At 39.5% G+C, this 144,179-nt stretch overlaps 3 protein-coding genes and 2 pseudogenes across 3 annotated transcripts; 1 reads left to right on the forward strand and 4 right to left on the reverse strand.

Moving 5' to 3' along the window:
- Positions 1-9,648: 9,648 nt before the first annotated feature.
- LOC129049295 (ovostatin-like) lies at positions 9,649-33,135 on the reverse strand. Its single transcript, XM_054527796.1, has 13 exons — positions 33,066-33,135; positions 23,746-23,922; positions 23,469-23,550; positions 20,700-20,856; positions 18,812-18,886; positions 18,325-18,490; positions 17,902-18,125; positions 16,339-16,554; positions 14,312-14,436; positions 13,617-13,707; positions 13,032-13,100; positions 12,715-12,817; positions 9,649-10,262 (listed from the first exon to the last, which is right to left on the reverse strand). The coding sequence occupies exons 2-13, from the start codon at positions 23,900-23,902 to the stop codon at positions 10,195-10,197; spliced, it is 1,533 nt and encodes a 510-aa protein (XP_054383771.1). The 5' UTR covers positions 23,903-23,922; positions 33,066-33,135; the 3' UTR covers positions 9,649-10,194.
- A 1,099-nt stretch (positions 33,136-34,234) lies between these two features.
- Positions 34,235-37,561, reverse strand: LOC129049296 (pregnancy zone protein-like). The gene is made up of 5 exons (XM_054527797.1): positions 37,551-37,561; positions 37,065-37,293; positions 35,393-35,519; positions 34,910-35,028; positions 34,235-34,392 (listed from the first exon to the last, which is right to left on the reverse strand). The coding sequence occupies exons 1-5, from the start codon at positions 37,559-37,561 to the stop codon at positions 34,333-34,335; spliced, it is 546 nt and encodes a 181-aa protein (XP_054383772.1). The 3' UTR covers positions 34,235-34,332.
- On the reverse strand, positions 37,459-89,208 carry LOC129049297 (ovostatin-like). The gene is made up of 17 exons (XM_063711976.1): positions 89,094-89,208; positions 85,590-85,642; positions 80,580-80,600; positions 79,836-80,004; positions 79,056-79,140; positions 64,664-64,781; positions 61,683-61,797; positions 59,324-59,433; positions 50,562-50,720; positions 49,419-49,649; positions 45,262-45,322; positions 44,563-44,708; positions 44,066-44,215; positions 43,178-43,348; positions 42,145-42,241; positions 38,482-38,578; positions 37,459-38,231 (listed from the first exon to the last, which is right to left on the reverse strand). The coding sequence occupies exons 1-17, from the start codon at positions 89,206-89,208 to the stop codon at positions 38,189-38,191; spliced, it is 1,941 nt and encodes a 646-aa protein (XP_063568046.1). The 3' UTR covers positions 37,459-38,188.
- LOC103891969 (ran-binding protein 6-like) lies at positions 53,796-56,115 on the forward strand (annotated as a pseudogene).
- Positions 89,209-112,417: 23,209 nt separating the features above from the next.
- On the reverse strand, positions 112,418-117,352 carry LOC100938710 (uncharacterized; annotated as a pseudogene).
- Positions 117,353-144,179: the final 26,827 nt, after the last annotated feature.

Raw genomic sequence — 144,179 nt, forward strand, 5'->3', positions numbered from 1 at the left:
TCATCCCAGTGGGGTGAAAAATTTACAGACACCAAGATACACAAACCAAAAGATTTTACAAATGTTTATTTTGCCTTCTGAACAGATCACCAAAATAACATTTAATATCACTGGGATTGAAATGTCTTTCAATTCTGTCCAAAAATGGAGAACTTCGTTCAAGGAACCCTCAGGCACAATGTAGCAAATTGCCCTTCCATGTAGGGTTTTCAGGGGTCAGGGGAGACACCATCTCTAGTTGATTTCTCTGTAGGATCTGTGGCTAATCTTATTCCTCCAAAACACAAACAAACACAAAAACCTTTGCTGAGAAAGACAAACTGTCACTTGACAGAGTAAAAACAAATCCATAGGGATTTATCAAAAATTTTGTAGTCACCACTACAATGCCAAACTTATATGTTCTTCCTCAAATCCAAAGGCTAAGGTGAAAAAATTATATAGTTTGAAGAGAGCAGTTACTTTTCGGCTACCCTCTCAATATCATTGTACTTAATATTTGGCACCATACGAAAAAAATCTTTCTAAATTTTAGGTGCAGGGTAAGTATGACCATACGTGGACACTAGAGTCTTCAGGGAAAATTCAGTTATCCTGGGATTCTATAAACATGACTGTCTCATAAACAGACTTCAGGGATTATAAGAACCCCTAGAGATTATATGCATTCACATAAAAACGAGAACGTGAATCTTCATGGTCAAAGAGTCTGAAGATTTCATCAGATTTTCAGGAGCGATATAGCTTGGATGTCCCCTCCAAATCTCATGTTAAGATGGAATCCCCAGTGTTGAAGGTGGGGCCTGGTAGGAGGTGTTTGGGTCATGGGGGCGATCCCTCGTGGTTTGGTGCTGTCCTGGATATAGTGAGTTCTTGGGAGATCTGGTTATTCAAAAGTGTGTAGCACCTTCCCCTGCAACCTCTTGCTCCTGCGCTGGCTGTGTGATGTGCCTGTTCCCACTTTGCCTTCCACCATGAGAAGAAACTCCCTGAGGCCCCTCCAGAAGCTGAGAAGATGTGGGCACCATGCTTGTACAGCCTGCAGAACCATGAGCCAATTAAAGCTTTTTTTTAAATAAATTACCCAGCCTCAGATATTTCTTTATAGTGTGGAAAGAATGGGTATATGTGAGCCAAACAAACCTGACCTAATTACTTGATTCACATTGATTGAACTTATACTGATTTAATTTGTTTTCCCTTAGAAAGCTAAAAATTGTGGTGAAAGTGTTCTTTCTGTGGTTTCAGAAATTGTATTAGTCTGTTATCACATTGCTATAAAGAAATATTAGGCTGGTGCAAAAGTAACCGCGATTTTTGCCATTACTTTTAATGTCAAAAACTATTCTTTTTTTTTTTTTTTTTTTTTTTGAGATGGAGTCTTGCTCTGTTGCTCAGGCTGGAGTTCAGTGCCAGGATCTCAGCTCACTGCAACCTCCGCCTCCTGGGTTCAAACCATTCTCCTACCTCAGCCTCCCAAGTAACTGGGATTACAGGTGCCTGCCACCACGTTCAGCTAATTTTTTTGTATTTTTAGTAGAGATGGGGTTTCACCATGTTAGCCAGGCTGGTCTCAAACTCCTGACCTCAGGTGATCCACCTGCCCTGGCCTCCCAAAATGTTGGAATTATAGGCATGAGCCACCATGCCCTACCTGCAATGACTTTTGCACCAACCTAATACCTGAGACTGAGTAATTTATAAAGAAAAGAGGTTTAATTAGCTCATGGTTACATAGGCTGTATGGCAAGCACAGTGGCTTCAGCTTCTGGAAAGGCCTCAGGAAGCTTCCAATCATGACAGAAACCAAAGAGAGTGTGGTTTATCACATGGTGGCAGTAGGAACAAGAAACGGAATGCGGAGGTGCGAAACACTTCTAAACAATCAGATCTCACAAGAACTCACTGTCGCAAGATCAGCATCCAGCAGGACCAAGGGGGATGGTGCTAAACCATTCGTGAGAAACCACTTCCATGATCAAATCATCTCCCACTAGGCCCTACCTCCAACACTGGGGATTACAATTTGACATGAGATGTGGTGGGGACACAGATCCAAACCGTATCAGAAACAGAGTGCTTGCCATCTAAAGTAAGTAATCATTTATCTCCAGGAGTTAGACATAAATTGGATTAGAGAAAAACTGTTATCAAGGTTGTGTAATTCTTTCAGGCAAACAAGCATTGTCCAGGTGCTAAAAGAGAAATTCACATTGCACACAAGAAAATGCTAGTGACTCCATGTTCAGGGCTCACTGTAGACTAAGGAAATGTTGCCTAAAGGATCTGTCAGTGGCTTGAACTTCTTTTTTACTTAATAGCTGTGTGGGCTCTAGAAAACTACATATGCTTGTGAATGTACTTCTGAAGAATATGGTAGTATAAGGACAAAATATAGCTTAACTGCTGTATTAGAATCACAGTGGCATTGGGGCAAAACTATAAGCCACGGAACTCCCTCTGGCTTGATTTTAATAACCTACTTGTTTGTGAACATTTCAACTGAAGTCCACTGGATACCCTTTAAGCCTGCAGGGATAATCAAAGCCTTAGTTGCACTTCTTCTGGGAGTCAATTTTTTTTTTTTTTTTTTTGAGATGGAGTTTTGCTCTGTTGCCCAGGCTGGAGTGCACTGGCACGATCTCCGCTCACTGCAAGCTCCGCCTCCCAGATTCACGCCATTCTCCTGCCTCAGCCTCCCGAGTAGCTGGGACTACAGGCGCCCGCCACCACGCCCGGCTAATTTTTTGTATTTTTAGTAGAGACGGGGTTTCACCATGTTGGCCAGGATGGTCTCGATCTCTTGACCTCCTGATCCACCTGCCTCTGCCTCCCAAAGTGCTGGGATTACAGGTGTGAGCCACCGCACTCGGCCGGGAGTCAATATTTAGAGAAAAGAGGCACACACCAGATTTAGTCGTATATTATGTCCAATAAATGAAAATTGCTTCTTTATGTTAAAAAATTGCACAGTAATAAAAATCTGAATTTGGTTTTCTAGAATCATTCATTGGATATTAATTTGAACATACTCCAAACAGGAGATATCTCCCATAGAAGTGTACTTTTCACAGCATTATCTGATATGGTTTGGACCCATGTCGCCACCCAAATCTCATGTTGAATTGTAATCCCTGATGTTGGAGAAGGGGCCTGGTGGGAGGTGATTGAATCATGGGGGCAGAGTTCTCATTAATGGTTTAGCACAATCCCCCCTTGGCACTGTGTAGTGAGTGAGTTCTCATGAGATCTGGTTGTTTAAAATTGTGTAGCACCTCCTCCTCCCTCTCTTGGTCCTACTCCTGCCATGTAAGATGCCTGATCCTGCTCTGACTTCCACCGTGAGTAAAAGCTCCTTGAGGCCTCCCCTCCCCAGAAGCAGATGCTCCCATGCTTCCTGTACAGTCTGCAGAAGCATGGGTCAATTAAATCTCTTTTCTTTATACATTACCCAGTCTCAGGTATTTCTTTATAGCAGTGCAAGAATGGACTAGTACATTATCCCTTTTGTCAGATTTCGTGTCTGTTTATCCTTCATCTGTTGCCTTTAGATTTTTGTAACATTTATCTCTTGATCTTTTTCTACACCTTGCTATCCTGGTTATGGCTTGATTGTGTGGCCAGAGGAGCACGAAAATATCTCTGGGAATTTATGCTTTGAGATATTATAAAGCTAAGATTCCTTGAACAGATATTTGTGGTTCCATCTGGAGACCGAAAATGGTTAATGGGTGAATAAAAGACCCAGGGAAACTTCCACATGGGAGTGCTCTCTTATTCCAATGCTTACCTGCATTTCATTTGACTTGTTACAGTGCGTATTGACACTAAATAACTACCTTATGTAAGAATGTTCCATGGACTTCGGTGGAACCTTCCAAATTTCTTAACTTGGGAAATTATTGCTGTATGAACATATGAATTAATACTGCTTGATAAAAATTCTTTAGAAGGACCCTAGCCAGGCGCAGTGGCTTACGCCTGTAATCCCAGCACTTTGGGAGGCTGATACGGGCGGATCATGAGGTCAGGAGATTGAGACCATCCTGGCTAACCCTGTGAAACCCCGTCTCTACTAAAAATACAAAAAATTAGCCGGGCGTGGTGGTGGGCACCTGTAATCCCAGCTACTCGGGAGGCTGAGGCAGGAGAATGGCATGAACCCAGGAGGTGGAGCTTGCAGTGAGCCGAGAGCACGCCACTGCACTCCAGTCTGGGCAACAGAGCAAGACTCCATCTCAAAAAAAAAAAAAAAAAAAAGAAGGACTCTAGCCAAATTATAAATAAACCATAACAAAAACCTCTAGAGAGAAGAAATAGGGTAAAACAGGATGGGTAGTGAACATATATGTCTTCAAATTTTAAGTATGTATGCATATACGAAATACATATATTTAAGTTTAAATAGTGTAACAAGTTTGTTGATGTGCAATATAAGTTATAACTAAGAATTCTTAAAATATAAGAAATATACAGTAAGGAAAATTATTATATTGGTTTATAACCATAAGCCAAATCTACATATTGGTTGATGGAAAGAGGTAGAAAAAGTATTCCAAAGTTTGTATCTTAGTACATGGTGTATGTCTGGGAAGAAGAGCAGAGTGAGTAAATATAAATATTTAAAACGTGCATTTGATGAGATGGGGTAGGAAGCAATGGGAAATGGTACGTTGAGATGTGGTTAACTTTAGTTTTTGTTTTAAATAAATTCTTCTGAACTCTGTGAAAACCAACATAACAATTATCAGAAAACAAAACACAGTAGGATTTTCTGAGCGGAAGAAACACAACCATTTTTCTTCTGCTCTCACCCCACAAAACACATAGACTTCTGTGATCAAATGTGTGTGTGAGGAGGTGGGAGTGGGGGAGATTCCTCACACAACAAGCAAGCAATCAATTATGCCGTGGACACCAGCCAGGTGTCCTCCAATTCAATTCCATCATTGTCTACCTGGAGAAAGCGTGAGAGGCACAATGCTTATTTGGCTTAACAAGGAGCTGTGGCTTGCGGTTCGGATTGGCAGTGAAACTTATAAGGCCACAGGCTTCACCCTATCCAGGTTTGTTTCCTTTAAGAAAGTGCATGGGGCTGGGCGCGCGGTGGCTCACGCTTGTAATCCCAGCACTTTGGGTGGCCGAGGCAGGCGGATCACGAGGTCAGGAGATCGAGACCACGGTGAAACCCCGTCTCTACTAAAAAAAAAAAATACAGAAAATTAGCCGGGTGTCGTGGCGGGCGCCTGTAGTCCCAGCTACTCGGGAGGCTGAGGCAGGAGAATGGCATGAACCCGGGAGGCGGAGCTTGCAGTGAGCGGAGATCGCGCCACTGCACTCCAGCCTGGGCGACAGAGCGAGACTCAGTCTCAAAAGAAAAAAAAACAAAAAGAAAGTGCATAGGGCGAGAACCCTGCTCTGAGGGGTGGGGTCACTGGCTCGCTGGGTCTCCGAGGTTTCATGGGTTCTCTCTGCAGGCCACCGGCTCTCTGAGGAGCCTTTCCTGAGAAGGCAGGCCTGGGTCCACAGCCATGGCACTCCATTGGCTGGGAAGCCGCCGCGCAACTCACATTAGTAAAGATGGCCTCCAAGAGGATGGCCACAAGGTGGAGGCCTGGGGCAGGGTCGCCCCCGTCTCCAGGGGCAGATCCTCTGGCTTCCTTCTTCCATTCCTGTGTGCAGAGTTAGTACCCACCCAGGGACCTGGTGAAGTGGCCTGAGGCATATCATTTTTTCCTCCCATTTCTTTCTCACCGTTTGCCAGCATTTCCAATAGCCTTTTCATGTCTTCTTCCGTTTTATAGTTTTGTAAAAGCTTTTTGAGAAATTCATCACAAATGGCAGGTTTACCTGATGATATGGAAAAATTTGCTGAAAACTGGAACTTTTTAGGAAAGCATATTTCACCAAAAAGTGTTCCTCTTATTCAACATGCAGTGATACTCCTGCTTCATGAATTAAAGTAATGGCACAGGGGGTGGCATGGAGAACCTAGTGGGGAGAGTTTGAGAGCGAGGGAGAGATTGTCGCATACAAACTAAGAGACAGAGAAAATGGCACAAAATGTTTGGGTCTCAGAGTGAAATAGAAGTAGAAAGCTCTTAAAATGAAAAAGAGACAAGCTCATCCTTGTCTTTCCCCTCCTTTTTCTTTAGATAATGATTTCCTATTTTTTTCTAAACAGGATAGAAGCATATTGAAAAAGTTAATGGTAAGTGTTAATGAAAGCAAATGGGACAGTGCTGAGAAAAGCATATCTCTATGACAAATGTACTTCCTGAAGGGCATGTTCAAAGGAAAATTCAATGAAATGTTTTTGGAAAATAAAAAAATTATTATGAGATTTGAGCAAAATAGTGTAACCCTGCTTATTGGAAATGATCAGTGCTTAAAAATGTATCTCTGTGTGCCTCTTTGTGGCTCTAAGCTGCCTCCCAGAAGGTCGTTTTTACTTGATTAGATCTGGACTGAGACTAAAATATGTAGTTTATTCCATCACAATTTTAATGGGTCTTTATTTTTGAAAAAATTTTAGCTTTTCCTTTAAAACTAGTTTAGATCTTTTCTAAATCTTCAGAATCAAAACATGTGTTGATAAAATTAAAACTATTAGTAAGAATATAATTGGGAAGAGAAATTATGGTAAGAAGAATTTTCCAAGAATAAGAAGAATAATTTTCCAAGAAGAAGAAGAAAACATAATGGAATTTTGCTTCAGGAATTCTTACTCATTTAAATTGTATTTCTTTAATTTTATGTTTAATTTAATTTTCTTATCTATATTCAATTAAAAAAATAGGAGTTTGAAATGTGCTTCTCTTTATTTTTGGACTTTTGCACCAATATATGCTTTATTTCTATTTTAGTCTGAGGCAAATTCCTCCATTTGTTCAATTACTTTTCCCTAGTTGGCTTATTTTTTCCAAGTTTTTTCTCTTTTACACCCAAAGGTAACCTTGAAAAGTTAAGTGTGACATCTTCATTTCTACAGGTGTCCCTTGTTGGGGAAATATAATGAAAGTAAAATCTCCCAACCCAGAAGTCCTCTCCATAAAAGTAACGGAGAAGGAAAACACTTTTATTATCGAATAATCATTAAGCCAGAATGTGATGTGCATCACAGTCAATCTGGTAAGAGTTCGCAAAGACAGAAAGGAACCTCAGCCTTCTGTATTGCTGAGCTGATGCAGCCCATTACATACATGTTCCTAAGCACTAACTAGCCTTCAAGTAAGGGGACTTGACTGCACCATTTATCACACATAATTTGTCCTAGATTCACTTGGTCATGGGAGTGACCATGTGTGTTAGTCAATGGGATTTATCTAAATAAAAAAACAAGCTCCTCTTATCTTCATGATAAGAAGTAGTTTAACTTGGAGCAAGGTGCCCATCGAAGCTGGCCTCCTACCCTCCTGCAGAAATTGCAGATAGGGGTGCTATCTCCTTTGATGTTGATGTTTCAAAGAAATGGCTCCCACATTCCTCATAATGCTGACGAATCTTACCCAGTGTTCAGACAGGTTTGGATACATTTCAAAGAGGAGAAAAGACTTAAAGTAACAAGTTTTCTAAGGAAACTAAAAAAAGGGAGGGAGGATTGGTCTCTTCATTTTTAACAGAGAGAATTAAAACTATTTAAAATTTTTATTTGTCCTTACACCCTGCAATAATGGATGCTTTTCTGTTTAATTGACAAATGGAGATTGCCAATGGTATAGCTGTCAACAGCTATACCAGACAGGATGAAATAGCATATCAATGCTTGGAAATATATTCAATCATATATTTTGTAGTAAATTTTTCTATAACATGGGTTACTCTTTGGAATCATCCCTTCTTTTATTTTATTGAAAAATCATGGAAAGGTCACTGGTGATGCCAATGAGGATTAAGGAAAAAAAATACATTAAAAAGCTGACCAAAGAATAAATGTTTGGGAGGGCACAATTTTTAGAAATTGAACTCGGGAGCTATAGACATGCTTCATAACAACAACAACAAAAATAGTTTAAGATTTATTTATTTATTTAATGAGCATTCCTCTATGATATGCATGCCTGCTACTTAATGACCAACATATCTACCCACCTCTAACACAGAACAAGTCAAGGCTCTGTACTCAGAGCCTTTGTAGTAGTTACTTGTCATGGGATGACAGGCACATGGATCAGACTTAAAACCAATAATCATTCTGGGCACAAGGTTAGCCAAGCCCAAATAAGCCCAACGTAGCCACATCTGATCCATAGATCAATGAGAGGGAGAAAGAAATATTTCTTGTTGGAAGCCACTGAGTTTGGAGTTGGGTATTAAAATCTCCATTTTTGCAGCAATAATGAAGATACCCTTAATATCTTTTTTTAATGTACTTTATTTTTTAGAGTAGTTTTAGTTTCATAGAAAAATTGAGCAGAAAGTGAGAGAGCTCTCATGTGCACCCTCTGTTCCCATATGGACAGGTTCCCCCACTATCAATATTCTGCACCACAGTGATCCATTTGTTAACAATTGATGAAGTTATTTAATACATCATTATCACTGAAGACCATAGTTCACATTAGGGTTCACTCTTGGTGTTGTACATTTTATGGGTTTTGGCAAATGTATAATGACATGTATCCAACATACATTATATATAGTGTCATGCAGCATATTTTCACTGTCCTAAAAACCTTCTGTGTTTCACCTAATTATCTTTCCCTCCCTACAACCCCTGGCAACCATTGATCTTTTTACTGTCTCCATAGTTTTGCCTTTTCTAGATATTGTATGGTTTAGATACTTGAATACAGAACTGAAAGAAGTCACTGTGATTAAAGTAGGAAAGTGGGATAAAATAATATTTGACACATAAGCAGGGGCATTTTCATTTAATACCTTGTACACTATGGTAAAACCTTCATTGTTCTCTGATGTACAATGGAAATCTACTGAAGAAGAGATCTAAGCAAATGAAAAAAAAATTTTTAAAGCTCTCTTTTAGAACATAGATTTTGGAGGTATAAATGATAGGTATTACTGATGGATGTAAAGTCTGTTAGCCAGGGAGAAATAAGCAAAAGACACAGGTCTTGCACCTGCACCATAGGATCTGAGTAAATGTGAATATCATTACTGAGATGACTGAGTGACCAGGTATAAAGTGAGATTGATTGCATTGGGGAGCAGTTAGAAATGACAAACGACATTTGAAATGTTGAAGTTCTTTATGTTTGAGATATTTATGAGATAGTGCATTAGTTTTCCATTGCTGCAGTAACAAATTATCTCATACTTTGTGGCTCAAAACAACCTAAATTTATTCTTTTATCTTAATAGTTACATATAAGTAAACACTTTAGGTACATGTATAAAAATAATTTTCTAAAATGTATGTGTTTAATAATAACATACTAATGAATATGTGATCTTATAATTAAATCAAGTATATAATATTTTATAGCCAAGAAAACTTTACAAATTTATCTTCAGAAATGATACTCTAAGTGATTGTGTCGGGGAGGAGATGGGGGTATTTGTTTCATCCTAAGCTTATCTGGAGAAAGAAAATTCAGTTTTAAAATGGAAGTTAAAAATACATAGGTTCTCTTGAAAAAAAAAAACAAACATGGATTCTGGTCAGGTTTTACTCAACAATAGTTGCCAAGGAAAATAAACATATTTACGTTTAAATAACATGAAGTCTTACTTTTCCACATTTCCCAGAGAAATTATTCAGAAACACACACCAGAACTAAAATATCAACACATCAGAATACTCATTATCTAACAAAGTATTTTCTATAGTTATTCAGTGATTGATGGGGTAGGCTTTCTCTCCTTGGGTTGCCCTGAAAGTAGAATTTGAGGTAAGGGCTTGGTTGCAGATAATTCATTTCATTGGGGATCCCAGGAAATAGGAGTGAGAGAGCAGGGAGACTGTGACAAAAAAGGACAAAAGCTAATTTAAGGATTTGTTGTGGAGGCTGCTTCCTGAAAACCTGGGAGATGGATTTCAAGGGGACTTCATGAGAAGCATCTGGAATGCCTCCCACAATTCTTGACCAAAGGCAGAGGCGGGAGCATTTGTCTACTGGCCCTGATCTCTGCTGGTTGAAGCTTTTGGGTAGTGCAGGCTTAATGCTTCCAGGAACAAACTTGATAGATATCTCAGTTACAAAGTATCTTCTTTTCCATCTCATTTTCCTTATCCTAGAATGAGGAGGTTTCAAAAGACATCTGACCACATGGTGTGCTGTATTCTGCAAATGCAAATTCATCTGAAAGATAGTAATTGTTATTAGAAAGTTTTATGACATTGTTCAAGAAGAAAGCATCTTTATTTCTTATCTGTTTAGAAATAAATTCCCCTAAATCTATGCTACTATAACAGTTTCTTTGCTTAACAACTTCCAAATATACTGTATTTTATTCTTCTGATTTACATCACATTGCATACATACCCATATGATCATTCCTAAGTGTTTCAGGTATGATGTTTTGTATATGATACATATTAAAACCTAACAGAGGTTAGGGCTTTCTCTTCTAGAATAAAGTGTCTATATTATCACAAGAGCTGGAGGGACAGTGAAGACTTAGTTCAACCATCCAGGTTTTTGCAAAGAAGTAAAGATGGCCAGTGAGAAATGCAAATCAAAACCACAATGAGATACCATCTCACACCAGTTAGAATGGCGATCATTAAAAAGTCAGGAAACACCAGGTGCTGGAGAGGATGTGGAGAAATAGGAACACTTTTACACTGTTGGTGGGACTGTAAACTAGTTCAACCACTGTGGAAGTCAGTGTGGCGATTCCTCAGGGATCTAGAACTAGAAATACCATTTGACTCAGCCATTCAATTACTGGGTATATACCCAGAGGACTATAAATCATGCTGCTATAAAGACACATGCACACGTATGTTTATTGTGGCATTATTCACAATAGCAAAGACTTGGAACCAACCCAAATGCCCAACAATGATAGACTGGATTAAGAAAATGTGGCACATACACACCATGGAATACTATGCAGCCATAAAAAATGATGAGTTCATGTCCTTTGTAGGGACATGGATGAAATTGGAAATCATCATTCTCAGTAAACTATCGCAAGGACAAAAAACCAAACACCATATGTTCTCACTCATAGATGGGAATTGAACAGTGAGAACACATGGACACAGGAAGGGGAACATCACACTCTGCGGCCTGTTGTGGGGTGGGGGAGGGGGGGAGGGATAGCATTGGGAGATATACCTAATGCTAAATGACGAGTTAATGGGTGCAGCACACTAGCATGGCACATGTATACATATGTAACAAACCTGCACATTGTGCACATGTACCCTAAAACTTAAAGTATTAAAAAATAAAAATAAAAGAAGTAAAGATGTACTTACCAAACGTACAGGTGTTCAAAGTTTGTAAACCACTGTTGATTTACACTTAACACTTAATACTTTGTATCACTATCAATTCACTCCCTTTTTTGGCTGAAATATTTATCAAGATAGCATGTATAAAACAGGTTTTTGTTTTCTCAAAAAGTCTGTGAGTCATTTATTGGCTGAGGTAATCTGACTTGAAAATAATTAACTTGTCATGTTAATTTTTTAATTGGTAAAGTTATTAGACCTATATTTTAATGTATTCATAGACACAATTTTTATCTAAGAAAAGCAGTGTTCAGATAAGCTTCAATTTCAAAACAGAATACCTAATTTAGAGATCTTATTCTGCTACTTACTTGTCTGTGTTATCAGTAACTTACCTTTCCTGAGCCTTGATTAAAACATTAATAACACCACAAGAACTTGGTTGAAAAAAAAAAGAAAACCAAAATCCAGAAACCCAAAGTTACCTGACCAAGTAACTCTGATTATAAATTTTTTTATTTAAAAATTTCACTGTGCTAAGCAATATATGGATAGATAGGTGGTAGTTAACTAGATAAATAGATGCCCAGACTAGCCTGTTGAAGGATGAGAGGCAAGAATAAGCTGATTCAGCTGGCAGTCAGCCAGCATCCAATCAAGAGCCAGTCTAATGCTAGACATATGAATGAGGCCTCCTAGAACATCCAGCTGGCCAACTCGCCAGGTGAATTACAGGTGCAATTCAAAGAAGGAAGAGCTGAATCAGCCCAAACCAGTCACTCTAATCCAATCAGCTTGGCTGATCCATAGAATTGTGAGAAATAATAAATGGTTGTGGCTTTAAAAATATGTTTTCTAAGAATATTTTTGTGAGCATATCTTTATCATCTCTAATAGTATATGTCTCTTGCTCTATTCACATAATAAACACATAATTTCTGTATCCTGTAATTCACACTAATGCATAAACTATGTCAACCTTCATGGCCATTAACTTTATTTTGCCTGAATCTATATTCAGCTAGATATCCTACTTCACATTTATTTTCCAGTAATTTAAATGAACATTCTAGTGAGAAAACTGATTAAGAAAAATCAGGCCAGTTTTGTCCATTTAGGTAAAAAAAAAACCCTCAAATTTTGCTCTTGAAATTCTGACGCTTTTTGTATTGGGTGGTATGAAAAGTTAACAAAACACCAAATAAGGGAAGAAGACTTCAAAAATAGGAACTATAACACCAGTTGAGAAAATGAAAATTGGTTTAACTATTTAGGTTGGTGCAAAAGTAATTATGATTTTCGCCTTGAATGTAATGACAAAAACCGCAGTTACTAAATACAGTTCTTACCAGTTTCATAATAATCATAGAGCTGAACAGATGCTGGCTTGATGTTGGATACGAGTGCATCTTGTTTGACGGAGAATGAGAACTGAATTTCTTTTTGAGTAACCTGAGAATAAATTAATACTGTTATGCATATTGAAACGTATTCACTCAACTTCTCTCCATTTCAAATATTCAGAATTATTTTAGCAATACTATTTTGATACTTATGCCCTTAGGAAAACTTTCTTAAACATAAAAAAACAAAGACAAAAGTAAAACCATATTGTGCCTCAAGCATATACATCAACACACAAACCAAGTTATGACAGTAAACTCACATTCTCCAGGTAGAAAAAGACATGGGTGGTTTTGATTTCTACTCGTTGTACTTTGCCATCTTCCTGAAGCTAAAAATAATGAAAAAAAAGTGTGCTGAAAATTCAGGGAACTAGGATGACAAATATCTAGTTATCCAAAGATAAAATATTTGATTTCAACTTGGAGGTTTTCCTGCATCTTTATAAATACTTATAATGTGTCTATAAAGCTTCAATAACAAAGATTTATCTTTGAGATTTATTCATTCAACATTTTTGAGACATCTATCTGTATAATATTAGTTTCTAATTTTAAATAAATAGAATAACAGAAAGAATATAATAATAACTAAACACTAACTCATCTACCTGTTTTTTAATGATTCACTGTTTTGACAATAGAAGAATATAAATTAATTTGAGAACTCAACGTTTTACTTCTAGATACACATTAAAGTAAAATTTAAGATTCAAATTTTACTCCTTAAGAATAGAAAATATATTCCTTTTTTAAATAAACTTGTGGCCAATGTATACTGTAGCACAGGGCTCAACACCTTATATCTATTCTGAAGTTATTTCAATTAACAACATTTAAATCTTTACCTTCTTAACTGATGATCTATCGGGTACAAATCCTGAAAGCATCTTCACATCTATGATTGCCATGTTGGAAGAGTTGCGCTTTCCATAATAACTTTTTTTTAAAAAAGTACAAAATTTAAAATTCAGATAAACTTTGATCATTATTTAGGAAAACAAAAAATAAAATGTATTTTCATACAAAAAAAGTTTATTTTATCATACTCTTTATAGAGTTTATTGTTCTGAGATTGGAATAATTTAATAATAAACTGAAGTTAGTGCTGTTCTGAAATGACACACGTGCATCTTAATTCATTCCTAAGTGGACCCAGAGAATTGAACCTAGGTCTGATAACCTTGTGTTACAATTTTATGTTTCAAAAGTAAGAGTTTGCAATGTGTTGATTTACAAACTAGAAACTAAGAAAATGTATCTCTTGAGGAGGAATTTATAGAAATATTTTCCCTTACAATTTCCTTCTCTTCCTTCTATTCCATGTTTTTTCGAAGCCAGATTTATTTTTGCAGCTACCATAATCTTATAAAATTTAGGCAATTTAAACAAGATGAAATATATTTTCCAAGAAGATCAAGACAGGCCAATCTTTCACATACAATAATTGGAATGTGGTTTCACTTGGAGGTAGAGAAAGACACTAGGCTACGTGAATTAGAGGTAGAGCGGTATCCATATTTACCAAAAAAAGAGTTCCTACCTGGCTGAAACAACAAGGTCAAATTTTGCATCAAATAATCCTTTGCAGAAAGCATTGGTTGTATTCACAGAAAGGGAAAATCCAGATGACTTCTTAGGGAGCAGGATGTTATACCTCAGAGTTGACTTGGAGAAATATAGAATATGTTATTTATTAACTAAAGGATTAATTTTAAATTTATTACCTCCACATTAACACTTCAACTTAAAAATTAATTTTTACCTCTCTGCTTCTTTTCTATACAATTATATACAATATACTAGTAACACTAGTAACTTTAGTTAACATTTATTGAACATATACTCTGTACTCACTTTTAAATGCTTTTTTATAGAATAACTCCTTTAATGTTTCCAACAAACCCTTGAGGTAGATGCTATTTTTAACCTCCATTTTATAGATGAGGGAAATGAAGGACAGAGAGATGAGTAACTTGTCCAAACTCATACAGCTACTGAGTGGCAGAGTTAGAATATATCTATGCTGTGTTTTGGATAATAATTAAAATGATCTGATTTCAGCCTTAAGCAACTGATAAAATTACTATAATGTCAGAACTTCAGGAGTCAAGGTAAATACCATGAATACAATGAATAAATTAAAAGAGAAATTGTAGAATCTAAATCCAAAATAATATGACTTGGTAATAGGCTTGGTTAAAAACTTAACTTGACCTAATAATCCCACTTCAAGAAATAGTTCCAGAAGATATACCTGTCCAAGTACAAAGTCATAAATACACATTATTAATTTCAATGCCATATGTAATAGTCAAAGAGGGGAACTACTGCAACTGTCCAGAAACATTTGACATATTGAGTATACTCTGGTATATTGGACTATTGGACTATACAGTATGGCAATGCCAGCTAATAAAGGTAGAAGGTGTGATAGAATTAGAAAATCACCACTTTGTAGTTCCTAATGAAATGGTTGATCAGGTAAAGATCATCAATGCATGTTAAGACTTTTAGGTAAAAATTGATGATGAACTCAACATTTGCATGATCCCAATGTAATATTTTGAATGTTAATTGTTGGTGCAAAGAAGAAAAAAGCAGCAACATTAATGGGGAAGTATGGCTATCATCATCTTTAATCCACTGATCAAACTTACCACTAATAATGATGTGCCTCTGGATGTGATACAATATAAATATAGATCTAACTTTTAGTTATGAAAGACAGAGAATGAGACAACAAATTAAATGAAGCCAAAGAAAACAATCTGATAAATTTAGAATTAGGGAAATTCTACACCACAACTGGCCTGATCTCTTCAAAAAATTAATGTCACAAAAAATACAAAAAACTTGATAGATCTGTTAGGTTAAAAGAGACTTGAGAAGCATAACAAATAGCTGCAAAGTATGGTCTTTGATTGAATCCTGGTTTGAAAAACAACCATAAAGTATATTTGGGGATAGAGGTTTGATAATTAAATTATATCATAATACTATTGTTATTTATTTATTTATTTTATTTTTTGAGATGGAGTTTCACTCTGTCACCCAGGCTGGAGTCCAGTGGCATGATCTCGGCCCATTGCAACCTCTGTCTCCTGGGTTCAAGCAATTCTCCTGCCTCAGCCTCCCGAGTAGCTGGGATTACAGGCACGCACAACCACGCCCAGCTAATTTTTGTATTTTTAGTAGAGATGGGGTTTCACCATGTTGTCCAGGCTGGTCTCGAACTCCTGACCTCAAGTGATCCGCCCACCTCGGCCTCCCAAAGTGCTGGGATTACAGGTGTGAGCCACTGCACCTGGCCAAGCTATTGTTAATTTGCATTTGCTCTGATAATGACATTGCAGTTACATAGTTGGATATCCTTATTTATTTTTTGGAGATCCATACATAACATGGCATGATAACTCTAATTTACTTTAAAATTCAGCAAAACAAGGTGAAGCAAAAATGACCAAATGTAAACAAACTATTGAATCCAGTTATTTATTATATGATTCTTTCTAGTTTCACTTAGATTATAAATTTTGATAAGTTGGGGGTGAAAAAGCCCAAAATTACCTGTACGTAAACACAGCCATTGCCATTCACTTCCACCATATACTTTCCCTTAGTTGTTGGCAATAGAATTTGTTGTAGCAACAAACGGTTCTTATCATTCACTTGGAAGGCTGTATTGAATCCTTGGTCAGAGAAAATCTGCACTGAATTTTGTCTATTCTTAGAGAAAGTGAGCCTCTGGAATAGAGTCAGAGCTTGGAGAGCCACAACGGTATCCTAAAATAAGAATGGCAAATTGTATTAAGGCATACCATGGGATTTAGCAATCAGTCAAATACAGCTGTGATTCATTTAAAAATAATTTAAAATGCTATTACATTTTTTCCATGCATTTTGCTTTGTTTTGTGAACTATACTGTCTTGGGTGCTGTATAATTTAAAAAAATAAATGCGGTTGGTGGCAACATTTCTGTCCAAGTCTTCAACACAAACAAAACATCATTTAATAGAATAAAAATGTAATGAAATGCCAAGAAAAAATTTTTTGAAATGCCTACCAAATCAGGCTCTGTTTTACCAAATATTAAAACATACAATAAGGCCAAAATGTCAGTGGAAAAAACAAAAAGACGACAAAATATATATGACTTTATATTTCAATAATAGTAGCATTTCAAATCATTGGGACAATTAATTATTACATAAATGACATTGAGACAAGTGGCTGGCCATTTAAAGTTAGGTCTGTACTCTAAATCTATCAAAATACATCCTATAAAATTACATCCTATAAAATCAAAATATATCCTATAAAATGAATTAGTAATTGAAATACAATGAATTAATTCATAGTACAGAAAAGTCTGGTTATATATTTATATAATTCTTTGTGTTGAGTACTACTCTTAATTTTAAACTGAGAATCTTCAGTAGAATAATTACATTAAGTGAAAATGAAAAGAAAAGAATGAGTATATTTAAAGCATGATAAAAATTGGAAGAAAAATAAAAAGTTGACAAGGATGTTACATGCACTAGTAAGGTTAATATCTTTACTATATTCAGAAGTCTTACACATAATCAAGGAAAAGATTAATATCCCTATTAGGAAAAGTGCAAACGATATGACCAGGAAATTTATGGTACATGAAATAAAAGAGAACATTAAAAAAATGAAAGCATATTCTATCTAAGTAGAAACCAGGGAGATTTATTTTTATACAGAATGAATTACTATTTTTATTGTATCAGATGAAGAGAAATGATTTTGAAATTAAAAAATGAAAAGTACACACTGCTGATGATAACGCAAATTGATAACACCTTTTCTGATAAAATCATAGCGAATTTTATATAGAACATTTTGTAGGTTAGTACTTAAGTTTTTATTTTAAAAATTAAAGTATATTTGAATAAGTATTTAGAGATTATTACTAGATAAAATGCTACATCTGTAAAAAACCTAAAAGACAGCAAATTGAAAAATGATAGCAAGTTTAATAAGGACAACAATTACATTTAATTACATAAATGTAATATGTAAATTTAAAGACCAATACCACCAATGCAAAGCAGGTGCTCAATTTTCTTGTACTTAGAAATTTTACAAAGACATAGAGTTACCTTTGTGGAGGAGAAACCTCCACGGGAGTTTTGCTGCTTTGCCACCCAATGTACAATCTGAGATGCATAGGACAGTTCTTCTGAAGTCAGCCGTGGCTTGGAAAGAAGAGCCAACAGCCCATAACAGGTCATCTCTACATCTGCGGAGGAAGCCTGAAGGTAGTAGAAAGATGATGATCCTTCCTTAGAAAACCGCTCTTCCAGTTCCCAGTACACGGAGCCACCTGACCAAAAAGTGAAAGAAATTCAACAGTGTCTGTGTCAAAGCATGGCACATACCCATGTGTGGTCAAATAGGCAGTATTTGAGGGAGTGCAAACCTTACAACTGGTAATAAAGAAACATCAGGGGATGATAATTATCCCACTGCCAATCATTCTACTTATCCAGCATATTACTCCAGGAAAAGTCAAAAACACTCACCTGCTCTTTTTGCTTTTTTGCTCAGCTCATTGAAGAAGAATTCCCTTTTGTCTTCATAGCCTACTAAACTGTAAGTGTAGGCTAGGAGAGCCTGCTCATAAGTAGTCATAGCTCTCTCCCTAGATATTGTCTCTATGCACTGGAGACCCTTTTGAATAACCATAAACTGCAAAGAATAAAATAAAGAAAAAATCAAATGTGCACACAAAAACACAGATGTAGATATGATCATTGCTGGAAGAAAATTAGGAATGAATCTTGTCTGTGCTGAAATGTTCAAAGGGCAAATGCAACACATTCATTTTAATTTCTACATAGTTCCATCTGCACAGTGTAATTCGACTATTCAGAAGGATATTGATCCAGTATTATTCAGCATATGTGGTAGCTACAAACATATAGTTCTAGTTCCTATTACTATATTGTTGGCATAAAATGTTCTAAGTTCATAAGAAGAAAGTTAGTGGTATCACCATGGGCTACATACCGAGACTGGGTGGCCAGCTTCGAGCAGGGCACTAATAACATATGCAGTTAGAGAGATTTCATTATCTTCTTTTCCCTGAATGAAATGTAGGGGTAACATGTCAGTCTCATGGAATTTAGAGGAAGGGTATTTCTAAACCTAATATATTTGAAAACTCAGATTGGTTGTTTTTTCCTATATTTTTGGGAGGTGAAGTTTTTCACATCCTCAAAAGATACTGTTTATAAAAATTAGGAAATAGAGAACAAAAACCTCAACATTTTATAGAAATAGGAACATCACTTATCAAAATAACTTATGGATCTCAGAAGGCATTTAGAATCAAAGGAGGAAGAGAATGTTCTGCAAAGTTCTAATTCAATTCTCACCCTCATATTTACCCTAGAAATAATATAAAAAGTATCATGAAAAAAATGCATGCTGTGATATTACTATGATTAAAAGAGTATAGTATAAAATAGAAATATTTTATAGTAGTATAATGAGTAGATCAATCAATAGAGCAGGTAGAGCAGAAAGAAATCATATCAAGTATAGAAAACAACGTAACAAAATTAGCCTCGAAAATCAGTAGAAACAGAAAGCATTCAATAACAAGAGGTGTCATGATAAGTGGTGAACTATTTGGAATATAGAAGTAAATTATATATAGATTACACAACATACTGAATAAATTCTAGCAAGTCAATAACATTAGTTATAAAGAAAATCAAACTAGCACCAAAAGATTAAAGAGCAATTACAAAGGAGAAAAATTAAACCAAAAATAATCACATGAAATGTATTTTACTTTTGAACCAATTGACCTGTAAACAAAAGTAGAGATTAAGCACCATCTTTTTTCTATTTTCAAAGATTTTTGTTTTCATACTTATATTACTCAGAGTTAGCAGTAGTGCTATGAGTTAGATACTCTATATGTAAAAAGAATCAAAATTGGCACAATTGGCACAATTTTACAAAACCAGTCTGGTAACATTTTTTCAGAACCTTAAAAAAATTACACTTTTAGAGAGCTATCCTAAGTCAATAATGAGCTAGGGGCCTATTCACATATAAGAATGCTAACAAAACATTATTTTGAGTTTAATAAGCATTACTGAAACCTCAAGAAAGAGTAATAAACAAGTTTTGGTTTATTCATATGATGATGTATAGAGAGCTATTAGTTTTATGTTTTTATGTTATTCTAATGGTATGGCAGAGTTATTATCAATAATGTTAGGTTTCAAGAAGGGAAGACTAAAAACTCATACAGGATCATCTCAATTATGTTTATAAAGCATAGGTAAAAAGACTAAAGGAAAATATTGCCAAAACATTAAAGTGATTATTTCTGAGTTGTTGACATATGAATAATACTTTGGTTAATTCCTTATAAGAAATCTCTGAGCTACTTTCAATAAATGAATACTACTATAATAATTATGAAGAAAATATAAGTTTAAAAAAACTTAGAAATAAAAGGCATATTCATTATGAACACTTATCTCAGGGATATTAGCAAATTAGAGCAAAACAAATTGAATTCTAACAATAAAACAATATTAATAAAGAATTTATTAAATGATAAAGCACTAAACTATTAAGAATTACCCAGGTTCTGTTATTTCTTTGTTCACGCTTTTACTAATAATCCTGCAACTGCACCCTGCCCCCAGTCACCACAATTACTGTTAGAATCTTCTACAGTTTTTAACCTGACTGAAGGAAAGAAAACATTCCATTTGCTATAAAGAAACATTTTATTGGTTTTCAAGATAATTAGTTTATGCTAGTAGAAATTCCAGTTCAACAATTTTTACCAATTTCTTCAGTAGTACTTTGGGATTCACTAAACAATTATGATGAAAGAATAGAAAACTGTAAGGTAGAATCTCATCAGTACCTTCAAAGCATTGTTGAAGACGTTGCCAAAATTTAGGAAGCAGCCATCTGGTTTCTGAATATTTAAGAGCCAAATAAGGGTTTGGGATTGAACTTTGTCATCGATATAAATGTAACGTTTAGCCTGCGCAAATGACTTGTAAACAAATGCAGTGAGCCTGGAAAAAAATGATATACAGAGCATATTATAACAACCACTGAGAGGCACGTGAATTCTCATTAAAATGTGCCTTGCTTCTGGCCAGGCACGGTGGCTCATGCCTGTAATCCCGGCTCTTTGGGAGGCTGAGGCAGGTGGATCACAAGGTCAGGAGTTCGAGACCAGGCTGGCCAATGTAGTGAAACCCCCTCTCTACTAAAAATATGAAAATTAGCTGGGCGTGGTGGTGGGCACCTGTAGTCCCAGCTACTTGGGAGGCTGAGGCAGGAAAATCGCTTGAACCCGGGAGGCGGAGGTTGCAGTGAGATGAGATCACACCACTGCACTCCAGCCTGGGCAACAGAGTGAGACTCTATCTCAAAAAAAGAAAAAAAGTGTAACTTGTCTCAATTAGATTTTTTAGTTTCTCATGCTGAAAATTCCTTTCTCAAATTCTAGCCAAATGTGTCCACCCACCCATGCCTTTGGCTTAAGGGATAACTTAAGTTATTCTAATGACATAGCAAAGTTATTATAAATAATGTTAGGTTTCAAGAAAGGAAGACTAAAGTCTCATACAGGATAATCTCAATTATGTTTATAAAGCATAGGAGAAAAAGACTGAAGGAAAATATTGCCAAAACATTAATGGAGATTATTTATGAGTTGTTGAGATATGAGTAATATTTTTATTAATTTGCATATTACTGATTTGTTTAATTTGTATATTACTGATTTGGTAATAATTTACATATTGCTGATTAATAACTTAAATTAAGTCTCCATCCATTTGACTTAAATCCTTTCTCTTCCTCCTTCTCTGAATTCATCATTCATGCCCTCAATGAAGTGTCACCTTCTCTATAACGTCTTCCCAGATTCTTTTATCTCTACCTGAAGCAAAACTAGAATTCCTGCACTTGTCCCCTCTTAACACCTAAGAGCTTATTGGGAAATTATAGAATGTTGTAACTAGAAAAATATCTTAGAGGCCAAGATGAGGCATGTGTGCCTTATTATCATTTCATGATAACCTGGGGTCTACAGGGTTTAAATGGCTCATCCAAAACGAGCTATAGTTTATGTTTAGTTAACTTCTCCCTTGTAGACTGGCATTCCTAACAGGTAAACACTGTCGGATTCATCCATGTGTGTAATATACATTGCATTTAGTCCAAACACGTCATCACACAATTGCTGGAAAAGTTGCCGTGCCTATATACTTCCATAGGATTATGTGCATATTTTTATTACAGCTTTTATCACGTTGTGTTTTAATGTTTTTTTTCTTATTTGCCTTTCCCCACTATACTCCACACTTCCCAGAGTCAAGGGTCATGTACTATCAAGAGGCAAAATAATGTAGTGAGTGAAGGTTCACATTCTGGAACAGACATTCAAGTTCTGCCACAATATTGGCAATGTGAACTTGCACAAATTATTTAACCTCTGTGGGTTGTGGGCAGAATTGTGTTGCCTCCTCATTCAAATTCATATGTTGAACCCCTAAACCTCAGTACTGCAGAATTTGACTTGTTTTTAAAGATAGGGTCTTCAAAGAGGTAAGTTAAAATGACGTCATTTAAGTAGACTCTAATCCAGTATGACAATATGACTGGTGTCCTCATAAGAAGAGGAAAGATACGCACAGAGATAAGACCATGAGAAGACAGGGAGAAGACAGCCATGTCCAAGCCCAGAAGACAGGCTCAAAAAAAATGTCAACCTTATTAACACCTTAATCATGGACTTCTAGCTTCCAGAATCATAAGAAGACAAATTTCTGTTGTTTAAGCCATCTCGTCTGCAGTACTTTTTTATGGTACCTAGCAAACGAATACATTGTGTTTCTGTTTCTTTATATGTAAAATGGGTGTTATGATGCTATCTGCCTCACTGGGCTATTATGGAGATTTACTACTCTCAATTAGAAAAGAAACAATAATGATTATTATAACTAGTATTTGTCTTTTTGTATCTCAAGGATGTTCCCAGGACACAGCAGCTAGGGGTGAATATGTATTTGTAAATAAAAGTTAATAATATAAGGAATAAATTTTAAAATTTAACTTGTATCTCATTAATCACCCTGTCTTTTAGGCTTACAATAATAATGCAATCTTTGCTTAATTTATTTTGGTTTTAGTGCTTATTTCACCATTTGTAGCAACTATGATTCTGCTCCAATATAGGTTTTTAATGTCTCATTAAGAGGATTCATAGCTACACAGAATAATTTCTGAGTGACACTATCAGTTATCATAAACAATCTTGAAACTATCTTTAGGTTGGGATATTATTGTTTCAATGGAATAATTTGCTTGTATAATAAATGTAGTTTCATATCTTTTATCCTGCTCTATTGAGTTACTTTGTCTAATAATTTGCTTATGTATCATGTATAATTTTTTTTGTAAGTAAAAGATAGAAATACTATAAGTCTTTAACTCAAGAGCCCAAGAATCCTATTAGAAGAATGTGCATATGTATGTGGAAGTTTGTATATTTATAGTTTGTGGGGGGAGATCCATAGCTTTTATAAAATTCTCAAAAATCACTTGAAAAAAATAAGTAGATTAGAAGTAATTAGAAACATCTAATTAAACTGATATAAATAATAAAACTTCAAACCATGTGTGTCCATGTTCATCTTTATGTCCAAAGGTACTATATGATCCATCGAAGTGTTTATAAGACAGCTGCCTCTGATATCCTGAAACAAGAAGAGATATTATTTTTCAAATTAAAAGGGATGATCCAGAAGAAAAGTTGGGTAAGTTGAATATTTGTGTTAGTTATAAGTGGATGTATACATATAGACAAACACATTCATGTATTCAACAAGCAAAACAGCCGGGATTCAGGGATTTAACTGAGATAAGAAAAATAAGGCTTCTAAATGCTTTACCGGTGGCCAGGTATCCAATAGCCTTGGATTTGATCTCTTCTGTCAGTTGTTGAGTCTGATTCAGATAGTCCAAGATGTAAATATTGGGAGTGAATAGGGCCATATTCTGCTCTCCACAACCAAAAGGCAGGTGAAGAAGATTCTGTAAGTTTTGCATGGCAGAACCGAGAATGTCTCCTGAAAAATCAATCAAGTTGATATGAAGGAGTTTATAAAAATTGATAAGATAAAGAATATTAGTTTGTATTCAACATCTCTATGTCATAGATATTCAAAATAATTATTTTTAATATTATCTGGATCTTACTTTCTCTTCTATTTGTTGGGCCCACACTATAGAATTAGCAAGACAACTCAGGGTCTTGTTTTCAGAACCATGGTGGAGATATGTTATCCAAAGCAGCACAGCCAAGAGCAGAAGAACCCAAAAGTTTGTGGGAATCAAAATTTCCGGAGAGATCCCAGGGTGAAGTAGAAAACTCCAGGTCAATCATAAATTCAAAAACAATAGGATTTGGGTCCAAAATAAACCTTTATAAAACGCTTACCATTTATCAGATACTGTTCTGAGCACTCTGCTCATATTAATTCATTCAACTCTTATAATAATAATACAAATGGGTACTATTTTTTTCACCTATAATGAAATTGAGGCACAGAGAGGCTGAAAATTTTCCCAGCATCATCCAGAAAAGACATAGCAGAGTCAGGAATTGAGCATACAAAATAGTGCTTCAGAGTGCCTGGACTTGGCCACTTCCCTACACACTTTCTACCAATACTTAATAGTTGTGTAGCACTTACTACATATCTGGAGATGTCTAAGCATCTTAACTCATTTAATTTTTATAACAATCCTATGAAATAAGTAATACTATTATCTTCACTTAAGGGATGAAGAAATGAGACACAGAGAAGTTCAGCAATTTTCCTAAAGTGACACAGCAAGTGGTGAATATGGGATTCAAACCCAAGGCAGCCTTCTGGTAAAGTCAGTTTTCTTATCCACTATGCTTTGCCACTGTAAACAACTTCTACAGTCCAAAGATTGAAATCATATCAGGTATCTTTTTGAATCACAAGGGTATGAAACTAGAAATAAATAACGGGACAAAAATTCACAAATATGTAGAAACTGAACACATGCCTGAATACCCACTGGGTCAAGGAAGAAATCAAAAGGGAAATAAAAAAATACCTTGAGACAAAAGAAAATGGAAACACAAAATTAGGTTGGGAGCCAAGATGGCCGAATAGGAACAGCTCCGGTCTACAGCTCCCAGCGTGAGTGACGCAGAAGACGGGTGATTTCTGCATTTCCATCTGAGGTACTGGGTTCATCTCACTAGGGAGTGCCAGACAGTGGGAGCAGGACAGTGGGTGCAGCGCACCGTGCACCAGCCGAAGCAGGCCAAGGCATTGCCTCACTCGGGAAGCGCAAGGGGTCAGGGAGTTCCCTTTCCTGGTCAAAGAAAGGGGTGACAGACGGCACCTGGAAAATCGGGCCACTCCCACCCGAATACTGCGCTTTTCTGATGGGCTTAGTGCACCTGGCTCGGAGGGTCCTACGCCCACGGAGTCTCGCTGATTGCTAGCACAGCAGTCTGAAATCAAACTGCAAGGCAGCAGTGAGGCTGGGGGAGGGGCGCCCGCCATTGCCCAGGCTCGCTTAGGTAAACAAAGCAGCCGGGAAGCTCGAACTGGGTGGAGCCCACCACAGCTCAAGGAGGCCTGCCTGCCTCTGTAGGCTCCACCTGTGGGGGCAGGGCACAGACAAACAAAACAAAAAGAGAGCAGTAACCTCTGCAGACTTAAACATCCCTGTTTGACAGCTTTGAGGAGAGCAGTGGTTCTCCCAGCACGCAGCTGGAGATCTGAAAACGGGCAGACTGTCTCCTCAAGTGGGTCCCTGACCCCTGACCCCCGAGCAGCCTAACTGGGAGGCACCCCCCAGTAGGGGCAGACTGACACCTCACACGGCCGGGTACTCCTCTGAGACAAAACTTCCAGAGGAACGATCAGACAGCAGCATTCGCAGATCACGAAAATCTGCGGTTCTGCAGACACCGCTGCTGATACCCAGGCAAACAGGGTCTGGAGTGGACCTCTAGCAAACTCCAACAGACCTGCAGCTGAGGGTCCTGTCTGTTAGAAGGAAAACTAACAAACAGAAAGGACATCCACACCAAAAACCCATCTGTACAACACCATCATCAAAGACCAAAAGTAGATAAAACCACAAAGATGTGGAAAAAACAGAGCAGAAGAACTGGAAACTCTAAAAAGCAGAGCGCCTCTCCTCCTCCAAAGGAACACACTTCCTCACCAGCAACGGAACAAAGCTCGACGGAGAATGACTTTGACGAGTTGAGAGAAGAAGACTTCAGACGATAAAACGACTCCAAGCTACAAGAGGAAATTCAAACCAAAGGCAAAGAAGTTGAAAACTTTGAAAAAACTTTAGACGAATCTATAACTAGAATAACCAATACAGAGAAGTGCTTAAAGGAGCTGATGGAGCTGAAAGCCAAGGCTCGAGAACTACGTGAAGAATGCAGAAGCCTCAGGAGCCAATGCAACCAACTGGAAGAAAGGGTATCAGTGATGGAAGATGAAATGAATGAAATGAAGCGAGAAGGGAAGTTTAGAGAAAAAAGAATAAAAAGAAACGAACAAAGCCTCCAAGAAATATGAGACTATGTGAAAAGACCAAATCTGCGTCTGATTGGTGTACCTGAAAGTGACAGGGAGAATGGAACCAAGTTGGAAAACACTCTGCAGGATACTATCCAGGAGAACTTCCCCAATCTAGCAAGGCAGGCCAATATTCAGATTCAGGAAATACAGAGAACACCACAAAGATACTCCTCGAGAAGAGCAACTCCAAGACACATAGTTGTCAGATTCACCAAAGTTGAAATAAAGGAAAAAATGTTAAGGGCATCCAGAGAGAAAGGTCGGGTTACCCACAAAGGGAAGCCCATCAGACTAACAGTAGATCTCTTGGCAGAAACTCTACAAGCCAGAAGAGTGGGGGCCAATATTCAACATTCTTAAAAAAAAGAATTTTCAACCCAGAATTTCATATCCAGCCAAACTAAGCTTCATAAGTGAAGGAGAAATCAAATACTTTACAGACAAGCAAATGCTGAGAGATTTTGTCACCACCAGGCCTGCCCTAAAAGAGCTCCTGAAGGAAGCATTAAACATGGAAAGGCACAACCGGTACCAGCCGCTGCAAAATCATGCCAAAATGTAAAGACCATCGAGACTAGGAAGAAACTGCATCAACTAATGAGCAAAATAACCAGCTAACATCATAATGACAGGATCAAATTCACACATAACAATATTAACTTTAAATGTAAATGGACTAAATGCTCCAATTAAAAGACACAGACTGGCAAATTGGATAAAGACTCAAGACCCATCAGTGTGCTGTATTCAGGAAACCCATCTCATGTGCAGAGACACACATAGGCTCAAAATAAAAGGATGGAGGAAGACCTACCAAGCAAATGGAAAACAAAAAAAGGCAGGGGTTGCAATCCTAGTCTCTGATAAAGCAGACTTTCAACCAACAAAGATCAAAAGAGACAAAGAAGGCCATTACATAATGGTAAAGGGATCAATTCAATAAGAAGAGCTAACTATCCTAAATATATATGCATCCAATACAGGAGCACCTAGATTCATAAAGCAAGTCCTGAGTGACCTAAAAAGAGACTTAGACTCCCACACAATAATAATGGGAGAATTTAACACCCCACTGTCAACATTAGACAGATCAACGAGACAGAAAGTTAACAAGGACACCCACGAATTGAACTCAGCTCTGCACCAAGCGGACCTAATAGACATCTACAGAACTCTCCACCCCAAATCAACAGAATATACATTCTTTTCAGCACCACACCACACCCATTCCAAAACTGACCACATACTTGGAAGTAAAGCTCTCCTCAGCAAATGTAAAAGAACAGAAATTATAACAAACTGTCTCTCAGACCACAGTGCAATCAAACTAGAACTCAGGATTAAGAAACTCACTCAAAACCGCTCAACTACATGGAAACTGAACAACCTGCTCCTGAATGACTACTGGGTACATAACAAAATGAAGGCAGAAATAAAGATGTTCTTTGAAACCAACGAGAACAAAGACACAACGTACCAGAATCTCTGGGACACATTCAAAGCAGTGTGTAGAGGGAAATTTATAGCACTAAATGCCCACAAGAGAAAGCAGGAAAGATTCAAAATTGACACCCTAACATCACAATTAAAAGAACTACAAAAGCAAGAGCAAACACATTCTAAAGCTAGCAGAAGGCAAGAGATAACTAAAATCAGAGCAGAACTGAACAAAATAAAGACCAAAAAACCCTTCAAAAAATTAATGAATCCAGGAGCTGGTTTTTTGAAAGGATTAACAAAATTGATAGACCACTAGCAAGACTAATAAAGAAAAAAAGAGAGAAGAATCAAATAGATACAATAAAAAATGATAAAGGGGATATCACCACCAATCCCACAGAAATACAAACTACCATCAGAGAATATTACAAACACCTCTATGCAAATAAACTAGAAAATCTAGAAGAAATGGATAAATTCCTCAACACATACACTCTCCCAAGACTAAACCAGGAAGAAGTTGAATCTCTGAATAGACCAATAACAGGCTCTGAAATTGTGGCAATAATCAATAGCTTACCAACCAAAAAGAGTCCAGGACCAGATGGATTCACAGCCGAATTCTACCAGAGGTACAAGGAGGAACTGGTACCATTCCTTCTGAAATTATTCCAATCAACAGAAAAAGAGGGAATCCTCCCTAACTCATTTTATGAGGCCAGCATCATCCTGATACCAAAGCTGGGCAGAGACACAACCAAAAAAGAGGATTTTAGACCAATATCCTTGATGAACATTGATGCAAAAATCCTCAATAAAATTCTGGCAAACCGAATCCAGCAGCACATCAAAAAGCTTATCCACCATGATCAAGTGGGCTTCATCCCTGGGATGCAAGGCTGGTTCAATATACGCAAATCAATAAATGTAATCCAGCATATAAACAGAACCAAAGACAAAAACCACATGATTATCTCGATAGATGCAGAAAAGGCCTTTGACAAAATCCAACAACCCTTCATGCTAAAAACTCTCAATAAATTAGGTATTGATGGGATGTATCTTAAAATAATAAGAGCTCTATCTATGACAAACCCACAGCCAATATCATACTGAATGGGCAAAAACTGGAAGCATTCCCTTTGAAAACTGGCACAAGACAGGGATGCCCTCTCTCACCACTCCTGTTCAACATAGTGTTGGAAGTTTTGGCCAGGGCAATTAGGCAGGAGAAGGAAATAAAGGGTATTCAATTAGGAAAAGAGAAAGTCAAATTGTCCCTGTTTGCAGATGACATGATTGTATATCTAGAAAACCCTATTGTCTCAGCCCAAAATTTCCTTAAGCCGATAAGTAACTTCAGCAAAGTCTCAGGATACAAAATCAATGTACAAAAATCACCAGCATTCTTATACACCAACAACAGACAAACAGAGAGCCAAATCATGAGTGAACTCCCATTCACAATTGCTTCAAAGAGAATAAAATACTTAGGAATCCAATTTACAAGGGACGTGAAGGACCTCTTCAAGGAGAACTACAAACCACTGCTCAAGGAAATAAAAGAGGATACAAACAAATGGAAGAACATTCCATGCTCATGGGTAGGAAGAATCAATATCGTGAAAATGGCCATACTGCCCAAGGTAATTTATAGATTCAATGCCATCCCCATCAAGCTACCAATGACTTTCCTCACAGATTTGGAAAAAACTACTTTAAAGTTCATATGGAACCAAAAAAGAGCCCGCATTGCCAAGTCAATCCTAAGCCAAAAGAACAAAGCTGGAGGCATCACGCTACCTGACTTCAAACTATACTACAAGGCTACAGTAACCAAAACAGCATGGTACTGGTACCAAAACAGAGATCTAGATCAATGGAACAGAACAGAGCCCTCAGAAATAATGCCGCATATCTACAACTATCTGATCTTTGACAAACCTGAGAAAAACAAGCAATGGGGAAAGGATTCCCTATTTAATAAATGGTGCTGGGAAAACTGGCTAGCCATATGTAGAAAGCTGAAACTGGATCCCTTCCTTACACCTTATACAAAAATTAATTCAAGATGGATTAAAGACTTAAACGTTAGACTTAAAGCCATAAAAACCCTAGAAGAAAACCTAGGCATTACCATTCAGGACATAGGCGTGGGCAAGGACTTCATGTCTAAAACAACAAAAGCAATGGCAACAAAAGCCAAAATTGACAAATGGGATCTAACTAAACTAAAGAGCTTCTGCACAGCAAAAGAAACTACCATCAGAGTGAACAGGCAACCTACAAAATGGGAGAAAATTTTCACAACCTACTCATCTGACAAAGGGCTAACATCCAGAATCTACAATGATCTCAAACAAATTTACAAGAAAAAAAAACAACCCCATCAAAAAGTGGGCAAAGGATATGAACAGACACTTCTCAAAAGAAGACATTTATGCAGCCAAAAGACACATGAAAAAATGCTCATCATCACTGGCCATCAGAGAAATGCAAATCAAAACCACAATGAGATACCATCTCACACCAGTCAGAATGGCAATCATTAAAAAGTCAGGAAACAACAGGTGCTGGAGAGGATGTGGAGAAATAGGAACACTTTTACACTGCTGGTGGGACTGTAAACTAGTTCAACCATCGTGGAAGTCAGTATGGCGATTCCTCAGGTATCTAGAACTAGAAATACCATTTGACCCAGCCATCCCATTACTGGGTATATATCCAAAGGACTATAAATCATGCTGCTATAAAGACACATGCACACGTATGTTTACCGCAGCACTATTCACAATAGCAAAGACTTGGAACCAACCCAGATGTCCAACAATGATAGACTGGATTAAGAAAATGTGGCACATATACACCATGGAATACTATGCAGCCATAAAATATGATGAGTTCATGTCCTTTGTAGGGACATGGATGAAACTGGAAATCATCATTCTCAGTAAACTATTGCAAGGACAAAAAACCAAACACCGCATGGTCTCACTCATAGATGGGAATTGAACAATGAGAACACATGGACACAGGAAGGGGAACATCACACTTTGGGGACTGTTGTGGGATGGGGGGGAGGGGGGAGGGATAGCATTAGGAGATATACCTAATGCTAAATGGCGAGTTAATGGGTGCAGCACACCAGCATGGCACATGTATACATATGTAACTAACACGCACATTGTGCACATGTACCCTAAAACTTAAAGTATAATAATAATAGTTAAAAAAAAAAAAAAAAGAAAATGGAAACACAACATACTACAACTTACGGCTACAGCAGAAGCAGTCTGGAGAGGTAAATGTATATTGATACACTGCTATATCAAAAAAGAAGAAAGATCTCAAATAAATAAGCTAATGTTACACTTTAAGGAACTAGAAAAAGAAAAAACTAAGCCCAAAAGTAGCAAAAGGAAGGGAATAACAAAGATTAGAGCAGAAATAAATGAAGTAGAGACTAGAGAAATAATCAATGAAACTAGTTATTTTTTTGAAAATAAATGAAATCGACAAACCATTACCTAAGATCAGAAAAAAGAATGAAGATTCAAATAAATAGGACCATAAATGAAGGATGAGATATTAGAACTTATACCACAGGAATACAAAGGATCCTATAAAACTACTATGAATGATTATATGCCAACAAACTGATAACCTAGAGGAAGTAGATACTTTCCTACACACACATGACCTATTAAGACTGAATTATAAACAGAAAATCTGAGCAGACTAATAGTGAGTAAGGAGACTTAATCAATAATTAAAGGTCTCCCATCAAATAAAAGTCCCAGACTGGATGGCTTCCTTGTTGAATTCTCCCAAATATTTAAAGAACTAATATCAATTCTTACCAGACTCTTCCAGAAAATCAAAGTGGAAGTAATACTTCCAAATTCATTTTACAAGTCTAGTATTACCCTGATACCAAAGCCAGACAAGGACATTACAAGAAAAGAAAACTACAGACCAAGATCCCTGATGAATATAAACCCCAAAAATCCTCAACAAAATACTAACTAGCAAATTGAATTCAGTGGCTCATTAAATAGATGGAAATTGAGCCATTTGCTAGTAAGATAGCCTAAAAACAAGAAGCGTTTAGAATGATGGTGCAGGATATAATGGTGTAGCATCTGTGACTTCTATTTGTTGGACATCATTTTGGTAATGAGACTTATTTGCTCAAAGCCAAAAGCTCAAGTAAACGCAGGTCTTCTTTGGTTTTGATAATGGAAGATGTTCTTGATATAAGATGAGTGTTCTTCCCCTCCCTCATGAGTATTTTTCTGGTCTATACTTCTTCTACTGCAACAATGCAAGATATAACCATAATGCTACTTGGAGGGCAGAATTCCTTCCACTGTACAGTATTCTTTAGATGTCCATCTTAAGTCTTTAATCTGGGCTGTATATAGATGATGACTAGAAGGTAGGGGCTGAACAGTCCAGAAGTGTTTTAAAAAACGATAGAAATAAATCATGGAGGTAACTGTCTTTGAAATCTGGAATGAGCAAGAAAGCAATTTTCCCTTTTTAACAAGGGAACAATGACAGGAATATATTCTACTTAATTTTGGCATACATTTTATGTTTTGATGTCTAAACATGTCTTACAGTTGTTCTTATTACCCTTAAGCTTTTCCAGTTGTTGGCATGTTACTGGAATTCTAGGTTTATAGGGCCTGTAAGTTACGAGTAGGATGCTTTGCCCGACTTTGTTCACTGTCCCACAGGGACCACTGCCTTTGTGTGGAATGCTGTTAGCTCCTACCTGAGTGTTGTAATTTCAGTGCAAAAGGAGTAAAATATCGATGTTAACCAGTTCAACATGCTGTGCTCTAAAAATCACTCATTTGTGAGAAAACATCACAGTTTTTCCTTACTGAGGGAGCCTTAAATGAGACATGAGCCAGAAATGCTAATGACAGGAGTAAATTTTTATGTGTCACATCAAATGGCCTTTAAGAAAGGAAAGTGAGTGTGTGCTTTGGAGTCTCTTGACACTTCATTTCTTGGTGTGGTTGAGTACTTAGTCATATATACCAACCTCAATTATAAAATTCTTAGGATAGAAATGGAGTCTAAAACAGATGACAAAACAGAACCATGGCAGAAATAGGTATAATTTTTCTCTTCTTTCCAAGCCTATGTATTATACTGCTTTGCAGACTTACCAAGGACAGACCAATAAGCTCTAGGTGAATCTTTTACAAGATTATCTGGTAAAGTTAGCACTACTGGTTGAGATACTGTGGATCCTAGGAAACAGTAAAGTGAAATTATTAATTCAGATCTCTCATTTATTTTAAAAACCATGATTTTGACTTTGAATATAATTTATCTTCTTGATTGGTAAATCACTTAATGTCTACTTATTGACTATTCGCAACTCTATTTCTAAAATAATCAGAAAAAAGGTCAAAGAGATTCCTATAATTATAACTAATCATATTCACTTAAACTCTTCACAATCAGTTATAATTTAACATATAACGAAACCTTAACTTTGGTGAGTACATTCCAATTTACTTTTGCACCTATTATTTAATTGGATTTTCACAAAACAATTTATAGGACGAATAGACCAGATGCTTTTCCCGCCTTGATATAGAAGAGTATGCTTAGGCCAAAAGAAAATAAATTTGGAACATCACCTAACTATAAGTAATAAAACACTGAATCTGAACCCAGGCTTTTTGAATGGGGTTCAGTGTAATTTTCATACTGGTATTAAAATACTCCACTATCTGAGCATGCTCCTTAAGGTGACAAAATACTGGAATATAAAATGAGATCTCTGGCTTCTCTTAACTCTAAGGGCCTCTAATATTTCTAACATTCAAACAAACAAATAAATGGTGGCAAAAGCAAAATCAATTAGATAATAGAAAGAAATCCAGTTGCAGTCTGGTACTATTTATAGGGCAATTAATTGTTGCAGTGTTGGAAACAAATATTTTTAGGCAATAGATGTGAGACAAAGCCCCAGATAGGTAATGGACTTCAGAAGATGTGGTAATCAGAAAAAAAGACTTACCAGAATTTGGCTCAGAGATGGGAGGATAAGAGAAAGCCCTAGAAATGACATGGTAGAGAAAATTCTTCCCTGGTTGGGGTCTTTTGACAGAACTTTTAGAGTCATAGTTATTATTTTTAATTACAAAATTAAGGCTTGGATGGGGAGAAATTAAATGGTAGAGATAAAGGTTAAAGTCAAGGATACTTGAATTTCTGAACTAGGGAACAGTCAATAAGGAAGAACTAAAAGTTTAAAATTTGCTTTGGCTTGTGGAATTATTAAGTTTTATTACTTGAAAGTAATTTAATCTTTCCCAGTAGCCATGTTCTGAGAAGATAAATAATAAAACCCTTCATTCTAAAACAAAGACAAATAAAAGTTTCATTCAATATTACCATGTCAGCAAAACCATGTAAAGGTGTCTACTTGCCATTTGTACAAATAAGTGAGCCCTGTGTCATCTCCTTTTCAATACCTTCAGACTAATTGTTGGAAGAAGAAAAGAAAGTAGTCATGATTAATTTCACATATCAACAACATTCTGAATATTCAGCATATTCATAAATTAATAATAATGCCTAAATAGAACAGATCACCTTCAAAATTTACTCCAGATAGTGAATCTATGAATTATTAAGCCCAAGATAATGCAGAAGTGAACCATTTGATTTTGCATGCTATACAATAAGCTGTGTTACTAAAATGAAAATCAAGGATTTTCGAAAAGATCCTTCAGGCTCCAAAATTCTTTCCCTCTATTTCAAGAATATTATACAGTTGATTTTAAATATTCTTTGCATAAGTGGATGAAATGTCTGTCTCTGGCCTTCTTTTCCAAATATTTGATTGAAATACTGTGTTTTATCTTTGGATAAGTGGTTCACTCCTCTTTCCATGAGCTCTGAAAGCTATACTTCACACTTCTTAATGGAGATAAATCTTTGAAATACAGACAGATTGTTTTCCTCAAGGCCCATAAGTTTTACTTTGAGGTCATACCTCTACCAGCAAGGGTTTGATCAGTGTATCCCTCCAGCCAATGTCTGGAGCTGTGGATGACCCATTCCTGCAGCCACTATTTTGCAGGGTTTCAGCAGTGACAGTGAGGTTGACTGTACCTTAAGTGGCAGAAAATGTAAATGGCAGTTATTTGAATGAAGATACAAAGAGGCAGAAATCATTTTGAACTCTATGTTGAGGTAAATTGTTAAAATAATTGATATTTGACAGAGGAGAGAATAAAATATGACCTGGAAAATAAAAACTCTTGAAGTCAAGACTTGATTCCAACTCCCCACCCCTGTCCCCAGGCATACTGGTCTTGGGTTGTGAAAGAGAAGTACTGTCATAAGGAACGGAAGAATGGATAAGCGGTAGTGGTAAGTAATGGGTAAATTGCCTATCATAGGGAAATAGTCCGACATGAGCTCTTAGGGGGATTTACAAAGGGATGTAAAAACATATAATAACTGCAAATCTTACCCAGTGTTTGGGGGGTAACCAGCCAAGTAAAGGATTTTTTTTCATTGCCACATATACAAATATTTTCATGTTCAGTTGAGAGAAGTCTGGCTTGGTAAACACTGGATGCTTTCAGTACAGTATTAACCTATGAGGGCCAGATAAGGAAAGAGAGAGAAAAAGTATTTAATCTTTTCCATACATAAACATAGCATAGTCATGCATGTCTGAGAAGTTAGAAAGGAAGTTCCCCACCTTTCATATTTTCCAAACCATGAGACCTTCAAAGTCTTGCTACAGAGTTATAATTTGACCTTTAGCACTTAGTGACTAATTACTCTGAAAAACCAGTACTTAGGTCTTATGTAATAATGCATTACTTTACAGAACTACAGCGGAATAAGCAGATGTTTTGACCAATCTGGGTTCGCCAAATTATCATAAGCTCTTGGGAGCCTGTTTTCTTTTTCTTTTCTGTAAATTGAGGCCATTGTCATCTATAGTTCACAGTCGTATGTGCTACGGCAAATAACAGATACAAAGCTTCTAGAAGACTGCATCACAACTCAGGCTCACAAATAAAACTTTACTAACAAGGAAGCAAAAACAAACTTTCCTGAATATGAAAAAATGTATTTTTATTTTTTCCTAAAAAATAGCTTCCTAATAAACTGAATAGGTCTGCCTGCTTGATTTTTTCTTTTAAGTAAACAGTATCACTTGAAGTAAAATATGTTGATTAGGTCTATTACTTGGCACTTTGGATATATCATTTTGTCACTACTCTCTACTGATGCTCACCAAATAATTGGATGTCAACAAAAGGTTGGGTTTGGGGATCATACCATATTGAAAACCATTGAAAGAGATGAGCTAATGCAACAATCAAAGGCCACATTATTATTATAGATCTAGTTGAAATTTGTTATTTTGGTAAAAGTTAAAGAGATGGGAAACAAACGTGAATGCCCATTATTTGCAGTGTATTGTGTAAGGCTTGTGGTTTACATTACTTCATTCAATTCTCATAAGGACCCAGCCAAATATGTATTACTAACAGCATTTTACACCAGATACACTGAGGCTGATGGAGGTTAGTACCTTGTTCAAAGCAACAGAACTAGACAGTGTAAAAACCAAGATATAAACCCACATAGAAATGTTTGCGTTTTTTCTGTTGTGAAATTGCTGGGTTTTTTTCCACAGCTATTGATCAGCTCTCAAAAGCCTATGAAACCCCTAAACTGTCATGTATTTGCATATTCTCATGTATCCCAAAGGTGAAAGGTAATCAAACTTAAAATCTAATTTGATAATATCCAGTGTAATTATTCACAAGTCCTTTGGCTTCAAAAGGGTCTTATACATAAAATTATTGAATATGTTGAAGAATCAAAAGTTCTAGGGATCTCTTCATCCAATCATTTCCACCCACCCTCCCCTCACACACAATAATAAAAAGCAGCTTACACCATAGAGCTTGTCTTAAGTTCTTTTATGTTCAGCCAGCCACCTAGATATAATAATTTATACATCTAAACCACACATTTAGTGGTTGGTAGAGCTTGTTAATGTTTTTTAAAAACTTAGGAAGGAAAGACAAGTTCTTACCAAGTTCTGAGCATCAGGCAACTGATATTTGAAGATAATTTACATAGGGAAGAACTTGCTATTTACTAAGAAGAGCTGGTACCTGAATACAGCTCTTCAGATAGTTGAAGACATTGGCCTTCAGAGTGAATGCTTCTCCTCGAACCACCGAATAGGGCAGAGTGAGATCCACAAAGAAGGGCTGAAAAGCTGTCATGGAGACAGTTGGGGAGAGGCCAAATCCAGCTTTCTCATTCATGCAGAATCCACTGGCTTTCCATTGTGTAATGGTATCCGGAACAGTAAGCCTAAGGTTGGCTGCTCCTGAGGAGCTAATAAAAGAGATAGCATACAGATTCAGAGAGAAGCTGTCACCGTATAACACATGTATAATTAGATCACTCCACTTCCTTGGAACTTTACATTTCTTCTTTTGATGGTTCGATGGTCTGCTAAACTACAATAGGCAAATTCTCTCTCTCTTTTTTTTTTTTTATCCCATTCTTCCTCTGTTTTGCTCCATATTATACCTTATCTGTAAAGAAGCTCAACATTAAGCTTTTGTGTCCAGTGCGTTAGCTTTCCTTACCTTTGAGTCATCTTTGACTCTACTGTTTCTTAATTTTGAGATCTCATCTTTTAATTTTATTTTAAATTTTACAATACTATGTCTTTTCTTATAAACCCTGAAAAATTATGAACTACTAAAATACTTGACATGGGCATTAATCTTTTACTTTCTTATAAAACACTGAGAAAGATACTTTCATCTCTGTGCATTTCTGTCTTTCGTTATCAGTAGACACTACGAGTGGTCTTTAACACCAAAATATTTGGACACATTTGAGTGAGCAGGAGACATGAATTAATGACTCACTTAATTTACTCAGAATATCTAAATTAGCAATTTGTTTAAGTTTAGTTTACTTATAAGTCATTGCTATCACATTTATCCAACTTTACTGATAAGTATAGAAACTTGAGCCATATAATACAGTTTTTAAGTTTAAAGTGTGCACATTAGCCTTATACTTGAAATTTTTATGGCACCTACTTAGAAATTTATTTTTTTCCAACCTCCTTTCCTCCTCTTCTTCCTCCTCTTATTTCCGTTTTTCTTCCTCTTTTACATTTTCTTTTCTCCTCTTTCTCCTTTCTCCCTTACCTCCATATGTATTTGTTGAGTATTATGTTCATCATGTCATACAGCAAAAATTTCAGTCTGCTTTATAGTCTCCCATACAACTTTCCTTCCAACAACATCCAAGTTCTTATAAAAAATAAGTGATAAAACATAATAGAGTAAGACAAAGAAATAAGGAAAAAATAAAAGGAGAAAGTGAAAGGAAGAAAAAAGAGAAGTTAGAATCCTATCACAGGCTCTGCAGAATTTTTGACACTCTCTTAGTTTTCAGTCTTGGGCACATATTTATTTCCATAAGGCTGGCAAATATGAATATTGTCTTTCACTCAGATAAAAAGAAAAATTAAATGAAGAAAAACGCAATTAAAATACTCACTCAGTTGTAATAAGATTCCAAACCCAAGTTTCAGGAAATGATTTTCTCAGAGTTTCACCATAAAATTCACTCTTGCTTTCTGAACTTGTATAAGCCTCTATACGAATATAAAGAAATATCTATAAGAATGTTATCACCACAAAAAAAATTATAAGTATTTGAACTAATGGAAATGCTAATTAGCATGATGTGATCATTTCACAATACATAAATGTATTGAAACATCACATTATACCTCATAAATATAGTTATCTATCAATTAAAAATAAAATAAAACTTTAAAATAAAAAAGTAAAATTTTATCTGGAGAAAGGCAAAGCAACATACAAAATAATTAGCTATTTCATATCTAAAAAGGCAGATTTAACTTCTAGCAAATGAAGTTATGTTTTGAGGACAAGATTTAATAATAATAGTAGCCATCATTTATTGAATTATTGCTATTTCTCAGTCATGAGCAAAAATGCCTTTTACATATATAAACTCATTCAATCTTCAAATAATCTTTGACAAAGCTTTAAGAGTCTATTTAGGTATGTCTTATGTTTGGTGAATAATATATGAATATTTCACAGATGTTTATTAAAAATTAAGATATTATATATTATTCATCCCTAAAATAATCTATCAGTGATATTTTGTTATATTGTACCTAAAAATACATTACACAAGTAATATGAAAATACACTATCCTATAAAATAATTAAAAGATTAAAAATAAAATCAACTTTCCCTTTGACCTCTACCACCAATTCCCACTTCATCTGAATATCTCAATAATACAACGCTCATTTTAATTTATTTTTCTTATTACTCAGTTTCCCATTTAGCCTCCAATGTAAATTCCTTGAGTTACTGTTTGTGTACCATCTTTCATAGTCTTTCAAAATATAAATATTGCTTAGAGGTCTATAAGGCTTCAATGTGAGAACTTATTCAATAGGAGGTTGCATGGGTAAACTTTAAATTGCAACAGCCTTATGATTCTTTATTTCCAGTTTTGGCTGTGGGCCTGCAGCCATTCCACAGTCCCAGCCCCCATTCATGTGTAGAGGTGTAATGGTATATTTCTGGTCTCAATCACAATTGGGCTGCACAGTTTCGGCACTTAATATTGGCCTATTGGATTTGTTCAAGACTACTGCAAATCAGTGCTAGCTAAAGCTATTAGTTATTTGCTGGTTTTAGGAATAACCTTGTATACAGACAATGATCTGTGTTGATTTATTTTTCCTAATTTTCACCTATCTTTATATTTATCAATAAACAAAAGTATAATATGTATTATATATTATATATTTAAAAATGTAATGTAAAATATATTTTATTATATAAAATTTATTATATAAATTATGAATTATCATTATATAAATTATAAAAAATTTATTATATAAAATATTTTATTTAATATATCTTATATATTATACATAAAAATTTAATATATTATATATACAATTATATATACAAATTATATATACAAGTTATACAAATACAAATTATATATACAAATATATAATACATATAATATTTAAATATTATTTGCCGCCCTCTTCCTGAAGCATCCCTCCCCTCCATTTTCTAGCACTCTAATGTATTTTGTATATATCCTGGAACTGTATAAATTTTTCAATACGTAATTTTGCTTAGTATGTTTACTTTAAACTCATATAAATAATTTTATAATTTAGATATTACTATGTTTCTTACTTTTCCCACTTAAAACTTCATTCTTAAAATTTACTTATGTTATTTCTTAGTGCTTCCCAATACTCCATAGCCTGTATTTACCACATGTTACTTAATCCATCCCTTTAGTTATGGTCACCTAGGTTGTTTTCATTCCATGCTGGTACAACCAAGAATGCACCAAATATTACATAGCGTGCATCTCCTCGTATGGACTTGAGTTGTAGGCCTTGGTGTTTATGCCAAGAAGTTTAATTGCTGTGTTTGAATGTTTATGCCAAGAAGTTTAATTGCTGTGTTTGAAGGTATATGCCTATTAATTTAAGGACTATGAGACCCCACACAATGTCTGTACCACCTTATAATCCCACCAGTAGTATATACAGTGCTCTCGTTTGCCTCGTTTGAATAACAATTACCATTTGAATTTTCTTTCTTTTCACCATTGGCAGATGTGTTAACTGGCTTCTTGATGTTCATTTAAATTTTTTTCTGATTATTAGTGAAGTTAAATATTTCTCCATACCATTCTTATCTATTTGGTTCCCCTTTTTTGTATCATCTCTTTATATTTTTTGCCTATTTTTAAATATTACTGGGCTTTTCTGTACAGTCTTTGATCAGGTTTCTGATTGAAGGTCACTTCATAGAGGTTTTCTCTGAGTATCTTATTTAAAATAGCGTCCTGATGTTCTGCTCTTTTCCTTTATCTTGTTTTATTTTCCTTACAGTAGTTCTTTGAGAGATAGTAACTCACGATAGAGAAACATGGACCTTGGGATCAGAACATCTGGATTATAATCCCATCTCTGTTATTTAGCATCTGTTGCATTGGGCAAGTTACTTAACCTGCCTAAGCTTCATTTTTCTCATTGATAAATTGCAGATAATAGCTTCTAATCTACAGACTGTGATGAATAAATGGGTTGACATTTGTAAAATGCTTAGAATGTTGCTTGGTATGTAGCAATAATTCAGGAGAAATTAACTATCAGAGCACTTATTACCATCTGAAATTATGCCATTGATATAGTTTGAGTATTTGTCCCCTCAAATCTCATGTTGAAATGTTATCCCCAGTGTTGGAGGTAGGGCCTGGCAGGAAGTGTTTGGGTCATGGGGGCAGATCCTTCATTGCTTGGTGCTGTTCTTGCAATGGTGAGTGACTTCTTGTGAGATCTGATTGTTTAAAAGTGTGTGACGCCTCTCCTCTTCTTGCCCCCATACTGGCCACGTGAGACACTTGCTCCCCCTTGTCTTTCACCATGACTATAAGTTTTCTGAGGCCTCCCCAGAAACCGAGCAGATGCCAGCATCCATGTTTGCTGTACAGCCTGCAAAACCGTGAGCCAATTTAACCTATTTTCTTTCTTTTTTTTTTTTTCTTTTTGAAACGGAGTTTCGCTCTTGTTGCCCAAGCTGGAGTGCAATGGCACAATCTTGGCTCACTGCAACCTCTGCCTCCTGGGTTCAAGCGATTCTTCTGCTTCAGCCTCCCGAGTAGCTGGGATTAGAGGCGCGCACCACTACAACTTGCTAATTTTTTGTATTTTTAGTAGAAACAGGGTTTCACCATGTTAGCCAGGCTGGTCTCGAACTCCTGACCTCAGGTGATCTGCCTGCCTCAGCCTGCCAAAGTGCTGGGATTACAGGCGTGAACCACCGCACCTGGCCCCTATTTTTTTGTAAATTACCCAGCCTCAAGTATTTCTTTACAGCAACACAAGAAATATACAAATGACAATATGCAGCCATTTGTATATTGTCTGCATCCCAAATTCAATGTAAACTTCATGAGTATAAAGATTTACCTGCATTATTCTCACTGTATTTCTAACATCTGATATGACAGGCACATTAAATGAATTAAAAGACAAAGCAAAAGAAAATAATCACCTCCCCTCTTTTTCCAATCAGTTTAAAAGCATTAAGAGATTATAACCTGTCACCTGCCCTTCGCGTTATACTGTGACTTACCTAAGGTTATGTAATCAGTATAGTCAAGATGGTTAGAATCCTTGCACAATACTGGTTTCCGGAGGTGAGAGTTGGTAAAAATCTTTAATCCCATTGCCTTTTAAGATAAAATCAATTTTAGATTACATAACAACATAGACTAGCAGTCTGGACTGGTTTTTTGTTCTATGTATATTTTCAATTTCCACTTATTTATTTCTCCATCTCTAATTGTCATATATTTAGAGATACTTCACTGACATTTCCTAAATTTCAAGTCTTTGAGTTCCTTAGTTTCTCTAATTCTAATGGCTTTTGCTCTATTTTCCTAATTAAGAGCTGTTGATGAAAACCTTTAAATAAGAGAGGACAAAAAAAGACATCTCATATCATACCCCACTATACTTTCACTACTTTGAATTTGGCATTTTTATTGAACTAGGGATAGTATCTCACTTATAAACACTTTAAATACAGTAGAATACTTTAAAATAGTAGAAATCAAATTTGAGGGTAGACGTAGGAGCAAAATGGGGATTTATATTAGACACCAGTATATAATGTACATAACATTATGTCAGGAAAGCTGATAATTCCCTCACATATTAGTTCTTTTCCTAATATTATAATATTATTAGTTATTTAAAATATTATTATAGTTTTATAATGAAGTTCTAATAACCTTATAACTCAACCTTGTTATAACATTATAACCTTATAACTTTATAATTATAACTTTATAACTTTTAAATGAAATTATATTAATACAACTTTAAAAAATATACTATAACTTTATAATTTATTATAACTATATAGAATAACTATTATAACTTTATAATATTATAACTATTATATAATTATAACTATAATATAAGAACTTTATTAAGTCTTTTTGCTATTATAACATTCTTTGAGATATTATTTCTCAGACATTAGTACTAATTGTAAATTTGTACTCTTAAGAATTCTGAGATTAAAAACCCACACCATGAATATTTCTATTTATTTATATATTGTCACATATATTCACCATTTTAAGACTTAGTTGCCTTACCTTCACAAGGTCATAGCCATCTTTTCCAAAGTCAGCCCATGCAGGTGTGTAATAAATTCCATCATAAAGGATATGTTTATCTTCAAGACACGGCACTTTAAGGCCATCTTCTAAGTTAAGTCCTCTGAAATAATAGCCATGTAGTTCCCTGGAATATAGCTGACTATACACCTAGATGGTAGAAGAGAATCAACTGTATTTTTTTATAGAAAACAATTCATTTTTCCCCACAAGCAGTATATAAATAACCTATATAATCCTATGAATAGCCTATGTAGAACTGTCATCATACCTGTACCAAAATAAACACATATTGAGAAAGTATAGGATCTTAGATCTGTAAAAACTTTGAAATACTATTTAATCAGTTAAATAATTCCTGGCTAAATCACATTAAAACTAACAAAAAGTCCATGAGGCTCAACTGGATTTTAATACATTCCAGATAAAGGCACTGCTCAATACTCTTTGAAGACTCATTCAACGACATTGTTAGAGAATGTTCTCGGTTAATTTACTAAATCTCCCTGAGCCTAAGATTAGACATTAATCAAAATGGGAATACTGCATTAGTTCTATAGGGTTGATTAATATGAGAATAAAATTAAATAATAGATACGGGAATACTCAGTAGAGCAAGTGTCAAATGGTAGACCTTTAGCAATTGTTATTTATTTTTAAAAGTGTTGCTCATTTTTTCCATAAGAGAATTAGTATAATTGGAGTAGAGTCATTTTACATGATTTCTAACCTAAAATACATTTTACGCCTGGAACTCTGGACAATTTCTTTCTCCTCTAGTTTATTTAAGGTATCCTGTTTTTATCCAAAGGTAAAGACATAAAACTATACTGTTGGTGGTAAACAAAGGTGGTTTTAATCACTCACAGTTTGTGCTGACAGCTGACCATAATTCCTTAGTAGCAATACACTCTGGTCTACAGCCCAAAGAGCACAAAGAGAGTTTGAAGCAGCCGAGACTTGAAGATCGATATTGGATCCTGGTAAACTTTCTTCTTTAGAAAAATTTAAGTTGACCTGAAAATGAAAATAAACAAAAGGGCAAAAGGATGGCAAGCCATATGAGAAGAATCATCTTTTAGACTACTCTTAACTTTTTTAAAAACACACATAAGTTAATAGGGCTTTCTGTGCTTTACCCATCTGATAATATTATTATTAGGAACAACTGGATTTGGAACAACATCCAAAGTGACTGCCATAATCCTGCTACTCTTCAATCATCCAACATATTAACTTCTCCACAGCTTTCTTTTATTTTTCATTTTGCAATTCTATGAAAAGTTGGGAGTTTAAACCCAACACTCTCTTAAGTTCTCCTTAGTTTTCCCCCAAATTAAAAAAGAATCATTTTTGTCACCTACCTGATTTTCGAAGCATTTCTCAATTTGGAATTGGGTGCTATCAGTGACCATTTCTCCTCCAGGGTGCAAGCTATAGACAAGCATATCTACTGAGGGCGCTAACTCAGGGCTAACATCTATAGAAATGGAAAATATGCCCTTCCTCCCTGTGAAAAGAAAATTTCAAACTGAAAAAGTGCTTTGGTGAGATAGCTGACTGTCATCTTGCAGAAACCCTCCACTGAGTTTGTAGCCATCCTACCCACTGCCAAAGAGACTGCCCCAACCCACCAAATTTAATTTATAAAGCATTTCTAGGAGGAGTTCATAAACTATTCCATAAATTATAAAAGAAAGAAATAGTTGAACATTTCTTATTACCTCAAACTTCAGTTTACTTTTGTTTCTTTTTAAAAATCCCTTCTTGTTTGAATGTAAAAATACTCACCTGTCTTTCCTGGGAAAGAAAGGGAAGGACCAATGACCCCTTCCCATTATAGCAGTGTTTGGAATATAATTAATACACTATTAATTAAGTAATTATCTTTAATTTGGCATTGCGCCTATTCACATGTCTTTACATGTTCCCCAAGGGTAGTTTAGGGGGCAGTGAACAGTCCTAAAATGGGAGGACTGTGACTTTTAAAGAAAAATGTAAAATATATCCCAATTAAAGCATTCTGTTTGTATTAAATTGTATGCTAAAATTAGAGGCCTCACCATTTTCATTGATCTCAATTTTCTGTTGCCCATGAAGAATGATTACACCTTTTGAAATCACCTAGGAAAATGAAAATATAATGATGAAGTTTAGAGGATAGAAACTAAATTTCATTTAATTATAAACGAATGTGATTTACCTCCTTTTCTCGTCTGAGCGATGCTATTGACATGTTTACTAGTAAACTCAGGTTACCACTAAACAAGCATATGACTCTAATAGCTATATTCAAGAGAATTTAGGAGTCACAGATAAACTTGCTATAAAGCAATTTAATGTTCCATATTCCAAAACAGTTTTCTAAGACCAATAAACAACTTTTTATTCATATTTGTAAATGCTGAATTACATCTAAATTTATTTACTTTACTGAAACAAAGTTACCCAAAGGCATTAAGAGTCTCCCAGTGTTTGGTTTTCTGAAAGGTGTGTTTGATATGCAAGGTATAAGCAAGGCCTGTTCATCCATCTCCACCCAAAATTTAAAGAAAATAAAATAAAGTAGCAAGCTGGGGGTGCTCCAGAAAAAAATTTCTCTCACTTCACCTTTATCAGCAACTGTGTGCAAATTTACATCAGCAGACTTTTATTATGATCTCTAAAGTGCAAACAAAGGCTGGAGACTTGAAATCTAGTACAAAGTCCTTGAATTTTTAAATCACAATTTTAGAAGATTATTTTAAAAGATGCTGAGACTTGCAGAAAATTTAAAGCTTCCATAAGATCTTGCAGCTTGAAATTGCTGGAGCTGGTACTCCTAGTCCGTTTAATGTTTCACTGAATATTAAAATTGCTTTAAATCTCTGAAGTGCCAAGTGTGGGTTATTAGTTCATAAAAAAAGAACTGAGCCTCAACTAGTGGGAAGATACTGTTTTGGGAACTAGAACATTTGCAAAAAGGCATAAAGCTCAAAGTTTAATGAGCCTGAGAGGTCTTAGAACTGTTGGCTATATTAACTCACGGACTTCTCAAAACAGAAAGACAGCTCTTGTAACAGATGAGTAAACTGAAGAGAAACACAGAGGTACTGATATTTGTCAGGTCACACAAGTAAGAAAAAAGCTTAAAAGCCTGAGTATCAAATTAATTATTGAAAGCCTGAGAATCAAATTAATTCAGCCTCTATCCATTCATTCTAAAATATGATATTGAGGGTTCTCTCTGTGATGTGTACCCTGCTAGGCAGAATTAAAGTCCACCCAGCCTATTGTGAAAGAATATATAGGAGAAGACTTGAATTGTCTAGGAGATAAGAAAGTTTCATTTCAGCCAAGAGATGAATGCTGAGGAGGAATCAGCTCGGAAAATGAGGTGCAGGCAGGTTGGGAACTGTGGTAGCAAATGGGAACGAAGATTGTTATGGGTAGAAGGAAAAACCTGTGGGAGGCTTCTGAGCCAGAAAAGCACATGGCTTGTCCAAGAAAATGAAAGCCCTCTGTGTCTGCAATAAAGAAGGCTGGAGTGTAGAATGATGCAAAATGAAGCGGGTGAGCTTCACAGGTGCAGAGCAGATACAGTCCTGCAGGCAAAAGAAAGGAGTCTGGTATTTGTTTTAATAGAAATAGGCAGTCATTAACTGTGTTTCAATTAGGGGAGTGAAATAATCCTAATTGCTTTTTTAAAAAATCACTCTAGATTTCCAGAATAAATAAAGAAAAAAGAAAAGGAGGGAGGAAGGAAGGAGGCAGAGAGGAAGGAAAAGGCTATTAGGAGACTCATTTAAAATGGAAATGAGGTAAAGTAATTGTAAAGGCCTTATCAGATCGGAGCCAGAGCGGGGCAAACCTAAGCTATTTCAAGAGGGAAGCTGATGACAAGTAAATCAGTTCACACCACAGACCTGCAAAATGGCTCAGCTCTGGATTGGGAAGTATTGGATATTAAGACGATCAGAGGTGTGGCCAGAAAAGAAGAAGGCAAAAGTCAGGGGTATGTGGGAGTATCCTTATAAAAACTAGTTAAGAAGTTCAGCTTCCCTGTAATCCCAGCACTTTGGGAGGTCGAGGCGGGCGGATCACAAGGTCAGGAGATCGCGACCATCCTGGCTAACTCGGTGAAACCCCGTCTCTACTAAAAAAATACAAAAAAATTAGCCGGGCGTGGTGGCGGGCGCCTGTAGTCCCAGCTACTCGGGAGGCTGAGGCAGGAGAATGGCGTGAACCCAGGAGGCGGAGCTTGCAGAGAGCGGAGATCGAGCCACTGCACTTCAGCCTGGGCAACTGAGCGAGACTCTGTCTCAAAATAAATAAATAAATAAATAAATAAATAAATAAAATTAAAAAAAAGAGGTTCAGCTTCTCACTCCAAGGATGCTTGGTATTTCTCACACCCCAGTATGGCAATATTATTGTTGACATGTTGAAGGATTTCTGTACCGGTTGGTAAAGAGCCACTTCCCTGAGCTCCCCAGAGTCCCCTCCCTGCTTCCCCAGAACCTCTCCTCCACAACCAGCTCCTCCCAGTCCCACCACTTTGCCCCCAGTCTAAATGAGCCATGCTTGGCTTAGCTAAGGGCTTCAGTGGAATTATGACTCATACCTTTTCTGATGGTTTGGTGTCCATACCTTGCTGGTTTGAAATATTTTAATGTTTGTGGAAATGATGAAGGAAAGAAAAAACGCGAGAGATAATATAACGAAAAAGTGATAGAAATTGGTGATGCAGTAAATAGCATGAAAAAAAGAAGTATCAGAAGACTATTCCAGAATTCTAAGTTTGCAAAATGTGAGAAATCATGTGGTACTACTTTCATTCTTCACGTAGATAGACTCAAACACCTTTAGTTCTCAGAACAATACACTTCAGGCATCTTTGACCTCTTATATTATTTCCTAAAATAAGCTTAAATGTGTTTCTCATATCCTCTAATCCAGAAAACTCCTATTCATCCTACAAAACCCTATTGAGGCATATTCTCTTTATGTATTTTTTCCTTAAAAATATGTATATACATATAAATGTAAATATATAGGCATATATCTTTTTCCTAAACTAGTGGTTGTCAAATTTTAATGTGCTTTGGAGGACAAGATTTCTAACTTATTCCTAGAATTTTTTTTTTTGAGACAGAGTCTTGCTCTGTCACCCGGGTTGGAGTGCATTGGCACCATCTCCGCTCACTGCAAGCTCCGCCTCCTGGGTTCACGCCATTCTCCTGCCTCAGCCTCCTGAGTAACTGGGACTACAGGCACCCGCCACCATGCCCGGCTAATTTCTTTTTGTATTTTTAGTAGAGACGCGGTTTCACCGTGTTAGCCAGGATGGTCTCGATTTCCTGACCTCGTGATCCGCCCATCTCGGCCTCCCAAAGTGTTGGGATTACAGGCGTGAGCCACCGCGCCCGGCCACTTATTCCCAGAATTTCTAAATTATTCCCAGGTGATGCTGATACTGCTACTCTAGGAAATATACTCTGATAATCACTGTCCTAAACTCTAGCTAGAGTTAATCATTCATTTTTCTGTGACACCTCAGTGGCCATACATGTTTCATTTGTAACACTTATGTAATTCTAATTTACGTTTTGTCCCCAGTTATACTTTTTCTATTTCTTCCATTGTTACAATTGCTAATACAGCACCTGGAATATGAAAAACATTCAATAAGTGTTGGCTGATTGAATTAATTCATGTTTCATTAATTTTATATCATCTTCATAAATCTCAATGAAGTATCATGCATCCATTTAGACAGTGTAAAATAATCCATAATAGCAATATATTAAAATCAAACTAATACTTAATATCTTTTGTGTGCCAGAAGTTGGGCAAAGGGCTTTATTTGTATTATTAAATAATTATCTTGATGATTAGACAATATATTACAAAAAATTAAGATTCTCTAGAGGTTTAAGTGGCTTTCAAAAAGTAACACAAAGCTAGTACATATCAGAACTCTGATTTGATCCCAGCAATGTCCAAATAGAAATGGGTAACTCTGAAGAAAGGGTCTGAGAATGACAAGAGTGCATATGGGTTGTGGTGGCATGGCCTTTTCCTTCCTTTCTTAAAAATAGATACCAGTTATATAAGTTTTATCATTTATGTTTACTTTGAGCTTCCTCGTGGCATATAGGTACAGGGATTTCATTAGGTTCAAAGAAGTTTTAAAGAAAAGAAACAATTTTGGTTGTAGAAGAATATTTTCAGTTCATACCAAATAATTGAAGTTTGCTGTGTAGGTTTTGTCTTCAAAGTTTTCCATATTGAGAATGTAGTGCACTAGCACCCTCTTCTGCTGGTTGCATCTCAGTTCTTCCATCTCTTGGACAATCTTTAGGAAGCTATTAGTCTTGGAGTAAAATCGGTATGCAAAGTACTCGGGCTGAGGGTATTGAGGCAACACCCAGCCATAAGCCTGGCAATTTTCATTGGCCTTGTAGGCTGCCTAGACAAAAAATCAAATTTATGGGTATTTTCGGATAAAGAGAAAGGATGAGTGAAAGAATATTTGATAAGATGGTTTATCGTCATGCTGCTTTATCTCTACAAGAAAGTTTTATAGCCATTCTACATTAAATCTAACCCAATTCCCCATTTTCTGGTTATACTCTAGAGTGACCACTATGGTTTTTACAATTTAGTCTATTCAAGTCCTAGTTCAATAATATTACATTAAATATTTTACTGTATTCTTTACTATAATTATACTTTTGCTAGCATGCAGATTGCTATAGCTCCCTCACCATAATATGAAGAACCTGTGAGTGCAAAAGTTTACCTTGCTACTGATAACATAATATGAAGTTTTGCTGAAAGATGGAAAAGTTTTTATGAAATACAGCAAGGAGTTTACTCTGACCATAGTAATTTACCATTATCAACACAAAAAGTCTGAGGAGTCCTTTAAAAATATCTAGGAAGGATTGATATTTAATTATTACAGATAGTAGTTTACTTCTCTCTTGAATATATCCAGAGAAATTATTTACATTATTCCAAGGTAATAGATTACAGGGCTTCTCAAATATTTCCTTCTATAAAAACACAATTCTCTTTCTATTTCCTTAATAAAAGTGAAGCGTTGCTTATTTTCAGCTAATTCTCCTTTATACAATTTAATACGTATGCTATCCTTCTGTCTTTTCCCTGGACTCTTAAAATAATTTTTAACCTACTTTTCATAGGGCCTATATTCTTAATATTTAACCATTTTTCAGTACTCTAGATTTACACCAAGATGTATCTTTTCATTTCTGTTCCATAAATATAATTTCGCATAGACCTAAACCTTAGCTAGCCAGTGCAGTTTTTTGTTTGCTTGTTTGTTTTTATTTTACTTGCCTTTCGTTTAACTTACTTTCAAAGTGATATTTGGGTATGTAAACGTAGATGTGTCCAAGAAAAACTGAGCGATGCCATTTACATCAGTGGTGTAGTTTCCCACAATTTTGTCCTTCAGATGCAGCTGGACAACTTCATTTGGGATTGGAGAGTTGTCTGGATTAAGCAATTTAATCTGTACAAGAGGAAGAAAATACATTTCTGAAGCACGTAGTAAATTTGGGAATCCATTTTGATGGCATTTGCCAAGGTTCTATCATGGGGATCCCCGCTCTCCTTGGTGTGTATGCACTTCCTGTGTGGTTTCATCTACTCCTGTTGAGTGTATGACATGTACCATTAATACACTATTGAGCCTAAACTCTGTTTCTCCTGCCCATGAAGATCTCTGAAAACTCAGGCCCATATAATTAACTACCCTGAATATTTTTTATAATAAAAATGCTACAGAAACCCTCAAATTGGAATGATTTATTACTGTGCCCAACCTTCCTTTTTTTCTCTTTCTCTTATTTATCTCAGTGAATACCTCAACCAACCATTCACTTAGTTACTGAAGTCAAATATCTAGAGACATCCTAGACTTTTTATTTTCCTTCTCCTATAATTTTCAATTGTTGATAAAATATTTTCAATTGTATCTTTTTAACATTTTCTGTTTCCAACTGATCACATTTGTTCCTGTTGCTATTCCTTGTATCAATTTCTTATCTTTTTTCCCTCATATGTCTTCTATTTTTTTCTATCCAGTCTCTCCCTCCTGTATTGCTTTTGCTTGTTCTTTCTCTATACTGGCATCAAACCAAATTTTCTAAAATGCAAAAATTAGCATTATCCTCCCTAAAACATTGTAGTGACTGCTCTGATAGGCCATCGTTATTCGCTAGAAATCTCTTTCTCATTCTCTTACTAGTACAGGCAATGATTGCTTTAAAAAGTCCCTTCTGAAAGTGTATTATTTGTGTAGATACAATGCCTGCATCAGTATCTATGCCAGTTTGAAGCCTTTAAAGGCAACCTTCTTAACAACATCTAAGGCCACAATCACCAGAAAAAGACTGTCTGAGACATCCTTTTTTTAGCTCAGTCAGTTTCTGCAAAACAACTTCTGCTTTGAGCCTTTCATCTTATTTCTGCCACTTATCATTTTCCTGCTGGTCCAAGCAAACACAATCCTTTTTTCTTGCTCAGCATCTGTAGACTGATGCCTCATTTGCACCATCTACACAGATGTTGAACTTAGTTTCATCTCAAGGCTTGATCTTGTAAGAAAAATTCAACTGGTCTCAGCAGTCCACAGGCCACAGACACATGACACCATGCCTTTATGATCACACAGAGGTTTGCTCTAATTTTAGTACACCTAGACTGGAAAGATCCTTTGAGTCCCTTCCAGTCACAGAAAGACGAACAAGCCATGTGATTTCTGGGCACTTTCCTTTCTTTCTTTGTCCTCAAACCCAAATAGTGCCCAAGTGATGATACCAGGCCCATTATCAACTGCTGGGGCCAGGCACACAACACTTCATTAGCAGATGTTTCTTGTGGCAAAGGTATTTGTCATATGTCCTACAATTTTAAACAGTACCATTTCAGCCATCCATGGATGCTGCTACTGTCACTTACGAAGAAATTCCCTTGTTAGCCCTCTGCCTCGCCCAGCTTCCTACGTTCAAATTTGTTACTCTTGGAGTCATACCTCTGAAGTCTTGAAATTTGTAGGGGACACTAAAAAAGCAGATAGTACCTCTATTCTGGCAATAAAGCTTACTCTTCAAAAGTGCTCCCTAGCAATACTGAGCCACATGTTTGATGGCCTTAGGATACAACGCATGGCCAGATAAACCATTTTTAATTTCCAGTAATGCAGCTACTATAGTGACTCACTATATCACAGAGAAACCAGCCCCTTTTCCAAAAGTAGAACAAGAATGACTTGTTTCTCCTGGCACATCTCCCGGAAGTGATCAGAGCATTCACCACTGTGAAATGACCAAAAACCCAAAAGATACCACTTTATACAACCTTATTTTTGAACTAAAACATTTTATTGTTTGAGACTCACATCTGTTTATAGCTGCCATTGGTCTCCCTAAAATGATCAAGGAAATAGGAGCTCTTATATACAAGTTTTCAAGAACTAATTCTTTCAAATGCTAATGAAGAGGGTGTGTCCAGGCAGGACACTGTACCTGTATTACAATATATTAATAACAGACTACTTTGTCCATGGATGCCTGATTCATGTAGGTACCACCTATCCCCTACCTCCCTGATAAACTATTACTAACCTCAGCTGGTTTTCCCAGCTCTCCTCTATAGGAAAAGATGTCTTGGAGTTCCTGATTATAGGATAAGATAATACTACACCTTAAAGTGTCAAGAAGCTTTGAGAGGGAATGGGAAGGAGCTGGGCCTTAATGACAAGGCTAGGGCTTAAGTACAAACACACACACACACACACACAGACACACACCTCTCAACCATGTCTTATGCTAGAGAAGACAGAAATAAAACCCCTGAGTTAATCTGGAGCATGACTGACTGGCAGATTTTAGTGGATTATTGCTAATTTTTTAGAGGGGATAATAGGATTTAGGTAATCTTTTAAAAAATATCTCAAATCACCCTTCATTGAGAATCACTATTCTAAGAGTGGCAAAATTCTAATTTATCACTTTTTAACTTATTAGCCAATAAATTTTGCCATTTGGCAATGTCTGCAAACACTTTGGGCTATCACAAATAGGAAAGGGATGGTGCTACATCCCAGGTAGAGACCTGGGATGTTGCTAAACTCTTACCATGCACAGGGTAGCCCCCACAGCAAAGTATTATCTGGCCCAAAATTTCAGTTGTGCCAAGGCTAAGAAAGAATGGTTTAGAGAAACAATGCATCTAAGTAATTATTGTCAATGTCTGCTAACATCTCAGTAAGAGAGGAAGAGTGCTCTCTGTGAAAAGTACATGACACTACCTATATTATATTCTTGCCTACTGTACCCACCAAAAATGAACTTGAATCTGATCAAGCTTCTGAACCTCACTACTGGTTTATAGGAAACACAGAGGACTGAAAGTAGTTGCTTCTGGGGAAGTATTCACAAAATGAAGGGATTAGAGGGGAGATGTGCTCATTGTTCTTCATATTTTAATTTATAGTGTTATTTTTCTTGTTAATATATGTGTTGTCTGCAATTTAAAAGTTACTTATTTTCCTTCCCAGTCGTGGTAGCTTTGACAGAGCATAATGGCGGCGACCACGTCCACAGGGGTGCCGGCAAACTTGTCTGAAAAGCAAAGAGTTTTATCAGCTTCTGAAGAACCTGATCAATCCAAGCTGTATAGTGTGGAGGGAAGCAGAGGAAATCTGTGAAAATATCCCAGGATCCTCATCCAAGGGTGAGGGCTCCAGCCTGTACTACACTTGGACAGATGGCTACAGATTTTGCACCTAATTTCCAAAAGAAATTTCATGAAATAGTGATTCCAGCTCTGTTACGTACCATGCAAAATCAAGGTAATCAGCGTATGCAATCACACGCAGCTTCTGCTCTTACTGTTTTTATTGAAGACTGCCCCAAATCATTCCTAGCTCTATATTTGGATAGTATGGTAAAAAATCTACATTCTGTCTTGGTGATTAAGCTTGAAGAGTTGATTCAGAATGGAACTAAGTTGGCCCTGGAATAACTTGTGGCAACCATTGCATCAGTTGCAGATACAATAGAAGAAAAATTTGTCCCATATTATGACATATTCATGCCCTCACTAAAGCACATCATTGAGCTTGCTGTTCAGAAGGAACTCAACCTTCTGAGAGGAAAAATTATTGCGTGCATTAGCCATATTGGTCTTGCTGTTGGGAAGAAAAAATTTATGTAAGATGCATCAAATGTGCGCACCAGCATGGCACATGTATACATATGTAACTAACCTGCACATTGTGCACATGTACCCTAAAACTTAAATAATAATAAAATAAAATAAAATAAAAAAGATGCATCAAATGTGATGCAGCTCTTGTTGAAGACACAATCAGACTTAAATAATACAGAAGATAATGACCCTCAGACCTCTTACATGGTTTCAGCATGGGCTAGAAAGTGCAAAATTCTTGGAAAAGATTTTCAACGGTACCTTTCACCGGTTATCGAGCCTATTATTAAGACTGCTTCAGCTAAACCTGATGTTGCTCTCTTAGACACACAGGATGTGGAGAATATGAATGATGATGATGGCTGGCAATATGTAAATCTTGGAGACCAACAGCATTTTGGAATTAAAACTTCAGGACTTGAAGCAAAAGTAACTGCTTGCCAGATGTTGGTTTACTGTGCTAAGGAGTTAAGGGAAGGGTTTGTGAACTATACAGAACAAGTTGTGAAGCTGATGGTTCCTTTACTGAAATTTTATTTCCACGACAATGTTCGAGTGGCAGCAGCAGAGTCCATGCCTTTTCTCCTGGAATGTGCAAGAATTTGTGGCCCAGAGTATCTTGCACAGATGTCACAATTCATACATAACCCCTTAATCAAGGCTAGTGGTACTGAACCAGATACAGATGTGCTCTCAGAAATAATGAATTCTTTTGCAAAGTTCATTGAAGTTATGGGAGATGATTGCTTTAATGATGAATACTTGGAAGAACTGGGAGGAATACTGAGAGCAAAACTTGAAGGGCACTTTAAAAACCAAAAATTGTGACAGGTTAAAAGACAGAAAGAAAACTATGATCAAAAGGTTGAGATGTCTCTGCAAGATGAGGATGAATGTGATGTTTATATTCTGACCAAAGTATCAGATATTTTGCACACATTATTTAGGACTTATAAGGAAAAGATTTTACCAGGATTTGAACAACTACTTCCATTAATTGTAAATCTAATTTGTTCAAGTAGGCCATGGCTAGGCAGACAGTGGGGATTGTGCATATTTGATGACATCACAGAGCACTGCGGTCCAACTTCATTTAAATATGTAGACTGTTTTTGGTGGCCAATGCTACTAAATATGTGAGATAACAAGCCTGAAGTCAGGCAAGCTGCTGCTTATGGCCTGGGTGTCATGGCACAGTTTGGTGGAGATGATTATTGTTCTTTATGTTCAGAAGCTGTCCTACTGCTGGTAAAAGTTATTAAGTGTGCAAATTCCAAAATCAAAAAAAAAATGTCATTGCTACAGAGAACTGTATCTCTGCACTAGGGAAGATTTTGAAGTTTAAGCCTAACTGTGTAAATGTAGATGAAGTTCTTTCATACTGGCTATCATGGCTTCTACTGCATGAAGATAAAGAGGAAGCTATTCAGGCTTTGAGTTTTCTCTGTGACCTAATTGAAAGTAACCACCCAGTTGTAATTGGTCCAAATAATTCCAATCTTCCCAAAATAATCAGAATAATTGCAGAAGAAAAAATTAATGGGACTATTAACTATGAAGATCCCTGTGCCAAACGCCTAGATGATGTCATGCGTTAGGTACAGACTCCTGAAGATTTATGGTTGGAATGTGTATCTCAACTTGATGATGAACAGCAGGAAGCCTTACAGGAGTTGCTAAATTTTGCTTGAAGCACTTTAATATAATTTGAATATTATCTACCATAAAAGTAACTACAAGTAAGTGTTGTGAATAGATTTTATTATAAATCAGTGAACTGTTTTCTCTCTGCTAAGCTGTTTATATTTCTTCCCATGTTTCTCCAGAATTAGTCAATGTTAGTCCTCTGTTTATCTTGTATGTTTTATCTCCCAAACACAGACGTTGGTGATAACCTGTGCTTCAAGCTGTCTTACAATGTTTGTCACCTTTCGCCTAGTTGATGTGAAGTATATAAATTGTTGCTATTTGTTTGAACTATTATTGATGCTACCCAAGCAGTATAATTGATGTGAAGATGTCATGCTATCACGATATGCTAAGAGCTCATGAAAATAAGACAGAATTTCCAGGACAAACATCTTTGGAATTGTGAGTGAAGGATATAGTGGCAGGCTTGTCCCTCCTTGATTAATATTCTTGATATTTGTGGTGATGGGAGGATGCTGGAACTAGGAGAGAGTTTTGAGATATTGCAGAGGATGTCGGATGTATATAAACTTTTTCATAATGTTCTCCTGGGAACTGAGTGGGACCTATCCATATTCTAGTTCCCAAGGTATCCAGCTGAGAGTTACAGAACTTTTAAATTTCTTTAGCCAGACTGGTTTCTATTTTTTTAAGTTATCCAGGACTCCAAGAACCATAGTTACTGAAAAGGGATTCCTGATTCATCTAACATTGGTAGCATGTAACAGTGTTCGACAAATAGTAAGTAATCAATATTCTTGGGAGTCAGTGTTGTGTGTTTCAGCAGAGTATTATTTTGTATATGTATGCCATTTCCACCCTGCAAAGCAGTTCAGCAAGAAGAGAAGCTCTGATTATAGGGCTTAAATTGATTTATATTTCAAAGAATTTCCTAATATATTCTATGGTAGCACTGAAGAGTATTCTATTGTAAAAGTCAGAGGAAAGCAAAAGTAATTTTCTTTGAACGTGAAAAAGAAAGCAACTTTGAGAGTAGTCATTTAGCAGTAGATGTGCATTATTATGAGAAAACAGTTCTATAAATTCAGGGTTAATTATATTAATTGGAATGTCGGTCTCTAATGTCTAGCTTATTGTAGGGTAGAAAAGAGCTTTCTACTCAGCTAATCATTAATCATTGATCCAAAACTTAAATACATCTATCATTTCCTGGGGCTATTGTGAGTACTGTATATGTATTTAGCAAATATTTAAGACCTAGTAAGTGCTCAGTAAATTGTAGCTGTTACTGAAAAAGAAAAAATTACTTTTTTAAAAATATACAACCATAATCACACATACTAGAGAAGAAAATTTAAAACTGTAAGTAATTCTTAGGTAAAAATAAAAATAATGAAATCATCAAAAATGATTTGAACTTAAAAATTGTTAAGATTGTAAATTTGATATGTGCATTTTTTCATAATTTAAAAAATAAAAATAGTATAGAAAAACACCTGTGAGGAGGAAAGTAGTATTTAGGAAAAATTGTATAAATTTGAAAACATGGAAGTTTAACGTAAGTATTTATAACAAGATGCTAAGAAAAAGAAACAAAAGAGGTAGAAGAAAAAATATAATAAAAATAAATGATGAAATGAAAATCATTTAAAATAACATTAAAAATAAAGATAATTAACAAATCCAAAAACTAATGGGAAAAAAACACAAACACAACTAGGAATAAAAAAGGGGAAATAAATTATGATAGATTTATTTTTTCAAATCATAAGTGAACATATTTTTATGCCCTCTATTTTAAAACCTAAATTTAATAAGAAATATCTAGATATAGAAACTAACACATTATAGAAAATTCTTAGTAAACTAAAAAAGGAAAATTTTTTGACTTGATAAAGTATATCTCACAAAATGCTCCAGTTACTTAGTAGGTTTATGGATTAAGTTTTAAAAAGCATTCCCCAAAATATGCAAAATACACCCAGGAAGTCTACTATCATCTCTAATATTCAATTTGGAGATCTTTGCCAATCGAATAAAACTAACTAACTAATAACAAAAACCTCAGAAGATTAAGTTCAGAAAGGAAGCTAAAATATAACATTTTCACACAAAATGATCTTTACACAGAAAACACTTTTAAATAGCACAGAAAAGATACAAGAGACAAATGGGAACCCAAGAAATCATCTTGGGTAACAACAACATAAGAGGGAGGAAATGCAGAATTCTCAAGTCAGATAAAATTATTTTATATTCAGGAAAAATTTTATATTCTTTGAAGGTATAATATCTCTCAGTTTTATATATTTAGTAACAAAACATGGAAATATATAAAGCAAAAATGTACAAAGCAAAGAGAAAGATTAGAAAAAATTATGTTAACATTATCCACCACTATTCAGTAAGTGAAGTGAACATATATCAAATTTATCTATCTGCCAAAGCTGTATTTCAATATAAATTTGTTCATTAAATGACTTTTACTGAAATTTGTTTCAACAAGTCCTTTAGGTGATGCTGATGCCAGTTTGAGAACCAGTGCTCTGTAAGATGTAAGCCAGGCTACCCACTTTTGTACTTCTTTTTTAGTGTTCTTGTGTCAACTTAAATATTACTTCCTCAGGGAAACTTTCCCTGATCATTTAGTCCAGATTTTAGCAAACTTCTTTTGTAAAACACCATGGTCTCTCTCTCATATATTTTGTTATTTTTTAAATAATCTTTTAAAAATGTTAAAACCACTCATAGTTCACTGGCTGTATCAAGGCAGGCCTCTGTTTGATTTGCCTGCGGGCTGTGGTTTGCCAGTTCCTGATGCAGAGTAGTTAAATGGTCAGTATTTCACTGGCAGAGCACCTATCACAACTACAATAAAAAATTCTTTGTAAAATTATCTGTTTAATGTTTATTATCTCTATTATACTATAAACTCCATAAAAGCAGTGATAAAGGTGCCTCTCTACATCACCATTTTATTCCTAATACTGATGTAGACTATATAATTTATTGTCCAAACTTGGACATTTTTAGAGTGAAGTGGGATACTATTAACAGTTACAACTTGATAAAACGTATACACCAGGACAGATCTATGAAAATCAACAGTGTAGTTCACCCTACAGTGCTTAGCACAGAGATTCCTACATAGTAATTTCTTAGGGAATAGCTGTTGGAAGATTAATAGATAAATGAAAGAACAAATGAATAAATGAATAAGGTATGTAAAAAAATGATTGCTTCTCTTACCTGGCCAAAATAAGGGAGTCCCTGTTTGTAGGACATATCCATATTCTCAAAACTAATCTTCACCACTGATGAGTCTATGTATATGTACTTGGAGCCTGTAAGCTGTACACCTGCAGTCAATAAAGTATTATTGAGAAAATGTCACTTCCAAAAACAGCCAAACAGAGCTTCTGAAAAAAAAAAACCACAAAAGCTCACCATTCCTTCTAATATTTTCCCTTCCCTTTCCTAAGCAGTTTTAATATATAGGTACTTCAGATGTCTTTTATAAAGAAAGTTAATCAAGACGGCACAAAATGCTTGTGCCAACTGGTGTTGCTGCTTTTTATAAAATATCCAATTCACTTACCATTTCTTCATGATGGATTAGTAAACGTCGATTTCTCATTATTCCTAAGTGATTGTTTAACAACATTTCTTTTACTCTCTGCTTGCCTAAAACATATGCTTTAATTTATTAATAGTAAGAATTGTAATATATGTGTATTATTAAAAATGGAAATGCTTAAAAAAGAAAATACAAATTACCAAATATCAGATATCTCCAAGAGAACCAAAATTAGCATTTTAGGCTTTTTCCCACAAGTTCTATTTCTCTTTATATTTATCATTTATATTAATATGTTTGAGATTGTGTGTGTATATGTGTACATGCACACATACACTCAATATGTGCAAATGTATATGTAGTTTTACATGTTTTTTATTATTTTATAAAGTTTTTGTAAAACCTTATAAAAACTTGTATTTTTAATTGCTACATTATTTCTCATATAAATATGGACATGTTATCATGTAGCAAGCCCTTCCCTCCTTCCTTCCTTTCCTTCCTTCCTTCTTCTTCTTTCTCTTTCTTTCCCTTCTTTCTCTCTTTCTTTCTTTCTCTTTCTTTCCTTCTTTCTTTTCTCTCTCTCTCTTTCTCTCTCTTTCTTTTTCTTTTTTTTTTTCTTGAGATGGGGTCTCATTATGTTGCCCAGGCTGGAGTGCAGTGGTGCGATCATGGCTCACTGCAGCCCCAACCTCCTGGGCTCAAGTGATCCTCCCACCTTAGCCTCCTGAGTAGCTGGGACTATGGCTGCATGACACAACACCCAGCTAATTTTGTATTGTTTGTAGAGACGGGGTCTCACTATGTTGCCACCGAGGATGGTCTCAAACTCCTAGGCTCAAATAATTCTTCTGCCTCAGCCTCCCCAGGTGCTGGGGTTATAGGTGTGAGCCACTGTGCCTGGCTATTCTTTTATTATTTATTTAGTTCAGTATGACAAATATACTTAATTATCAATTAAATGTTTGTTTAATACTTGAATTTCCTCTGGATGTGACAGATACCTCTAAAACTTTGAAGACTGATATAAGTACACTAGTAATTTAATATTTCATGAACAGAAATTTTGCTGAAATATCAGTTACATATGCATAAGTTTAAAAGTACTATATTAACACAAAGTGGTCAGCACAGAAAAAAGCATTTCAAGGATTAAGACTTAGCATTTTGTGCTTTAGGAAGAAGGGGTATTAGGTCCAGGAGATACAAGAAATTAGTCATTAGAAATATTATTGGCCGGGCACGGTGGCTCACGCCTGTAATCCCCGCACTTTGGGAGGCCGAGGCGGGAGGATCACCTGAGGTCAGGAGTTTGCGACTAGCCTGGACAACATGATGAAACCCCGTCTCTCTATTAAAAATGCAAAAACGTAGTCGGGCTTGATGGTGGGCGCCTGTAATCCCAGCTACTGGGGAGGCTGAGGCGGAAGAATCGCTTGAACCTGGGGGGCGGAGGTCGCAGTGAGCTAAGATTGCGTCACTGCACTCCAGCCTGGGCAACAAGAGTGAAACTCCGAGAAAAAAAAGAAGGAAGGAAGGAAGGGAGGGAGGGAGGGAGGGAGGGGGGAGGGAGAAAGATTTTCCTGGATGACATAAAGATTTTTCACTGGATTTATTTTCAGAGGCTTAGTAAAATATTCTCCCCAAACTATTTTACTTCCCATGTTCTAATTCTATGCTCACCAAAAAAATTTTATAATCGACAACTACATGTCTCAATTATATTTAACTGTGGAATGATTAAGGAAAAGGAATATGCTTATATCTAAAACCAGATACTCCCATTATAAATCAATAAATTGGCATTCTTCTATTGTAGCCTTATTTGAATTTAATACTTTACCATCCATCAACATGTGTGTGAAAATTTTGGTTGATATATGAAACATTCAGAATTTGAATCAGATGAACCCAATGAAAAGCCCTCAGGGAAAAAATGATTGTATTAACATTGTATAGTTGGCAATCAGGTAACAATTCGAATGAGACAGTGATATCCATTGAGGTCTGGCTTCTTAAAGAGAGCATTACCTGTTCCGTCTTCTGTAACAAGAGCATGCACTTTGAGGAAACTCCAGTATCCTTCCCGATTTAACTCAAAAGCATCTGTGTTAATAAACTTGGAGACACAGCCATCTTTCCCTAACTGAAAAGAAAAATAAAAAAGTTATATTTTAAGAGAAGACTGTAAGAAATAGCTATAATAGGGAAAATGTGTGACCTCACTGAAGCAACTTTAAGAATATTGTATTGCCCAAGTTTTAGTTTTTTAAAATAATCCATTGTGTTTCTATAATTATATTTTTAGTTCATGTATTTACCTATAACTACATTTGAATTTTTAATAAATACTAACTCTTACAATATTTTGTTTAAAAAAACTCTTCATGGTGACATTATTTTGTTATTATACAAGATAATAAACACATCCATCGCTAGTCACATGTATTCACACATGATATTTGCAATTTTGGTAACTTCAGCCATATTCTTTTACAGTTTTGAAACTGAGTTTTATATTATTTAGTTACCATGCCTTGGACATTTATGTGACTATTTACACAGCAGTTAGGAACACAGGCTTTACAGTCAAACACCAGAATTTGAACCCTGGCTTTACCACTTATTACTTCATACAAAATGAAATCTTAATAAAGAGCTTGTAGAATTGTATTACATTAGATAATAACTGGAAAGTGTTTAGCACAGGGCCTGGCACTTAGTAAACATTCAGTAGGTGTAGATTTTTAAATTAGATTAGTTTAAATTTCTCTCAGTGTCAAGTGACAATGTCTCACTAAGTGAAATTTTTAAAGTGTCACAATCAGTAACCAAAATTAAACAGGAGGAATTGTCAAATATTTTTAAAATGTGGGATAAATTGTGCTCATAGGTTCCTGGACTATTATATTGGGGAAAAACTGAGTTCTTGTTCTACTCTTTCATCTTATGATGATATGAGGAATTCTAGTCCTCAAGATGTGGGTGAGATGTCAAAATCATGTGCCACTTCAGGGGGTCCTTGAAACTATAAGAAGGTCTAGAACCATTTCCAGAAGCTTAAAGGTCTAGAAAAATTTCCATTATACTAAAGGTAAATAATTAGATAAATTATTTAGTCCACACTCCTGCTTTACATGTGCATTTGATTTTTTTTTAACTTTTATTTTAGGTTCAAGGGTACCTGTGCAGGTTTGTTATATAGGTAAATTGTGTGTCATGGGGGTTTGGTGTACAGATTATTTCACTATCCAGGTAATAAGCATAGTATCCAATAGGTAGTTTTTTTGCTCCTCACCCCTTCCCACCCTACATGTACATTTTAGATTTCCAGATCTCTCAAATCTGCTGAAGGGCATCTATATAATATAGCCTTCTTCGATAATGCTTTCTGGGATCTACCTATCCTGTGTACTTGGCTTATATTGGTTTAGTCTCTTCTAGAGTGTGCATCTTTAAAGATTATGACTGCTTCATAAAGTGCAAAACCCATGAGGAGAGGTACCTGATCTGTCTTGCTCAACAATGGAGCTTCTAAATAAAATTATTCTTGCATATTAAAAGACCTCAATATTTATCTGTTGAATGAATTTGTGGAGAAAATTTTTGTATCCCTGATATCCCTAAAGATACAGCCCCACTAGTTATTTAAATATTTATATGATCTTGGTTGGGGTGCAGTGGCTCACGCCTGTAATCCCAGCACTTTGGGAGACCGAAGCGGGCAGATCACATGAGATCAGGAGTTCAAGATCAGGCTGGCCAACATGGTGAAACCCCGTCTCTACTAAAAATAGAAAATTAGTTGGGCGTGGTGATGCACGCCTGTAGTCCCAGCTTCTTGGGAGGTTGAGGCACGAGAATTGCTTGAACCTGGGAGGCAGAGGTTGCAGTAAGCCAATATCGTGCCACTGCACTCCAGCATGGGCGACACAGCGAGACTGTCTAAAAATATATATGTATTGACATATATTTATGATCTATTTTTGCTACACCCATGATCTCGAGCAATGTATTTTACCTCTTTCTGCTTTAATCCACTCATCAGTAAGGGGGTGATAATAGTACCCCCTCATAGGGTACTATTTGTTTTGAGAATCAAATGCACATAAACTACTTAGCTCAGTGACTGACACACAATAAGCATCCATTAAATGTTAGCAATTATTACAATTGTTACTATTGTTAGTGTTTATTGTCCAAATTTTTTTTTAATTTAAGAATTAGAAGGTTCTTAATTATTTCCAACCTAAAGTATTCTCTAAACAGGACAGGAATATATGACTCTGTGTGTGTGTGCACGTGTGTGTGTGTGCATACATGTGTGTGGATAAATGGTATCACACTATAGTATGGGGATTGCAGCTGGCAGTTGCATATTAGCCAGTCAGATCTGGCATGATTATAGCTGAAAGCCTTGCTACATCCTAGACCAGCCTGTTTGTGTCCATTTTCTGAATGTTGGTTCTCAAACCTTCCAAGTAGATCTTTTAGGAAATTCCTCCTTTGTCAGTTTGGAAAAGTTGATTCTTCTCTTTAGTGGTTAAGAACCTGACTGATAGGGTTCCCCATCTGGAGCTCCTATATACACTTATTTCCAGTGAGAATAGTTTGAGAGGAAAATAATTATGCATCTAATACTCTTGAATACACAGAAACATAATCATATCTCCCTGACTAAATCCACAAAGTATAAAATAAAGAACAGGACATATGTTCCCAGTAAATTGATAGGGTGTAGATTTTGATATGAAACCAAATGCATTTTTAATTACGAATCGAAATTTACTACTCAGTTTCTGATACTATAATTTGCTTTTTGTCAGTCAGTAGAAAATGAAACTTAGCATGACAAAAGAGGAATATAAAATTTACAAATACGAATAGAAATATAGAATAAAAGTATATATTTTAACTGTAAAGAGGGAAAAAAGAAGAAAGGAAGGTAAATGGAAGGTGAGGATAAAAGGTTAATGCAAACCTATTTATAATTTTGCTGATATACCTCTTACCTGAATGGTAAAATTTTTACAGAGTGAACTGATAAGATGAGCACATGAATGATAAGCCGTAGATTCTCTGCACACACTAAGTTGGACCTTCCCGTCCACAGGTTCACCATAGGTATATCTAATAGAAGAATATAACAACAACACAATTACAGAGGTCAAGGTCATTTTTAATCTGTATAGGGTTTTGAAACCTTTATTTAGTAGCTGAAACCAGCACTGTAACAACATTTAAATAGCTAGTTACCATAAATTTTATTTTCTGGAGGAAATCTAAAACAATGGTACTGACTAAAATTGAGTTGAATGCTTTAGGCAAAGATATATTTTAATTAAAAAGGTTGAAATAGGCATGTAGAAGTCATATATCTAAGTCACTAAAATACAATGTAAACAAAAAAATACATGTCATTTCATTAAAAATAATATTTTTTGTATACTGATAGCAATGGAGTATTGAAAAACAAAAAATAAAATAAAATAACATTTTGCTTCTTTTAGTTTTTTTGTTTTTAAACTGCTATTATGAGCATATTTTATGGTTTTTACTTTTAAAATGTAAATTATATTTATTTATTTATTTATTATAAATGCTATTTCAAGCCATCAGATTTTGGGGTAATTTCTTTTTTTAGTTTTTTTTTTTTGTTTTGTTTTGTTTTGGAAAGGAACAAGTAAAACTGTTCATTTTTTTCTTATTATATTTTAAGTTCTGGGATACATGTGCAGAATGTGCAGGTTTGTTACATAGGTATACATGTGTTATGGTGGTTTGCTGCACCCATCAACCTGTCATCTACATTAGGTATTTCTCTTAATGCTATCCCTCCCCTTGCCCCAACCCCCGACAGGCCCCGGTGTGTGATGTTCCCCTCCCTGTGCCCATATGTTCTCGTTGTTCAACTTCTACTTCTGAGTGAGAACATGTGGTGTTTGGTTTTCTGTTCCTGTGTTAGTTTGCAGATAATGATGGTTTCCAGTTTCATCCATGTCCCTGCAAAGGGACACACAACTCATTCTTTTTTATGGCTGCATAGTATTCCATGGTGTATATGTGCCACATTTTCTTTATCCAGTCTAACATTGATGGTCATTTGGGTTGGTTCCAGGTCTTTGTTATTGTGAATAGTGCTGCAATAAATATATGTGTGCAGGTGACTTTATAGTAGAATGATTTATAATCCTTTGGGTATATACCCAGTAATGCAATTGCTGGGTCAAATGGTATTTCTGGTTCTAGATCTTTGAGGAATGGCCACACTGTCTTCCACAGTGGTTGAACTAATTTACACTCCCACCAACAGTGTAAAAGTGTTCCTGTTTCTCCACATCCTCTCCAGCATCTGTTGTTTCCTGACTTTTTAATGATCGCCATTTTAACTGGCGTGAGATGGTATCTCATTGTGGTTTTGATTTGGGTTTCTCTAATGACCAGTGATGATGAGCTTTTTTTCATATGTTTGTTGGCTGCGTAAATGTCTTCTTTTAAGAAGTGTCTGTTCATATCCTTCGCCCACTTTTTGATAGGGTTGTTTGCTTTTTCTTGTAAATTTGTTTAAATTCCTTATAGATTCTGGATATTAGCTGTTTGTCAGATGGATAGATTGCAAAATTTTTCTCCCATTCTGTAGGTTGCCTGTTCACTCTGATGATAGTTTCTTTCGCTGTGCAGAAGCTCTTTAGTTTAATTAGATCCCATTTGTCAATTTTGGCTTTTGTTGCAATTGCTTTTGGTGTTTTAGTCATAAAGTATTTGCCCATGCCTATGTCCTGAATGGTATTGCCTAGGTTTTGTTCCAGGGTTTTTATGGTTTTAGGTCTAACATTTAAATCTTTAATCCATCTTGAGTTAATTTTTGTATAAGGTGTAAGGAAGGAGTCCAGTTTCAGTTTTCTGCATATGGGTAGCCAGTTTTCTCAACACCATTTATTACATAGGGAATCCTTTCCCCATTGCTTGTTTTCATCAGGTTTGTCAAAGATCAAATGGTTGTAGATGTGTGGTGTTATTTCTGAGGCCACTGTTCTGTTCCATTGGTCTATATATCTATCTGTTTTGGTACCAGTACCATGCTGTTTTGGTTACTATAGCCTTGTGGTATAGTTTGAAGTCAGGTAGCATGATGTGTGATGTCTCCAGCTTTGTTGTTGTTGTTTTTTTTTTTTTTTTTTGAGACAGAGTCTCACTCTGTTGCCAGGCTGGAGTGCAGTGGTGTGATCTTGGCTCATTGCAACCTCCGCCTCCCAGGTTTAAGTGATTCTCCTGCCTCAGCCTCCCAAGTAGCTGGGACTACAGGTGTGAGCCACCAAGCCCAGCTAATTTTTGTATTTTTAGTAGAGACACTGTTTCACAATGTTGGCCAGGATAATCTCAAACTCTTGACCTCAGGTGATCCACCCACCTCAGCCTCCAAAAGTACCAAGATTACAGGTGTGAGCCACCTCACCTGGCCATCCAGCTTTGTTCTTTTTGCTTAGGAATGTCTTGACCATATGGCTCTTTTTTAGTTCCATATAAAATTTAAAGTAGTTTTTTTCTAATTCTGTGAAGAAAGTCAATGTTAGCTTGATGGGAATAGCATTGTATCTATAAGTTACTTTGGGCAGTATGGCCACTTTCATGATGTTGATTCTTCCTATCCATGAACATGGAATGTCTTTCCATTTGTTTGTGTCCTCTCTTATTTCCTTGAGCAGTGGTTTGTAGTTCTCCTTGAAGAGGTCATTCACATCCCTTGTAAGTTGTATTCCGACGTATTTTATTCTCTTTGAAGCAATTGTGAATGGGAGTTTGCTCATGATTTGGCTCTCTGTTATTGGTGTATAGGAATGCTTGTGATTTTTGCACGTTGATTTTGTATCCTGAGACTTTGCTAAAGTTGCTTATTAGCTTAAGGAGTTTTTGAGCTGAGATGATAGAGTTTTCTAAATATACAATAATGTCATCTGCAAACAGAGACAATTTGACTTCCTCTTTTCCTAATTGAATACTCTTATTTCTTTCTCTTGCCTGATTGCCCTGGCCAGAGCTTACAATACTCTGTTGAATAGAAGTGGTAAAAGAAGCCATCCTTGTCTTGTGCCAGTTTTCAAAGGGAATGCTTCCAATTTTTGCCCATTCAGTATGATATTGGCTGTGGGTTTGTTAGAAATAGCTCTTATTATTTTGAGATAAGTTCCATCAATACCTAGTATATTGAGAGTTTTTAGCATGGAGGAGTGTTGAACTTTATCAAAGGCCTTTTCTGCATCTATTGAGATAATCTTGTGTTTTTTGTCATTGGTTCTGTTTATGTGATGGATTACATTTATTGATTTGTGTATGTTGAACCAGCCTTGCATCCCAGGGATGAAACTGACTTGATCGTGGTAGATGTGCTGCTGGATTCGGTTTGCCAAGTCAAGTTTGATGTGCTGCTGGATTCGGTTTGCCAGTATTTTATTAAGGATTTTTGCATCGATGTTCATCAGGGATATTGGCGTGAAATTTTCTTTTTTGTGTGTGTCTCTGCCAGTTTTTGGTATCACGATGATGCTGGCCTCATAAAATGAGTTAGGGAGGGTTCCGTCTTTTTCTATTGATTGGAATAGTTTCAGAAGGAATGGTACCAGCTCCTCTTTGTACCTCTGGTAGAATCCAGCTGTGAATCTGTCTGGTCCTGGACTTTTTTTGGTTGGTAGGCTATTAATTACTGCCTCAAATTCAGAACTTGTTATTGGTCTATTCAGGGATTCAACTTCTTTCTGTTTTAGTCTTGGGAGGGTGTATGTGTCCAGGAATTTATCCATTTCTTCTAGATTTTCTAGTTTATTTGGGTAGAGGTGTTTATAGTATTCTCTGATGGTAGTTTGTATTTCTGTGGGATGAGTGGTGATATCCCCTTTATCATTTTTTATTGTGTCTATTTGATTCTGCTCTCTGTTCTTCTTTATTAGTCTTGCTAGCGGACTATTTTGTTGATCTTTTCAAAAAACCAGCTCCTGGATTCATTGATTTTTCGAAGGGTTTTTTATGTCTCTATCTCCTTCAGTTCGGCTCTGATCTTAGTTATTTCTTGCCTTCTGCTAGCTTTTGAATGTGTTTGCTCTTGCTTCTCTAGTTCTTTTAATTGTGATGTTAGGGTGTCGATTTTAGATCTTTCCCACTTTCGCCTGTGGGCATTTAGTGCAATAAATTTCCGTCTAAACACTCCTTTAGCTGTGTCCCAGAAATTCTGGTACATTGTGTCTTTGTTCTCATTGGTTTCAAAGAACTTCTTTATTTCTGTCTTAATTTCATTATTTACCCAGTAGTCATTCAGGAGCAGATTGTTCAGTTCCCATGTAGTTGTGTGGTTTTGAGTGAATTTCTTAATCCTGGGTTCCAATTTGACTGCACTACGGTCTGATAGGCTGTTTGTTATGATTTCCATTCTTCTGCATTTGCTAAGGAGTGCTTTACTTCCAATTGTGTGGTCAATTTTAGAATAAGTGTGATGTGGTACTGAGGAGAATGTATATTCTGTTGATTTGGGTTGGAGAGTTCTGTAGATGTCTATTAGGTTAGCTTAGTCCAGAGCTGAGTTCAAGTCCTGAATATCATTGTTAATTTTTTGTCTTGTTAATCTGTCTAATATCGACAGTGGGGTGTTAAAGTCTCCCAATATTATTGTGTGGGAGTTTAAGTCTCTTTGTAGGTCTTTAAGAACTTGCTTTATGAATCTGGGTGTTCCTGTATTGGGTGCATATATATTCAGGATAGTTAGCTCTTCTTGTTGCATTGATCTTGTTATCATTAAGTAATGCCCTTCTTTGTCTTTTTTTATCTTTGTTGGTTTAAAGTCTGTTTTATCAGAGACTAGGATTGCAACCCCTGCTTTTTTTTTTCTTTCCATTTGCTTGGTAAATCTTCCTCCACCCCTTTATTTTGAGCCTATGTGTGTCTTTGCACATGAGATGTGTCACCTGAATACAGCACTCTGATGGGTCTTGACTCTTCATCCAATTTGCCAGTCTATGTCTTTTAATTGGGGCATTTAGCCCATTTACATTAAACATCAACATTGTTATGTGTGAATTTGATCCTGTCATTATGATTGATGCTAGCTCGTTATTTTGCCCATTAGTTGATGCAGTTTCTTCATAGTGTCAATGATCTTCATATTTTGGTTGTTTGTGTAGTGGCTGGTACCGGTTGTTCCTTTACATGTTTAGTGCTTCCTTCAGGAACTCTTGTAAGGCAGGCCTAGTGGTGACAAAATCCCTCAGCATTTGCTTGCCTGTAAAGGATTTTATTTCTCCTTCACTAATGAAGCTCAGTTTGGCTGGATATGAAATTCTGGGTTAAAAATTCTTTTCTTTAAGAATGTTGAATATTGGCCCCCACTCTCTTCTGGCTTGTAGGGTTTCTGCAAAGAGATCTGCTGTTAATCTGATGGGCTTCCCTTTGGGGTTAACCTGACCTTTCTCTCTGGCTGCCCTTAACATTTTTGCCTTCATTTCAACCTTGGTGAATCTGAAAATTATGTGTCTTGGAGTTGCTCTTCTCAAGGAGTATCTTTGTGGTGTTCTCTGTATTTCCTAAATTTGAATGTTGGCCTGTCCTGCTATGTTGGGGAAGTTCTCCTGGATAATATACTGAAGTGTGTTTTCCGACTTGGTTCCACTCTTGCCATCACTTTCAGGTACACCAATCAAACATAGGTTCGGTCTTTTCGCATAGTCCCATATTTCTTGGAGGGTTTGCTCATGCCTTTTCATTCTTTTTTCTCTAATCTTGTCTTCAAGCTTTATTTCATTAAGTTGATCTTCGATCTCTCATATCCTTTCTTCCACTTGATCAATTCGGCTATTGACACCTGTGTATGCTTCACAAAGTTTTCATGATGTGTTTTTCAGCTCCATTAGGTCATTTCTGTTCTCTAAACTGGTTATTCTAGTTAGCAATTCCTCTAACTTTTTATCAAGGTTCTTAGCTTCCTTGCATTGGGTTAGAACATGTTCCTTTAGCTCAGAGGAATTTGTTATTACCCACCTTCTGAAGCCAACTTCTGTCAATTCATCAAACTCATTCTCTGTCCAGTTTTGTTCCCTTGCTGGGGAGGAGTTGTGATCCTTTCGAGGAGAAGAGGCATTCTGCTTTAGGGAATTTTCAGCCTTTTTGTGCTGGTTTTTCCTCATCTTTGTGGATTTCTTTTTTTTTTTTTTTTTTTTGACGGAGTTTTGCTCTTGTTGCCCAGGCTGGAGTGCAGTGGCACAATCTCAGCTCACCGCAACCTCCACCTCTCAGGTTCAAGCAATTCTCCTGCCTCAGCCTCCTGAGTAGCTGGGATTACATGTGTGCACCACCATGCCCAGCTAATTTTGTATTTTCAGTAGAGACGGGGTTTCTCCATGTTTGTCAGGCTGGTCTCAAACTCCTGACCTCAGGTGATCCACCTGCCTTGGTCTCCCAAAGTGCTGGGATTACAGACGTGAGCCACTGCTCCTGGCCATCTTCATGGATTTATCTACCTTTGGTCTTTGCTGTTGGTGATCTTCGGATGGAATTTTTGTGTGGTTGTCCTTTTTGTTGATGTTGATGCTGATGTTATTGTTTGCTTCTAACACTCAGGCCTCTCTTCTGCAGGTCTGCTGGATTTTGCTGGGGGTCCACTCCAGACCCTGTTTGCCTGGGTACCACCAGTGGAGGCTGCAGAAAAGAAAAGATTGCTGCCTGCTCCTTTCTCTGGAAGCTTCGTCCCGGAGGGGCACCCACCAGATGCCAGCCAGAGTTCTCCTGTATGAGGTGGCTGTTGACCCCTGCTGGGAGGTGTCTTCCTGTCAGGAGGCACGGGGGTCAGGGACCCACTTGAGGGGGCAGTCTGTCCCTTAGCATAGCTTGAACGCTGTGCTGGGAGATCCACTGCTCTCCTCAGAGCTAGCAGGTAGGAACATTTAAGTCTGCTGAAGCTGTGCCCATAGTCGCTTTTCCCCCAGGTGCTCTGTCGCAGGTAGATTGGAGTTTTATCTATAAGCCACTGACTAGGGCTGCTTCTTTCCTTTCAGAGATGTTCTGCCCAGAGAGGAGGAATCTAGAGAGACAGTTTGGCTACAGCGGCTTTGCGGCTCTGCAAATATAACTGGGCTCCAATTATATTTATTTTTAATTACATGGAAGTACATAAATATTTTTTCATTGTTAAAAAATTTAGACCTCTGGGGGCAGGGCATAGCTGAACAAAAGGCAGCAGAAACTTCTGCAGACTTAAACGTCCCTGTCTGACAGCTTTGAAGAGACTTGTGGTTCTCCCAGCAAGGAGTTTGAAATCTGAGAACGGACAGACTGCCTCCTCAAGTGGGTCCCTGACACCCGAGTAGCCTAACTGGGAGGCACCACCCAGTAGGGGCCGACTGACAGCTCATACAGCCAGGTGCCCCTCTGAGATGAAGCTTCCAGAGGAGGGATCAGGCAGCAACATTTGCCGTTCTGCCATATTTGCTCTTCTGCAGCCTCCGCTGGTGATACCCAGGCAAACAGGGCCTGGAGTGGACCTCCAGCAAACTCCAACAGACCTGCAGCTGAGGGTCCTGACTGTTAGAAGGAAAACTAGCAAACAGAAAGGACATCCACAACAAAACCCCATCTGTATGTCACCGTCATCGAAGACCAAAGGTAGATAAAATCACAAAGATGGGGAGAAACCGGAGCAGAAAAGCTGAAAATTCTAAAAATCAGAGTGCCTCTTCTCCTCCAAAGGAACGCAGCTCCTCACCAGCAATGGAACAAAGCTGGATGGAGAATGACTTTGACAAGCTGAGAGAAGAAGGCTTCAGATGATCGGTAATAACAAACTTTTCCGAGCTAAAGGAGGATGTTTGAACCCATCTCAAAGAAGCTAAAAACCTTGAAACAAGATTAGACGAATGGCTAACTAGAATAAACAGTGTAGAGAAGACCTTAAATGACCTGATGGAGCTGAAAACCGTGACACGAGAACTACGTGACGCATGCACAAGCTTCAGTAGCCGATTCGATCAAGTGGAAGAAAGTAATTGAAGATTAAATGAATGAAATGAAGCGAGAAGAGAAGTTTAGAGAAAAAAGGGTAAAAAGAAATGAACAAAGCCTCCAAGATATATGGGACTATGTGAAAAGACCAAATCTACGTCTGATTGGTGTACCTGAAAGTGACGGGGAGAATGGAACCAAGTTGGAAAACACACTTCAGGATATTATCCAGGAGAATTCTCCAATCTAGCGAGGCAGGCCAACATTCAAATTTAGGAAATACAGGGGACACCACAAAGATACTCCTTGAGGAGAGCAACTCCAAGACACATAGTTGTCAGATTCACCAAAGCTGAAATGAAGGCAAAAATGTTAAGGGCAGCCGGAGAGAAAGGTCAGGTTACCCACAAAGGGAAGCTCATCAGACTCACAGAGGATCTCTCGGCAGAAACCCTATAAGCCAGAAGAGAGTGGGGGCCAATATTCAACATTCTTAAAGAAAAGAATTTCATATCAACCCAGAATTTCATATCCAGCCAAACTAAGCTTCATAAGTGAAGGAGAAATAAAACCCTTTATAGACAAGCAAATGCTGAGAGATTTTGGCACCACCAGATCTGCCTTACAAGAGCTCCTGAAGGAAGAACTAAACGTGGAAAGGAACAACCAGTACCAGCCACTGCAAAAACATGCCAAATTGTAAAGACCATCGATGCTAGGAAGAAACTGCATCAACTAACGAGCAAAATAACCAGCTAACATCACAATGACAGGGTCAAATTCACACATAACAATATTAACCTTAAATGTAAATGGACTAAATGCTCCAATTAAAAGACACAGACTGGCAAATTGGATAAAGAGTCAAGACCCATCAGTGTGCTGTATTCAGCTGATCCATCTCAAATGCAGAGACACACATAGGCTCAAAATAAAGGGATGGAGGAAGACCTACTAAGCAAATAGAAAACAAAAAAAAAAAAAAGCAGGGGTTGCAATCCTAGTCTCTGATAAAACAGACTTTAAACCAACAAAGATCAAAAGAGACAAAGGAGGCCATTACATAATGGTAAAGGGATCAATTCAACAAGAAGAGCTAACTATCCTAAATATATATGCACCCAATACAGGAGCACCCAGATTCATAAAGCAAGTCCTTAGAGACCTACAAAGAGACCTAGACTCTCACACAATAATAATGGGAGACTTTAACACCCCACTGTCAACATTAAACAGATCAACGAGACAGAAAGTTAACAAGGATATCCAGGAATTGAACTCAGCTCTGCACCAAGCAGACCTAATAGACGTCTACAGAATTCTCCACCCCAAATCAACAGATTATACATTCTTCTCAGCACCACATCGCACTTATTCCAAAATTGACCACATAATTGGAAGTAAAGCACTCCTCAGCAAATGTAAAAGAACAGAAATTATAACAAACTGTCTCTCAGACCACAGCGCAATCAAACTAGAACTCAGGATTAAGAAACTCACTCAAAACCTCTCAACTACATGGAAACTGAACAACCTGCTCCTGAATGAGTACTGGGTACATAACAAAATGAAGGCAGAAATAAAGATGTTGTTTGAAACCAATGAGAACAAAGACACAACATACCAGAATCTCCGGGACACATTTAAAGTAGTGTGTAGAGGGAAATTTATAGCAATAATGCTCACAACAGAAAGCAGGAAAGATCTAAAATTGACACCCTAACATCACAATTAAAAGAACTAGAGAAGCAAAAGCAAACACATTCAAAAGCTAGCAGAAGGCAAGAAATAACTAAGATCAGAGCAGAACTGAAGGAGATAGAGACACAACAAATCCTCAAAAAATCAATGAGTTCAGGAGCTGGTTTTTTGAAAAGATCAACAAAATTGATAGACCACTAGCAAGACTAATAAAGAAGAAAAGAGAGAAGAATCAAATAGACGCAATAAAAAATGATAAAGGGGATATCACCACCGATTCCACAGAAATACAAACTACCATCAGAGAATACTATAAACACCGCTACGCAAATAAACTAGGAAATCTAGAAGAAATGGGTAAATTCCTGGACACGTACACCCTCCCAAGACTAAACCAGGAAGAAGTTGAATTGCTGAATATACCAATAACAGGCTCTGAAATTGAGGCAATAATTAAGAGCCTACCAACCAAAAAAAGTCCAGGACCAGAAGGATTCATAGCCGAATTCTACCAGAGGTACAAAGAGGAGCTGGTACCATTCCTTCTGAAACTATTCCAATCAATCGAAAAAGAGGGAATCCTCCCTAACTCATTTTATGAGGCCAGCATCATCCTGATACCAAAGCCTGGCAGAGACACAACAAAAAAAGAGAATTTTAGACCAATGTCCCTGATGAACATCGATGCAAAAATCCTCAATAAAATACTGGCAAACCGAATCCAGCAGCACATTGAAAAGCTTATCCACCACAATCAAGTGGGCTTCATCCCTGGGATGCAAGGCTGGTTCAACATATGCAAATCAATAAATGTAATCCAGCATATAAACAGAACCAAAGACAAAAACCACATGATTATCTCAATAGATGCAGAAAAGGCCTTTAACAAAATTCAACAGCACTTCATGCTAAAACTCTCAATAAACTAGGTATTGATGGAACTTATCTCAAAATAATAAGATCTATTTATGACAAACTCACAGCCAATATCACACTGAATGGGCAAAAACTGGAAGCATTCCCTTTGAAAACTAACACAAGATAGGGATGCCTTCTCTCGCCACTCCTATTCAACATAGTGTTGGAAGTTCTGGCCAGGGCAATCAGGCAGGAGAAAGAAATAAAGGGTATTCGACTAGGAAAAGAGGAAGTCAAATTGTCTCTGTTTGCAGATGACATGATTGTATATTTAGAAAACCCCATCGTCTCAGCACAAAATCTCCTGAAGCTGATAAGCAACTTCAGCAAAGTCTCAGGATACAAAACCAGTGTGCAAAAATCACAAGCATTCCTATACACCAATAACAGACAAACAGAGAGCCAAATCATGAGTGAACTCCCATTCACAATTGCTTCAAAGAGAATAAAATACCTAGGGATCCAACTTACAAGGGATGTGAAGGACCTCTTCAAGGAGAACTACAAACCACTGCTCAATGAAATAAAAGAGGACAAAAACAAATGGAAGAACATTCCATGCTCATGGATAGGAAAAAACAATATCGTGAAAATGGCCATACTGCCCAAGGTGATTTATAGATTCAATGCCATCCTCATCAAGCTACCAATGACTTTCTTCACAGAATTGGAAAAAACTACTTTAAAGTTCATATGGAACCAAAAAAGAGCCGGCATTGCCAAGACAATCCTACGCCAAAAGAACAAAGCTGGAGGCATCACACTACCTGACTTCAAACTGTACTACAAGACTACAGTAACCAAAACAGCATGGTACTGGTACCAAAACAGAGATATAGACTGATGGAACAGAACAGAGCCCTCAGAAATAATACCACACATCTACAACCATCTGATCTTTGACAAACCTGACAAAAACAAGAAATGGGGAAAGGATTCCCTATTTAATAAATGGTGCTGGGAAAACTGGCTAACCATATGCAGAAAGCTGAAACTGTATCCCTTCCTTACACCTTACACAAAAATTAATCCAAGATGGATTAAAGACTTAAATGTTAGACCTAAAACCATAAAAACCCTAGAAGAAAACCTAGGCAATACCATTCAGTACATAGGCATGGGCAAGGACTGCATGACTAAAACATCAAAAGCAATGGCAACAAAAGCCAAAATTGACAAATGGGATCTAATTAAACTAAAGAGCTTCTGCACAGCAAAAGAAACTACCATCAGAGTGAACAGGCAACCTATAGAATGGGAGAAAATTTTTACAATCTACCCGTCTGACAAAGGGCTAATATCCAGAATCTACGAAGAACTTAAACAAATTTACAAGAAAAAAATCAAACAACCCCATCAGAAAGTGGGCGAAGGATATGAACAGACACTTCTCAAAAGAAAACATTTAAGCAGCCAACAGACACATGAAAAAATGCTCATCATCACTGGCCATCAGAGAAATGAAAATCAAAACCACAATGAGATACCATCTCACACCAGTTAGAATAGCAATCATTAAAAAGTCAGGAAACAAAAAGTGCTGGAGAGGATGTGGAGAAATAGGAACAGTTTTACATTGTTGGTGGGAATGTAAACTAGTTCAACCATTGTGGAAGACAGTGTGGCGACTCCTCAGGGATCTAGAACTAGAACTACCATTTGACCCAGCCATGTCATTACTGGGTATATACCCAAAGGATTATAAATCATGCTGCTATAAAGACACATGCACACATATGTTTACTGCGGCACTATTCACAATAGCAAAGACTTAGAACCAACCCAAATGTCCATCAATGATAGATGGACATATACACCATGGAATACTATGCAGCCATAAAAATGGATGAGTTCATGTCCTTTGCAGGGACATGGATGAAGCTGGAAACCATCATTCTGAGAAAACTATCGCAACGACAGAAAACCAAACACGGCATGTTCTCACTCATAGGTGGGAATTGAACAATGAGAACACTTGGACACAGGGAGAGGAACATCACACACCGGGGCCTGATGTGGAGTGGGGGAGGTGGGAGGGATAGCATTAGGAGATATACCTAATATAAATGACGAGTTAATGGGTGCAGCACACCAACATGGCATATGTATACATATGTAACAAACCTGCACATTGTGCACATGTACCCTAGAACTTAAAGTATGATAACAAAATTTTTAAATAGGTAGAAAGAACAAAGAACAAAATTGCTTGTAAGGAATAACAGTAGATTCCTCTGGGCTACGTTTTATGACAATTTCTCAATTTCATCTTCCAAATTACTAATTCTCTTTTAAGCATCATCCATCCTTCTAGTCAGCCTTTCTATACATATATTTTTAAGTTAATAATATGCTTAATTCCAAGGTCTTTAATTATTTTTAAAGTTACACTATTGACTCATATCTGAGTAAATAAATTTTACTTATTTCTTAATTTTTTTCTGATTGATGTTCAACAGTTTTCTCAGGTATATATTGCTCTTTTTTTTGTTTGTTTAATACCTTGATTTCAAGTCATTAGAATCTTCAACCATTTAGTGATTCATGCTTATGTTTTGGGATTCCCAGCTGGCTTATCCTAGAGTGCTTTATTTTGCTTATGCAATGCTTCTCCAGGACACAGGGGCCAACACACAGCCACTGTGATAGGGAAGTACCCAGACATTTGGGCTTTGGGGATTTCTGCTACTCAGGGGATTTTCCAGCAATGCTGGCAATTCCCTGCCTCTATGACCCAACTACAATGAGACTTTTCAGTCTCTGCCTTTTCTGTATTCTCCCACTCCAACTCTGGAGGTGAAGCACAAGGTAGTGGCATCAGAAAGTTAGCCATGCTTCTTCTTGACTCTTAAAGACTTCCAGCCTAAAGTAGACTAAAGGAGGACAGGCAAAGCTTTCACCTTAAAGTTTGGCATGGAATTTTAGATTACTGTAATGAAGCTCTCCTAATAACTAGAAATTACCAGGTCACTTTTTATTTTTAATTATGCAAAATTAAAAGGAAAAATAGTACACGTGAGTCAGGGAAAGAATGAATTCTCACATCAGGTCTGAGGAGACAAAGTTTTATGTTTGCACCCTGGCTCTCTCTGCTGGTTATATAAACTCTGCGAATGTTGCTTAACTTAGTGACAAGAAGAGGGGAAAACAACCTGACCTGCTTCACTGCTACTCCTGACACACATTAATCCTCACTATTTGCCCCTAAGTCCCTGTCTGCCCTTAGTATCCTCCATACTGTGCCCCGCCATTACCCTAGAGCCACTTGTAACTCTTATAGCAGCTTTCTCTGTGATACATCTTGAGCTTCAGTTTTCTTTTATAATCATGTAATACATAAAGATTGAATTGAGAAATCATCATAAACAGAAGATATTGTCCAATGGAAATTTCTGAGAGATGGAATGTTCTATGTTTTATGTCTATGCTCTCCAGTTCAGTGGCCACTAGTCACATGTGACAGCTTGAAATGTGGCTAACGCAACTGAATATTTAGTTTTAATTAAAACTTAAATAACCACATGTGGTCACGGCTACTGTATTGGCTGGTGCAAAACAATATGTTATCTTATGATGTAAGAAAGACAGTAGTCAGTTGTCTTAAACTGTTACATAAAACCACGTGTCATAACATGCATTAAAAGAATCATAGATGTGTGGAAGAATTCGTAAAATCAGCAAAATAATTTCACACCTTCTTTTTCCCTTACCGTCTACACATTTACATTTTACTTCTTTTTAGCCATCTATCCCATTCTAATATCTTTCTATGAATACATTATTCTATTGTGTACAGTTTCAACTTACAAGGCGCAGACATTCACTTTGAATTCAGAGTCCACAACTAAGATATTTTCTGGTGCATACACAGTCATTTGAAATTTGGGTAACACTGCCAGTAAAAAAAAATATATATTATATTATAATGTGTATATTATATATTATTAACAGAACTATTATTAACATAAATACATATTAACATAAATACATTCATACAAAACAATTGGTTCTCCTTTACAAACCATCGACTTTTGCTTATGTTTGCCATTAATAAACAGTGTGAGGAGGACACTGAAGTGCCTAAGACTGGATTTTGGAATTGGATAGAAAAATGCATATTTCGAATTCCAAATTCATCACTTTTCAGGTGTTGAACTTGGGAAAGTGTTTCTCAATATCTTCATCTTTAAAGTAGTAATAATGATACTACAATAGAAATTTTATGAAGATTTTAGGAGAAAATATAAAGGGACTAATGGCTAACATATGACTAATGTTAATTCCATTCTTCTCATAAGAAGTGCTTTACATCCCAGAAACTATCATATAAAATAGAATCCAGATACTACAAAAGGAAGATAGAATAGACAGCCTAGGTTAACAGAGAATTGCAGGAAGATTATGGGCTGAACTAGGAGATAAAAATCAGAGTAGATGGAGAACCCTAAAATAGTAACAGAGGACAAGGAAAGAGGAAAGGAAGATACTCACTTGAGAATTCATTATTTAATAATCCTGCCCTTGCAAAATTGGAAAGATTTTGTAATTTTTTTATTAATAGGTAATATTTTCATTGCTATTATTTACCATATTCTTCCACAGAGAAGGAATGATATGTTTTCTTCTCATTGAGCATCTCCACGGTGATTTTATACCATCCGAGGATGGGCTCTGAGATTAACTGGAAGGAGAGTTGTAGAATCCCTCCCACAGACTCCTCATTCACCCACTGTTGTATTCGATTGCCTTCTGGATCCTGAGAATAAGAAAGTGTATTTTTGCATGCTGGATGTTTTTATTCATTATAAAGTTTCAGCAAGGTGTTTCCTACTTAGGTTTCTAACTTACCTAGGATTCAAAACATGAATATGTCCGCACATCACCCAAGGAGAATTGGTTACCCTCCTATCTGGGGTCACATAGATGCATATTATAGCACTTAGAATATTTTAGAGCTAGCTGTGATTTTTTTACATTTATTTTCTGTGTCAATCTCTGATTTCTTAAAGGCGAGCCATATTTTATCCCTAGTGCATAAAACATTAAGTATACATTTATATACATTCAACAACTAAGCATTAAATTAAATACAATCATACTTGCCCATTGTCTATATTATTATTGTCTATATTAATGGGTGCATGCTAATACGAATCACATGGTGATGGGGGTGGAAACCTATTTCTGTCCTCTTGAGGCTGTCTACACGAAATTAATAATTCTGTGACAATTTAAATAGACAATCTTCCCTGTGAGCTGCCTTTTGATTTTGAGGTTTGGAGAGATGTTCAAAAAATGAGAAAACAATTCTTCAACTAGTAGTTATCTTACCTGAAGGGTGATCACTGGATACTGAAATAAAAATAAAAATAATGTTAATATATGAACTCAAGGTTTTTTTTTTCTAGATGAGTGAAGAGGTTAATTATAAATCTATTATTAAGCAAAGAAACAGAAACACATTTAGGACAACCCAAACAAATATTGATTTCTGACTGAAAGTTTGAATATCTATTGATTATATTGAAACTCATCTGCCTAGTTTTCAAGAATTTTCATTTACTTCTCTATCTTTCATAGCATACACCCTGCAGTTTCAGTAAGCAACCCTGCTCTTGGGTCTCTCCGATACAATAAAAATGCCCTCTTAGATGAATAATAACTTCCTTATCGACAAATTCGTGGTCAGTCTTCACTCTGACAGCTGCAATGTTTTACACTGCTGGTTGCTTCTTTTTGAAATACTTCAATTTTGATTTCTGTATCTAGCACTAATTTTTTTTGTCTTAGATTATTGACCATTCCTATACTCCACCATTTCCTTATCAGACAAGTAAATAAATGTAGATATTTGCCCAAGTTTCCCTTGCCGAGTCTCCTCTCCTTCTTCCTTTTCCTTCCACCTCTCTGTATCTCCTCCCCTTCCTTCTCCTTCCACCTCTTTGTATCTCCTCTCAGTTCTCTCCATGTTTACCACTCTTGCCCCCTCTAAACCTATAGTCAACAGTTTGACTTTCATCTCTTAGTGTTTTCTCTCAGGGCCTTAAAACTAACAAGTTGAAATTAAAGACTCCTAGGCCAGAAGCCCTCATGTGAATAGGCTGATCAGAATTTCAAAAATGAGTACGTAGGGTCCTTTGCCCACTCCCCAAGTTGCTAAGTGTTCCTTCCCACTAATTGCAGCATTCATTCACTAATAACACATAATGTGTCTGGAGATAGGAACAGGATTCATAAACATTGTCCAGAATTCTTGGAACTGAGAAATATAACAGTTGCATTAAGGGCCCTACTTGTTATTCTAAATTCATGGAATTGAACCTTGATGAAATATTGAGATGGTATTGAAGAAAGCTACTGCTGCATCATTAACTCAAGCATTAAGAGAGGTAGAGCTTCTTATGAGATATCCTCATAGGAAGAAAACGAAGAATATATTACCCAAAGGTGCCATGGGAAGACATTAACCATTTGGATGAGATTCTAATAATGAGAAATGAACCTAGAGTACTATCCCTTTTTGTTTGCTATTTCTAGTACTTCCAATGCAGATGGCTTCAACTGTGTTCAACAAATTTAGTTTTTATTACTTAATTTGTCTTTTTTTTTTTTTAACTGAGCTTGGTCTATTTAAAAAAACTAGTGAACAAGAACCTAGTAAAATCACATTTTCATTGCTCTAAGCTGCTTGATTGTTCTCTAAAAACAATTATTAAAATGAGGCTGATTCTGCTCTAGTCACTAATGACTGTCTGCACTAAATCTTGTATAAACCAGCCAAGAACCAATACAACAACTCCTTCATGTCCCCTTCTGGTTTATACTATCTCTCCTCGTCCATACCCAGGGCCTCTTTTTAGAGGACAAGTAGTTCCAGGTCTTAAGATAAGTTTAAAGAAAGATCTGAAACTTCTTGATGCAAATGAAACTTTCTGGAAAAAATATGTTTGAATATCCTACAAAACACTGACCTAAAGGAAAAGAAAGGCACCATCAGTAATGAAATTGCAGAAAATGAAAGAAAAGACTGATGTAAGATTTGGGCAGAAGAAACTAGTTACATGCTCTATATCTTGGCTCATTTGATAATGAGCCCAGTTGCATCATTACTATATTTTTATTATGTAGCCAAATTTATTATGAATGCCCAAATCTCATAGGCCAGCCATGCATTGAATCTATTTATTTAAATGGAATACTGAACCGGATAATGTCCAGCAATTAGAAACACTGGCTTGGAAAGATAAAACCACATAATCTCTTAGCTGCCATCATTTTTGGAAATACTACATCAATTTCCAACTCTATATATAAGCACATGCAGTTTGCTGTGCCATGGAAACTCCTTGCCATAAACATTTGGTACAAATGATCTTCTTATCTATGACCCATATTTGAAGGAACAGTCCATTAATCCTGTTTTTATGCAAATGTAGTTATTACTAAAGCAGGGAGTTGGATAATCATATTTGGCCTAATTGACAATAATAAGTCAACATTGGGGGGTGAGAACTAATAATGGAGTTATGATAATGTTGCAGCTGCTTTGATTTTCAAGAACCCCTTTACTTCCCCATGGTGCTTCCAATCAAGGATGATTGTCAAAGGATTGCAGTAGAAATTCTCACTGCTTTGGTTAAATAGAGGAGTTGCATTCTTAGAAATAGAAGCTTCAACCATGAACCAAGGAGAACAGGAAGCACATACTATCTTATGGAAGTGATTTCGGATTTAGATTAATACAAGGTCTTTGGGGCACTAAAAATTAGATTGCTGCTCTGGAAATTAAAATTAAGCAACAATCTAGTGAATGTAGCATAACTATAGAAGATGGGGAAAGGAGGTGGATTAAAAGTGACGATGTCTTAAGGATGAAGTACAATTTGGAGGGAGAAAAAGGCACTAACAGAGAAACCATCTGCACAGCTTCTGTAAGCTTAAGAAGCTTCTTCGTAACTGCTCTCAGTTGATAGATTGACCTGAGAGACCACAAAAGAATGCTTAGTTCTAACAGGTTTCTAAACTACATGAAATGAAATTTGTCAGGTATCCTGTTGTAAAGACTTCAGTCTTTCCAGGTCATGATTCGTTGTCTTTTGACAGTTTTCACTGTTAATCACCTTTGCTCTCAGATTGTCTCTAGCAAGATTGTAGTCTTCTGCTGAAATACTGTCTTAGACTACCATCACCATGTTCCCACTATGTATTTAGTTCCTTAACTGCACATCAGTATCTATGAAATGACTTCTCTGAATTTCCCATTAGGGAAAGTGAGGCAGCATCACTTTCCCTAATGGGTAGCAACACTTCCCCCTTTACTATCCTTGTGTAAATAAAGAACAATATCTGGAAAAATTGGAAGGGGTCTTGGAACACATCCCCAGTCAAGTTATTTCTCTGCTCTACACACAAACTGCTCCTCTATGACCAACTGTAATTCAAGTGCCTTCACAACATGGCACCAAGCCTCCTTTCCAAATCTTTTTTCAACATGCCTTTTTTTTCTTTTCTTTTTTTTTTTTTTTTTTGAGATGGAATCTCGCTCTGTCACCCAGGCTGGATGGAATGCAGTGGCACAATCTCGGCTCACTGCAAGCTCCACCTCCTGGGTTCACGCCACTCTCCTGCCTCAGCCTCCCGAATAGCTGGGACTACAGGCGCCCGCCACCATGCGCGGCTAATTTTTTGTGTGTTTAGTAGAGATGGGGTTTCACTGTGTTAGCCAGGATGGTCTCGATCTCCCTGACCTCGTGATCCACCCTCCACGGCCTCCCAAAGTCCTGGGATTACAGGCGTGAGCCACTGCACCCAACCCTTCAACAGGACTTTCTATATTTGTTATAAGTTTCAGCAAAGCTGGGTTACGACTATTCCCTAAATCCTCTTGATTCTCTACCCACATGCCTTCACTAACATTTTTCTCTGCCTACAGTATCTTCTAGGCTTAATTTATACATCTGGTCATCTCTGTTCCCTAACAAGTGTCTTGATTTCACCTACTCCGTGACATCTGTATCAGGTATGGCCAATGCTTCCCCCTTAGATCCCTTTTTCTGGTTCTTTCCAACCACCCCCAGCTCATTGTGTTTTACTTCCAACAGCTTTCACCTGTGAACTTTTTGAGAGGCCTGTTTTGGAGCCTCCTGGCAAGTTCCTAGGGGTTTACTCCTATGTCGGGTGGTGCCCAGAGCCAATAACTGGCTGATGCTGGAGTACAAAAGCCCCACTTTGGTTCCTAAAGTGGAACAAACTCTGAAGTGTAATTTATGCTCCGGAGCTTCCTGCCAGTCAGGCTGAAGACTTTGCCCAAAATCAGTTGATTGCACCTATGCTTGGCTCCCTCCCCTCCCCTGTCCTGCTTCTCTCCACTCTTATTGGTTTCTCCCGGCAGCACTTTCTTAATAATTCAGTTGTCCTTTTTTCCCTCTCTCAGAATCTGATTCTGGAGAAGTTGATCTAAGATAATACCTCTCCTGGTAACTTCAAATATGAAGCAGCCATAATGCTTTCATTCACTAGTTATGTAATTCACTCATTCAGTCATTATAAAGTATTATTTTGGCTTGGCTCACTGGTTCATGCCTGTAATGTCAGCACTTTAGGAGGCCAAGGCAAGAGAATTGCTTGAGGTCAGGAGTTTGAGAACAGCCTGGGCAACATAGCAAAACCCCATCTCCACAAAAAATAAAAAAAATTAGCTGGGCATGATGGTGCTGCCGGTAGTCCAAGCTACTTGGGGGGCTGGGGCAGGAGGATCACTTGAGCCCAGAAGTTAAGGCTGGTGAGTTATAATCGCACCACAGCACTCCAGTCTGGGCAACAGAGCAAGACTCCATCTCTAAAATACATAAATAAATAAAATATTCACTCTGTATAACATTACTCATTCACTCAATACATAATTTAATAATGGTATAATATTACTAGCCTACTATCTGCCATATCCTATTCTTCCAGATGTCAGGAATATAGTCATGCATGTTGCTTCGTTTGTGTTCTTCTCCAACAACCTCTGTTCTAATGTAATCATTCTGGGGACAGCAAGAGCATCTTCTGTATCTTTGGGTCTCGGCTTACCTAGCACAGTGCTTTTATAAGTGGTAAGGATTCAGTAAATTACAGACTTTTATTTGTAATTAGGAAATATGTTTAATTGTGTTGACCAGAGAGAGAGAGAGTGAGGAAAAAGAAAAAAGGAAAAAGTTTGATGGCAAGGGAGGAATACATAGGCTAATAAGAATGTAAAACCAATAACTAAGACTGGCCTGCCTCATATTCATGGATTAATTTTAAGAAGCAAAACCATGCACAAATACCTACCTATTTCTAGCTATAACTTACCATTTCATCAACTGGTTTCAAATGATCGTCCAGAGACACAACTTGAAACATCACTAAAGAAAGAAAGAAAGATGATGTAAAGAAAGTATTTAACTTTTGTGTCATCACAGCTTTCTTCCTACATTGATTAACTTAGGTGAATCAAAAAGCACTAGGTTACTACCATCTGTGATGAGGAGTTACATGCACATCTTACGTAAGACATATTGGATCCTGGGGTTACCAGGTTGAGCTTATTAAGTTATACTGCCAAGAAAGGGTTCAGTAAAAGAACTTCTTGTCTTTCTTTTGTACTTCCATCCCTTCTTTCTCTTTCTCCTCTTATGCGTTGTCACAACATGCTCAGGCTGCCTAATGACTTCATTAAAGAAATGAAAGACAGAGGAGGCAGGTCACTTAACTGTTAGTACAATTCCTCACAGAGATTGCATGCATACTTATTCAGCATGTGCCTTTTCTGTGTATCCTTCATCAACCAATACCCTTATTCCCTTAACCCGCAGTGGAAGCACCTGCAATCAGCTATATTCTCCCACTCTCACATTCTTATCCATCTGTGTCCTATCCCTGAGTTGGTTCTCAGCCTGATGGACCTTGTCAAACTCATGTTACTGTCCAGTCAGTAAAATTCATTCTCTTTTGAAGATGTTTCTCTCTGCCCCTATTTCTCTCACAAAACACTCGATTTCTTTTTTGCTCTGAGGTTGCCTCTCTCCCTCTAGGTCTCTATAGTGGAGACCTCTCATCTTCCACATGGCTTGAGAAGGGAAATAAGTAACTTCCTAATTCACAACTCCAACAAAACATTTTTTTCTTGCATTTTAATTCAAAAGAGAGAAATTATTATTTTAGATGCCACTAGTTTCAGAAAATTTATTCCTGTTGATGTCATCTAATGACTTTCTGGTTGCTGTCATAGAATGTCACCTGGCTAATGGTCTTGCTTTCTACTGCTTAGCCTGTCATGGGAAATTCTGACATGCTTTAAGGGAAATGAAGATTCATGCCAAAATTGGTATTGGTCATCATATCAGAGCTATTGTATTTTGGAAAAAATGTCAATTGCTGATGTCAAGACTCTATGTTGTCATCTGTCTATATATACTTCCTGTCCCTTTGCGTTTTCAGGTTCATTTAGAGTTCAAGTTTGTTAATCTCATTCTTCCAGATTATTGACCCTCTCCTAGCTTCAGTTCATTTATTCACACATTAATTTTAAAAGCCTTTATTGATAACCTATTTCATAATTCTATTCATATGTATGTGCGAGTATGGGTGTCAAATGCTGAAAATTTTTTTTTAGGAAAAAGACTTGCTGTTTGGCTATCACAGGATTCATAAGATTGGCTGAGAAATGCTGATCCCATCATATCTCATGGTTTAAATGTGGTCTCTACATTGATGATTCTTCAAATTCATATCTTCAGCCCTTTCTTTTTTTCTGTTTCCTTTTTTTCTTTTTTGAGACAGGGTCTCACTCTCATCACTCAGGTTGGAGTGCAGTGGTGCAGTCTTGGCTCACTGCAGCCTCAACTTTCCAAGCTCAGGTGATCCTCCCACCTCAGCCTTCCAAGTAGCTAGGACTACTTGCCCCACCACACCTGGCTAACTTTTTTGTATTTTTAGTAGAGATGGGGTTTCGCCATGTTGCCCAGGCTTATCTTGAACTCCTGGGCTCAAGTAATCTGCCTGCCTTGGCTTCCCAAAATGCTAGGACTACAGGGGTGAGCAACTGCGCCTGGCCCTGCCCTTTCTTCTTACCTAAAGTTTCATAAATACACTGCTTCCTACTTGACATACCTGCCTGAATATTTAAAAGATATCTCATCCTTAGTGTGCCCAAAAATGTAATCCTGATTTATTTCCTCTTGCCCTACACTTCCTTATTTTAGTAAACGACAATTCTGTCCAAGTGTTTAGGCTAGAAATTTGAGACTCATTCTTATTCCCTCATTCTTGTCATCCCCTCGTTGTCATTCCCTCTTTATATTACACTCTACATCAAAACATATCTTAAAGATATTATCTGCTATTTCTCTTGCCCAGAATGATTTTCCCCACCCATGGTAGACATCCTCACTTCATTCAGGTCTCCACTTAATTATCTTAAAACATTTTTTCCCTGTAGTTCTAATCTTTTCACCTACTTTGTTAGCTCTATCATTTAAAATTGAATTCTGGCCAGGCGCAGTGGCTCACGCCTGTAATCCCAGCACTTTGGGAGGTGGAGGCGGGCAGATCACAAGGTCAGAAGTTCGAGACCAGCCTGGCCAATATGGTGAAACCCCATCTCTACTAACAAAATACAAAAAAATTAGATGGGCATGGTGGTGCACACCTGTAATTCCAGATACTCAGGAGGCTGAGGCAGGAGAATTGCTTGAACCCGGGAGGTGGAGGTTGCTGTGAGCTGAGACTGCCCCACTGCACTCCAGCCTGGGCGACAGAGTGAGACTCCATTTCAAAAAAAAAAAAAAAAAAGATTTCTCTTTAACTCCAAAACTGTCCCTGTCTTTGTTCAAGATGTAATCGTCTTTTGTTTGGACTCTCACAACTGTCACTAACTGGATCACTGCCATTTGTGTTGCCATAACCTAGCTAATCTTTCTATGGTTATCAGAGCTACTTTCTGAAGACTAAATCTTATCTTGAATCTTCTCTGATGAAAACCTCACATTGCACAAAAGTCAGTGTCTTCATGACTTAATGTGTAGCAAGTCACACATTACTTTTTGTGAAGTTCTGACCTGGCCTTCTACCGCAGCCTCCTTTCCAGCCATTCCCACCAAGCCCCCTAACCTGAAGCTATACAGTATCCCTTACCCGCAGTAATTTCATCATGAGTACTGACTTTACTTCTGCCATGGTTATTTCTATAATAGCCCTTTCCTTCTCACACAGAGGGGCTGCTTTCCCTTCTACCCTGACATTGGAAGCTTGAATAGCCCTTCTTTAATTCTCCCAAACACAACTAGAATCTGTTTTGCTGAAGACTTTGTATATCAGTCAAGTACCTTATCCCTTCTTTCTCTAAATGCATTCCTAAATATCCTCTTTGATATACTTATTTTTTAATAACTGAAGAATTAGTCACTTTCTATTTTATCTGTTTACTATACTTTTTCATATTTTGTTCATGTCACTATATAGTAGTTAATATATTGCATTATAAATATGAAGCAACAACAAACTGAATGTGCAATGAGGTTTTAGCAATCATAGTTAATATCACACCATATTTTTATTCAAAAAGAAGCATGATGCTGAGTAGATTATGAATATTTGTAGCATTATAATCTCAGATTGTAATGATCAATTTTTTGACAACTGAGTATCTCTCAATTGTGTAAGACTCCTGGCTCAATTTCTTTGCTATGTTATAACCTTTCCTCTGTGCATTAGACTCTTTACTAGACTGTGGATGGATAAGAAATTTTAAAAAAGCAATTTTAAATTAAGTTTTAATGTTTCTGTGCTCTTTGAAGTAGCAGCCACCTTCCCCACCTCTGCCTTCTATAGCTCTCCTTAGCAAGAATCCTAGAAGCCTTCCTTGGACATCCTCTTGTGTCAAGCACATATACTCTTCCCCCTCATAAGCACCTCCCACGCCAGCATGCATGCTCTCGTAATGTTTGTTCCACCGTTGTTGGTGCCAGCTCAAACTGTACAGCCATGCCCTGTCTTTCTTATCTAGTCCTTCAGTCTTTCTCTGGTGCCTAAATACTGACCTGAATGCCTTCTTTTGTGAAGTGAGGGAGGGAGGCAAAGGGTCAGGGGAAGAGGAGTGGAAGGGTGGGGATAGCACAATGCATGCAGTGCATTCCTCCATCTCCAGCACACATCCCTCACCTCCCTCTGCTTGTGTTGTTCTGGGATCACAGTGTGTTGGTGCCTAAGCGGGCTCTGATTACTGTTATTCCCAGTTCATCCACGACTGCCTCCTCAAGCCATGATCCCCACATCTGTAGTGACGCCTCATGGGTGTTACTTAACTACATGAAAATGCCTCTTTAGTTCTATATTCAGGGATTTCCTTTAACTCTTCTATTCACTGCAGCTTCTTTTCCTTCCTTTTTTTTCTTTTATTATATCACATTTTATTTTATTTTTAATTATTATACTTTAAGTTCTAGGGTACTTGTGCACAACGTGCAGGTTTGTTACATAAGTATACATGTGCCATGTTGCTGTGCTGCACCCATTAACTCGTCATTTACATTAGGTATCCCTCCTAGTGCTATCCCTCCCCCCCACCACTGCATGACAGGCCTTGTTGTGTGACGTTCCCCACCCTGTGTCCAAGTGTTCTCATTGTTCAATTCCCATCTGTGAGTGAGAACATGTGGTGTTTGGTTTTCTGTCCTTGCGATAGTTTTCTCAGAATGACGGTTTCCAGCTTCATCCATGTCCCTGCAAAGGACATGAACTCATCCTTTTTTATGGCTGCATAGTATTCCATGGTGTATATGTGCCACGTTTTCTTCATTCAGTCTATCATTGATGGACATTTGGGTTTCTTTACTCCAAATAAGTCTATCTACTTCTCATTTTACAGCATGGTTTTAAAATTAATTCTACCTCAGTGCTTTTTTATGTACCATTCATCTCATCAGAAATGTCTTTCTTCTGACTGCTGTAATCTGTATTCATCAACTCCTTCTGTACCCAGGAGGAGAGAGGAGGCTTTTCAGCTTAATTCAACATCATGCTGATCATTCTATTACTTGGGCAATTCTCTAGTCACTAGGGGTATCTCATTACATGTTCATGACATACTTTGTTGCTCTTTTATTTCTATTTCAACCATAAGCTTGTAAGTTTGTGTAAATTAAATTCAAAATCCCCAAATATGTGATTAGAATGTTATTAGAATAATACAGATATTATTAGAATATTATTAGAATAATACGGATATTATTAGAATATTATTAGAATAATATGGATATTATTAGAATAGAATAAGGTGCTCTTTAAAAATACACTTTCTGAGGCTCCCCACCCCAGACTCATGGAAATGAAATCTCTAACATTTAGGCTATGTAATCTATATTTTTATTTTGTATTTTTAAGCAGGTTCTCTAATAAAATTTAATACAATAAAATTTCTGAGCTTGTATTGTGTACCATCAATTCAAATATCATATAAGTGACATTAGTTGAGGGTAACCTGATTTAGGTACACTCACCTTTCTGTCCAGGCTTGTAGATGGGTTTATCAGTCTGTACGAAGACCACATTCTCTCTGGATCTGATTGCCACAGATCTCCTCTCTTCCAGGTTGAGAGTGGCTCCTTTAGCAGAAAATGTAATAAATGCCAGTGGATCAGATCTGGCCTGAGGAACCTAGGGAACAAATAAATACTCCATGAAACTGATTTTTTGTTAAGAAATCTCTATCACTGTGTGTTGGTATCACTAAAAGTTTTAATTCATAATTCGTCATATCTGTTTCTTCAATAACCAACCTTGTTTATTTCTCTTGCTTTGTCACTTCCTTATCTCACCATTTAAATGGATTCTTTTGCCTTTCTTAAAACTTCCCTTTTCTGCACAAGAGTCATTCTTTCTATATGTCTTATTCCCGTCAACAATTTTCTATCATAAAATAAAATGTTTTGGCTCTTGCCCTTGTTACCATTTATGACTGTACTTAACATCATCTCATACTGAGGACTATATTATTCTTTTAAAAATTAAAATAACTTTACACATACAGCCAAAGAGCCTGATCTCTGTCCCTAAAATGTCAGTTACGTGGGTGGTGTTCATGCACCTGTAATATTCTTTTCTATATTAAGCAGAAAAAAGTATTTACCTCAAAGCTGATGCATTTGAAGAAATTTTCTCCAGTAACATTTTCTTCAAATATTTTGGTCTGGATCTCACCATAGTTGAGGGAGACCGTCAAAACAACAGATTCAGTGAGATTAAAAAGCTGGGCACAAGCTTTATCCAAAGAGCCTTCTTGTAGAACAGAAGGAATCAGCAGAACATACTGCCTACAAAATTCAAGCAAGACCATTACAACTGAATGTGTCAATGATTAGTTACTTAGCAATTATTGTGTTAATTGAAGAATTTTTGAGTTTAAGGAAAGTATGTTATTTTTAAATGTTAGAAATACATCAAATGGCTAAATCTGTATGAAATAGAAAGATGTTGGCCTATGAATTAAATTTTTAAAAGTCAAAAAGGAAATCCCAATTAAAAATCAGCAGGTAATTAATCATTAGTTCTATAAAGGTTAACATCATCAGTGTTCTTATACAATGCTTTTGCCCCCAAACTGACACAGTACATTCTGTTTTATATTTGCCTACTGTTTGTCCAGTTCCTTCCCCAGCAGCTGTCAGACACCTCTTCCTCAACATAAATATAGCACTGTTACAGCTCTTACTCAGCATTCTGGATATCTACGAGGCAGAGATGATGGTGCCATTCAAATTTGAAATTTACTATTCCCATGAGCATATTTTGGATTATATTGTAAAATGATAAAATTATTTAAAATCAAATCACTGCAATAAAAATGTAATGTTTAATTATTATTATTATTATTATTATTATTTTTTTTTTTTTTCTAGACAGAGTCTCCCTCTATCACCCAGGCTGGAGTGCAGTGGCACGATCTTGGCTTACTGCAACCTCCGCCTCCCAGGTTTAAGCGATTCTCCAGTCTCAGCCTCCAGAGTAGCTGGGATTACAGGCTCATGCTACCACACCCGGCTAATTTTTGTATTTTTAGTAAAGACGGGGTTTCACTATGTTGGCCAGGCTGGTCTTGAACTCCTGACCTCAGGTGATCTGCCCATCTCAGCCTCCCAAATGCTGGAATTACAGGCGTAAGCCACTGTGCCCAGCCTGAATTTGTAATACCAAGCTCTATTTGCCTTCCATGTGAAATAATAAACTGTGTAATCACTTACACGTTTGGAGACTGAGAAAGAGACAGATGAAAGAGAAAAACACCCAGATGTATTATCTTCCACATCATGATCCAATGAGACGAAGAAAAAGTCAATATGCCGTGTCTGCTAGATCCACATACAGGTCAGTGTTCTAGGAGCCCAGATGTTCTCACTTGTCAGGGAAGCCGAGTATGGGACTATATATCCATGCAGGAGATTTTGCCAGTATTTCCTGAATCATTCTTAAAGTTTAAGTCATGTTTAAATTTTAGCCACCTCCCAGTGTGTTACATGTCATTAGGTGTGTCATCTAATTTACAAAACAGTCTTGCATCAGCATTTCCTAGACATAATTTACAATGCCTATGAGTGAAAATTTCAAGAATAAATTAAATCCCATTTCAGTAATTTCAATCATTGTAAATTAATTTGTATCTCACTATTATTTCTTGGTTGAGAGCTAAATCTATTTTGAGAACTCAGTACCAATTTCTGGTTGGCAATGCTCTGTATAGTTATTACAATGGAAGCAATGTAAAAATAATAAAGGCTTAAGGAAGCTCTAATTGAAAAAAAATTAAATATTACCATGTCCTTTTTATTACTAATTGTTGATGTTGTATTTTCCATACGACGTATTTTTATATAAAAGTATCCTGGTAGGAAAGTTTATTGAAGCATTACTTTTTCTTTTTTTGCATTTCATTTTCTTCTTTTCCTTTACCAAAATTATTGCCAGGTATTTTGTGTTTCTTTGTCTTTAGAGTTTTGGCTAAATAAGATGCTCTTAGAAGACAATCTCATGATTGCTGTGACTTTATCAAGTATCACAAAGTGGTTTCATCGGGCTCTGCCTCTGACATTGCCCTTTTACTGAAAACAGCAGGAAATCTATTTTACCAACTGTTTTTTCCTAAAATTCAAGTTAATTATATCATATCCTCTTTAAAAACCCTTAATGGTCCACTATTACCTACAAGATAAATTCCAAACTCTTTAGAAAAAAAAGTTTCTTAAGGCTCTTATCTACCTATAGCCCCCACTGCTTGCCCACAAACGTTCTGCTTTCTCCCCTGAAAACACCAGCAATGTGCCACACCCTTTCATCTCTACATGTGTATTTGTGGGCTCAGTCTTCTGTCTAGAACCTCTCTTTATATGACTTCCTGTCTACCAGGTACATATATCCTCCTTGTTCTTTTGTGATTCTGTTCAAACTTCCATAATTCCCAAGCTGAAGTTAGTTGTTGCTGCTTTTAGCTCCCATAACACAGGTACTCATCTCTATTACAGGATGTCATGTCACACTACAAATATTTAGGTTTTATGTAATACATGCCACTTGGCTGTGGGAATCTCAGAGATACAGCCTGCATATTTTATTCATTGTTGAATTTCCAGTGGGTGGTATATGAATGCAAGCACTTCTTGAGTCAATCATGACTTTTAGTCAGTCTCAGGTTTTCCATAGAATCTTGTGTCTGTGTACAACTAACCATATTCTTGGGGAGCAAAATAAGAGAATATTAACCCTCCCAGGAGGAGAGCTTCTTTCCATTCACTTCCTTCCATTCAACCCATCCTATGCTGCATTTGAAGTAAGCACTCTTGACTCCCAGACTTTTAAAGCAAACCCATTATTGGGGTGTTAGCTTTCTATCCAGAGGTTGTACACAGGTTTTGTAATGCAGTGAGAAGCAGATGCATCTTTCTGACTAATAATGTCTTCTGCTGGTTTCCCATTGCTATATATTACAGAGAACTAGAAAAGATTAAAGCCAGTCATCATCTGTATTTAGGGTATGGTCAACTTAATGAGGCATTAGTTTTTATTTTATTGTTACTGTATTTTCACCTAAGCCTTTCTAAAAAGCCTGTTATCATGCACTTCTTTACCTATGAAATTTTGGCCATATCTAAAGACAATTGCCCTTAATCATTTGACTAAGACAATGGACTTTATGCTTTCAATCTACTCCTTCCTCTTTATATCCCAGTTGGCTAACGGTCTCAGATTAGTGACTACTTGTGTTGTTCTTTGTGAAAAGCAACACCCAAACCTACCTCTCTATGTTTGCCTGTTACTGATTCCTTGGGGTTTCGTTACCCCTTGCTACAACACTCATTCCAAAGTGTGAATCTAAAATGATCACTTACTATTTGAGGAACACAGTCAGGCATGTACTTACATATAGAGCATCTTTACTAATTAAAATGCAAAATATAAATCATACCAGTAGTAGGGCACATCTGGAGATCAAATGCTTTCTCAGACTTTATTAACCCATTACAATTTAGAAATCCAAATCTAACATCGATAACAGGAAAGTCAATATAAGAAATTTCCAAAAGACAAATTAATACAAATGTTTGAATTTGTTGAGTAGAAGGTGGATCTTGCAGTACACTTATCTTTTATAAGGAGAATTAAATTCATCTTTATAAACACACATACAATCTCATCTATCTGATTTGATTGAAGAAATCATAATTATTAAATATTTGAATAATACCCATCTGATAAATAAATATATGAGCATACTACATTGACTTGCATATATGAGAATTTTCTAGATTGCCAATTAGCACCTAAAATTTGGAGTAAATGCCCTAACCTTCTATCTGGGACTCATGTTTAGAATTATGATTTATTTTCTTATTCCATGGAATTATAATACATATGGAGTAATTCTATGAATATTATTTATACTTGCCTCCAACTCTCTAAGTTACATCTGACTTAAGGTATGATTGTTCATTTTTTTAGATTTTCCCCCAGATCTCAAAAGTGAATTTTGTACATAAACATTATCCAAAGTGAGAGATAGATATAAATATAGACCTCCTTCATACACCTTCTAAATTTGGTAAAAGTCTTCTAACTGTTTAAATGTGAAACAGTAAGAATAACAGAACACATGTACACATGAACACAGATATACATAAGTTTTTTACAATACAATAACAATATTATTTGCATACAGGATACAGAGCAGTTGTTTCTAATTCTCGGTCTATGCATGGGAAATCCCCTTCTACTGTGGGAAAAGATTTCATCATTTACTAGACAAGAAGGATCTCATTCATAAAGTTAAGGGCGTGGAGAAAGTGGGAAAAATGATGGTGTGGGTTGTCTGTTAGGCAAACTGGGAATGCTGTTTCCAGCATATGGAAAAAAAACCCTCTTTATTCACATACATTCCAATGTTCACTTCCTCGTCCTGTAAAGCAGAGACATGTTTCATTACAACTATAAAAGTGCAATGCTGGGCTAAAGCCTCCTTACCATTACTATAAAAAAAGATTGTAAACAAAATCCAAATCAATGCTTCTAACTTTAAGATCATTGCTCTAATGTTTTAAAAAAATGCATCTGGGATGCCTTTTATTATAATTTTTTAACAGCAGCAGTTTATTTTATGAAATTAAAAAAAAGAGTTCAGTAGGTGTCAAAATAAAACACAAGTAAGACATAAGTCCAAGTCTGAGTATATCGTGAATACGTTGGAATAATGTTATTAATAAACATTGTCTGCTTTTATGGCAGTGAATATTCATATATTTAATATAAGAAAACATTTTATATTCAAGATGCCTTTCCCTACAATGCAAAGTAACTGAAATGTATAGGTAATATATACTATTAAAAAATAAAAATTAATATATACTCATGAAAAGTAAAAAAAAAAATAAGAAAAAGAATAAATTATGCTTCCTAGCTTAGTGAAGATCTATTCACTCTTCCAAAGTCAGTTTCAGAATATAACTTCTCTCCTGTGTTTTCACCACCTTTCTTGCTTCACTTTCTTTAAAGTATGATTCTTTAGGTAGTATTGATCATTTTTGATATTAAGAAAATACAAAGCTTCTGGAAATAATTCAAATGATTTCGCAACTTTTGGCTGTCATCACTTTGCAAAGCATGCAGTGTTTCTTCGTAGCCAGTTGATGAAGGGCTTAGGGAAATTTGCCAGGAACTTACCATGAGTCATGGGACAAATGGGAACCTGTCATTCCCTCTGCAAAACCTGTTCTTGAGAAGCCCTTTGTCAGCAGGCAGCTGGTTCATACCAACCAATGGTAAGCAATGCTCATCTGTTCTCTCCCTTAAGGCCTCTCTTTGTGTGAAGACCCACAAGCATAAGTATCTGTGGTGGGGCTGTGTCGTGAGGGCAGGCTCACAGTGCTCTCCTCTGAGTTACCACTACTGAACATAATCAGGGTGTGTAAAATTGTTTTATTTGGCATTAAAGCTGTTACAACAAGTTATAAACATTTCCAGAGCTTCTTACTAGTGGAAGCAGAGGTAGTCTCTCAGGCAGAGTGTGGTTGGGACTGAATGCACTCTGTTGGGAAAGGCCTGTGGTAAATGCAATACCTTGGCACAAGAAAGTTATACTTTTGTTGTAGTGTAAACCAAAAATAAAATTCTAAGCCCCCCAACCAATAGAATGAACCCCTTCTGTCAGCCAAGGACATCCTACAGTAAATCTGAAACACTAGTTCAGGCCACAATAGGAGTAGGAGGTCAGATGTATCTGATTACACCTTCCCCCTTTGGAATCCAGGCACTGCTGATCAGCATTAACATTAAAACAGAGACCTTAAGACAAAATACTCTTTGTAGCAATAAGACATCAACATGACAGATAACAGGACCTAAAAGAAATTGAAGTATTTTACCCTCAAATATATTTCTTTCTTTTTTTTACTCGAACAAGATCATTTTTTAAAAATTTTACTTTAACTTCTGGTATACATGTGCAGAATGTTCAGGTTTATTGCATAGGTATACCTGTGCCACGGTGGTTTGCTGCACCTATCAATCCGCCATCTAGGTTTTAAGCCCTGCACCCACAATATATTTCTTTGACATATTTTGAAATGGATCTGCACAGCTGTCTTTTGTGGGGAAAATCTACATTCTACAGAGAATCGCCTTCCTTTTCCAGGTCATTTACCTGATCCAGGAGAGACTTAACTAAGAGTTTGGCACCTTTTTAAGTCTGATAAGAGACATTTACAATCTGTTCTCTCCAAAGCCTGCTACCCAGGGGCTTCATCTGCATAATAAGAATCTTGGTCTCCAAAACCCGTTATCTTAACCCAGACACTTCCTCCTATTGATTCCAGGTCTTTAGATAAACTATGTTAATCAATTGCCAATCAGAAAATCTTTGAATCCACCTAGGACCTGGAAGCACAGTTCCCTGCCCCCTTTGAGCTGTCCTGCCTTTCTAGACCTAACCAACGTGTACCTCAAATGTATCGATTAACGTCGTATGTCTCCCTAAAACATGTAGATTCAAACTGTGGCCCAACCACCTTGAGTGCATGTTCTCAGGATCTCCTGGGGCTCTGTCTTCATGGGCCATGGTCATGCATATTTGGCTCAGAATAACTCTCTCCAAATATTTTACAGAGTTTGACTCTTTTCATAGACAGTAGCTTTCAGAAAACTGCAATTACTCAAACTGACTTTAAAATATTAACATATTAAGAATTTGGTTTGTGTGTAAAACATTCATTCCTTTCCTTGTAAGGTAGTTACAGAGAAGGACAAAGGCCTTGGAGCCTCATGGTGAGTGTTTGGATCTTGGTTCTACCACTTCTCAGATGATCAACATTGGATGAGTTATTTGAATTCCCTGTGCTTCCCTTCCTTTGTCTATAGATGGGAATAATCACAATACCATACCTTATAAGCTTGTTGTGGAAATTGAACAAGTAATATATCTAAAGTGATTAGAACAGTGACTGACACAGTAAACATTGGGTAAGCCCCTACAGAGACTAAATATTACACCCCTAACCACCAAACACACCCTACAAAATTCTAGTCATAAAGAGCATTAGTATGAACAATGGATTACTCATGTTAGCCAAGTGCTCTCCAAAATGATTTTCCTGAAATCAGTATAGAAACAACTAAAAAGAAATGAGATGTCATAAGTTCTATATAATGATGCTATAGAAGAAAGGAGGAAAGGAATTGAAAAAGAAAAGTAAGAACATCTTTATCAGGTGCAAGTAACAGAATACCTAAATAGACTTTTAAAAAATCAAACATTTATAATCTCGTTTGGCACAAATCCTGAGAATGGAGGACTGGCATTGGTTCAGCAGCTCACTCATGCCATCAAGGAGTTTCCTAAATTCTTTCCACCCTACTTCCTTGATGTGTCAGTATTATTTGCAATTTTGGCTCCTGAAGTAGCAAAGATTATTCCTTCCCAGCAATATCTCAATCTGAATGAAAAGAGTGAGCAGGAAAAAATTTTCTTCTCCTACATCTCTCTTTTCCTTTCTTTTCTTTTCTCTTCTCTCCTTCTTTCTCCTTTTCTTCCTCCTCCACCTTCTCTCTTTCCCTTTTCCTGCCCCCCACCTCTTTTACAAACTATTGCAGATGCTATATTAGGAAATTTTCCTGTATACCTCCTTATCCACGCCTGGTTTATATCTCTCATTGCTAGGCCAAAGTAGTGAATGCCGTGGTGTACCCTCTAGATAATCCCCTTCATGGCAGAGGCACTTATGACCCTAGCTGCTAGGAATGTTGGTGGCTGTTGGCTGTCAGATGAATTCACCTCTGAGAACCTCCCTCAGCATCAGAGAAACATTTCACCCAGGTTCCTCCTCCTTTCTAGGGGCAGCTCAGTGCACAATAAGGGGTACTATGTGTGTATAAATGCACAGTTCTGTTGTCTTAAATTAGGACAACTCTGAACAATCACCCCAACCCCACAGCTCCCCACAGGATATACTGATAACTTTATTGTGACTGCCTTGTCGTACAGCTCCTTTTTCTGTACAATCCTGCTTCCTTCATCCTCTACAGGTGTTGATCTTTAGAATTCTCTCCAATAAACCCTCTTCCCACAAATCTTCATCTCAGAGTCTCCGTTTTGTGGAACCTGATCTGTGGATTCCAATCACTGTAAGAGGGGACTGTGATAATATGATCGACTTAAAAAACAAAATCATGATTCATTCGAGAGCACTTGAGGCCTGAGCAAAATACACATTCTCTAAACTTACAAAGAAGAAGAAAATCTCATGGGTGAGCAACCACAAACAGAGAAAAGTGGATTGTTCAAGACACTTTGACTATTGCATTGTGTTGGAAGGATGGGAAGGAGAGAACAGAAAATTGTGAGCATGATAAAAATACTAAAATGTCATTCTTTGGTACAGTAAAAAGAAAATGAGAGCTCCCAAAGATCAGTGAACAGCAAGAACAATTATGATATTAACATGGGCAGAGTTTCCTAAAAGAAGAATCCAGAGATGGTCTAAGCAGTGCTTCTCAAACTTTAATTTGAACATACCCAATCTGAGGATGATCTTGTTAACATGTGGATTCTGGTTCAGCATATGTGGGTAGGACCTGACATTCTGCATTCATTTCCAACAGCCTCCCAGCAATGCAAATACTGCTACTCTTCTGACCACACTTAGAGTAGCAAGGCTCTGGAGACTTTGAACCCCAGTTCACCATTACACATGGCTGGGGAAGCTTGGAATAACCTTGATGTCCAAGCTATGCCCTTAGATCAAGGGATTTAAATTGTGGTCTTGGGGCTAGTAGTGCCAGTATCACTTGGGATCCTCTTAAAAATACAAGTTCTTCCATGGTGTATATGTGTCACATTTTCTTAATCCAGTCTATCATTGTTGGACACTGTGGAATACTATGCAGCCATAAAAAATGATGAGTTCAGGTCCTTTGTAGGGACATGGTTGAAGATGGAAACCATCATTCTCAGCAAACTATCACAAGGACAAAAAAACAAACACCGCATGTTCTCACTCATAGGTGGGAATTGAACAATGAGAACACATGGACACGGGAAGGGGAACGTCACACACCGGGGCCTGTTGTGGGGTTGGGGGAGGGGGGAGGGATAGCATTAGGAGATATACCTAATGTAAATGACGAGTTAATGAGTGCAGCACACCAACATGGCACATGTGTACATATGTAACAAACCTGCATGTTGTGCACATGTACCCTAGAACTTAAAGTATAATATATATATATATACAAGTTCTTGTGCTTCAACCAGACCTGTTGAGTCAGAATTCCAGGAATGAGCCTCAGCAATCTCACCATCTGGGTGATTCTGACACACACTAGAGTTTGAGAACCACTGCCTTGCTTCGGCAATCCTATTAAGTTGGTCTAAGTGAGACGTCACATTAAAAACAAACAAACAAAAAAACCTAGGCTCCTAGCATGTTCATGGAAACTCCACCCAAGAAAAATGGGACCTTCTAGTACACTTGTGCTAGAGGTTTAAGAGAACAAATCCAGCTTATTTTGGCATATGATGTCCCTTATGGGATGAAAGAAATGGGTAACTTTTTTTTCTGCCTAAGTAAGTAAACAATCAATTTACAGTCCTCAATTTCCTTGACACATTTGCAGCACTGGACACTGTTGACTACTCCTTTTTCCCTGACAGTTTTTGACCTGGCTTCCAGGAGACCACACTGTTTTGGTCTTCCTCTGACTTCACTGGTTTTTCTCTTACAGTCTCCTTGGCTGATTTCTTCTCAGTCTGCTTCCTCCCAACCTCCACATATTCAAGAGTTTCACAGAAAAGGCCCCAATTCTCTTCCCTATTCAGATTCACTGCCTGAGTAATCTCTTCCCATCCCACAGTCTATGTGCTCACAATTCCACAATTTATATATATTTTTTTAGCTCAGAGCTCTCTCCTTCTCTCAAACTCCTATACTGATTGTCCAACCTCCAACCTAATGTCTCCACTTGAGTACGTAAAATCAAAAGCTCAAAGATGAATTATTAATCTTCTACCCCAAACCTATGTCAGCCATGGCATAGCTCAGGTAATGGCAATTCTTTCTGTAGAATTAGCTCAGGCTAACAGCATGGGAATAATCTCTGATCACTTTTTTTTTTCTCATTCCTAACTACTGTATGCACCTCTTTGCTCCGTCTGCTCTAATGCCATGCTAACTTAATTGTTGTTTCTTGAACACACAAGACACACTTTAACTTTATGGGCCTTGTTTTTTTCTAGCTGATCTCACTGCCAGGCCTAGATTTTCCTTAGATGTCTATGTGGCCAACTCCATAACCTCCTTCAAGACTTTGCCCAAATGTCATTGCCTCAATGATATCAACCCTAAGCCTTGTGTTTAGCTTTCCAGTCTTCTCACCTACCAGAGTGTTCTATATCCTCCTGCCCTTCTCTACATTTTATATTTTCCATAGCACTTACAGCCTCTTAATTTCCTAGACTTTGCTTATCCATTATGTTCATTATTATGTTTGCGCATTTCGTTTGATTGTATTATACGTATTTTTTGTCTCCCCCATTAGAATGCAAGCACCACAAGGGCAGCTGTTTTTACTATTTTCATTCATTGATATTTCCCAAACACCAGGAAGAGTATTTGGCAACTATCAGATTCAAGACTGGAGGTCTGAACTAAAGCAGCATGGCAGTGCTGGATAAAAGCATGTAGATCTATGAGTCATTCAGGAGGTAGATCAACAATTGTCAATTACCAACACTGAGAGAAAAGGAGATGAGAGAGAGAAGGAGGTAAATTTGACCCTTAGGTGAGGGGTGATGATATTGTCACACACTGAAGCAGGGATCTAAGTTGGAGAAACTGGTTTGGAGTAGATTATGGATCCTATTGAAGTGCCTGTGGGACATTCAGTTAAAGAAGCACCTTAGGCAGTGGGATATATGGAACTGAAATGTGAATATAGAGGCATATATTTGGGATACACAAAAATACAGACAGTAACTGAAATGCAGGATATTTAATGTGTATAGTGAGAAGAGAAGAGGGTTTGCAATAGAATCATAAAAAATTATTTAATAGTAAGAGAAAGTGAGGTCAAAATGAAGATCATTAAATATCCAGAAAGTGAGAAGGAAAATGCGATTATTATGTGATTATTATGGGAATATAATCCATATCTTTAGGATATGGATATAATCCATCTTTAGGATATGGATTATATGTAATGTTGGAAGGAAAAGAAAACAATAAAGAGAAACAGGCTGAGGATAAAGAAGAGAAAGACAACAAAATTGATGGAATGAGAAGGTGGCAAAAGAGGATGAGATTTCTAGAACATAGCAAAGGAGATGTTAGTGTTAAGGGTTTCAGCTACTCATTAAATGTATATATATCTATATTTATATATACACACATACATATATACATATGTGTATATATACATATGGGCATATGTATGTATACATATGCACATATACACATACATATGTGTATACACATGTGCACATATCTGTACACATATATATTCACATGTACACGTGTATACATGTGTATGTGTATGTATACTTACATATACTTTACATGTGTATGTGAATGTATACATACATACACACTTAAATACACCCATGTATATACGTATATACATACACATATTGTATGTATATACGTATATACATGTATGTATGTATATACATATACACACACATAGTTTATTTCAAATTGCAACAAAGTATGTGATTACTGTATAAGAAAATGATAGAGACAGTTAATTATTATTCCCATTGTTCAAAGTACATTTGCACGGACGAGGAAGGGTGGACATAAAAGTGCCATGTGATGCTTCAATAGCACAAACCTTCTCCAAATCAGAGCTACACAACCTCCATGAAATATTCCATGGTAGTCTAGTTTACTGAAGACCTCTTCTTAAACACACACACGCACACATACAAAATCACACGAATATAATCACATCAAAGCTTGGCACTTCCCATTCAACACCCCTGAATTAAAATGTTCATTATTTACTATAAAAATCTGGACCAGGAAAATGACTTTAGTACTCTGTTCAAAAAGAAACTGGGGAAAGGTTTTATTGAAAAGGGCAAGGGCCGGGCGCGGTGGCTCACGCCTGTAATCCCAGCACTTTGGGAGGCCGAGGTGGGCGGATCACAAGGTCAGGAGATCAAGACCATCCTGGCTAACACGGTGAAACCCCGTATCTACTAAAAAAATACAAAAAATTAGCCAGGCATGGCGGCGGGCGCCTGTAGTCCCAGCTACTCGGGAGACTGAGGCAGGAGAATGGCGTGAACCCGGGAGGCGGAGCTTGCAGTGAGCCGAGATCGCGCCACTGCACTCCAGCCTGGGAGACAGAGCGAGAGTGTCTCAAAAAAAAAAAAGAAAAAAGAAAAAAAAAGAGAAAAGGGCAAGTAAGAGAGCTGTATTGTTCATCTACCCACATCTATTCTTTAGATGGTATTTTTCTCTCAGTTCCTTAATACCTTACATACTCATTGCGACACTGAGAATTTTCCACCATAAACCTTAAATCCAAGACTTTTTCTTTGCCTTTAGTTATACCAAATAGCTGACTTCATTATGCCTTCCTTCCTTGCTTATAATTTGAGGAGCGATTTTATTATGTAATCAGGTTAACTACTAAATACATAAGTAAAATGGGGACTGAAAATTTATTATTTACTTAGAAAAAAAAAGTTTCCCATAACGGGGTGTTATGTACCACAAAGTACACTCCCTTCATTTTCCTTGAACCTTTATCACAAATTGTACTAGAAGAGTCACTCACATTTTCCTTAAGTGGAGTCCCTGAAAATCCACAGGGCCTAGGGTACTTTAAGAATATAAAGTCAGGCTGAGTATGGTGGCTATGCCTGTAATCCCAGCACTTTGGGAAGCCAAGGCAGAGGGGTTGTTTGACTCTAGGAGATAGAGCCAGCTGGGCAACACAGTGAGACCCCGTCTCTACAAAAAATACAAAAATCTGCTGAGTGTGGTGGTGCACACCTGTAGTCTCAGCTACTCAGGAGGCTGGGGTGGGAGGATTGCTTGAGCCTGGGAGGCAGAGGTTGCAGTGAGCCGTCAGTGTGCCACTGCATTCCAGCCTGGGCAAAAGTGCAAGACTCTCTCTTTCTTTCTTTCTCTCTCTTTCTTTCTTTTCTTTCTTTCTTTCTTTCTTTCTTTCTTTCTTTCTTTCTTTCTTTCTTTCTTTCTTTCTTTCTTTCTTTCTTTCTTTCTTTCCTTTCTTTCTTTCTTTCTCTCTCTTTCTTTCTTTCTTTTCTTTCTTTCTCTCTCTCTCTATATATAGACTGTCAGTATATCTAGCTGGACTGTCAGTATATCTATATATTTGTCAATAAAACTTATTTTCTTATCCTATAACAACACAGTTTCCATCCCAGTTCCTGGGGATTGGGGGATAAACCCAAGTGACTGGAACAGCGTGTATTATCAGGGTTCTCCAGAAGGACTGAACTAATAGGATTGATGTATATATAAAGGAGAGATTATTAAGGAGTATTGACTCACACAATCACAACGTGAAATGCCACAATAGGCCGTCTGCAAGCTGAGGAGCAAGGAAGCCAAGTCTGAGTCCTAAAACCTCAAAAGCAGGGAAGCCAACAGTGCAGCCTTCAGTCTGCAGCCGAAAGCCCAAGACCCCCTGGCAAACTACTGGTGTAAGTCCAAGAGTCCAAAAGCTGAAAAACTTGGAGTCTGATGTTTGAGGGCAGGAAGCATCCAGCACGAGAGAAAGATGAAGGCTGGAAGACTCAGCAAGCCAGCTCCTTCCACCTTCTTCTGCCTGCTTTTTCTAGCTGGCTGGTAGCTGGTTGCATGGTGCCCACCCACATTGTGGGTGCATCTTCCTGAGGGTGGGTCTTCCTCTCCCAGTCCACTGACTCAAATGTTCATCTCTTCTGGCAACACCCAGAAATGCCCAGATACACCCAGAAACAATAATTAGCATCCTTCAATCCAATCAAGTTGACACTTAATATTAACCATCGCAGGGCAGAATTTCAGCCAGTGTGGAGCCCATAGAGTGGAGCCCATAGAGTTTGCTGCAGGAGTGTCTGTAATGGAGCATGACCAGGGTCACCCACATTCCTAGGCTTTACTTGCTCCCATAGGAGACTTTAGCCTTAGGGAAACTATTAGACCTGAACCCTGCGGGACAGTCTTGAACATGAGATGAGGTCAGTCCAACCTGAGCATCCCTTTGTCTGCTGGCCTCTTCTGGGGCTCAGACTGGTTGCATTTGCTTGCAGTGCAGCCCCCAAGTACCTCCTGGGGGCCTTCATTATAGCTCCTGAGCTGGAGGACTTCACCTGACCAGTAGAGTGTTCCAACAGAGCAGCCCTCATGGACATGTGCTAGCCTGCCCATTCCCTCCCGAGTGCAGCCTCTCCCATACCATTTCGCTGATATGCACTCACCCATGATCACCCCTGACATTGCTTTGTTTGCATTCCTCCCCCACCAACGTGCATGTACCCTACCACACCACTACTGCTGGCATGAGTGCACATCACGCCCCTCCTCCCTGCCACACTGCCACAGTCATTGAAGTGTTTGCAGGCAGAGGGCCCGCCAGCCCAGCTCCTGCTAGTGCCTTGCTCCTGTGCCTGTGCCAACACTGTTGCTGGCGTAAAACTAGGCATGGGGAACAGCAGACTCACCCCTGCCCTGAGTGGCCACTGCCATCCACATGAACGTGCAGAGGGCACACATTGTCCTGCACCCACCAGTCCCCTATCCCCATGCTAACACCACAATCGGCATGAAAGCAAACAGTCACCAGCAGGGGCACCCTGTCCCATAGAATTGTGCTGCCACTACTGCTGCTGGGAACACATGCACAGAGGCTGGCACCCCAGCACCTGCTAGTACCTTGCTGAAGCTGACAAGCATGCGCCCCACCTCGCTGCTGCTGCTGCTGCTGGTGGCATGTGTGAATGAGGAGGAATCCTGCTGCCACTGCGCTGCAGAATGCTTTGGCTGGCACCACCCATCAGAATGCTGTGACCAGCAGTCTGCGAGCACCTTGGTCGCTCCAGCACATCAGGTTCCTAACCTTGAGGAGCCAGGGAACAAAGTCAGGGCCTGAGACCTGTCCCTTTGCACTAGTGCATGCAGTTCAGGAGTCCTGAGCTGAGCCTTGGCCTTCTGATATCTTCCAGAAATGAAGCCAGTAAATCAAACCCACCTCATACCACAATCAAACCCCCAAAGTCATCAAATAGAATAAAAGGAACCAAATCCCATTCAAAGGACAACAACTTCAAAGACTGAAGGAATATCAGCCCATAAAAATGAGAAAGAACAAGCAGGAGAACTATGACAACTCAAAAAGCCAGAATGTCTTCTTTCCTCCAAATGACTGCATTAGCTTTCCAGCAAGGGTTCTTAATCAGGCTGATATGGCTGAAATGACAGAAATAGAATTCAGAAATACGGATAGGAATGAAGATCACTGAGATTCAGGAGAACATTGAAACTGAACCTAAGGAAGCTAAGAATCACAATAAAATGATACAGGAACTGACAGACAAAATAGCCAGTATAGAAAAAAATGTAACCAACCGAATAGACCTGAAAATGCTTTAAAAGAATCTCATAATGTAATTGCAAGTATTAACAACAGAATAGACCAAGCTGAGGAAAGAACTCAGAGCTTGGAGACTGACTTTCTGAATAAGACAGTCAACAAGAATAAGGAAAAGAGAATGAAAAGAAATGAACAAAACCCCTGAGAAATATGGGATTATGTAAAGAGACCAAATCTATGACTTGTTTGCATTAATGAAAAAGATTAGGAGAATGGAAGCAACTTAGGAAACACATTTCAGGATATCATTCATGAGAACTTCCACAAGCTAGCTAGAGAGGCCAACTTTCAAAATCAGGAAATGCACAGACCCCTGAAAAATACTTCACAAGAAGATCATCCCTAAAACACATGGTCATCAGACTCTCCAAGGTCAAAATAATCTGTACAATGCATCCTTCACTTTCTTCCTTTCCTCCCCACCCCTCACTGTTCAACAGATAACTTGAGCGCATTCAGTTTGTAAAGCACAGTGCTGGGGCCGTGAAAGCCAGAGACGAATCAGACAACACACATCCACCCTCAAAGAGATTCAGGGCTCCCAGGAGGTAAGAAATGAACATCAATAAGCACAATGCCCCACAAGCCTGGGTTTCACATCTGTTTAGCAGCAGCATGACCTTAAGGAGGTCACTAACAGGTCAACACCTCAGCTTCTTCCACTGAAAAACTGGAATGGTCACTTCTACATCACGGAATTACCTCGAAGGTGAAAAGGAGCTGATGATGTCTGGTGCTCCTGTCCCGGCTGACACAGCCAGGTCCTCAGCATTTGCTATTATTGCCTGTAAGAAGGGGAGCAGTGAGGGGCTCCAGGCACTCAGGAAACCCAGAACTCCCACAAGTGGGCAGGGCAAGGTAGGCAAAATTTCAGGGAGGAGGCAGTCTAGAGCAGATCACGGAGAGGGAAGCTCCAGGCTTAGGAGACAGACACTCTGCAAGACAACACCACGGAGGACGAAACAGCACAGCAACAGCAAGCAGTGCCTTTGGCTGGAGCTGTGCCCTTCAAGGAGCCACTGTAGGAACCATGCTCTTCTTGGGGTGGCAGAGGGATGGCCAGGACCATGCTTGGGCTCCCTGTTCCACCATCTCCAAAGACGACATCCCCATTCCCCATGAGAATGTTTCCTATGAAGCCAGGCTGGACCTTGACCTCTGCAGGGCTGCCACTGGCCCTGGCCCATGATCATCAGCATGCCAGTCCCTAGAGGCTGATGGTGAGAAGGGAGCAGAAGGCGCCCACTCCTGACCCAGATTCGCTGCTTCTCCTCCCCTGCCTCTGTAATGACTCCAGGGAAGCAGAGCCTGAACCGGGGTTCTCGCCTTCACCTTTACCTTCTCCATTCTGGGATAAAAGACCACACATTGGATGTAGTGTACACTGCTCCCCAAAACTACTGAAATAAAAAATAAAGAATGATCTGCTCATTATGCAGGCTGCTTGGGGGCCACCAGATGCCAATGAGTAGAAGGGGAGGGAAGGACGGATGGAGGAAGTAAGGACAAGGGGAAAGGGGAAGGGAGAAAGGGAGAAGAAAGGAAGGGGAGTGGGGAAAGAAGAAGAAAGAGAGGGAGGAAAGGACCAAGAGCCTTGCAGAGAAAATTCCCCCTTTTTCTGAGGAAAGGTGCTGGGCAGTGGCGGGGCTTCTTGGGTGAAGATGTTGGGCAGGGGCTGACGGGAAAAGGCAGATAACAGCATCCAAACTTCCACACACGAAGTCTGTCCCCTCTTCCCCATGCCATCTCCACCCCCCCCCCCCCACCCCGCTGCTCTGCCTTGTCATCTATATTTTGGGAAGCAGGTGACATATCTGGCCCAATATTTTGGGGTCTAGCTTCTCCCAGGTGAAGAGGAGGCAGAGGCACGGACAGGAAGAAGTGGCTGGGAGGGGCTGGAGGGCGGGGCTGAAGAGAGCCTGGGAGGTGCTTGTCATTCCCTCCAGTCTCTGCAAGCTCCCCGGCTGCGACAGAGCAGGAGGAGAGAGCACAGCCTGGAATGCTAATTTGCCAGGAGCTCACCTGCCTGCGTCACAAGGCACAGGTGCCAACGAGGCCAGGGTCCAGTCTGGGGCCTGAGATGGGGTGGTGAGGAGGAGAGAGACAGTCTCTCCTCTACCCACCTGTCTCTTCTGTGCAGGGGGTTTCTGAGCAGGTGAAACACATTTAAAGGGGGAGGTTCTAAACTGGTCACATTCCCATTGAAAAAGCCCATGGGAAATGTAAAGCCCACACACTCACCCATTCCATTGCCACAGGAAGGGGGCAGGTGGAGGAGGAGCGGTGTGGGTGCTCCCCACACCACTCCCAGTTATCACTGACTCCTCCCTTTCCTTCATTCTCCTTCCCAATCTGTCACTGTATCCTGTGGTTGGTCCCTTTGAACGTCTTACCCAGCCCTCCTTGCTTGCAAGTCCCCTGATTGCAGCCTCATCCCCACCATGTCCTGACTACAGCAACAGCCTCTGGGTGTCTCTGCCATCTGCTCTCTCTCTCCCTTCTTGTCCCCTTTGTGACAGGTGCTTGATGAACCTTCCCCAAACTCTTCTGACCTATCCCTGCCCTGCTCAGGACCCAACCTAACACTCCTGAATCAAACGTGAAGTCCTGTCCTGAGTACCCCATGGGCCTTAACTCACTCATCCCAACTTCACTCATTGCCTTGCCCACACCCTGCCACGGAGCCTCCCGTGGCACCGTGGAGGACGCAGAGGAACCAAGGCAAACCTCCTGTGGCACCATCCAGAGAGATCAGGCCCACGGGCATGTGGAAAGTCAGCGTCCAACCCCCTGCTCTGCAGGGAAGGAGCTGAGTGCAAGAGAGAGGCAGCGCTGTCTGTGCTCCCCGTGCAGAAGTCCCAGCCCCAGCCTCTGTGCAGGCCGGCCTCCCCGGCAGCCTGTCATACTCTGAGTTCCCAGCCCCTTTCAGGCTTCTCTCCAAGCCTGTGGCCTCCATTTCTAGACCTCACCACGGGACCTGCACACCAGCCTCACTACCTTAGCCCCCTCCTCCAGGAGCCTGCCCTGTGTGGAGTAGGCAGGTGGTTTTCCTCTCCAAAACCCATTTCCTCCTTACTCAAGCAATGGCCTTGTTTGCTCTGGGGAATCCATCTCAGTTCATGAGCATCAGATCGGACTGCCCCCAGAGCTCCTCAGTCTAAGCCAATCAGTGTGTCATAGTCCCCAGCCTCAGTGATGGATTCTAGGACAGACATGAGGACCAAGCCAGGTGGGATGAGTGAGTGTGCCTTCTGGAGGAAGTGGGGACACAGGAGAGCATTCTTTCCTGCGAGACCTAACCCTGGGTCATAAGTCCAGCCCCACTGGTTGTCACCTCGCCACCACGAGAGCAAGGCCTGTCTGGGAATGTAGCCAGCCCAAAAGAAGCAAGCTGACATGGAAGGAAAGCAAACCAGGCCTGGATGACGTCGTGTAAGCCCTGGAACTCCGAAGCCTGCTCTACTGATTAGTTACTTTTTGCTCAACCTGGTTTGGAGAGTTCTGACTGACAGGGTGCCACCAATTTTTAGTGATTTCTCTCCCTTCTAGACCCCTGGAAGCCCGTGCAATTCATGCTATGCAATGAAGAATCAGCCTCGCCCTGTGCTCTCCCATTCCAGCCTCTAAGCTCCTAAGGACACCGTGTTGGCCACATCTTTGGTGTCTCTCAGGGTCCAGCACAATGGGGAGCACACGGTGGGAGATCGATGTGGTGACCTAGAACTTGGGTGTGAGGGACCTGGGACACAGGCCCAGGATTCCTGAGAGACATCCTCCCCTCCCTGGGCCATGCGAGCCACTTGGAGAACCTGCACCCACTCTCAACGAACTCAGCACTGCCTTCCCCAGGATATGCCTTCCTGCCTTTTCCTCATCCCATCCCTGAGCAGGGGACATGCAACTGTCTACAGGTGCCTAGTACCAGGATGGGAAAGGAAAGCCATCAAAATCTAAGGCTGCCCTCAGAGAAGGGCAAGCATGTAGTCCTCATCTTGATGAGGAAACAGTTTCTGAGGGAATAGGTTTGCCCTCCATTCCAAGCACTGGACATGAGGCGGCCATAATCTGGGGCTGATGGCTCTTAAAGACTTCCGTCCTCTTGCCGACGCATCCCTTGGACACAATTAGCACAACGATAAGCACAAAGGAGCATCCAACACTTTCTGTAACTGTTGGTAGCAAGTTGATGAATGGCCACCATGGGCAGTCAACGAGTAGAGATTATCAACAGGTAAGAGCTAGCATTTCCTGAAGGCTTCCTAGGTGCCAGGCACTGTTCCATTCCTTTGCATGTTTTAATACATGTAATCTTTGCAACAGTTCTATCAGGAAGATGCCATGATGACCACAGTTTCACAGATGAGGACATTGAGGCTTAGAGGGATTGAGTAAGTTGCTGAGGGAACAGAGCAAGCAAACAGGGAAGCCAGATTTGGGCCAAGGCATCAGCTCCAAGGCAACCCCTCAGCCAGTTCAGTGTAAAGCCTCTTCTTTACAGGGACTTTCTAGACAGGCTTGAAGCAGGCCAGTGAGTCAGTGAGCAGGGGAGAGGCGGAACAGTGAAGAGGATCTGGAGGCAATGACCATGCTTCATCCCCCACTTTTTAGTTTGGGAGGGCTTCCAGGAAGAGGTGGGCTTCCAGTTCGTGACAGAAGAGGAGGCTGCACAGTGAAGGAGCAGGGACTCCAGGTCTGGTGACAATCAGGTGTGGGCCAGGATGAGGGTGGCTTGGACCATGAGAGGGACCTGAGTCAGGCAGTCACATACTTCACGCTGGGGTCCCCCAAGTGAGGCACAGCCTGGGGTCCCAGGAAGAAGACCAAGCCTCATTTCAGGTTGCTTGTGGCCAAAGACAGGACCTGTGTACCCAACAACCCCTGGGACCTTTGCAGGAAACAGCAAACACTATTCACTCACTTGAGTTAAATAAACACTGAGTGAAAAGTCACTGGAGCCCAAGGACTGTGCGGGGTCAGTGCTGCCTATACAAGAACCGCAGCCCTCCAGCTCAGCTCCCTCAACAGCCTCTCTGCACTTCAGCCACACTGGCCTCCTTTCAGGTCCTCCACCTCAGGGCTGCAGCTCATGTGCTTCCTTCTTTCTGGAATGTTCTTCCTGACCTACCTACTCAACCTCAGATTTTACCACAGATGCTATTTCCTCACATTCACCTTCCCTGACCCAGCCAGGCCCCCCATGATGAGCCTCGCAGCACCTCATCTCCCCTCCACAGACTCGGTGATAACCCACAGAACCCAGGGCCACGATCCCTGGCTTTGAACCCTGGCTCTGCCACTTGGCTAAGTCTCTGTCTTTCTGTGACTCAGTTTCCTCATCTATAAAATGGAGATAACAGCAGTGCCTGCTCATAACATGTGGTGAGGGTTAAATGAGTTAAGGCACTCAGATCAATGGTGGAGTATGGTTAATGCTATATGCATATTAGTGAATATTATAAATAGGCCTTATCACAACTGTAACTAAATAACTGCTTATGCATTGGTTATTTAGGTCTGTCTCTCCTGCCAGAATATGCACTCCAGTTGGACAGGGACACTGTCTTATTCATCACTGGATCTATAGGGATGTGCTCAGTGCCTTGCACACAGTCACTGTTGGGTAAATATTTTCTGGCTGCAGGAAAGCGTGAAGGACTAGCCCCCTCACCGTGGGAGGAAGAGTGTGAGTTGGGAGAGCACAGCCACCACAAGAAACCAGGAGGCAAAGTCGGGTGGAAGGGAGTGAGCTCTCCAGCTCTCAGGAGCAAAAGCTTCCAAGCTGGGATCTCACCATGGCCCCTCCCACCCAGGGAAGCCAGCTGGGTCCTCCAGGACCAGGAATCCCCAAAGGGGCTGCTCCCAGAGGGTGTATTGCTGGGACTAGAGAGAGGACTGCCCAGAACCACCCCCTCTGATCAGGTGGGGGTGGGTGGCAGCTCCCACCTGCTGAAGATGTCTCTGGAGACCTTCTGCAGGCACTGCCAGGCATCTGCCACCTGCCGGACGGTCTCCTCTCACTGCAGGTCTGGCGGGATGAGGGGCAAGGCGTACGTCTGACCTGCCAGGGAATGCTGGGTCCTCGCAGGAGTCATGGTACCTGTGGGTGGAAGCCAGAGCATCAGAGTGCCCACTGGCACCCACTCACCACAGGTAGGGTGGTGTTGAGACAGCACAGCCCTCATCCAACTGTGTGCACAGCTTCGGGGAGGTGGGGAGGGGGATGGGAGACACACCATTTGGTGGGAGGCCAGGATCTCATAGGAGATGGGATTCTGCTGATGCCTGCTGAGTGAGTGAGGGAGGGAGGGGGCAGGAGAAGGGACTGGGGAATTGTTAGGGACAATGGAGGAGCTCGGAGAAGAGGCAACATTTCCTCAACCCTTATAAGGTGCGGGGTACCTACCAGGAACCCTGTCCATACATGATCTCAGTTCAGCTCCCCACCTTGGGTACACAAGAAAGGAACCCTGGCTGCAGAGGAAAACAGAGGCTGGAAACAGGGATACATAGGCAGGGTGGTGGTGGTGAGAGAATCACCCGAATCAACTGCCAAATGGTGCCCAGGTTGGAAAAGCAAATGTGCACACATGGGTTCTTCCCACTTTAGCCCTGAGGAATTCGAGCCCTGCTTCTGACACAGACTAGGCAGTGACTAGTGACTCTAGGTATAGAGTGTCCAGACACTGCTCACCCAGGCTAGAGCTTAGGGAGCCAGAAGGAAGGAGGCTCATGTGGGGGTGCGGGACAGGAGGGAAAAACACTCCTCAAATTGCAAAGTGAGGGCAGAATCTATTTACATTGGGTTAAATTAACTCCTCCCCTTGATGCCACTAAAGCAGGAATCACCCTGCAGATGGCAATGATTTGATTGGCAAGAGACATGCCAGGAAGAATATTAAGAGACCAGGCCCCTATAATTAGGCCTAATCATAGCCTGTTGCTTGAAAAGAGCATGAAGGATATTTATCAGGCCTGGCACTGTGCCCTAGACCTGCTCTCCTGGGCACTATAGTGGGGCCCTCCATTGCAACAGAGGTGTGGGTGGGCCTGGGGGAGTGTGGCAAGAAATGCCTAGGAGGCTCTACTTGGCCTTAAAGTGCTGTGTGACCTTGGATAAACTGCCTTCTCTGAATCTCTGGTCCTTTCCATTTCCCATTCTCCAGGCTGAGAACTGCACTGTGATACATGGTTATTCCCAATAATAATAATGTGTGTATCATGCATAACGCACTGCACCTCTTCACCACGCTGGTGCCCGCTCTTCTGCTCCCCCTGCCGGCTTCCTCAGCCCCTTCTTCTACCCCGATAGTTCTCTCCTCGCCTCCTCAGGCCAGCACTTCCCATCATCTGATATGTCCGTCCTCCTTCCTCTTCAACTTTCTCTCCAGCAGTGAGTTCCTCCTCCTAACTCAGGCTTCCAGAAAGGATATCCTGTGCTTCTCAGACCTGAAGCTGCCTTGAATACGCATGAGGACCCAGGAGCTACTCCTCACCTCCCACTTCTCTTCTCTCCTGTCAGATAACCAAGGCACAGACAACTGATCCTCCACCATCCGAGGAACCCAACCATCTGAGACCACCACACCTGTTTCCAGAATATTCTCCTTTCCCCTTCTTTGTATTTATACTGATGGAAATTTGCTGGTCATTCTAACTTAGTTCTGTGCCTCAGTTTTCCCATCTGTAAGATCAGGAGGAGAATAAAGATATAAGATATTTTCTGTGCACATCTTAACATGCATTTCTTGTTAGTTACCACATCTGAGGTTGTCTGTGTGTGTTTACTGTACTATCCATGTGAGAGGATTGTACAGACACAAATCTAAGCAAGGGAGTAGCAAGCGCATTCAAGCATTAAGAGACTGATTGGTGGTTTATTCATTCTGTCTACAAACATCTACTGATCCTCTCTTCTGTGCAGACCATGATCACAACAAAGATGAATAAGACACTACACTACAGCCAGGGAAATAGCCACAAAAACAATTAAACTTTAATCCAGCCATGAGTACAATGATAAGGAGGGACAAATCCCTTCTAGGGTTAGGGAAGTCAGGAAAAGCCTCTTAGCAGAATGTGTGCCTCTCTACCAGGCCCAGGGAGAAGGTGCAGAGACAGCATTCCAGGTGGGGAGCAGTGGCTCACACCTATAATCCCAGAAGTTTGGGAGGCCGTGGTAGAAGAATCAAGACCAGCCTGGTCAACACAGACTCCTGTCTCTACCAAAAAAAAAAAAAAATTGTTTTTAATTAGCTGGGCATGGTGGCACAGGTCTGTAGTCTCAGCTACTCAGGAGGGATGAGGTGAGAGGATCATCTGAGCCCCAGGAGGTCGATCCAGGCTGCAGTGAGCCATGATCATGCCAGTGTACTCCAGCCTGGACGACAGAGTGAGACCCTGTCTCAAAAACAAAACAAAACGAGAGAGCATCCCAGGTAAAAGGAACAGCTCGAACAAAGGTACGTAGTGAAACGGCAGGTGGTCTTGAGTGGTGGGGACACAGTCATCCTTGAGGAAGTACCAGGAAAAAGAATGATAAAGAGAGGCCAGTTTGTGAAAAACACCCAAAACCAAGGCTAGGAGTCTGGTCTTGAACCAGGAATGAAATCCTTAGACCTGTGCTGTCCAGTATGGTAGCCACCAGGTACATGCAGCCACTCAGCACTGGAAATGTGGCTAGTCTAAATTGAGATGTGCTGTCAGTGTAAATACACACCGAATTTCAAAGACTTAGGAAAAAAGAACATAGACTATCTCATTAAAATCTATATTGATTACATGCTAAAATGGCCATATTTTGGATATATTGGATTAAATAAAATATATCACTAATTTCTTCTGTTACTTTTTACTTTTAAAATCACATATGTGATTTCCATATTCTTCTTTTCTTTTTGCCACACTCAGTGTCCTGTGATTCCAAAGAAATGAGTCCCAGTTCTTTTCAGGCAGGAGCTATCCTAGAATGGATTCTGGCGTAAGCATCAAAATCATTCATAACATTATCATTTTATGGCCCCTTCGTTCTGTATCTGGTAGCTCTTCAACTATTATCATGAAGATAATCATTATTGTGCCTCTCTCAGCAGATGGTATTTCCTTATGCTACAATGGTACTACAAATATTAGCGCATAATATCCATGTATGTTAGAACCATTCTAACACCTTCTCAAGAACTATTCCATTTAACTCTTAATCACAGTGAATTTATTATTATCTCCAAGGTTACATAAGGAAATGAAGTTGGAAAGACCACATGGAATTTTTTTTCAACATTGAAACACTAGTTGAGATCAAGCCCGAACTTGAACCTATGTTGTCTGACTATAGGGCTTTTGTTATTTTTCAGTATGTTTTATCGTTTTTATACATTAAAATTGCACAACTTGGAGTTCAAAAATTTTGTTAGTACTATCAATTTTAAGATACCTCATCATGATACTTTGTCTTTATGTAAACCTTAAAGGACAGATTTTTTTTTGATACTGACAGAAGAACAAGGGAGTCTGACACTAACCAGCCCCTCCTGTGGGGTCAACATTTTTGTTACTTTAGTATACATCATGTCAATTGTTTGTCTTTATAACAAACTTTGGAGTCATGTAGTAATATTTTTAGAAATTAGAAAATCCAGGCACAAAGGTTAATTGGCAATTAACTTTTGCAAAGCCTGTGGCACTCATCTGAAGAGATGACGATCACTTCTTATTTAGTGGAAAGACAATAAATAGTTGATAAATAATAGTCTTCCATCAGGAAGTTTTGTAATGAGAAACCCTAACTCCTCAGTTCCCCAGTGGATGACTGCAATTCACCCTAGGTCTTTGCTATTTTGTTACCTGCTTATCCATTTTGTTACCTTTTAATGCATTACATAAAGGCATATTCTTTAATAATGGTGCTTTTCTCACATCTATGCCATCCATGTTCATCAAGATCTTTTTACAGTTTCTTTGACAACTAAAACTGTACGTATGTATTGTGTATTTCTACTGCACAGCGTTGCTTTACAGAATGTGATAAAAACTATGGACTCTCCCAGGAAAATGCACATACACCGTACCCCTGTCTCATAAGGCAGTTTATAATTTCAAAGTGCATGGAGCCCGTCCTGCACACCGTTCTCCCACACTCCGCTCCAGCGCCTCTCCCTGAGTTACAGACCTCGCTGTGGGCCCCCGGGGAACCAGCGCAGAGGTTTAAGCAGTGTGGCATCAACTCCAAGGGTCAGGAGTTGGCAACTGGTTTGTTCCCCGTATAATTGGTGCCCCCGACACAGCATCTTCCCGAACCAATAACAGAAGCTTCTGACTCCTTCGCCTATCCTTCTGACTTCTACTTGCTTCTCCCATAGAAGCAGGTGTGGGAGCCGCTGAGCAGCACACCCTCCCCCCGGAGGAAATTTGGGACATGCAGGAGCCTCAGTGATTCCGACCATTGTCTCACCTCACCAGGCAGGTGCCTTCTCCATCGTACCTGCGATCAACTTTATTACTACAATTATTAATATAAATCCAGCAGCCATGTCCCAATATCAACCCCCTTTATTTGTTTGACGGGCACTCGTTACTCCGGGAGGGTTGGCAGCTGCGGAAGAGCCGGGCGAGGCTTCCCAGAACCAGGGCCCCTGCCTTCCAGAACCGCCCCTGCCTTCCAGCCCTACACCCTGACCTGCTTTCCTGCTTCTCTCAGCACAACCAACACTGTCTTCACCTCTGCAGGCAGCTCCTCTGTGGCCCGCTTAGTTCCTACCTGCCTTTAAAAATTAAATTAAAAAGCCAGGCATGGTGAGGCAGGAGGATAACCAGAGGCCAGGAGTACGTGACCAGCCTGGGCAACATAACGAGACCATGTCTCTAAAAAAGTTTTATTAAGAAAAATTAAATAGAGAAGTCAGACGTAAAAGGACAGATATTGTATGAGTCCACTTATGTGAGGTGCCTAGAACAGTCAGATTCACAGCAGCAGAAGCAGTGGCCGCCAGGGATGGGGAAGCAAGGCGGGAGTTGGGCAGCTTGTGTTTCATGGGTGGAGTTTCATGTTGGGATGATGGAAAAGTCCTGGAAATGGCTGGTGGTGACAGCTGCACAGCAGTGTGAATGTGCTAACACCACTGAACTGTATGCTTCAAAATGGTTTCCATGGTAAATTTTAGCTTAGGTCTATTTTATCATAATAATAAAGCTAGGAAAAGCTGGTAGAAAAAAAAAAAAGAAAAGAAGAAAGGAATGAAGAAAGGAATGAAGGAAGGAAGGGAGCCAGGGAGGAACACAGTTAAGTGTTATAAAAGGAGCATGGGTCCAGAAGCCCAGCAATAGTCCCTCCTGGAATCCATTGGCTTGCCTCAAGAGTGTCTGGCCCTTCTCTTTTAGGGTTACCAGATAAATACAGGATGCACAGTTAATATGCATTGGAGAAAGTATTAATTTATTATTAGAGAATACGTAATTTCTTTAGCATAAGCATGTCCTGTGCCATGCTTAGTTTAGGGCATACTTACGCTAAAAAAATTATTTCTTCTTATCTGAAATTCAGAATTAACTAGGCATTTTATATTTTTTTTTGCTAAATCGGGCTACCCCATTCTCTTCGTAATATTCTTCAACTCTCCCAGCTTTGCCGTCCTTCCCTGCCCGCTCTTCTAGGAGAGTCGGATCCAGTTGTGAGGAGAACATGCCCACCGTCTCGATGGCTGCAGTGTGTGGTCCCCACAGGTGGTGAGGAAGAGATGGGTTTCCACCCATGCCGTACACGGAATGTTTGTGTCCTCCCCGAATTCCTATGTTGAAGCCGTAACCATCAATGTAATGGTATTTGGAGATGGGCCTTTGGTAGGTAATTAGGGTTATATGAGGCCATGGGGTGGGGCCTTCATGATGGATCTGGTAAGAAAAGAGAGCACTGTCTCTCTCTCTACCCACCAAGTGAGGACACAAAGAGAAAGTGGCTGCCTGCAAACCAGGAGGAGAGCCCTCACCAGGAACCAATCTAACTGACACCTTGAACTTGGACTTCCAAACCTCCAGTATTGTGAAAAATAAATGTATGTTTTTAAAGTCATCTAGTCTACACTATTTTGGTTTGACTAATACAACCTGAAAATACATTTTCCCCTCACCCTACCTGAGCAATATCTAAGTTGCTTAGGGCACCCCGGGCACATCAAAGGAGAAATGCCCCATGCACAAGGCACAGCCATGCCCAGGAGAAGCACCCCGGCACAGAAGGGAGCACACAGGCTGGGGCTCTGCCACTCATTCTTCCTGTGACCCTGGGCAAGTCACTGAGGGGGGCTTCAGCTGACCTGTTTGTAGTGGGCTTAATAGTGCTTGCCCTGCCTCCTCTGGAAGGCTGCAGAGACCGGATGTTAAAGCACTTTGTTATCTGTAGGGTTTATCTGAACGAGAAAGGAAATGTGCATATGCTCCAGGATGTCTGTGTATCCAAAGACACACACTCACACACACACACTCACACTCTCACACACACGCTTACACACACTCACACACACAACTCACACTCACACACCCACACACAACTCACACACACACACACACTCACACACAACTCACACACACACTCACACACACTCACACACTCCACACACTCTCACACACACACTCACGCACACACTCTCACACACACACTCACACACACTCTCACAAACACACACTCTCACAACTCACACACACACACGCATGCACACACACATGCACACACACGCATACACACACACTCCATCACATACCAAGCCTGGTTGCGTGTTCTCAAAGATGTGTTGCTAAGCACCAAGGTACTACTCCCAGTTCTAGAATCAGACCAGAGAGTTCACCCTCCAGACAGTTCACCCTCAACTGTATAAAAGTTCTCTACCTAATCTACTACTGACAGGCTCATCTCAGACCTAATTTTAAAGATTTCCTAGGAACTGGATTGCAAAAACTTTTACCCTCACCCTAGAGCTGCAATGGGAATCCTTGACCTCAGCCTAGACAAAGAACAGCTGCAGGTCATTGTCATGTGTGGACACGGAGGCCCTGTCTGCCTTTGCTGGCCAGCTGGGCTGAGTGGGCCTGGGGAATGAAGGCTGCAGGGTTGGTCCCAGGCAGTCTTGCTGAGGCTTGCCAGCATCCTCCAACCTCCTAGATTCCCAGGATCCGTGAGCACGGACTTTAGGAATTCTGGTGAAGGGGTGAAGAGCATGCAGCCGGGTGTCCTGAGTCCTGATCTACAGGAAGAAAATTGTAATGATTTCCTAGGAGACTGAGGACTTAGTTTCAGAGTTTAAGATGTTCCCTTGTATCACAGTTCGTGGAACAGACTCCCCTCTCCTGAAAACCACTTTCCTCACCGGCATTAAATTTCTCCAAGGTGCATTGCTTTTTGGGAAGTCTTCCCAGGATAGTTGGATAAAGAAGGAAGGAAATGTCTCAGTCTCTAAACTGTTAGACAGACGCAGCCAGACAGAAGATACAGCCAGCTTCTCTTGCTGTTTATAAGGTATTTGAAAGAAGCTTGGGTCCAGAACTCTGCCCAGAATGCTCTGTGCTGTGCAGGCAAAGACAAGCACTTTCCCTTATGGGATCCTTGGGCTGAAGTCATCACTGGTTATAGAGCCAGTTTTACTGAACACCCATGAATGGCTGTGTTCTGAGTGAGCTGGTCACTCACATCACCCTGACCTGCCCCGAGTTAGAACTTACATGATCCTACTTCTCCAGGAAGCTTCTGTGACAGCCAGGGACCTCCCCATTCTCTGAAACGTACAGCATTTGAAGTTTCACTAGACTGCTTAGTCCCTGTGGTTGATCTCTGAGAGGTGGTAAAGCACTGTGATTACAAGGAAGGCCTTTGGTACTAGACTGCCTGGGCTGGAGTCCTTATTCTGCTTAATAGCTGTGTGATCCTAGGCATGTTATTTGTGCCTCAGTTTCTACTCTGTAATAATTTAGGGACAATAACTGCATCTGTCTCTGTGGTGAGGATTCAATGAGTTAATATATTTCAAGTGCTTAAAATGATGCCTGTGTCCATAGATGGATGAATGGATAAACAAACTGTGGTATGTACAAACAATGGAATATTACTAAGCCAGGAAAAGGAATGCAGAACTGATGCATGGCACCATGTGGTTAAACCTCAAAAGCATTATGTGAAGTGAGAGAAGCCAGACACAGGTCACATATTATGTATGTAATTCAATTTATATGAAATATCCAGAATAGGTAAATCTATGGAAACAGAAAGCATATTGGTGGTTTCCAGGGGCCGAGTGGAGGGGAGAATGGGAAGTGGCTGCTTCATGGGTGCAAGGTTTCATTTTGGGGTGATGAGAATGTTTGAGAACTACATAAAGGGAGTGGTTGCACAACATTGTGAATGTACTAAATGCCACTGATTATTCACTTTAAAATGGTCAGTTTTATGTGCATTTCACCTGGCGCATAAGGAGTGCCTTGCAAGTGCTAGTTGTCGTCCTGCATGCACTCCTTGACTTCCTCGATGGAAGGACCAAGGCTACGTCTCGTACTTTCATATCCTCCTTGGTGTGGACATTTACTGGCTGAGCGGTGGAATCAGAGAAAGTGAGAGCCTGAAAGACTTCAGGGATCGCAGAGCTGATGCTCCACCGATAGAGGAGATGGGGCGGGGATGCCACTGGGATTTTCTGTGTGCTCCAGGGAAACCTTTCCTTTCCTCAGGTCCAGGATGAGGACACACAACAATGTCCCTGTCACCACAGTTATTGAGTGCTTGCCCTGTGCCTTCAAGTAAGTCAGGGAAACAGACACATAACCAGATGATGTGAGTGCAGTGGATGTTTTGATAGGCACCGCGGAGGGGAGCCGGGTGCCTGGGAGCACTCACAGAGAAGCTCGTCTAGTTAAGATTACTTTCAGCTGTGTCCAAGAGAAACCTGACCACAGGGCTCAAGCACCGGGGTTCATATTCTCCACACAACAGGAGAAGGGAGGTCGGTAGCCCAGGGCTGACGTGGTGGCTCCATGATGCCTTCAGGAACCCAGGACTTCCTTCTACTCTGCCTGAGCACGTGGGTTTCAGCCTAAGAGTTGTAATATGTGTGCCCATTGGCAGGTGCTGCATCAGAGTCCCAGGTAGGAAGTAGGCAAGCACAGAGGAAAAGAGTAAAAGGCAGAAATGAGCCCAATCTCTTCCTTCTTAACAGGAGATTCCTAAGAATCTCTACCCAGCTGCTTCCTCTTACATCTTATTGACCGGCACTGGATCACACGAGTGCTTCTAGCTGCACGGGAGTCTTGGGATTCTAAGAGGAAGAAGGGGAGGGTGGGCAGAGGGCAGCCAGCTGTGCAGCATCTGCTGGAGACAACGAACCGTTGGTGGAGGGGTTGGCGTGCTCAGAGAAGGCTTCCTGGAGGGTGTGACAGCAGAGATGAACTTAAAGGCCAAGTGGGAGTTACCCTGGTGAAGCAGGGCAGGGTTACAAGCATTCCAGGGACAGGAGGCAGCATGAGTGTTTTAATGAAAAGATGGCAGTTGCTATAACAAACTATAAACAAACAATCAAATAAAGGCTTAAACACAATGGAATTTTATTTCTCAGTAACGGAAAGTCCGAATCCATGATGCTTTAAGTTAGGGACCCACGTTCCTCCCATCAATGCCTCCCAATCTGCCATTGCTAACCTGGGGCTTCCACGATGGCCATGCTCCTTGGAAGTGAGAAGAGCAGACAGAGGACATGTGGGAGGTTTGAGGGACAGGCCTGGAAGCAGCATGTGTCACTCCAGTGCACAGTCCATAGGCCAGCGCCGGCTCCAATGGCTACCTCTCACTGCAGGGGCAGCGGGGAAATACAGCCTGGCTGTCTACCCAGGAGGAAGAGTAGCCAGTTTCTGCTACAGTGATAAGGTGAGAAAATGTTCAGTCGGGCGTGGAGTGGTTATTTCTCCTTTGTACCCAGCAGGTGGAGAGGGGATGGTTCCCTAGATATTGGACAAGAAAACTATAGTCATTGGAAGGTTGTCTTTTGCTCTAAACTTAAGGCCTTGGCTCTCTAGTTTGTAAATCAGGCTCTTGGTGAATTTGGTTAGCATGAATTCATTCTCCAGCACCAACTTACTCCAAAGTGAGCTAGACTTGATGAGTTTCTGCCAGACTAAGCACGAGATCTTCAGCTCATGAGTCTATCACATGCAGTCTTCTGAGTCCCAGCTGCATCCCCCAGCTTACCTTCTTCATTTCTTGGTATGAAAATAAATCTGATTAAAGGGTCAGCGGAAAACAACATCCTCCCCCGTAGCAGCTTCAGTTGGAAGAGATCTTTGTACACATCTAGTCTGATCCCTGCCCTATTAGAGGTCCCATAAGTGATCATCTAAGCCAGCAGTGAGCTTATCACCTCAAAATTTATTCTCTTTGGGATAGATCTAATTGTGAAAATTTGTTTTTCTTTATATAATGAGCTAAAATTTTTCAGTTTGTAAGTTCATTTCTCTAGAGCTACACAGAGTAAATGTACTTCAGCCACAGGAAAACCTTTTGAAACATTACACTTGCAGGAATTATATACAAATTGTAAACATTCCTTACAATGAATTTCTCCTTTCCTTAACCATGTAAGCACTGTTCAATTTAAAAGAAGAATGTGATTGGGTGATTTTGTATTGTAGGCAGAGTAATGAGGCTGACTGGAACAAGAGCTGAGCTTGTCTTTTAATCTTCTATTACATGGTGACTATCAGGAGCTGTTAAAGTTCTGAAATTTGACCTTATTTGCAAAGTTAACAAGTGAGTCTGCCATAGTTTCAGGATGCTGGCAGAAGACGTGAGACTCCTGGGTTAGAGACAAAGGGCGGTTAATTACTCATAGCAATAGCAGTAGCCTGAGCACCATAATTTTCTTGTGCTGGTTCTGCAAGCCCCAGTTCCTACATGGGAGACAAGCAGGGCCAGGTGACAACTCCATATACAGGGTGTGTTATAGGAGAGGAGCCCTGAGTTTAGGAAACCCCAATCTTTTATTATGGGCTATAAGTAAACCTGCTGAGCTTTGCCTAGGGGAAAACATGATCTTTAGTGTACCGAACAGCAAACAAACCAGCCCTTTCCTTCTGAGGGAGACACTACCTCTGTTTTCCAAGGCTGATCTCAATGCAAACATCCTTGAAAAGATTATCTAGAGCATGGACAGACAACTCTGCTGCTTGCAATATGTGCAGAAACAAGAGGCCCCTGGAGAAATGTCTCCCATTAGCATTCATGTTTGACTTCATTTCAACTCTTTCATAAAATATGCAAATCACCTAAACTAGTGCACTTATTTTTCTTTTTTTTTCTTTTTTTTAAATTTATTATTATTATACTTTAGGTATATCTCCCAGTGCTATCCCTCCCCCCTCCCCCCACCCCACAACAGTCCCCAGAGTGTGATGTTCCCCTTCCTGTGTCCATGTGTTCTCATTGTTCACTTCCCACCTATGAGTGAGAATATGCAGTGTTTGGTTTTTTGTTCTTGCGATAGTTTACTGAGAATGATGATTTCCAATTTCATCCATGTCCCTACAAAGGACATGAACTCATCATTTTTTATGGCTGCATAGTATTCCATGGTATATATGTGCCACATTTTCTTAATCCAGTCTATCATTGTTGGACATCTGGGTTGGTTCCAAGTCTTTGCTATTGTGAATAATGCCGCAATAAACATACGTGTGCATGTGTCTTTATAGCAGCATGATCTACAGTCCTTTGGGTATATACCCAGTAATGGGATGGCTGGGTCAAATGGTATTTCTAGTTCTAGATCCCTAAGGAATCGCCACACTGACTTCCACAATGGTTGAACTAGTTTACAGTCCCACAAACAGTGTAAAAGTGTTCCTATTTCTCCACATCCTCTCCAGCACCTGTTGTTTCCTGATTTTTTAATGATTGCCATTCTAACTGGTGTGAGATGGTATCTCATTGTGGTTTTGATTTGCATTTCTCTGATGGCCAGTGATGGTGGGCATTTTTTCATGTGTTTTTCGGCTGCATAAATGTCTTCGTTTGAGAAGTGTCTGTTCATGTCCTTTGCCCAGTTTTTGATGGGGTTGTTTGTTTTTTTCTTGTAAATGTGTTTGAGTTCATTGTAGATTCTGGATATTAGCCCTTTGTCAGATGAGTAGGTTGCGAAAATTTTCTCCCATTTTGTAGGTTGCCTGTTCACTCTGATGGTGGTTTCTTTTGCTGTGCAGAAGCTCTTGAGTTTAATTAGATCCCATTTGTCAATTTTGGCTTTTGTTGCCATTGCTTTTGGTGTTTTAGACATGAAGTCCTTGCCCATGCCTATGTCCTGAATGGTAATGCCTAGGTTGTCTTCTAGGGTTTTTATGGTTTTAAGTCTAATGTTTAAGTCTTTAATCCATCTTGAGTTGATTTTTGTATAAGGTGTAAGGAAGGGATCCAATTTCAGCTTTCTACATATGGCTAGCCAGTTTTCCCAGCACCATTTGTTAAATAGGGAATCCTTTCCCCATTGCTTGTTTTTGTCAGGTTTGTCAAAGATCAGATAGTTGTAGATACGCGGCATTATTTCTGAGGGCTCTGTTCTGTTCCATTGATCTATATGTCTGTTTTGGTACCAGTACCATGCTGTCTTGGTTACTGTGGCCTTGTAGTATAGTTTGAAGTCAGGTAGCGTGATGCCTTCAGCTTTGTTCTTTTGGCTTAGGATTGACTTGGTGATGCAGGCTCTTTTTTGGTTCCATATGAACTTTAAAGTAGTTTTTTCCAATTCTGTGAAGAAAGTCATTGGTAGCTTGATGGGGATGGCATTGAATCTATAAATTACCTTGGGCAGTATGGCCATTTTCACGATATTGATTCTTCCTACCCATGAGCATGGAACGTTCTTCCATTTGTTTGTATCCTCTTTTATTTCCTTGAGCAGTGGTTTGTAGCTCTCCTTGAAGAGGTCCTTCACGTCCCTTGTAAGTTGGATTCCTAGGTATTTTATTCTCTTTGAAGCAATTGTGAATGGGAGTTCACTCATGATTTGGCTCTCTGTTTGTCTGTTGTTGGTGTATAAGAATGCTTGTGATTTTTGTACATAGATTTTGTATCCTGAGACTTTGCTGAAGTTGCTTATCAGCTTAAGGAGATTTTGGGCTGAGACAATGGGGTTTTCTAGATATACCATCATGTCGTCTGCAAACAGGGACAATTTGACTTCCTCTTTTCCTAATTGAATACCCATTATTTCCTTCTCCTGCCTAATTGCCCTGGCCAGAACTTCCAACACTATGTTGAACAGGAGTGGTGAGAGAGGGCATCCGTGTCTTGTGCCAGTTTTCAAAGGGAATGCTTCCAGTTTTTGTCCATTCAGTATGATATTGGCTGTGGATTTGTCATAGATAGCTCTTATTATTTTGAGATACGTCCCATCAGTACCTAATTTATTGAGAGTTTTTAGCATGAAGGGTTGTTGAATTTTGTCAAAGGCCTTTTCTGCATCTATTGAGATAATCATGTGGTTTTTGTCTTTGGTTCTGTTTATATGCTGGATTACATTTATTGATTTGCGTATATTGAACCAGCCTTGCATCCCAGGGATGAAGCCCACTTGATCATGGTGGATAAGCTTTTTGATGTGCTGCTGGATTCGGTTTGCCAGAATTTTATTGAGGATTTTTGCATGAATGTTCATCAAGGATATTGGTCTAAAATCCTATTTTTTGGTTGTGTCTCTGCCCGGCTTTGGTATCGGGATGATGCTGGCCTCATAAAATGAGTTAGGGAGGATTCTCTCTTTTTCTGTTGATTGGAATAGTTTCAGAAGGAATGGTACCAGCTCCTCCTTGTACCTCTGGTAGAATTCGGCTGTGAATCCATCTGGTCCTGGACTCTTTTTAGTTGGTAAGCTATTGATTACTGGCACAATTTCAGCTCCTGTTATTGGTCTATTCAGAGATTCAACTTCTTCCTGGTTTAGTCTTGGGAGGGTGTATGTGTTGAGGAATTTATCCATTTCTTCTAGATTTTCTTGTTTATTTGTGTAGAGGTGTTTGTAATATTCTCTGACAGTAGTTTGTATTTCCGTGGGATCAGTGGTGATATCCCCTTTATCATTTTTTATTGCATCTATTTGATTCTTCTCTCTTTTTTCTTTATTAGTCTTGCTAGCGGTCTATCAATTTTGTTGATCCTTTCAAAAAACCAGCTCCTGGATTCATTAATTTTTTGAAGGGTTTTTTGTGTCTCTATTTCCTTCAGTTCTGCTCTGATTTTAGTTATTTCTTGCCTTCTGCTAGCTTTTGAATGTGTTTGCTCTTGCTTTTGTAGTTCTTTTAATTGTGATGTTAGGGTGTCAATTTTGGATCTTTCCTGCTTTCTCTTGCGGGTATTTAGTGCTATAAATTTCCCTCTACACACTGCTCTGAATGCATCCCAGAGATTCTGGTATGTTGTGTCTTTGTTCTTGTTGGTTTCAAAGAACATCTTTATTTCTGCCTTCATTTCGTTATGTACCCAGTAGTCATTCAGGAGCAGGTTGTTCAGTTTCCATGTAGTTGAGCGGTTTTGAGTGAGATTCTTAATCCTGAGTTCTAGCTTGATTGCACTGTGATCTGAGAGATAGTTTGTTATAATTTCTGTTCTTTTACATTTGCTGAGGAGAGCTTTACTTCCAAGTATGTGGTCAATTTTGGAATAGGTGTGGTGTGGTGCTGAAAAAAATGTATATTCTGTTGATTTGGGGTGGAGAGTTCTGTAGATGTCTATTAGGTCTGCTTGGTGCAGAGCTGAGTTCAATTCCTGGGTATCCTTGTTGACTTTCTGTCTCGTTGATCTGTCTAATGTTGACAGTGGGGTGTTAAAGTCTCCCATTATTAATGTGTGGGAGTCTAAGTCTCTGTGTAGGTCACTCAGGACTTGCTTTATGAATCTGGGTGCTCCTGTATTGGGTGCATATATATTTAGGATAGTTAGCTCTTCTTGTTGAATTGATCCCTTTACCATTATGTAATGGCCTTCTTTGTCTCTTTTGATCTTTGTTGGTTCAAAGTCTATTTTATCAGAGAGTAGGATTGCAACCCCTGCCTTTTTCTGCTTTCCATTTGCTTGGTAGATCTTCCTCCATCCTTTTATTTTGAGCCTATGTATGTCTCTGCACGTGAGATGGGTTTCCTGAATACAGCACACTGATGGGTCTCAAGTCTTTATCCAATTTGCCAGTCTGTGTCTTTTAATTGGAGCATTTAGTCCATTTACATTTAAAGTTAATATTGTTATGTGTGAATTTGATCCTGTCATTATGATGTTAGCTGGTTATTTTGCTCATTAGTTGATGCAGTCTCTTCCTAGTCTCGATGGTCTTTATATTTTGGCATGATTTTGCAGCGGCTGGTACCGGTTGGTGCACTTATTTTTCTAAACCTCCCACCAAACCAAAATTCCATGCTAAAATATAGAGGAGCTATTACAGAAAAAGGAAAAGGGAAGGTGGGAGCTACATTATCTCATTATTTCCCTACTAAGTTTTATTTACAACTTTCTCTATTCTTTTCATTCACATCCAAGAGAGTGCTTTCCCTCCACGTAATGTAGATTAGAAGAAACTGATTTGTAGCAATGCATGAATTCCACTGAAATTTTATATAGATTATATAAAAACTGGAAGCTTTGGTGGAGGGATCATGACAGACAATAGGCAGGACTAGATTGTAGCTCCAGACAGAGCAGCATGCGGAGGCTTGCACTGTGAATTTTAGCTCCAGATTGACTGCAAGAACAAACTAGCAATCCTGAGAGGACCCACAGACCCTCTGAAGGAAGCAGACTGCTCCTGTAAGACCCAGGAGACCCCAGTATGGAAGTGGGAAAGGGAGACCCTCCCCTCCTGAACCCACACCCCTCACCGGAGAAGCTGGTGGTCTGTTTGCAGGAGAAGTTTCCAACTTTACCTGGAGCTGAATCAAGTTAGAGAGCTGAGCCAAGCAAAATACAGGGGTAGAGGAAGCAGCAGAAAGGCCCTGAGAGCTCGCTGGACCCCCAAGCAGCCCATTCCTGCCCGGTACCACAGGGATCCATCAGGAGGGTGGCAGAGGAGCAGGAGATAAAACTCCATAGGAAGGAGGACTTCTCTAGCTGAACTTTGTTACAATTTGAATGGGGCAAGAAGCCTCCTGGCCAGAACTTGGGGAAGGGCGCAAATCCGGCTTGCAGACTTCACAGACAGGGGAAGAACTAAAGCCCTTTTCTTTCGCAGCTGGGAGGTGGAAAGCCTGAGGCAAGTTTTCAAGCCCAACTTGCCCTCCACCTGGAAACAGACTCGGGGCTGTTGGTGGGGGGGCACAGTGGGAGTGAAACCAACCCTTCAGTTTGCATGGGAGCTGGGTGAGGCCTATGACTGCCAGCTTTCCCCCACTTTCCTGACAACCTGCGTGACTCAGCAGAGGCAGCCTTAATCCTTCTAGGTACACAACTCCAGTGACCCGGGAATCTCACCCCCATCCCCCACAGCAGCCACAGCAAGACCCACCCAAGGAGAGTCTGAGCTCAGACACACCTAGCCCTGCCCTCACCTGATGGTCCTTCCCAATCCACCCTGGTAGTGGAAGACAAAGGGCATATAATCTTGAGAGTTCTAGGGCCCCTGCCCACCACTGGTCCCTCTCCACACTACTACAGCTGATGCTTTCCGGAAAGTGCCACCTTTTGGCAGAAGGCCAACCATCACAAAAATAGAGTATTAAACCCCCAAAGCTAAGGTCCTTCACAGAGTCCATTGCACCCTCTGCCACCTCCACTGAAACAGGCGCTGGTATCCACGGCTGAGAGACCCATACATGGTTCACATCACAGGACTAGGTGTAGACAACCCCTAGTACCAGCCTGGACCCTGGTAGACTTGCTGGGTGGCTAGACCCAGAAGAGAGACAACAATCACTGCACTTTGGCTCACAGGAAGCCACATCCACAGGAAAAGAGGAAGAGTACTACATCAAGGGAACACCCTGTGGGACAAAAAAGTCTAAACAATAACCGTCAGCCCTAGACTTTCTCTCTGACAGAGCCTACCCAAATGAGAAGGAACCAGAAAACCAACCCTGGTATATGACAAAACAAGGCTCATCGACAGCCCCAAAAATTCACACTAGTTCACCAGCAATGGATCCAAACCAAGAAGAAATCCCTGATTTACCTGAAAAAGAATTCAGGAAGTTAGTTATTAAGCTAATCAGGGAGAGACCAGAGAAAGGTGAAGGCCAATGCAAGGAAATCCAAAAAATGATACAAGAAGTGAAGGGAGAAATATTCAAGGAAATAGATAGCTTAAAGAAAAAACAATAAAAAAAATTCAGGAAACTTTGGACACACTTTTAGAAATGCAAAATGCTCTGGAACATCTCAGCAATAGGATTGAACAAGTAGAAGAAAGAAATTCAGAGTTCAAAGACAAGGTATTTAAATTAACCCAATCCATCAAACACAAAGAAAAAGAATAAGTAAATATGAACAAGGCATCCAAGACCGCCTGGTATTATGTTAAATGACCAAACCTAAGAATAATCAGTGTTCCTGAGGAAGAAGACAATTTTAAATGCTTGGGAAACACATTTGAGGGAATATTTGAGGAAAACTTCCCTGACCTTGCTAGAGACCTAGACACGCAAATACAAGAAGCACAAATTTGGGAAATTCATTGTAAAAAGATTTTCACCTAACCACACTGTCATCAGGTTATCCAAAGTTACGATGAAGGAAAGAATCTTAAGAGCTGTGAGACAGAAGCATCAGGTAACCTATAAAGGAAAACCTATCAGATTAACAGCAGATTTCTCAGCAGAAACCCTACAAGCTAAAAGGGATTGAGGCCCTATCTTCAGCCTCCCCAAACAAAACAATTATCAGCCAAGAATTTTGTATCCAGCGAAACTAAGCATCATAAGTCAAGGAAAGATACAATCGTTTTCAGACAAACAAATGCTGAGAGAATTTGTCATTACCAAGCCATCACTACAAGAACTGCTAAAAGGAGCTCTAAATCTTGAAACAAATCCTGGAAACACATCAAAACAAAACCTCTTTAAAGCATAAATCACAAAGGCCCTATAAAAAAAAATACAAGTTAAAAAGCAAGAACAAAAAACCAAAAATAAACAAAGTAGGCAGGCAACAAAGAGCATGATGAATGCAACGGTACCTCACATTTCAATACTAACATTGAATGGAAATGGCCTAAATGCTCCACTTAAAAGATACAGAACCACAGAATGGATAAGAACTCACCAACCAACTATCTGCTGCCTTCAGGAGACTCACCTAACACAAGGACTCACATAAACTTAAAGTAAAGGGGTGGAAAAATGCATTTCATGCAAATGGACAACAAAAGCAAGCAGGGGTTGCTATTCTTATATCAGACAAAACAAACTTTAAAGCAACAGCAGTTAAAAGAGACAAAGAAGGACACTCTATAATGGTAAAAGGCCTTGTCCAATAGGAAAATATCACAATCCTAAACATACATGCACCTAACACTGGAGCTCCCAAATTTATTAAACAATTACAAATAGACCTAAGAAATGAGATAAACAGCAACACAATAATAGTGGGGACTTCAATACTCCACTGACAGCAGTAGACAGGTCATCAAGACAGAAAATCGACAAAGAAACAATGGATTTAAACTATACCTTGGAACAAATGGACTTAACAGATATATACGGAACATTTCATGCAACAACCACAGAATACACATTGTATTCAACAGCAACGGAACTTTCTCCAAGATAGACCATATGATAGGCCATAAAATGAGCCTCAATAAATTTAAGAAAATTGAAATTATATCAAGCACTCTCTCAGACCACAGTGGAATAAAAGTGGAAATCAACCCCAAAAGGTACCTTTGAAACCATGCAAATACATGGCAATTAAATAACCTGCTCCTGAATGAGCATTGGGTCAAAAATGAAAACAAGATGGAAATTTAAAAATTCTTTAAACTAAATAACAATAATGACACAACCTATCAAAACCTCTGGGATACAGCTAAGGTGGTGCTAAGAGGAGTTCATAGCCCTAAATGCCTACATCAAAAAGGCTGAAAGAGCACAAACAGACGATCTAAGGTTACATGTCAAGGAACTAGAGAAACAAGAACAAACCAAACCCAAACCCAGAAGAAGAAAGGAAATAACCAAGATCATACCAGAACTAAATAAAATTGAAATAAACAACAACAGAAAATACAAACACGTAATATCTCTACTTTGATGATTTTAGGTTGCATCTCTGGGCTATGGATTTCTGTTAATCTGTCCGAGCCTTGGGCTGCCACACCTGCTTTGCATTTTGTGAAACTTCTTCTAACTTAGCTTACTCATCGTGTCCATAGAGCCTTAGGCATGATAATTTTTGCTACTGTTTCCTTGGTCACACTAATATCTTCTGTTGTGATGTCCTATGTAGCTTTGTATATTTCTATTCAAACAGCTCAGTATGTGGAGAACTGGATGCGCACAGCCAACCAAGCGTGGCTACTTCAGAATAGAATTAACAAACTGAAGTGGCAATGTTGAAATCCATGGTTCTATGGTTAGGAGAACAAGCACAAAGCTTGCAGTTGCAGCAGCAATTGTGTTGTCATTTTAATCACACTCATATTTGTGTAACCAACTTAGAATATGACCAAAGTTAGTATCCGCGGGAACTTGTGAAAGCCCATTTGCAGGGAGCTTTCACATCCAACGTCACATTTGATATTGGTGAATTACAAAACAAAATTCTTGATTTAAATGGGCAAACACAAGAATTTCAGCCTTCTTTAGAAGACTGGACCGAATTCCAGCAAGGCCTGGAGAGCCTCAACCCTTGGACCTATATAAGGCACCACATTAACATCTTATATGTAGGTCTTGGAATAATGTTATTTTGTCTTTGTCTTCTGTTCATAGTCTGTAAAATCAGATGGACCATCAATCGGAAAATGAGTGCTGCCCAGTCTGGCCTTACATTCTTTCAATTAATACATAAACACAAAGATGAGATGTTGGGAGCCGAAAAGGCCAAAGTGATTGTGACCAACTCAGCATTCCACTGGAGGCTATATGATCAAACAGCAAACTGTTTATCATGAATGCAGGATGTGAGCAAATTCACACCACGCCTGCCACCAAAAGGTTTGCTGAGGGCCTCACTCCCTGGTGCCGGGCTCCTTGAAGTTACCTACTGGGAAATCTAGCACCTATTGTTCAAAGAATGCAGTCTTGCAAGCCTGCTGTGAATCTAACTGCCAGCTGAAAACCAGCCCCCGATTTCTCGCTATCTCTTTTGTCTAATAAATATGGAGGGCTGTGTAAAGCTCAGGGCTCTTGTCCACTAGAGGCAAGGTGCCCCCTGACTCCTTCTTCCAAACATATTCTTTTGTCTTTGTCTTTTATTCCCGCATTTGCCCCCATTTGTTCAGTTCCCCCAAGGTCAGGGCAGGTTACAAATCACCACTAAAGAACTTACTCATGTAACCAAATACCACCTGTACCCCAATAACTTATGGTAAAATAAAATAAAATAATAAAAATTGAAAAAAAAACTAGAAGTTTTATATGACAAAAGATAAAATGAAGGACTGTATTAAAAGTCAGGTGAGAGACCTGGATAAAACATTTGCAACTTTTTAAATAGACCAAAGATTAATATCCAGGCTATTGCTCCTAACTGTCCCCCCTCTGCAAAAAAATACCAACAAGCCCATAGAAAAAAGACAGAGAATCTGAATTAGTAATTCCTAAAAAGGGAAATGGAATGGGCTGAGAATCTTTGAAGACGTGTTTAATCTCAAGCATTCAGCAGGTAGAAGCACATTTAGGGAATGAGACAGCCTCAATATATTGGTAAAAATGTGAAAGGCTGATAATAGCTGGCCTTGATGAGAAGGTTAGAAATAAGCACTTTCAATGTGAGGGATGGTAATGTAAATTGACACAACCTTTTTGGAGGTCAGCTTCTTAGTTGAATCTCATGAGAATGCTACTTTAATATTTCTGGTAATAGTAAAATATTGGAAATAATGTAAGTAGCCATCAATAGGTAGATGGTTAAATAAACTATGGTATGTCCATATTATAAAATATGGCTATACAGCTATTTTTCTTTTTTTTCATACATTTCCTCTGACTGGCTTTAAAATATATATGTAAATTCCCTTTATAATTTATTTTATTATAATTTATTATTTTTTTTTTAGCGATAAGGTCTCACTCTGTTGCCCAGACTGAAGTACAGTGGCCTGATCATAGCTCACTGTGACCTCAAACTCCTAGTCTCAAACTGTCTTCCCACCTCAGCCTCTAAAATAGCTGGGATTACAGGTGCTCACCACCATGTCTGGCTAATATTTTTAATTTTTTTTGTAGAGATGGGAGTCTCACAATTTTGCCCAGGCTGGTTTCAAACTCCTGGCCTCAAACAATTCTCTCACCTCAGCCTCTCAAAGCACTGAGATTATATTAAATAGGTGTGAGCCACCACATATGGCCTATGCAGCTTTAAAAAGAATGGAGAGTCTATTTATAGATTTTAAAATATCTCCAAGAAATGATGCTAATTAATAAAATGAAATTGCCAAACAATACTTGTAGTATGATCTTATTTTTTCTTAAGAAATCCAAAACATATTTCTTTTTTTTTTTTTGAGATGGAGTCTAGCTCTGTTGCCCAGGCTGGAGTACAGTGGCATGATCTCGGCTGACTGCAAGCTCCGCCTCCTGGGTTCACACCATTCTTCTGCCTCAGTCTCCTGAGTAGCTGAGATTACAGGCGCCCACCACCATGCCCAGCTAATTTTTTGTATTTTTAGTAGAGACGGGGTTAGCCAGGATGGTCTCGATCTCCCGACCTCGTGATCTGCCCGCCTTGGCCTCCCAAAGTGCTGGGATTACAGGCGTGAGCCACTGCGCCCGGCCTAAGAAATCCAAAGCATATTTCTACATGTAAATGCCAAGGTATGTACACACATATAAAAGGCACAGATTACACATCAGCCGCCAATGTTCACTAGCTCTGAGGAGGAGTGTAACAAGCCCCTCATGGACCAGCAGTGTAACTCTAGATGAAGAAACAGGTGGAATTTTAGAACAACCACACAGGAGAAAAAAGTAGGATTTTCATGAAATTCTCCCATTTTTGCACAGCACAGAACTAAGTGGCTTTCTGTGACTAGGGCTTCCTAATGAAAAAGAGAGAGATAAACATACTGAAATCAAGAAACAGATCAAGGGTGATTAAGAGAAGAACACAGTAATTCTGGATATTGAAGAAGCCAGCATACATATTATAGAGATGCTATAGATTCTCAGTGACCTGGGAATTAAGGTGTCACAAAACACCTGCTCAAGGAAGACTTACCAGAGGTTCCCAAAGTATGGTCCTGGACAGGTGGCGTTATCACCAGGAAAGTTAGAAATGTTAGGATGCAAATTCGCAGACCCTGACCCAGACTTATTGAATCAGAAACTTGGGTGTGGGACCCAGCAAGGTTTTAACAAGCCTTGCAGGGATTTGATGTTCACTTAGGTTTGACAAACACAACTTCAGACGGGTGCTTCTAAAGTAAAACACATGCGAATCACCTGGGAGAGTGTGAAACAGCGCGTTCCGATTCAGCAGGAAAGCCGGGAAGCCTGAGGTTCTGCGTTCTCACAAACTCCCAGGTGAGCCTGCTGCTGCTGCTTCTCAGCCACACGCTGAGTCACTTTTGAAAGAAGATGGAGTGAGCATTTAATGACTGGAAGGCTTCACAAGGAAATAGTCCAGGAAAATACAAATAGCAGCATCAGTTTATCTCCACTGGCATTTTGAAGAATAGGAGCAAGAAAAATGCCGCTCTCTTTCAGTGGCGTGTTGCCTGGTGTTCTGTGGATGCTTTCACCAACAGCAATATCTGTGCATATCTATAACTGAAAGCTGCAAGCATTACTTCCTACTCCTAATTTTTGTTAACCACTTCTCTTTGCAGATGCAGAAGCTGAGGCTAGCACAAAGACCTATTTTTGTTCCAGCGTCACAGAGGCCTTGGACAGACTGAGTTGGCAAAAGTCTCCTGACTGCGTGGCTGGAGCGCTTCTGCAGGGCCCTTAAGGCTGTTTTAGTCAAGCCACAGTGGGAAGTAGTGACAGAGCGCATGAGATTGACATTGCTGTGGCTCAGTCATCAAAACTGGACCAGCTCAGTCTCCAGGCTCACTGGTGAATAATAGGAATCTTTGTCGTCCTTTCCATCAGAAAGCGTATTATTTAAAACCCCTTGCTAATTCACAGGGTGAGCTGTCCTGTTACACATCATCATATGGAATGGAAACTAGCAACTGAATATAGCAACACACCTCAGCAAACTCAGACTGAGATGTTTACAGGCCAGCCCAGCCCAGCAGGAGGAATGGGCTTTTATTCCTAAATCAAGAAGTTTCCAGAAAAAGGGAAATAAGGCTTAGGTGTGTTATGCAGAATTTTGGGCACCTGTCCCCACCAATAACATGGCATCCTGAAAATGCTACAGCAGGACTCCAAGGGCCAAGAATGCCTGTTCTCTACACAGCTGAGGGACGGCCAGTGGCCTCATTGCAGAGCTGCCACTCAAATACTGAAAGATGCCAAAAGGGAAGAGCTTGCTCCACGGATAACTTGTTTGTTTACCGACTCTGGGGATGGAGAGAGACACATTACTCAAATAACAAATGCCATTTCCCCCGCACACCCTGGAAAGAGTGCGGCACCTGCAGCCTGTGGTTTAACTGTAGCAATGCAGGTGAGCAACTCAAGGGCATTGCCGTGATGGCAAACAGCAAGGTGTGCATAGTGAGTAGTGAGTTTCCTGGCTTACAGGGGGCAATCAGAATCATGGCCCGAATGCATTGGCACAACTCTGCCTGCAGTCCAGGAAGCTTTTCTGTTATAAAGGTCTCCTTTCTAGACCACCTTTGAAGTTGTAAATTAGCTAAAGTGGAGTTGGTGTGCACTTTCTGGATCCGGTGGTGTGTGCTTGGATGCCTGAACAAGAGGAGTTGCCACTACTCATTTTAGCCAAAGACTCAGCCAGAATCCTATGCTTTAGTGGGACTGGGAATGTGATGGTGAGAGGGAGGTATGAGGATGAGTCTTGAACAAGCTAGACTCATTAGTCACATCTTTCCCAGCCCTTGATGTGCCTGGTAAATGATGTCTGCCCAAGTGCTGTGAGGGCTTGTCTTCAACAGGAGCCCAGATCTGCTGCTGCAAGAGGGGAGATGAGGACCCTTGCAGCCCTAAGCGAAACTGCCAAATACCACTCTCTCTCTCCCTCTCTGTGTGTGAAAGCACCCGCTGTTCAGATTCAGATAAACACGTTTCAGCTATAGCACACCCACGAGTACCTGTTCTCCCACCTTACACAACAGCACCTTACAGAACAGAGAACAAAACTTGAACTGTCATAAGCTGTGCTCTGAGGGGAGGAAAAGGCTGGCTGACAGTGGGAGCTACTCCTGCTCAGAAAGGAAGGGGAGGGACTCTGTTTTCTTCTGAATATAAAACCCTAGTGAATTTCCAGTAATGCTGGGTGATGACAGGAGGGCATCAAAGCCCTAAAGGCTGATAACCAAGCTGCCAAGCCAGGCTCTCCACATGCCATCATTAAGAGCAGCGGCAAGGCGTTAGCGTCTACCCTGCCCCTGCCAGGCCCTGTCTTTATCTCCACTTTCCTCCCTTCCCTTTTTCTGCTGCTTCCTCTTCTCTTTTGTTTCCTCTCCCCTTTCTAGACCTAAAAGCAAAGAGTGTCACCCTCCAGATGTCCCTTGGCTACACTGTGGCCCTGGGTTAAGGAGGTAACTGGTTCTCCACAGCTCACAAGAAATGGGCTAGGGCCAACACGCATGTGGCCTTGAGCCTAATGCCAGCCTGGCCACTGTGCAGGTTGTTGTCTATTTTCAGTGCCTGGATTCTCCTCTAAAGATTAGTATAATGGTCCCTCCCTCCCACAGCTTCACAAGGATGATTCAAAGGACAAGCAAGATTGTTCTTCAGAGCACGCCTCAGAGGAAGGGCACGGTGTGAGTGCTGGGCATTGTTAGGACTGTTCGTTTACCTTCCAGGGTCCCTCGCTGGAAGTGACAGGGGTGTGCATTTACAAAGTAATTCTTGACCCAAAGTACCTCTTTTAAAGATGCTTGCCTTTAAAAGAAGACAAGTATTTTTTGCTCCCATGATATCTCAAGTGGCACTTAGATTGCCGGGGGCCTGTTGTCCAGTAAGTAATGTCACCTAGCCGGGGTACGACTGGCTTGGAGTCTGGGTCTGAGAACTGGGGTAAACTACTTCTTCATGTCTTAGTCCCCTGGTGCATAAAACAGAGGGATTGGACAGGATGATCACTAAAGGACCTTCCAATGTTAAGATTTAAAGGGTAAATGGCTCTTTGATAAAGACAGATCATAGAAAAGTAAGAACCACACAGCTTAACCTTCCAGGGGACAATTAAGATGCTTTAATGTGAAGTGAATGACGATGTATTAGAGTTTGATGTGAATGTAATAGCATAGGAAGGCCGGAGGGCATGGGGGCCTCTCAACCTCATTCTCTGTACTAGATGCGGCATCTGGAACATCTCAAGAGGGGCTAAGAGATTCCACCTTCACCCCAGCTCTGAAGATGCCTCCACCATGAGAAAGAGACAGGGAGCCCCTGACTCTCTCTCTGCTCCTTCACGGGTTACTCCCACATTGGAAGGCAGGGGAGGAGGAAGGCCCCAGCATCTTCCATCACTGCTGCAGACACCAACCAACCCTCCTTCCTCCCCACTCCTCTGCTTCAACTCTTACCTGAGTCCCCACCCCAAACAGCCCTCTGCTAGCCATTAGGTGTTAGCTGCACTTCACCTGCAAAAGGCCTTCCTTTGCCAGTTTTTGTCAAAAATTTTAGCATAGTGTTTGCATAAATTTGCAGGTTTGATTCAAGAAGCCCTGATTCCAATAGTGTAGGAGAAAATACACTGACTGGACTTGGAGTCAAGGAGGCTTTCAGGAGGGCACACTTGATTCGCCACACAGGGCTGGAAGAGGCACTCATTATGTGAGGCTGGGATGCCCAGACAGAAGCTTCCCCCACGATCCAGGAAACCAAAACTTTTTCAACGTTGGCTTGAAATCATGGCTAATAGGAACAAAAAAGCTCTTCTCACCCTGGGGAAGACTGGGGAGGTAGGGAGGGGAAGAGGTCCCAACTATTCCATCCAAGAGGGTGCAAGGAAGGACAGTGGCAAGCCCAAGTCTGGAGCTGTTTCCTCCCAATAGTGAATGTCTGGTAACTTTACCCAGAAGTTCTGATTTTTCTCGTTAGTCAAACAGGACTCTGACTTCGAAGATGAGGCTAAATCCAGAGCAGTTTGGGGAATGAAGGAATCTGGCTGAACAACGGAAGTTGGAATCATTGCCCTACCATCAGCAACACCTTAACAGAAACAAACTCCTCTGCCCACTCGTCATATCCACAAACTATTTTCATAGAAGAGAACGTCCCAGCTAGAAATGCAAGTGGATGAGTGCCAACCCAATGAGGCTAATGATTTGCGAGTGGAGACCTCTGAGCAACTTGGTAAAGAAAGCAGGGCTTGGCCTTCGCCTGGGAGGCTTGGGACCCCAGACCACCCTTTACCCCGTCACCAATAAACCTCTCAGAAGGAGGAATTCTGTGACAGCCTTCAGAAGGGAGTGGCTATCCACTGGCCACAGCAATGACTAAAGCGAGGTTCATGCCACAGAAGAACACAAAGGTCACCAAAGCCATCTAAAGCAGACACTGAGTTTATTATTTGCCGAAGAAGGGGAGACACCCACTTCATTAAGAAAGGTCAGAACAGCTCTCCAAACTGAAGGTGAACAGGACAGATACACTGTGGAAAAGAGGACATTTTGTTCAAAGGTCTGATTGGCTCAAAAAGTAAGTTGTAAACTCTCTTTTGGGACTGACTGCTTTTCTGACTTTGTGTCACAGAGGCATGAGCACAGCTCATGGGAGATTCTGGATGGATCTGATCTGTGGTGCATGGCCCTGGCAGCCTGGTGTCTGTGCCCCCTCTCGAGGTGAGATTTTTCTCTGGCACCCACTTGGGTTAAGAGTGAGGAGCCCTGGAGCCCATGGGCCTGCTGATGGCTCTGCACCCATCACCCGGCTCTCTGATCCTCACTGCCTAGGATGGAGAGATATGCAGCCCTCCTGGCTGCAGGGATGAGGAAACCACATGAAAGCTGTTGGAGAAATTTGTTAGCATGTAGCCATTATATTTTCTAACCAGGAAAACTGAGTCACAGAGCTCCAAGCCCCAGTAAGTTGGAGGATACATTACTAAAATGCTCCTGAATAGGCAAAAAAAAAGAAAGAAAGAAAGAGAGAGAGAGAGAGAGAGAGAAAGAAAGAAAGAAAGAAAGAAAGAAAGAAAGAAAGAAAGAAAGAAAGAAAAAAGGCAAACTGGAAAGAGCTAACCCCGAATTAATCTTGTCTAAATCCCGGTGGTAGGATTGCAGCAGATTCTTAACTTCTCTTCTGTATTGATTTTCTGTATTAATCTTTTCTGTGTTGGTGTTCTGTATTCTCCAAATTCTTTACTATGTGTGGTTTTGAAATAATATTTTTTAAAAATTTGATTTTTAAAGGATGAGCTCCAACTCAAGGTTGCTATTAAGTCAAAGGTATGCATAGTTCTGGCACAGTGACTCACGCCTGCAATCCCAGAACTTTGGGAAGCTGAGGCAGGCAGATCACTGGAGGCCAGGAGTTTGAGACCAGCCTGGGCAACATAGAGAGACTCCATTTCTACTAAAAACTTAAAAAATTAGCTGGGCATGGTGGCATGCATGTGCAGTCCTAGCTACTCAGGAGACTGAGGCAGGAGGATTGCTGGAGCCTGGGAGTTTGAGGTTACAGTGAGCTATGATCTGTCTACTGTATTCCAGCCTGGGTGACAAAGGGAGATCTTGTTTCTATTGAAAAATGATAATTTAAAAAAAAAATCTGTGCTCAGCAAAGTCAGGATATTATCCCAGAATCGGAGTTGAGAATTCAGAGCTGGTGGCTACGTCTGGCAGCCCTGTGCTGGCTAGAGCCCAGGGCTCCATCTCCAGCATGCCAGTCAAATCACCCTCTTACTCCTTAGCAATGAGCAATACACCACCTCTTGAAGCCGCAGGCTGGTGTCTCCTCCTTGCCAATTTCTTGTGCTTGCTGTTCTCCGCCTTGTTACCCAGTGGCCCTGTGCCACATCAAGCACTTAGCCTTTCTATTTCCTCCTAGGACCCTCCCTGAGTCCCCTCAGCCTCTTCACTTGCTTCTCCATGGCCCATCCCATCAGTTACTTCAGCAATCCCTCATCCCCTTGACCTCACCATCTGCCCCTGGGACAATCACAGGAGGACTCCCCTTGACTCAGTCCAGCTGCTGCCTTCTCTGTCCTGTGTGGGGCGGCTGAGCGCTGCTAAGACCACACGGCCTCATGGATCTAGACGGGCATGAGCTCCCGGCCTCTGCTTCATCCTTGGTGCTGCCCGTAAGTCCTGTGGTCTCTGGCAAGCTTTATGTCCTACTCCCCCAATGGCTATGACAGACCCTCGCCGGTCTCCTGAAGCTTTCTTTCCTACTGACTTGCCCCTCACCAGCCCCAGCTCCCAGCGACCTTGCCCTCTGCTTTAAGGCAAATGAAAAGTTTCTTATGTGGGAGAAACGTTTGCACTTTCTAGCCTCCCTCTGCAGAGACCCTCTTCCCAGCAGTCTTTCCTTCTACAGCCATGGGAAAGGGTCTTGCTTTTGAGTAAAGCTAATGCCTCCTCACAGCGCTGAGTCCCCTCTCATCTCTATTTCTCAGGGAGCTTATTCCATTTCTAGTCCTCTCATATTTTAAATATGAAGCCAGAATACAGTCATGGAACTGCTTCTCCCTCAGAGCCTCCAGTAGAAAGTCACCCCGCCAACACCCTGACTTTGCATTTCTAGCCTTCTCAACTGAGAGAGAACAAATGTCTGTTGTTTTAAGCCAGGGAGCCCTAGGAACCCAATACACCAACTTTCAAGGGCGTCATCCCACTGACCTCCAAGCAGGCCTGGATCTGTCTGTGTGTTGTCTCAGTTCTGAAAGCTCCCATGAGCCTGCAGAGAAACTGTAGGGTCTTCCTGAATTGTGCCTGAGGGGAAGACAGAGACTCAGAGGATTGCCCAGATATCGCCCCTCACTCCTTCTAAACTCTGCTGGGCTCTCCCACTCCCCCAGGAAGGCTTCCCTGCAAAATCCTGCCCGGCAACTTGTCCCCTACCTTTTCAAGTGCCACCTGCCCCTGTGAACTTGAATGGATTGCTCTGTTCTTTGCACAAGAGCGGAAACGTCTGCCTGAGGTGCAGCTGAGTGCTGCTGCTCCTAGTGGCTGGGATTTCTCTGACACACAGCTCCCCCTATCTGCCATGGAGTGGTCTCACTGACATCTGGGCAAGCAACTGGAAGAAGCTTCAGCCCCAGTTCCAAAGGTTCACGGTGACTGGCAGCTGGTGTTGAGACAGACCCGCCTACTGCAGGTGAACTGTGGTGCTGGCCTCGGTTGTCCTTTTATAGACATTACCTATTGTGACGGGCACGACTTTCACCCTCCTGCCCCACCGGTGTGGCAGTGCATTTTTTAATTCTTTATATTTTATTGATTTTATGTATTGGTGAATTGAAGATATGATTCTTTCTGCCCAGCCAGTTTAGCGGTGAGTTATTTAGCCTTTGAAGCCATTTGTTTCTCTGTGTTTCATGAAATGAAATGCAGATGGAATTAAACATATGCTTCTTTGGGGGAGTGGGTTTAGAACCAAAGGCTTTCCAGAAGGAGCTGCTCAGGCCAAAGAGAGCTCCCCTGCTGAAGAGGGGAAGGAGGAGTCCCCAGGAGCAGCCGCCCTACCTATAAAATTCACTGCAGCCATCCTCAGGGAGACCTGTGGGCTGTTTAGGAAGACAAACCTCTGTGAAGTAACTGACCCACAAGCTAAGTTTGGCCTGTGTGGACCTGTGGAGCCAAAGAGGGGCAGTGCTGACCAGGAGAGGAGCCACTGGGAGCCCTGCTGAAGACCTCCTGGCAGCCACGGCCTCCCCACTGTCCCCAGCAGCAGCAGCGCATCTTCAGGCAGCTCTGACTGCTGGACCCCACAGACTCAGACCCCCACCCTTCTGCAGCAGGAAGTTTATTGCTTCTGGGAACCTATAGGATGAGAGAGAAAACAACTCCATGGGGCTGGGAGCCTTGGGTTTGAAAGTCGGCTCTGGCACCCACTAGCTTCACTTTCTTGAGAGTAGAGTGGAAGGCAAACCCGCCCAACCTCCCACACACCATGACAAGCGCCTGTGGGTAATAAATGGAAAAGTGCTTTGTAAAGTGCTCCCCCTATGTGAAGGATTTATGATATTAGAATGACTCATCTGAGCTCTTAACCTACTTTCTTAGCTCTTAAATGTTTGCTTTTCGACAGGGATTCCTGAGCCCTGGCTTGTTCTTGAATTTGCAGGAGCCACAGACCCTTCTTCACCCCATGCCTACTGACCAGAGGCCTGATGCTCCTGCCCTCATCTCTCCCTGCCACTGCAACCAGAAGACCTCTGGCCAGTCACCATCCAGGGACCTGACATGACCTCCCCAGCCTTTGAGGCAGTGATCTGGATGCCCAGACAGTCAAATACAGAGAACGAGGGACTGGCACCCCAGCTGTGGGTTCTCAGAGTGGGCTCATGTGAAGGAGTGAGAAACAAGGAGCCCAGGAACCTCTCTCTGGCAGCCCACCCCTCTGTGCCCATGGAGCCCGCTGCTGAGGCCCCAGCATGATCCCAGCTCACCCCTCTGTGCCCACGGAGCCCGCTGCTGAGGCCCCAGCATGATCCCAGCCCACCCCTCTGTGCCCACGGAGCCTGCTGCTGAGGGCCCAGCATGAGGACTGTGCACAGCCTCCCCGAGACCCTCACTCACCAGGTACTTGCAGATTTCCTCCAGGACCTACATGCATGTGGTCGCTGAGTGTGGCATGCTGCAATGGCTGGATGAGTGAGGACCAGCCCACACCGCCAGGGCCTTTCCCCAGGCCTATGGGATGGAGAGAAGTGAGGCCTCAACCTCACTCCTGTGACTCTCCAGCCAGGGGGCTGAGTGGAAGCCCTTCCGTCATAAAGAGAGGGCAGATATGTTCAGAGCCACCCAGAGGACAATGTCAAAGAGGTGAATGTAGAGCCTACAGGCAAGGCTGGGCTCATGGAAATGG

This window comes from Pongo abelii, chromosome 10, assembly GCF_028885655.2.
Source record: "Pongo abelii isolate AG06213 chromosome 10, NHGRI_mPonAbe1-v2.0_pri, whole genome shotgun sequence".
In the NCBI taxonomy this organism is placed as follows: Eukaryota; Metazoa; Chordata; class Mammalia; order Primates; family Hominidae; genus Pongo; species Pongo abelii.

Coding starts and splice junctions, on each gene's coding strand:
- LOC129049295 (XM_054527796.1), bottom strand. CDS start 23,902: ATGCAAAACTTACAGAATCTTCTTCACCTGCCTTTTGGTTGTGGAGAG. Junction 23,551..23,745: donor TATTGGATACCTGGCCACCG/GTAAAGCATTTA, acceptor TTCTTGTTTCAG/GATATCAGAGGCAGCTGTCT. Junction 13,708..14,311: donor GACCTTGTTGTTTCAGCCAG/GTAGGAACTCTT, acceptor TTTAAAAAAAAG/TTATTATGGAAAGCGCAACT.
- LOC129049296 (XM_054527797.1), bottom strand. Junction 35,029..35,392: donor GGTTACCCCCCAAACACTGG/GTAAGATTTGCA, acceptor CTGCCACTTAAG/GTACAGTCAACCTCACTGTC. Junction 34,393..34,909: donor TCAAACCCTTGCTGGTAGAG/GTATGACCTCAA, acceptor TCCAACAATTAG/TCTGAAGGTATTGAAAAGGA.
- LOC129049297 (XM_063711976.1), bottom strand. CDS start 89,208: ATGCATGCTGGCGTGGGAGGTGCTTATGAGGGGGAAGAGTATATGTGC. Junction 80,601..85,589: donor TGAAACCAGTTGATGAAATG/GTAAGTTATAGC, acceptor TTTTTATTTCAG/TATCCAGTGATCACCCTTCA. Junction 38,232..38,481: donor TGGAATCTTATTACAACTGA/GTGAGTATTTTA, acceptor ATTTTTTATAAG/AACTTGGATGTTGTTGGAAG.